General features: G+C 34.2%; 1 protein-coding gene across 4 annotated transcripts; it reads left to right on the top strand.

The window, feature by feature from the left end:
* The first annotated feature begins 68,182 nt into the window (after positions 1-68,182).
* Positions 68,183-143,231, top strand: HGF (hepatocyte growth factor). 4 transcript variants are annotated; one of them, XM_037836523.1, is made up of 19 exons: positions 68,183-68,260; positions 68,540-68,656; positions 75,670-75,835; positions 79,954-80,066; positions 81,584-81,698; positions 86,681-86,823; positions 93,006-93,126; positions 94,626-94,744; positions 107,171-107,345; positions 110,464-110,591; positions 116,129-116,231; positions 119,184-119,317; positions 130,494-130,532; positions 132,304-132,400; positions 134,869-134,943; positions 135,796-135,939; positions 136,461-136,567; positions 136,706-136,851; positions 139,550-143,231. In XM_037836523.1, the coding sequence occupies exons 2-19, from the start codon at positions 68,569-68,571 to the stop codon at positions 139,724-139,726; spliced, it is 2,190 nt and encodes a 729-aa protein (XP_037692451.1). In that variant the 5' UTR covers positions 68,183-68,260; positions 68,540-68,568; the 3' UTR covers positions 139,727-143,231. The 4 variants fall into 4 exon arrangements, 3 of the variants coding, with proteins under 3 accessions (XP_037692451.1, XP_037692452.1, XP_037692450.1); XM_037836524.1 differs by lacking the exon at positions 68,183-68,260 and having other exon boundaries at positions 68,428-68,656; positions 86,696-86,823; XM_037836522.1 differs by lacking the exon at positions 68,183-68,260 and having other exon boundaries at positions 68,428-68,656.
* Positions 143,232-144,179: the final 948 nt, after the last annotated feature.

The raw sequence follows: 144,179 nt of genomic DNA, 5'->3' as shown, positions 1-144,179 counted from the left end.
GCTTTGCAAGGTATGTAAGGATGAATAGAGCCCTAGATTCTCAAGCAGAAAGATTGAAAAAAAAATAATATTATGGAGAATGAGAATTAGATGAGTTATATTTATAAATTACTGGTTGTGTTAAAAAGAAGGGAAACCATAGCCACAACCTGTGGAGAAATTAGGGCAGGTCTGTGGACAAATAATACATATTATTAGATATAATAAATTATATATTAATTTTTTTGAAGCCTTTGTTCCTCTGACTAAGCAAGTTGAAATTTTAAATTTCTATGTGTTAACCTTCACTTCCAATAGATATCATTGCTGCAGATTCAGGTCCATTCTTTCCTCCACTTGATTCAAAGTCAACACAATGAATTAGAGCCTTAACTCATTTCTCATTTACAATTTTTCTTTGTTGAATCTAACAAAGCTGCAAGATTGATCTTTCTAAAAAGCAACTTTACATGTGTTAGAATTAAGGTTTATGGGAAACACAGCTGAGAGGACAACAACTTTCGAAAAACATCAAGTAGCTCTAAAATCAAGATATTATTATTGTCTAAGTCAGTGGTTTTCAAACACATGCATTAGAATCATCTAGAGGGCTTGTTAAAGCACAAACTGCTGGATCCTACTCCCAGATTTTTTGATTCAGTAGATCTGGGGAGGGCCCTGAGAGTTGGCATTTTTAAGAATTTCACAGATGCTTCTACTGCTAACTTGAGACCACACATTGAGAACCACTGGTTGATAGTACTGTTATTAGCATGCTAAGTTGAAAAAGCACCAGAGTAGTGAGAAATTCTGGGGCCACTCTCGGACGTTCTGTTTGCTGAAATTATGAGCTTTTGGAAGTTGCTTCATCTCTTGGGATTTCATTTTTTTCATCTGTTATATATTAGATCTAGCTGCGTGCTGGAACTGGCTGGAACTGGCTCACAAGAGCTAATTATATCAATCTCTTTCCAAGTACGAATTCAATGGCATCTCCTTGCAGCTTGATATTGGCCATGATGAGACTATTTGCATCACAAAAAATGGACAAACACTACAAATCAGAGGGGATTTTTGTTTTGCTTTTTGTTTTCATTTTCATTTTGGAGAACCAATAGTTAAATAATCACCAGCGCACCACTATTAGGTTGATATTAAGTTGTATACAATTTTGGATGCTGTAATTTTGAAACCTCTCAATCACTTTTGAATCATCTTCTATTTTTTTCTGAGAAGTAGATTTTTTTTTTCAGTCTGTCTTTATTATAAAAGCTATTCTAGATGTAAGACACTGAGAAGTTGATTGAAAGGGAGAAAAGACATTAGTTATCATGTTTTAGTTTAAGCCAATTCCAACTTCATGGAAACTTCTATTTCATGATGCACAAATGAAGGAAAATAAAAGGAGGGGGGGAGTTTTAAGTGAATGTAGACCATAAGTCTTTCTTCTGGCCAAATATGCCAGAATTATTTTTTAAGAATAAGCCCTAGGCTCTCCTCTCTTCAAACTCTATACTTTCTCCAAGGAAATTTCATCTATGGCCAGTGCATACATTAACATATTTTGCTTGAAAATGACTTTCAAATTTATATTTCCTATTTAAAAAGTATGTTGAGCTCCAGGCCCTCAAAACCCAGAACTTGCTTGATATTTCTCTTTGGAATGTACAAAAGTAACTCAAATTCAGGATGTACAAAAAAACATTCATGATTTTCTCCTTATACCTGGTGCCTTTCTCAATATTTTTATTTCCCCATTATGTTCTATATTTAAAACTCTCTTTGTAATCCTTCACCTGCTTTCCATTTGAACTGTCATCTCCCTAATCAAGCTTCTACCTCTCTTAACAGGACTAGTTTGCTAGTCTGTCTTATTCACTCTTATTTCTTCCAGCCGACCCACCCCCATATTTTCTCCTCGCTAAGATATCACTAGAAATACAAATCTGATAACACTCCACCTCTTCTTAAAACCCTTCATTGACTTTCTCTGCTTTAAGGATAATGCTGAAAAGCCTCAGTATGCCTGACAAGTCAATATTACATGGCCAACAACTATGAAATGACTCCTGCCTACTTCATCAGGCACATATCAAACTAAGCTTTCCCTTGATTCTCATATGACAACCTTGCTAGTTTTCTTTTAAACAGTCCCTGAAGGCTCAGGGCCTTTGCATATGCGGTTCCATCCTTACAATACTTTACTACCTCACCTTTGCTTGTAATTAGGATCCCAATTCAATTGTCACTTTATTGGGAAACCTGTCTCTCCCAAGGAATACAGAAGGATCCCTTTCCCATAGCATTATGTGTTTCCTTTTTCTCGTGACATTTGTCAGAGTTATAATTTCATAGGTATTTCTATTTTGTTTGATCAATGTCTGGTTTCTCTCAATAGACTGTAGGCTCCATAATAGACTGTTTATGCTCACTATTATAACATTAATACTTAACAGAGCATGTGACACCCAGTAAAAACTTAATAACATATTTACCAATGATTGAATAAATATGCTGTAATGTAGAATAATCAGATCATATGTCTTCCTCCCTCTCTTCCTCATTCTCTTCTTTCTTTCTTTCCTCTTTCTGATTTTTGTAGTCCCCTACCCTAATATAGCAGAAAGAGAAATTTATTCCTATAATCTGAAAGCCATTCTAAGAACCCATCTACAAGGATGTAATACAGTGATTCTTAGTCCTGACCGAGTATTAGAATCACTTGAGGAGCTTTTAATGCTCATGCCTAGGTCACCACAGACCAATTTAAATCAGCATTTCTGGAGGTGGGGCTTAGGCAGCAATTTTAAAAAGCTCCCTGGGTGATTCTAGTGTGCAGCCAGGGTTGTGAAACATGCTTTTTATGGATGAAATCTGAATATCCATCTGTTCATGAACCATATAAGCCATTATTCTTGGCCTAGAAAATTTCTAATTCTAATTATATGGCTTTTATATTAATTCACTTGTTCAATCATTCATTCATGTATTCATTCAACAATTCTAATAATTTCAAATCATTTATTACCAAATCTTATTTTTTTTTACCCTAACAGTAAATAGTATTTTTACTGCTAGAAAGCAAAACTTTCTGCTAGGAATTGTGAAAAACTGTACAATGTGATCAGATACTTTCCAGATTCTGATTTGAAATCCTTCCAAAGTTTGCTGATATCATGAGTTTAATCATAAATTTAACTCTAGAATCTTTTTTTGCTTACCCTCACATTGTACATTTTACTTTATGTGTGATGGCCTTTCATGCTGATTGTGCACGGGTAATTATGCAGGCATAGTTTATGCCAGAAAACCCATGAGCATCTTCTGTAAAATAGGTATTTACACCCCCCAAAATTTCCCCTAAATCTGAAAACTATTAAATGTAGCCTTTCTGATTGCTATCACATCTAGCGGACAGTGGTTAGAGATGTTGTTGCAAAACGAGAAGCTGAAGAGCTGTTGGGAGTGGGCAGGAAGGGTAAAAATATTTAAAAAAAAGAGACATGGTGAAATCAGGAAGCTTTTTCCTCAAAGGGCAGTTGGTGCAGGAGCAACTGAGTCATCCTCAGTATTGTCTGTCCTAGATACAGTGAACAGGAAGTGAAAGTTCAGCGTTGCTTACTGTCAATTACCATCCACATAAACAGACACAGGAAGATCAAGTCATGTTACTTAGCCTTATTGCCCTTGGATGTTTTGATAAATATGTTAGTTGTTTACTCAATATAAATATTAAACTACATACCCCAAGGGCAAATTTTATAATTTTCCTTTTGAATTCCTCTTTTTAAGAAGCATTCTCTGTTCCCACACATTTTCCTTTGGAATTCACCAATGTCCTAGCCTCTTGCCTCTCCTCACCTTCTTAGGAGGGGAAAGTCTCATCATCCAGGCCCCTCATAAAGGTAAACTTGGTGCCAGTGAGTAATCCCCTTGGGTCACTAATGGATATTCACACATCTGAGAATGCTGTTAAGAAGCTTCTGAAGTGGAATGCGATTCCAGCTGTAGCAATTACATACTGCTCATATTTCCTAGCTCAGACTCAGGGGAGTTCAACAACTGCCTATTAGCAAGCTGACGATGGAAGGAAGCACTGTAAATCTCTCAAGCAATGATAAAGCTGATGCTCCTGGAAGAAGTAGGAAAGAGTGAATTGCAATTAAAAAACAGAACAATGAACCTTGGCCTTTTAAAAGAACAACACCCACAGAAAAGTTAATGAAGAACACAAGAGGATAAACTAAAGTGTAAACATTTCTTATATCTCTTTTCAGTTATCATCTTGGTTGTAAGCAGAAATGAAAGAGGAAATTAAGCATTAAGAATCCAAATTAGTCTGTAAGATACTTCTAATGGGCAAACAAATACCTTATCATTTTGAGCCTTTTTGAACATTTGGTTTACATTTAATTTGGTCATTCCTGTTAAGATGGAGACAAAGAGTTTATAACTCCTATCTTGTAGGAATCATTAAAGTAAATTATTTAACACTTTTAAAAATAGTTGTCTATAGAGGAGTTGAATTTAATTAAGGAAGAAGAAAATATACTAGATAGCTATATGTAGTTTATAAATGCCATATGCTGCATATTAAGCTCCATAACAACTTAAGAGTTTTCATTGCTGTGTCCATTTGACAGACATGGAAACTGAGGTTTAAAGTTAGGTAGTTCAATCGTAATCCTACAACCACAAAACAGCAAAATAAAGATTCTAACACAGTTCTGCCCAATTCCAAAGTTCATGTGTTTTATGTATCTGTTTCCTACAGTGAATCTAATTGGTTCTAGTTTTTGTAGAGAAAGGGGAAAGTCAAAACACCAAAAAAGGAAGTATGGAATCACAAATGCTTTAATTAATTAATGCATTGAGTTTCCAAATGACAATATGGTGAATAGACAGCACATCACTCCCCATTGTTTAAACTTAAGCTGACTGAAATTTTGGAATGTGACTTAAGTTACTGGAGCCTTCCCTAAGTAGGTGAAATAGCTGCATTGATTAAAGACTAGCAGGAACTCTATCCCAGCTTGGACAACGGAAGGGAAAACTTGTTGTTTTAGGCTGAAGGAAAGGGAAAATCTGAGAAGAATGATGAAGGATAATACCTTGCTTAATTTATACTTTCCTAAATGCTTTTACATGTATTGTCTTGTTTTATACTCACAATCTTTCTGAGGAGTAAGATTCATTCCCTGTAGAAGACATTGGGCACTACAGAATAAGAAGAAACAAAAATTGCCACATATTATGAAGCAGTAGAGCACTGTTGTCCTTTAGTTTGACCTAAAGTGACATTAAAGTATAAGTAATTCACTTTCATAGATTGCTAATCTTTCACAGTACCAACACTAAGTCTGTTGAAAAGATACTTATGTCCATTATTGCCATATTTGCCAAAAGATAAAATAACGTCAAACAAGGTAGGATCACCCCGACTATAGCTATTCAATAGCTCCAAGCCATTTTGAAATGGAAAAAAAAAATGTACTTATGCAATTATGAATAAGTTTACAAGGCATTCTCTCTTATCTGTACAATAGCTTGATAACTTGACTCCATACTATACTGACAGTAAGTGAAAAGCTTAAGCAGTAAAGTTCACAATTTACCAAAAGAATAGGAAGTGCCAGTTAAGATCACATTTTCAATGTGTGGGAGGATCTACATGCCAAAAAATTAATCATTTTTTTCTCTCCTAAAATATTTTTTGTTGCTTCATTGTAAGTTACTTCACAACATTTTTTTGAGTAAAATCTTTAGTAAGATAGCTTGAAATAGAATAAGTGTCTGATCCTTTCTATAATTGAAATTTCTCTTCTACTGTCAGCAATCCATTAAGATTATTAAGGAAAATTCAACCAACCATATTTTACAATAGCAAGTCTTACTTACTTCATGAAACCCATGAAGACAGATGAATTCCCAAAATAGAATCTAAATTCCATAAGTTAGATATACACAATTTTGTTTCTTAACAATGTTATCTAATCATTTATCAGAGAGAATTCTTTATTAGTTACACCTAAATTACAGTTGAGATAGATTACAATGGGTGTTTTAGTTTCCTAGTGGCCAAAGCAAACACCATGCAATGGGTTGTCTGAAACATTGGGAATTTTCAGGCTCACAGTTTTGAGGCTAGGAGAAGTCCAAAGTCAAGGCATCATTGAGGTGAGGATTTTTTTCAGAAGACTGTGGCGCTCTGGGGCTGACTGCCACAGCCCTTGGTCCTTGGCCCCTCTGTCACAAGACAGTGCACATGGTGGGCTCTCCTGGCTTCTCCTTTCAATTGGTTTCCAGTTTCTGACTGCTCCCTATGGCTTTCTCTCTGTGTCTGAATTTCATTCTTTTTGTAAAGGACTCTAGTATAGTAATAGGATTAAGACTCATCCTTATTCAGTTGGGCCACAGCTAACTGAAGTGAGCTTGTCAAAAGGTCCTATTAACAATGGATTTACCCCCACAGGTATAGATTAGGCTTAAAAACATGTTTTGCTGATGTACATAGCTCTAAGGTACCACAACAGATTTTCCCCAAGACCATCATAAAATATTAAATTATAAATAGTAAATTTCAACACTATGTGCCACATATATATGCATATGTACAACAGTTTGCTTAACATGAATTATTCAATATATAGATCATATAATATTAATTAAAATTCATACTATTAATTGAAATGTTTAATAACATTACCAAAGGACCATATTAGCTATTAGATGATAATAGCAATAAAGAATGCAGACTCTGGAGCCAGACAGCCTGAATTACTTTCCAGGGTCTACCTTGTCCTTAACCTCTAATGCTTCAGTTTATTCTTCTATGAAATCCAGTTTATCAATAGTGCTTACCTCATAGGGCTGTTATGAGGATTAAATGAAATAGTATATATAAAGTATACAATGGTGCCTGGTATATAATAAAGGAATGTATAAATATTATCTGTTTTTCCCCCTTTATTGTGTCCCTTTGTATTTTAGATAAATATATTTTCCCTAGCTTACCCACAGTTTTGTTTTGTTTTTTCCTGAGCAATTACTAGTCTCTAGGTGTAAGTGTAGACATATTATAGCTTTATTAGAATTTAATGTTTTTAATACATTTTAATAATGTTTTTGGAATTTAGTAGTAAAATGAGAAAAATAGAACTTATGAATGTATGATTAAGTTTGTAAATATTTTAAGCCAATACAATTACAAATAAACAAATAATCACCAGCTGTAATTAGTGATATGAAATTGTAGTGAAGAATCAATGGTAAAACTAACTGAATGCCTCCCAGGAGTTACAGGCCAACCATGGGGACTTACTGGGAAGAAACAAAACATGTCTCACTTTAAAAAAAAAAAAAAAAAAAAAAAAAATTCCATGAAATAAAAGTAAAAGAGTTTCAAAATTAAAACATACACTAACAATAACCCTACCAATCTTAATATCTTAATATTGCATGTTTAGATTTATCCATATGCATACAGAGTTGCAATGTTTACACACATAAAATTTGTATTCTACTTTTTTTCACTTTATAATTTTGTCAAAAAATTTTATCAAGTTTCTATAAAGTCTTCATAATTACATTTTAATGAATAGCATGGTGGGAAATTCTCTTGTTATTGGACATATATGCTGGTTTTACTATTTTACAGTTATAAATTTGCTCTAATAAAATATGTCTGTACACAAAGATTCTTCTTACTTTTGAATTATTTTCTTTGGATCAAGTATAATAAGTGATATTATTGGGTGGGTACAAATATCTGATTTTTTTTCTGACCCAACTTTTCTTTCAAAATTGAAGTAATATTAATTTGTGTTATAATTACAAAAATAATACAAGATCTGTATGAAAAATTCAAAATGATGCAAAAATATATAAAGTAATTTTTTAAAAAAATTCTAATTTCCTATCCCACTGTAATCATTCTGATAAGTTAACATGTTAAAGTCTGTGCTTCCAGACTTTGTTTTAATAATTTGAGATTATATTCTACCATGTGGAGTGTACAAACTCAATATAGATACCTGCTTTATTTTACTTAATGTATTGTGAACATCTGTTCATTTCATTATCTCTGGTCATGATTTAACATTTTAATGACCATATAACATTCCATTGCATGATTTTGCCACACTTTTGTTCAGATATCCACCACTAATGGTCATTCAGGTTGTTTTCAAATCTTAATATTGCATGCAATGTCATGTGACTACCTGCTTTGTATTTGTCACACTATTGCCCCTTAATAAATTCATAGAAATAAATTTGCTGAGTAGAAATTGCTGTGCATTTCGAATTTAAATACCTTTTGCCAAATTGCTATTCAGAAATGTACTCATCTGTATCAACAGTGTTTGAGAGATCCCTTCTCAGTAGGTATTAGTCTTTCCAGTGATTCTCAATTTGATTAGTTGATTTAAATTGCATTTCTAGGATTACTAATGAAGAAAAACATCTTTTCATTTGTGAAATATATTTTTTAACTTTGCTTATTGTGACTAGTGTTGGGTAGTAACTTTCATTGCTTTACTTTTATGTAAACAAACCTATCAGTCCTTTCCTTTATGATGTCTGGTGGAGGTTTCTATTTCTTCAAAGACCTTCCCTACACCAGGTGGCGAAACTAGTCTTCTAAATTTTTCTTTGAGTTTTTTTTATGATTTCATACTTTAAATTTAAATATTTAATCAACTTGGAATTTATGTGTGTGAGAAATGGGAGGAGGGAGTATACTTTTTGAATAATTCTTTCCTCATTTTCAATTAGAATTTTATTATACAGGAAGTTGTTGCCAGAATTTCTTTTCTATTCTGTTCCTCTTTGTATTTATTTGTACTCCTTTCTGATTGGAAGATCCTTTGCATTATACTTCTAAAAATTGTTCTGTTTCCTTGCATTTGTTCTGTCAAATTAACTTTAGTATAAATTAGTTAAGGGTTACAACCTTGATGTAGAAAAGTGATCATGTAGAATTTTATTGGCTAATTTGGGAGAAAATTTACATCTTTACTGATTGGTTCTAGCCCTCCATGAATAATATATACCTAAGTATGTATGCTTCTTTTTTTGTCTTTGTGATGGAACTTTCCTTTCTTTTTGTCTTCCATATATCAGTGTTTTAGTTCTCTGATAAATCTATGCTAAAAAACTGTTTCAAATCAACTGAACCTTATAGGGTGTTTCATATAAGCAAAGGAAAATAATGGGTTCAGAAAGAATAGATGGCCAGAGTAGCTCTGGAATCTAGACAGCAGCATCTAATGGCCATCTCTAGTTCTCTACCATAAACTCGGATATTGCTATAAAAAGGGGATGGAAGGATACTGGACAGCCAAAGACAAAAAGTGTCTTCTATTTTAGGCTTTTATTACTATCATTACTGTGAATAGAATCACAATATTAACTCTTACAGTGATTAGTTGGTTATTTCTAGTATTTTTATTTTTTAATATCTTGCTTTAATGAAACTTTCTGTGTTCTTTCAATACTTAAAATTCCATCCTAACTGTTTTCTTGAATTTTCTGGTCATTCAATCATATTAGATGTAAGTAATGACTATTTTGTCTCTTCTATTATAAAACTTATATTATTAGATCTTTTCTTGTCTTATTCCATTAGAGTATAACCCAGTACAGTGATGACTGTCGGACTTTTATTGTTCCTAATTCTAATAGAAATGCCTCTAGCACATCACCATTCAGTATGATTTTTTATTTTGGGTTCCAATATATACTTTTTATCATGTTAAGGAAGATTCTTTCAATCACTAGACTAGGATTAGTATTATTATTAAATTAGGAGTGGATATTAAATTTTATGAAATACCATTTTGCATATGTTGAGATGCAGTTTTCCTCCTTTTCTTTATTTACAAAGATAATTACAGCATTAGATGACATTATCAGATTTGCTTTTGTTGAATCATGAATATACTCTTGAAATAAAGCCTTCTTTTTTATAGTGTATTCTTTTAATAAAAGCATTGGATTTATGCATATTTTACCAGTGTATTTGTATGGTAGATTGAATTATGTACCTTAATTTAGACATGTTCTTTATCTTAATCCATATTCCATTGGGTGTGAATCCATTGTAAACAGGATCTCTTGAAGTTGTTATTTTAGTTAAGTTGTGGTCCCACCGAATGAGAGTGAGCCTTAATATGAATTATTGGAGTCCCATATAAGAAGAAATTCAGACATAGTAAGAAAGCCACCAGAAGAAGCTGGGAGTCAACGGAATCCAGAAGAGAAAGGATAGGACTTCACCATGCTCAAGGCAGGGATGTAAGCAAGGAACCGTGAGGACAGCTAGCAGCCAGCACCTGAATGCTACAGACCTTGCTAACATCTCAATTTTAAACTTCTCCTAACTTCAAAACCATGAGCCAGTAAATTCCCTTTGCTTAAGCCAACCCATTGTGTGACATTTGTGATAGTAGCTCAGGCAAAACTGAGACAATCTGCAGTGACAATTATAAATAAGGTTTCTCCATATTATTTTTGTAGCCATCTTTCATAGTTTTTAGTTTTGGAATTTCATTTGTCTTTGAGTATAAACTAAGACTGCACATTCTATTTATGTTCTCCTCTATGCCAGGGTTTTTCAAACTTGGCACTATTGATATTTGGGCTGATAATCTTTTTTGGGGGGAAGGGGTGACTATCCTGTGCATTGTAGGATGTTTGACAGCATTCCTGACCTCTACCTTCTAGAAGCCAGTAGCAACCCTTATTTTGTACCTTGCCCAGTTGTGTCAATCATAAATGTCTCCAGACATTGCAAAGTTTTCCCTGGGGGAGCAAAAGTCAGCCCTGGTTGAAAACCACTGGTATATGTTTTAGAAGAGTTTAATGTTTGCAAAAGCTTCCTTATGAATTCATTTGAACCTGGGTTTTCTTGTGGAGTGGTATGGAGTTGTTGGCAAGCCTTCCAATTTCTTTTTGAATATTATTTATCCAGTGGGGATTATTCCCCAGTGTTCTGTCTTCTGCACATGCTACCATCCCATCTGCATGCTCTTCTTGGGCAAGTTCATAATTTCCTATGACTGTTCACTACTGAATTCTAGATCTATTTCTCCTCCATGGACATTCTAGAGTTTCAGATTAAAATGTATATCTGAATATTACCTATCTATACCTCAATATATCCTACTGTACCTTGACACACCACATATCCAAAATATGGTTTATTTTATTACCCCTTCAAAGCCAATCCTTCTACTATATTAGCTGAGATACTCTATTCCCCATCACACATCACAGATTTAGGAGTCACAATAGGTTCTTCTCTTTCTTTACCTCACATTGAATCAGCCACAAGTTACGTGGCTTCTACAACTCAAATATTTAATTATACCTCTTATAGCAGATGCTTAGACTGTTTATCTGGACTATTTGTATTTTCTTGATGAAGAAGAAATTGTAAACTCAGAGTTTTTAAATGACAGAACTCATATCTGTTTATTGAATATTCTCCAACTACTAAACACATCAGTGCTACAATAAGAAGAGGGCAAAAGGCTAAAATCAAGTCCTAATGAAATAATAAATCAAGAAAAATACTATCCCAGAGGATTGTCTATAAAAGCGAGCCACAAATCCCTACACTTTGTCCTAAGTGAAGTTCGTTTTAATTACATTGTAGGTAATAAAAGGATGATTATCAATTTTTCAGACGTTTTAAAACTAGAATGCATATATAATATGTTGAGTGAATCAAAACTGAAAAGAGGGTTTATAAAATAAAATAAAAGATTAATCTAACTAGGTAAATACAGTAGGGACATTTATAAAATTTTACACGTAGGTTTAGAAACTCAACAGTAAACTGTAGTTCAGTGCTAAAGAGAACAACATGGAGGTTGGTGGTAATTGAAAGGAAAGAACAATTTGGAAAATATGCGCACTGTAAAGATCCTTTGTGAATATTTTAGAATGAACATCTATGCTAATATAAAATAGTTACATATTTATGTATTGATTATAGCACTAATAAATATTATCATTAATTATAAAAACCTAAAACAAATTGAAACTGTTACAGCACAAAGAATCACTTAGCTTAACTACTGTTTACATAAAAAATAAAAGTAGGTATGATTTACTTAGCAGCAGCACAATGCAGACCACAAACAGTGTCTGGACCCTGGATCTAGCTCTGCCTTCTAGACACTGAGGAAATGAGCCCTGTGCAAGGACTGGCAGATCCAACCCAACAGCTGATGAGGAGAAATGGCAAAAGGCGATTCTGGGGGTAATGGGAAAATCCAACAGCAGGATTCATTTTGAGATCAAAGCAAGCTTACTGTCCAGAGTCACCATCAATTACTATGCTGGGGTTTAAGGACCAGACACATATTCTGAAACAGCAGCATACCAAGCAGGAGCTTGAGCACAGGAAAACAGGAAGGCACCCAGGTTTCAGAATAGAGTCACAGTGAGAATAAGGCGAAAGCTGAGTTTTTAGAACATAGCTATAGGTCATTCCAGGGGTGACTTAATGTTTAAATTGTGGGTAGCTGGAACTCCAATGTCCCTCTAGGATCTGGGGAAGTGATGAGTCTGCAGGGGATTTTCAAGGAATTCCAGCAGTTTTGGAAATCAGGGCTTCAGGCTCGAGAATTTTGACTGTGAGTTCAATGTAAGCTCATCCAGTAGACAAAAATACAGCATCAAGGTCAAAAAGCTGTGTTGCGCTTAATTATGGATCTAACGTTTTATGAGGGATAGTGTCACACAGTTTAGGCACAAACTGGCATGTAATGTAAAGGAGTAAAGCATACCCAGAAGAAGGGAAGGGAGGGAGGAAGGAAGGAAGGAAGGAAGGAAGGAAGGAAGGAAGGAAAGAAGGAAGGAAGGAAGGAAGGAAAAAAGGGAAGGAAGAAGGAAAATTAATAGCACAATGTTAAGTGGCAACTGCCATTTGGCCTGCCCCAGTAGTAGGAAGCAATAAAGATTGGTGCAGGGTGTGGTGTAGTACACTCTCTCGTTAAGGGGCAACTACTTCAATATACATGAGGCCTGTGTCCTCAGGAACTTCATATTTTTACAAAAATTTGGGAAATAAAGATTTTACGTGTTATTTTCTGATTTTTAATCTTGGCAATTGATTATATTAAAACTCTGTATGGGCCAAAAGACATATTCTGAAAACACGGGCCACAAATCTCAAAAATTCCTCATAGTAGCAGCTAGAAGAATGGAAGTCATGATTATTTCCCAGAAAGGGAAAGCATAAGAATGTTTAACCCAGACAAGTCATGAGCTATGTTGAGATATTTCCAGGGCTATCATGGCAAAGGTATTGGTTTTTATTCAAAGGGCAGAATTAGGACTCAAGAGGCCAGCTTTTAATTCAATAAAAGGATGAACGTTTTAACAATGAGAACTGTTTAAAATTGAAGGGAACTATCACAAGACATATAAAGATGGAGGGTACAGAAATGCCAGAAAGTTCAGGCAGTGCTGTTCCTTGTGGGTAAACATTTACTGAAGGAATGAATGAATCGTTATCCTGGGCTGAGAGGTAAAAATGGGATACCTCTCTAGGATAATGGAAGACATGAATTTTCCAACCTTTGAGGTTTTATAGCTCTAAGCTGGTTGGAAACAGCATTGTCTCAGGAATGTAAGACTTAGATTTGGGGGGATATGTATTCTCCATCATTTCTCCATATTTAATGTAGCTATGATGACTCCATTTGCTGCTTACAAACACAATGACATTTCTTATGCTGACCCTGTTTTTTACGAAAAAGTATCCAATATCTATTTTTCTACTCTGGTTTTCTTTGACCATTCAATTATGTGTTTGCTCCTTGATTCTTCTTTTTTAAATAGGTCACAAATGGGATGCATCATGAACCTGTGATGAAAAATACAGTATTAGTAATGGAGATGGGTTAATCATCTTAATTGTGTGAATTAACTGATTTCTTTATGCTTTAGTTTTCTCATTAACAAAATAGTTTATATTTGGTATGGCTTGGCAAAAAGGAGAATATAAATATGCTTAATGAGTCATCATTAGACACATTTTTGCCTCCCAGGTAGTAAAATTTATATTATGCTATTAAAACAATGAAGTGAAAATATATGTGTAGGTTGTTTGCATGGGACGTCCTGCTCTTCACTGCATAGGAACATGTTTTGTTATTTCAGTGACACCAGTAGCACAACTGGTGCCTACATAAACAAAATAAGTCACAAGCTGGGATCCAGTATACAAAACTATTGTTTCATGATGGAAAATTCCTTTGTCTGAAGAGGAAGATCTTGATCATCTAAAACATGAGTTTATATCCAGACACATTTTCCCCCTCACACAATTAAAGTAGTGAGGTAATTTTTTTTTTCTGTATTTTGCTTATTGTTTTAATTTCCTTGGTTGCTCAAGCAAATACCATGAAATGGATCATGTTAAAAAATGGGCTTTATTAGGTCACAGTTTTGAGGCCGTGAAAAGGCCCAAACCAAGGCATCGTCTAGGCATCATCAAGGCTATGCCTTTTCCTCAAAGATGTTGGCATTCCAGGGCTGGCTGCCAACAATCCTTGGTCCTCAATGCCTCCCTCCCATGGCAGTGCACACAGTGACCTCTCCTGGCCTCTCCATTCTCTTCTGGGTTCTGTCGAATTTCAGCTTCTGGCTGATCCCTGTGGCTCTCTCTCTTTATGTCTGAATTTCATTCTCCTTATAAAGGACTCCAGTAATAGGATTAAGACCCATCCTGATTGAGGTGGACCACACCTGATTGAAGTAACCACACCAAAAGGTCTTATTACAATGTGTTCACACCCACAGGAATTGATTAATTTTAAGACCATATTTTTTCTGAGGTACATGCAGCTCCAATCCATCACACTTATATTTACTCTTTATTTTCATCTGCTAATCTTGGAGCTCTATGACACATGACACACCTTTACTCCCCATCTTAGAATTGTGTTTTCCAATTCTGGAGAATTATCCGAAGACTAAATTCTTGACAGTTCAGAGTTAAAAGAACAAGTAAATCCCTAAATCTCTCTTGGTGAAAAACAGCAGGTGCTGCATTCTTCTTTAAACCCATTCTTCTCTGAAGGAGTTGCAGATTCTGTCTCAGATATTATGATGCCTCACTGTTGCCTAATCAATGAACATGGCTTTGACTGATATTTGTGTTCAGACAAAAAACAAATCAGAGTGTGTGCAATCAAGATTGCTGTCATTTACTGAGAATCCTTAGCATAGAATTACTCCTAGATTGATAGTTCTATTAAGCTGTGACACTAAATCCTTCAGCCTTAAATCTCTCTTCTTATTTTGCAAGCATCCATTTCATTTGATAGAAGCCTGCCCTTGTTTACATATTTCATTTGCCTTCCGCTCGTTCACTGAATGGTATAGAATTGTTTCTTGGATAACATATTTTGGTCCCCTTCATACTGGTAGGGTGAAAATATGTGTCTCTTTAAGTTCCATACACGTCCTAACAAATAAATTGTCCTCCTTATTTTGGGGCTGTCAGTTCTGTTTAAAGAATGTAGTAAGAAAACAGGCCATGATAATCCAATGCACCTCTCTGGTGGAAAGTCTCCTGAGGCATCTGTTGTAAGACCAAGGAAATGTTTGAAGGCTTTAAATCTGATCTTTCAGGCAGCTGTACTAATTTAACTAAGAGTGTTACAGGAGCAGATGGAGAAAAAAAAATCTATAAAGTATTTTGTCCCCAGTTAAAAAAGAAATTGATGTTTTCTCCTTAGCTTCATGGCAGCACATTACATGAATTGTGACAATGTTCCCAGAATCAAGGGGATAGGTGCAGACATTAGAGAGCTCATTTCTAGATTTATAAGGACATACGAATATAAGCAAAAATAATCCGAATATTGATATTCATATATGCGAACAAGAGAAACGTGTCTATTACACACATACATACCAAATGCAACTGTTTTAATATCTCAATTGAGAAATAGCCTTGAAAAATAAAGGTTATACATAAGCAAGCAAATAACAAAGATTTTTTTTAGAGTTTGAGTAAAACCAAAAGCTAATTGCACTTTGAAAATATGAAAGCAGCTCAATAGAAAATGAGCAATGCAGTCAATTATTATATAAATACTTATAATTTTGGCTTTTTAGGATCATATAATGGGTGTCAAAATGAATGATCCCCCTCCCCTTTATTTACTAGTCATACAAATGCATCATACCAGGTGAATAGACCATGTGGAATGAGATTATTATTATTAATTTTTGGAGCAGAGAAAATAATAAATTATAGACTTGGAGAGAGAGAGAAGAAAAGCAGTAGTAGGGAGAGGAGGAAAGAAGACAATCACACAGTTCATAAAAACAGGAAGGATTCTGAGGTTCTTTTGGTATTTAGTTAATGGATCTCCTACTTTTTGGTTGAACTGGGTGACCCATTGTTTTCCCACTACTTTCTTTTGATTGAATGATTGTTCTCACCTGGATCAGGGTCACCTAGCTCCTTGTGACAAGTCAAGGAGGGACTCAATGGCCTGAGAGAGGCAGGTGATGATTCAAACATGGCCAGACTTAGAGAGCAATGGAATAGAACAGGAATAATCAGTACTCAGAGGGTCACAACTGCCATTGTGACTCTATAAAAAAATATTCTAATAAACAGAACTAGCAAGCTAAAGACATTGATTTTCTTTTGTTTTTACTTTTTTCAATTTGTAACTTTTATTTAGAAGATTCAGTTAGAGTTTAAGTGGCTTATTAATAGTAAAGAATGAGGACTGCTTTGACAGAGAACAAAGATGTTCCCCAAAGAGGGAATCAAATTGATATTTGAATTTGAATTAAACATTAGAATTTCCCTAAAAGAGTTAGATCTAAAATAACAAGGACATTACATAATGCTAAAATACCTCATGAATTCAGCAAAAGGAGCTAAACTGGTTACTTTGCATCTTGTAGCCAAGAATCTCCACTTTTTTTCAGGTAGATATTTGATTTGCAAAGATCTGAGTCAGAATATTTTACAATAGCTAAATAAAAAATAAAAATAAAAATTAGCAATAATTGAATGCCTATATAATCTCATTAAATTCAAACAAATCTACATGGTTAGTATTATTATCCCTAATTTACTGAGGAGGAAACCATGGCTCTAAGAAGTCTTAGAGACAGCTTCTAATGCAGATGGATTTCAAGGCCTTTGCTTTGTATATATATCATTGCAGATTTTTATTTCTATTATACTGTGGGAAACACTATATGAGAGATAAAAGATTTTAGGATATTTGCTTATATATGTATATACCAAAAAATAGAGGTAAACACTTCAAAAAGATTTTGAAATAGTATATTTTATTGTTTGGGGGAGTAAGTTCAGCCAAAAATGTCCAATAAATTCTTTTAAATAGGCTGTGTATAGCCACAGAAGTGTGTCACTTTATCAGACAATTACCTGACTGTCTAAAAAAACCACCTTCTTAAACATTCCAATATGTTGTTAAGAAAAAAGATATGAAGTGTGATGTAAAGTATTAAAGTACTTAAAAGCATGCCTGCACTTCTTTGTGGAATGGGTGTGCCATTAATGAAGGTATATAAACTTCAGAAAATAAGAGAGAGTGTGTGAGGAGAGATTTACTTCAAGCAAAATCCTCTGCCCTCAAAGGGTTAAATGTTAACAAAGTTAAAAAGCAGAAATCAGGCTCCTATTAGTCTTGAACACTAATCTTGTTGATGGCTGAAGTGTTTCCTTATTTTATCCATATTTATTATATTGAAGGTGGGTTATATGGTGGTGACTAATGACCAAACATCTGGACCTAGTGACCCTTAAAATCCTCCAGCCATTGCTGTTCACAATTAAATACCACATGAACTAAAATGATATTTTGGCTTGACCAGGACAAATTAGTGTGACAAAAGCTAAAGAAATAGCCTTGCCTTTAACTTTGGAGACATCACAGCCTATAGACATGTTAAAATAAAAAGCTGAAATTTTTATAAGACTTGAGTGTCTTATTGTTACCATGGATCTAAGAAAAGCAAAATGGACATTTTTAGAAGACAATAAGTAGCTTAGTGTATTGATCATTGTGAATACAGAGAACATTTGTTTCAGAGTTTTACCTCCCAGAATTCTGACTGAGCTGTGGAAAATGGGATTACTTCAGGTTAAATAATCAGTAAACCTCATTTCCAGAGTAATTAATTCTATCTGCAGACAGATAGCCAAACGGAAGAGAGGCAAATGTCATCATCATAAGAATCATTAATCAATGTGATTGACTTTGTATTCCTGCAGGTAGAAAGGCAGGGAAGACAACATAGATGAATAATAGTCATCAAAAATAAAGGTAAAATTAGACAGAAATATAAGAGAAAAAATGAATTACACAAGAATCTCTGGGGTTCAAGGAAAGGCAGGGTCTCAAAGAAAGCTCTGTTAAACTGCATAAAGTTGATCCAATTTTCTCTCCTCTGGCCAAGATAGGACGTGGAGTGCTCCTGGGGAAAGACTGACAAAGGTGTGGGGCTTAATCTCTCTTTAATCTAGGAAAGATGAAGCCTGTGTGATTTATCTTTTCCATTAAACTCAAATATATCTCCTATGGAATTAGAAGAGGCTTCTAATTAGGTGGAATATAACCTTTACTAAAAGATATCGACACCAAATCTGTCAATTATGTCAAAAAGCAAACCCAGCAGAGGAAACTATCCCTCCAAACTAATATCAGACCACAAAAATATAGACAGACCACAAACCAACAATAGTCAGCACTCAAACTTCATGACTTTCTGAGGTGGACTCCAAATCTCAGATAATGGAGTAAAAGACTCATAGGAAATTCATAAAAACTATGTCGGTGGAAAATGCCCAGACATAACTCTTAACATTAAGTATGAGTAAAGATGAAAGAAAAACTCTAGCCATTATGAAAACATAAATGTGACAAAAACTTTTAAAGGGAACACAAAATGCAATATAAATCTTAAAATTCCTTCTTAGAGAATTTATTCAAGATACTGAAAGAGATTTTTTCAAAATACTTTCACATCTACAAGGAATGGAAAAGAACATGAAATCAAGCAAACAAAAATTAAACTGAGGATGAGAGAAAACAACAGTGATATAAATGAGAAACTGTGGACTCAAGAAAACAAATTGAGGACCAAAATAATATCATTACAGAACTAACAATAAATGACTAATAGGAAGAAATAAGACATTCATATCTAAGAACAAAAATAATGGCATAGAAAAGAAGTTATTGAAAAGATGATTTATATTAGGTACAGAAATAATATTAAACTTATAAAAACTAATGTCCTTGAATTAGAAAATGAATCATTATGCAGCAAATAGCAGGTAATGAAGTATATAAAGCAAGAACTGCATATTCTCAAGGAGAAATCTATAGAAACTCAGTGAAACAGTCACTCACATAGTGTATCCCAAGAAAGTAATATAGAAAAAAAGTAGAGCTTTATATAGTAATTAATAAGGTTGATCCAAAAATACTTATCAAGGTAATGCTGGCATTGGAATAAAACTTCTTTTCAAGTTATTTTAGACCATTGATCAAAAAATAGTACATTTTAGACAACACATTCCAACATGGGGTCTAGAAAAAAAGTTATATTTTTTTACTAGTACAAAGAAATATAAAAATATCCAGTCACTTTATATGTATATGCATACATGTAAATGCATATATATATTTAATATTCAGAAGAGATATAAAATACTCATAATAAACTGCCATATATAAATACTATATGGGGTAAAGCTATACTTGGGCTCTAGTGAAGATGACATAGCTTTACACATTAAATTCCTAAGTTAGGTACAAAATAAAAAGTTAAATTAAGCATTTGATGCAAGAAGATAGAAACAGACTACAAAATGAATCTAAGGAAAGAAGAATGAAGGGCATAGATAAAATTAAAAGTAGAAATAAATGAATCAAAAATAGAAAAAAGTAACACTGGCCAAAAGCCAATTTTTAGCTAAAATAATTTAAAATTAAAAACTAAAGTAAGAAAATAGTAATATATACAATTATAAAGGATGAAGAGTAAATAAGAACAAATGCAGGGAATTTAAACAATTTTTGAGTCTACTTTGTAAAAGTACAAGCAGATAAATATGAAAACCTGGAGAAATGGGTGATTTTCTATAACAATAAACAAAATAACAAAAAAAGAAGTAATGAAAACTGACTGTAGAAGAGATAGAAATACTAAACAAACCATTAACTATGGCCACTGAAGCACTGAGCTAATACCCCTCCCGAAGTGCCTGTCTTAGACAATTTCCCAGGTAACTTTTTTTCAATCCCAAACAACAGATAATTCTGATATTGTTTGATATGGTCTGTAGCACTGAGATAAGTGAATAATCATAACTATGACAACAAATCCATATCCTAATAGATAGATTTTTAAAAACTTAATATAAAAGAGAATATGTATGGGTCACAATGCTTGATAGAAGGTCTCATGTTATCAAATACTTCAAATAATGGAATCACTTCTAATATATGTTGAGGATGTTGTAAAGTTTGCAAAGGATGTTGAAGTCATCTTGACTGTAAGGTGCAGAAATAATGTAGTAGCTCTAACTATTTTGTAGAGCCATGCCATTTCTTCCCAACACAAGCTAGATCAAATTTGCATAACATCAAAACAAAAATAAATCCCAAATGAGTACTCCCTTCTTCTTCCAGCAGTTTGCATTTGTATATATATATGTATGTGTGTTTTGTGTGTGTGTGTATGCATGTATATATATAGTTACTCTATATGAATACGTGAAATTGATTATTATTGTATCAAACTTAAAGCACATTATGTTAAATCAACAAGTGTCTTTTCAGTATTCATCCCTTCCTGTCTCAGTAGCTTACAATCTGTAAGAAACCAAGTAGAGAATGTTTGAAAACAATGCATCCTAAAAACATATTTTTATGTATAATATTGTCCTCTTTTGAAAATCTGATAATTCTCTTTTCTCAATTCTTATAGCTTTTATAAAAAGACATGTCATATATTATATATATAATAAATCTATATAACATTGAATAATATCTACTATAATGTAATATATATGTCCTTATAGTATATAATATATATAACATACAATAATATCTATAATAATATATATGTCTTTATAATATATAATATGTCTTTTTATAAAAGACATAGGAATTGAGATAAGAGAATGATCAAATTTTCAAAAGAGGGCAATATGGATATTAAAGGGAAAAAGCAAATTTTCAAAATTTTAAATAATTGTCCCAAAGTAACTATTTATTTTGATCATGTAATATATCATACATGCAGAACTGCACTGTGGTAAGAAAATCAAAAATTGTTCATGGGAAGTAATTTTAAATTTCTGAAATGCATTTAAATTTTCCCATTAAATGAGTTACGCAGACACCATTTGTTCACAAGCATCATATGGGAGAATGGAGTGGTTTGCCATAGTCAGAAAGTAAATCAATCATAGGTTTGGAAATAGAATCCACATGTGCGGACTTGCAGAGCTGCTTGAGTCACCAGCCAACACTCTCTCATCACACTATATTAGTTCTGTTCCTGTCCAGGGGAAGATTGTTAACTGTGAGTCTGATTAGACCATGAAATCTGATTCCAAAGGAGCAGACAGAGACACGCTATATCATGTGCCATTGAAAGTAACTTCAGGACCTGGAGGGTATCATTTTGTGTTAAGTTGTAAATAAAGGGCTGATTTTCCTGAGATACTTACTAAAGCCACCCAACCTGAGTAAGCCACCTTTAGCATCATCTGAAGGATCATGGCCCACTATGACCCTGCAACATGTGGCAAAATAACATGAAAATTGTTAGATAATTTTTACTTGGATGATTTCTGTTTTCAGACAAGATCACTAAATTGTTGATATATCGCTACTATGGCCAGAAACATTGTCCACCCCCCCCACCAAGAATTTCTAGGCTATGTTTCACTTATTTACTTCCCTCCCTTCCTCTCTCCCTCCCTCCCTTCCCCTCCCCTACCCTTTCCTTCCTTCCTTCCTTCCTTCCTTTCCTCCCTGAGTACTGATTTTGTTCCAAGCCCTGTCTTAGAATAGATGAGGTGGTTCCTATATCATGATATAGTGATAAAGAAAGACATGATGTATTAATGCAGACATCTTCATTTATAAATGATGAAAACTCAACATAAATGATCTTAATCAGAAAAATGCCCATTAGCTGAAATATCTAGGGAGTACATATTGTTTCAGTCACAGCTTAATCCAAGGACTCAAATAATATTTTAGGTCTCATTCTCTTTCTCTTGAACTCTTGGTTATTTTTTCCTCTTTAATGGCTTCACTCTCACTCATGCCTCCAATAAATGGTGGCAAATATGACCCACAGATTTATAGGATGCTAGGCAATTGATATCTCAGAAAAGTGATACGTCATTTTCAAATGTCTACTTCAATCTCAAAGAAGCATATCATTTTTACCACTTGCATTGTGTCCTTCCCAAGTTACTTATTTTGGCCTGAGGAATCTAGTATTATGATTGGCTTGATCTGTTTTGTGTGTCCATCCTGGAAGTAGAGAGGTGGAGTTCAGCTCAACTGAATGATAGGGACTAAAATGGGGAGTAGTATTTTTTTCCAAAAATTACCTGTATATTTCCAAAAAAAAAAGTAGCATCTTCTATATAGACTTTAAAATGGCATATTTATGTAACACAGGCAATATATAGAAGTACAAATGAGTTTAATCAGAGTAAAAATTAGAGGTTGCCAATATTCTAGAGGGGTAGGAAGGCTTAAGGAAGGCTTAAGGGAGTAGGTAAAGTATGGCCTTATAAAGTATCTGTTTACTTTTTGGACAAAAATAGTAAGATATGACTATAAAAAGAGGAAACTTGAGTAAAAATAGAGAGACATTAAATAGCCTGGGAAGCACAAGTTAATTTGTTGTGAACTCACCAAGTGGTAAAGCTTTACTCAGCATGCAGAATCATAGTATAGCGTCTGAATCATAGTAGTGATTTAATAAAAGTTTGTTGTTGAGTTGGGTAAATGCTGAGCAATTTTCGAATCAGATTGGGAAGAAGAATCAAGTGTAGAGTTAGGGAGGAGATAAAATGAACATTTTCCCCTTTGGGTCTTTGAATGGATACTTTTTGCAAAATTAAAAGGCAAGGACTTGACAGAACTTAAGGTTTAATGATAATACTTTCACTGCTGGACTAGTTGATATAAGAAAACTTAACTAATGTCCACTAACCTCTTAGTTATATCCTCAATATCTGGCATGATAATTAGGTATAGTCTTCTATTTGAAAAAAAACAATCATATTAGATGACAAAGAATACTAGTGAAGTCTGGAATCTGTTGAATGGTACCAGACACTTATTTCCTTTTCTTGCTGAGTTAATTTTCAACCCAATTAGAATACATTTCCAATGGATGCTCACAGTCTTTTAAACATAATCTACTACCATCTTCTCTCTTCTTACCATGATGCCCTCAACTTTTTCCAGTTCTCTTTCAAGTCTTGCAGTTTGAGACTTTGTCTTTAGGAGAAATGCCTTACAATAATGGAGAATCTAGGCAATGCTCCTTGCAGTCAGGTAGCAATTCCTTACTTTTCATTTCTGGGAGAGATTTTAAATCTTTCGTATGTTTCCAACTGGAGCATCACAAAAGCTAAGCGAAGTTTGCCTTTTTTAATATTGTTCTTTTCTTGCTAACCCTACCTTTCCTCTACGGTTGAGGAAGGGAAGTAACACAAATGATTAGAGGAAATTTGACCTTTGAATTTCCAGATTAAGAAACTTTCATGTTTTATAAGACCTTTCTAATGAATTAAGAGCAGTTTTCTTTCAATATTCGTTAGTCATTCCCTATTCCATCGTATGTGCATGTGTATGTATTCTCCTAATAAAGGATACCACGTGGTACTATTTAATATCCATTTTTTATACATTTACTTAAAAGCTCTTGTGGTAGTTTGAAGCTATTATGTACTCCTTAAAAGGCCATATTCTTTTAAATCCATTCCTATGGGTACAGACATATGGTAGTTGGGAACTTTGGATTCGGTTGTTTCAATAGAGATGTGACCCACCTCATTCAAGTTGGGTCTTAATCTCCTTACTGGGATTATCCTCTTAATCCCTTTATAAGAGGATAAAGGAAATGCAGCGAAAGCCCACAGAGTCAGAGAAGCCCCAGAGAAGCTAAGAGAGGAAATTAAGAGAAGCTTATGGAGAAAAGGCCCGGAGAAGCTCAGAGGACCCACAGAAGTTCAGAGAGGAAGCCACTGGAACCAAAAACTGAAAGCAATGGAGCCCACGAGCGAATGATCAGCAGACATGAGCCATGTGCTGTCCCACATGACAGGGGTGTCCCAAATATCCTCACCCTGTCTTCAGAGCCCAGGTATTGTCCTGCAGATGCTTCAAGTTGGGACATTTTAATGGCGTAAGAACTGTAAATTGTAAGTTAATAAATCCTCATTTTTAAAAGCCCGTCCATTTCTGGTATATTGCATTCCTGCAGCTTTAGCGAACTGAAATAGCTCTTTACTGACATTTAGGTATTTTCAATATTCTAGTAAAATTAAAATTAAAGTGCACATGGTCACAGAACTAAAATATATTCTCAATGAACTTATGAGTAGAATGTCAGGATGAACCAAAAAAAAAAAAAAATCTGAATCTTTGTTTGGGCCAGGCAGATGCACTGTTAGACAACCAGGTATTTCAACTTTCCAGGCAAGCAATACATGAAGAGAAAAAAACAGTGAGAGGCCACACAAGCATTTGGAATTAATCATGTCCTTGGTGAACTGAAGTATAAAATCAATGTGCAAGGCAATATGTTTAGTGATTATGGCACTGGGACTTAAATTGAGCCAGTCTAAATTTGATCTCCAGTCTCACCTTTTTTTTTTCCTTACAAATTTTACTTTGGGCAAATCCATTAACTTCGCTGAAATTCATTCTGCTTATACATAAAATAGGGATAAATTTGCAGGGCCATTTATCATCATCTATGCTGAAGAACTACCATCTGAGAAATCTGCCTTTGAGGAAGCAGAATAGATCACAGGTTATACAAAATTAAAGGAAGGTAAGAATGCATGTAAGTTAAGGAAGATGTTGGTTACAAATGCAGTTGCTCAGCCATAGACACTTCAAGAAGGTGCTTCACTGGTCCCACTCATCCATCCACATCCAGGGAACAGGAAATAAGGACATGAACTATTTAGTCATTGAGTTAGTATACACCTAAGGTAGTGATGAACACATTCTTCTGTACTAGAGCAATGCCAGTGCACACTGGATGATCTCTCAGTCATTCCAAATGCAAACTAGTGTCAACACAATTGTCTAAATTGCTTTTAAAAATTCCAATTCCCACACTCTACTCAATCTACAGTGTCTAGGTCATTCATATTTTTAGTAAGCTCCCTAGCTGATACAGAGATACAGCCTTCTTTAGATGACCTGGGTAATTCCCTCTTTTCTGATTTCATGCTTATCACTTCAGCATATGAGTTATAGCCCCATGCCAGTCCCCTACAGAAAGAAAATCAACTGTTCACAAGGGACAATGATTTCAGTCTCCAATACAACTGCATTTCTTGTTGTACATTGATAATTGCCATCTTGGCTTATTTAGACTTTACTGTGAGCTGGATTTTTATATCTGTTACAGGCTACTTCTGGTTTGTTGACCAAATAGTTTCTGTACTCCTCAATTATGAAGATCAAATAATTCCATAAGAGAACTGTCAAATTGTGAATCCTCTTAGAAGTTACATAGCCTGCAAAACCTTCTTTTCAAAGATCTATAGTACTGGCCTTAATTATTGCATGTCCTGTGTTTATATAGAGACATTATGGTTTTAGTTAGTGTCAGTATTCACTGGATATTAAATAATTTTCAGGGCTGACCCACTCATTCAGTGACTGATTTCTTTCAAAAGTATCATCAGGAAAAATTCAGGAATACAGACTATCATACAAATATTACAAGATTTGCTGCCTTCTCTTAGAACCTAAAATAAGTCTTTGTTTGGTGCCACAGCAGTCAGCTTTGAAGAGGAACTTTATTCCATAGGGTTAGCTTTACTGCCTCAGGTCTTGGTGATTTGGTCAGAACCTCCAGAGATGGCTTGCCCTACTTAAGATAAAAAGAGGAATTCTTTCTTACTCGCTTTTTTTTTTTTCCAGCAAAAGACTCAAGACCATTAAATAATACTTAAAAATAATCCTGCTGCATCAGCAAGCAATCTCTGCGTCAGCTCAAGGCTTTGGGTGGACCACATGATCAGTGAAGACTGATGGGGTAAGTTTGGTGTCTTGCATTGACACTGTAAGCAAATTTTATAGAATATCTTCACCCCCAAATCCCTGAAAGACTGTTTACTATGAAGACAATATCACTGGCTTCTTTTTTCATCCATAAGGCACTATTTCTTTGGTGTTTGATTAAAATCAGACCCCTTGAGCATGGCAAAAACAACTCCAGACAGTATCAAAATGTAAAGATTATGCCATTGTAAATATATTTTTTTGTCATAAACTCCTAAGTTCCCTAAATTAACTTTTGTATTTCTGGTGTGACAACATATGAAGCTATACTTCCCCACCCAGTGCCATTTCTGAGGGAGTCAAGTCTCAGTTCTGTATTGTCTCATTGCATTTATAGATGAAACTATTTTTCAGAAATCTAAGAAGGCTTCTCTCATGAGCACATAGATGTCTACTGGCAATCTGCCAATAAACCCAAAGCAGCACGGGAAAGATGCATTCAGGATCGGTTTTTGTAGTTACTTGTCTCTTTAAAACTTGTTCTAATGTTTAGTTTAACATGTTTGGGGGGTTTCCCAAACAGAATGATTTTCCTTGGTCTCTGCGCCCTTCTAACAGCTACTTGACTGGAAGTTGTTATAAACCAGACTGATGTGAAGGTGAGATGATGCCTTCTCCCATTTGTAGTCAAGGGTAGAGATTAAAACTTATCCTTGGTTCACCACCTTGGGGTCTGCAGATTGAGCTGTGATGAGTGGAATAAGGTATGAGAGGTCCAAAGAGAAAATTATTCTTCTTCTGCTTTGTATGTAAGCTGGTCCCCAGTTTGTATTTATACACTGTGGTTTCATTACAAGAAATTAGAGACTTTTCTGAATAGTGTCATTGTGTCTTTCAGCACCAAAAAGGAAAAGGTGTGCGTGTCTGTGTGTCTGTGTGTCCACATGATTGTCATAATTGCCAGTTCCCAGGCAGGTGCTGAGCATGACAGGTGGTTAACATTCATTTCACTAGGTCTTGTGTTAAGTTTCACATAGGCTGCCTCATTGATTACCCTTAAAACCTTTTTGGAAGACACTGTTAGTCCCATTTCACAAATAAGAGGCAAAGGGAAACTAAGTGACAAGCCTTGGAAACTGACCTGATAGTTGACTAATTTTGCCTTGCTCCAGTGTTCATAAACTGTCTATGTTATCACTAAGTGCAATACAGACCAAGTCTCTGATATCAATAAGTATTTGATAAAAAGAATTCTATTTGCAAAACTTTTAACCATAAGATACCTGATTTCTTCCCTTCAAGGTCATTGGTAGGCAAAGAATATAGATGGATGTTTGTGAACAATTTGTGTAATATGTGGTATGATAAATATCACAACACAAAGTATGATTTTATTTCCCTCAGAATGTGAATACATGTAGAAAAATTATATTAGTAACTTTTAGATGAATAAACATACAATTTTGCATCTTGTTCATTGAATAAGAAAATACTAATGGGAAGGTTACAACTTTAGCAAAATTGATAAAATTTGTTAAAGTGGAAAATATACATATATTGCTCCATTATTAAACCATGTTTTTAAAATTTCAGTAATATACAAATTCAGTTTATTATTCTTCTAGGAAGAAAATAAATTTAACACCAAAATGCATACGTATGTAGTGAAAGAAAAGAGAAATATGTGTAAATGTAAGAAGTAAATCTTTAGAATTATTTCTAAGATTGAATTATTTTTTGCTATAAAGGATATTTTTGAACTTCTATTTTTAATCTTCATGATTCTGATAATCCACAAAAATGAAAGGTAAATTCATTAAAAGTATTTACAAGTTTATTTGCAACATTAAAATACTAGTGGTTTTCCATAATATTCACAAAAGCAGGTACCTGGGTGTTTCCTTATGTGTCTGTTCCCCTAATGCTGCCTTAATGATGGAACTAAAATGCTACTTAAATACAGAGCAGGTGGTGCCTGGGAAAGGAAATCTCCCCGCATGTAAGCTAACCATAATATTTCTGGTGCCTTATCTCCAAGAACACAGAAGTGTCTTTCCACTTGTATGGGGTTCATGATATATGTTTATTGTCTAATAAAAGTTTGCATTAAAATATAACCTTTATCTCTATCCAAAAATGAAAAAAAAATTTATAAAATCAAGAGTCTCTGAATTCAAGAATTTTTAGTTCATAATGTGGTTTGATTTCCTTCTTTCATTATTCCACCTACCAATGATGTCATCCATTAGCTCCCCAAATTTGTGATCCTGTCATTAAAAAGTTACAAAAGATGAAATTTTAAAGCTATCATTTAATAAAAATAGTTTCCAAATGCTTTAACTACATTATCTAATCTAAGGTTACAGCAGTTTCATAAGATAAATATTATCCCCAGAGAGTATATACACTTAGACCAAAATAAATGTGTTTTGCCCAAGGCCACTGTGCCAGAGTTGGGACAAGAATAAAAATTGTTTCATTTTGGTTCAGTGCTTTTTTCCACACAGAATGGCTGAGAAGATTAAAAATCCAAGAAAATAGAAAATATCAATGACTGGATCTAGCTTAGAGATGAAAACATACATAATGAAAAATTATAGACAGAACAACGTAAAATAGAATTCCCAAGGCTAAGTGCTGAGGAATATTTTTTAAAGTGCACTGTATGTAGTGATGTCACATTTTCAGTGACATCAATTTCTTTTTTAACAATGACCTTCAAGTCAATTATCACAAACTCAAGGAAGATTTCTGTGTGTGGGGCAGAAAACCATTTCTTTGTTCTATTTCTCACTGTTTCATCTATGTGTCCTTCTAGATGGTGACTATGAGAAAAAGGACTGTCCCCAACTCTAGGCTGGTGGCACTGCCTTCAATAACCTGGAATTGACAATTACACAAAACAAGGACTCCAGGATAGAGGAGACAAAGCCAGAGTTCCAGTATCGGAGATAAGCGACTGAGAAATAAGAGTGAAATGGTAAAGGGAATCTAAGCTCTTGTTGAAGTTTAAAAAGAACTTTTCCTTGTTCTCTCCTTTTTGTATGATTTATTCTCCTTCTAAATTTTCCTCTCTGCTTCCTCCTTTCTCCTCTTTTCATTCTACTTCCTCTCTATTTGCTGCAGGAAAATTGGTGGATGCTATGGCTATTAATGGCCTGATGGCATCTGGGTAAGAGCACACACTCTTTATTCCTTTCTTTTTCTGCATGTGTCTATCATGCCACCAAGCTCTGTTGTGCCCCACAAGTCTCCAAAACTAGAAGAGGCAGGAGAAAATGGTACAAGGCATATGGTGAATTTGCAGCAGACGTGGTAGATATCAGTGGGATAAGAGAGAGTAAGGTCAGATACATACTCCACAATAAGACAGAGGGAGCCCCTGTAGCTGACTAGTTGATATAAGCTCTTAATAAGTTACAAATGTAGATGTCCATCTTAGTTAGAAACTGCCTTATATATTGTTTATATATTACAGATACAGGCATACCTTGGCGATATTGTGGGTTCAGTTCTAGACCACTGCAATAAAGCAAATATTGTAATAAAGCAAGTCACATGATTTTTTTGGCTTCCAGTGCATATAAAGTTGTGTTTACCCTATACTGTAGTCTACTAAGTGTGTAATAGCTTTATGTTTTAAAAAATGTACATAACTTAATCAAAAAATACCTTATTGCTAAAAAATGCTAACCATCATCTGAGCCTGCAGCGAGTTGTTATGTTTTTGCTGGTGGAGGGTCTTGCCTCGATGTTGATGGCTGCTGACTGATCAGAGTGATGGTTGCTGAAGGTTGGGGTGGCTGTTGCAATTTCTTAAGCTAAGACAATGAAGTTTGCTGCATTGATTGACTTTTCCTTTCACTAAAGATTTCTCTGTAGCATCTGATGCTGTTTGATAGCATTTTACCCACAGTAGTTCTTTCAAAATTGAAGTCAGTCCTCTCAAATCTTGCTGCTGCTTTATCAGCTATGTCTATATAATATTCTAATTCCTTTGTTGTCATTTCAGAGTGTTCACAGTCTCTCACCAGGAGTTAATTCCACCTCAAGAAACTAATTTCTTTGCTCATCCATTAATTCTTCATCTGTTAAAATTTTATGATGGGTTTGCAGCAATCCAATCACATCTTCAGGCTCTACTTCTAATTCTAGTTCTCTTGCTATTTCCACCACATCTGCTTCCCCCACTGAAGTCTTGAACCCCTCAAAGTCGTTCATGAAGGTTGGAATTAACTTCTTCCAAACTCTTGTTAATGGTGGTATTTTGGTCTCCTTCCATGAATCATGAATGTTCTTATTGGCATCTAGATTGGAGAATCCTTTCCAGAGGTTTTCAATTGACTCTGCCAAGATCCATCAGAAGAATCATGGTCTATGGCAGCTATAGCCATACAGAATAAGACTTGAAATTCAAAATGACACCTTTATCCATGGGCTGCAGAATGGATGCTGTGTTATCAGGCATGAAAACAGCGTTAATCTCATTGCACATCTCCATCAGAGCTCTTGAGTGACCAGGCTGAGGAGTGGGAGAGGGACGGGGGAACGGCCAGTCAGTGGAATGGTCAGAACACAAGTAAAATTTATTGATTAAGTTCACCATCTTACATGGGCACAGTTTGTGGCAACCCCAAACAATTACAACAGTAACATCAAACATCACAGATCACAGATCACCAAAGCATCTAACAATATGAAAAAGTTTGAAATATTGTGAGAACTACCAAAATATGACTCAGAGACATGGTGTGAGCACATCCTGTTGGAAAAAAGGCACTGACAGACTTGCTTGATGCATGGGTACCACAAATCTTCAATTTGTAAAAAACGTAATTTCTGTGAAGTGCAGTAAAGTGAAGCACAATAAAATGAGGTAAGCTAATGTGTCTTTATAACACTAAGAGATGCAAATACAATTTTTGTTTTTTTAACTTATTGACTGGTTAGTTAACCTGGCATTATATTTTAAGTATAAAATATAATTAGGATGAAAAAGTGTTGGTCCTCTCCTTTGAGTAGGGAAAGGCCAAGTTTTTCATCTCCAGCTTACAGGTGAATAGACTAATGCACAAAGTGGCTGGCTGAGTCACTTAACTGGGATCACCCAGATGCTGTTTGAATGACTGAGATTTTTCCGTATTGTTAAATATAGCTTAGATCTTTCAGCTGCTCTGCTGAGTCATATTTTTGCATGTAGGATGTTGCCACTTAGATGTCTTACCACCACATTCAATTTATCAAGTCCTAACTGCATCACATCTCTCACAGATACTATTGTTCTTCTAGTCATTTGGATAAGACTAGAAATTTTGGAACCATCTTTTATTCTTTCCACTCCTTCATTGTCTAATTATAATCCATCCCCAAGAGTTATCATTCCTTCATCTTTGCCTACCCTACTTGATTCCCCCCAGCTACGTCATTACTCCATGCTTTCATCACCACAGATTTGAATTGCTGAAAGAGCCTTCTGGATGATTCCCTTGCCTACACTCCATCATCTCCACTCTTGCCTCAGATCAGTGGCCTGTCAGTATTCACAGCCACTAGATAGTCCAGATGCTTCTGGGATGTCTGGGTCTTTCTAATATAAATCTATTTCCTAGGATAGTTCAACATTTCCTTTCTGCTCTAGGTAGGCCATTTTCCATCTCATCTCCTATACAAGTCACCTTTTTTTCTGCTTCGAAACTTTGTCAAATTATTTTCTCTTCCTTCCTTTCTACTTCTTCCCTTTTTTGTTTTTTTCAAACTATAACCATAATAGAAAACTCAGCTCAAAATAATTGTCCTCCATATTCTTTGACTAAGAGAGTTTACAATGATTGCTCTATTTTCTGAATTCATGTGATCATCATTAGATTATGTGCTCTGATCTCTCATTATACTCTAATGGATATAATGTTTTTATCTTGCCAAAATACTATGAAAGTTATTTTTTATAAGTATACAGAAAAAGCTGACAAGGTATCCCTCACTTCTAAATATGGCAAGGAAGATAGTGATATCTTTAGGCTTTAAAATTCCGATGATTTTTGGCTTCATTTATACACTTGAGCCAAATATTCTGAATATTCTGTGGACAAGGAAAGTGTCAGAAGAGGAAGCATCCTTTAATTCAAGGACCAGAGATTTACATGCAAAATGATATTACATATTGAAACCCTTTACTGTTTGGAAAATGTAACTATGAGGCCTGTGCTGCATCCTCTTTCTAATTGTTTTACCCCATGGAAATATCAAAATATATGAGTATCTGAGTAAATTCACACTCCTGACTTTCTTCATTTCTTTTTTCATGTAGCAGCATAATTTCGCAAACCAAACCTGGAAGATACATAGCTCCCAGAGAGGTATCTTTAGATATGAAAAAGAAAAACATCTAGTTCAAATTTGTGCCATTTCTGCCATTTATTCAAAAATTTTGCAAGAAAAGACAGAAAAGAAACAAGTTCTTTCTAGTAAAATGAAACTGTGCATAAAATCTCCAGCAGTTCAAAACTGGGCATTCTGGACTGTTTCACGAATTACAACTGCAAGTTTAACAGCCAACCTTTGAGACTTCAATGCACCAGGTAGGGGATATGGTTCCATAGAATAATTGTTCTCCAGGGAAAAAGGTATTTCAGAGACTTTCATGTTATACGGCAGCACGAGCCAGTGGGTCATTAATCATTGGTGAGTGTCACTGAAGAGTTTAAATATAAAGAGAAGGGTACAATGACATTAAATATCAGAGGGGAAAAAAGGATTGTGCAAACTTTCATGGTAATCTGCATTACTGATACTAACATATCATACCTCAACATATATGCAAATAAGTTAAAAAGAAATCTGCTTAGAGAAACTTAAAGATTAATTTACCACACTGAATAAAAATTTATGTTTTGATAGCTAGTTCTTTTGGGCTGGGTGTAAGAAATTAGCAAGGTGGATAAAAAAGGGGTGAAGTCTGAAATAAAAATGCACCATCTCTCTTTCTCTCTCTCTGGTATGGTTCTTTTCTTAATGTTCTGTTTATTTATTCATCCATTAGAGTATAAAGTAAGCAACTGACAATAACAGGCAAACGTGTAATCTAACATTAAAATAAAAATAAAAAAGTACTAATAGGAGAAAAAAGAGGGGTGTTACTTTTTTCCCCTAATATCCTAGCTTAAAGATAGCTACTGCAGTTTATTTTAGCCATATGCTTCCTAATACCTAAGGCAAAAAATAGAAATACAATAAATTATCTCATGGGAAGCAAAATATAATGCCATGGAAACAAACTTTCTCCTAGCACTAATTTTCAGAAGTTATCCAGTAAGTGAAATCGTATAGTGTTGGTTCAGTTAGTCTTCAGTTTCAAACAACAGAAACCACCTCTGGGTAACTAGAGGGAATTTACTGGATAGATCTGAAGGAGCTTGCAGAATCAAAGAGAAGGTTGAAAGACCAGGCTCAGACCCAAGAGGAGCCAGACTGTTTTGGTGTCTCAATAGCTCTAACAGTCTGACAGCCTTTCTCAGGCAATAGCACTGCAGTAAGTCTCGCTTTTCTGCTGTCCCTGTGTCTATTACTATAACAAGGTGACTTGTGTCTCAGTAGCTAGAAAAATTTGACAGTTTCTCTCAGGCACTACCACATTAATGACTAAGTCTAACTTTTCTGTTGCCCTTGCTTCTACAATAAGTATTTTCTTAGGGCAGTTCCTTGAAATACCAAACTGCTTTCCAGCTCTTGCCGTCACTGCTCTCCCCTACCCCTACCTACCATGTCAATGGTTAAGCAGATTAACCATGCTGAGGGGAGAGGGAACACTGAACCTGAAATGAGAGTGAAATCTAATAATCTGTTAAGACTACATATCATTGCACCAGACTGAATTTCTCAGAAGAAAATGAAACACTGTACCTGAGAATCTTAATCTTCACTCCTCCTCAGGCCGGAGTGCAGGAGGATGGAGAAGGAGGAGGGAGTGAACCCAACACTTTCAGGGAGGAGAAGATATAAAGGGCCATCCCCCCAAAAAGCAGAAAGTACATCAGATAGCTTTGTAAATGGCTCCATATCTGTACAATGCTCAGGATTTAAAGTGCCCTGAGAGAGTCTGTTTGGCTGAGCATAGGTGACTTGCTAATCTCTTGGCTATACTGAGGTATTAAGAGGAAGGCTCTGATGGAAGAAATCTCCAGGGATCCACCTGCTTCCCTACTGGGCAAATTTATAATTCCACCAACGCTGTGAAGAGAGTTTTTGCATCTCCTTCTAAATAGCTATTGAAGCTGTCCATAGGGATTAAGAACATGAGCCCTGAGGTCAGATTTGAATCCTGGTTCCATTATTGACCTCTGGATGACCTTGAGCAACTTATTTATTGAAATTATCATTATAAATTAGTGTGCCATCTTCATAGGGTGGTTGCAAAGATTAATAAATGTAAAACACCTAAAACCATGTCTAGCACATAATAAGCACTCAACAAATGTCAGATAAGATACTGCTACTGGTATTTGTTGCTGTTGATACTTGAATTGGACATTGATCCTGCTTGGATCAATTGCCCAGCAATCCATTTCCCTCCTTTTAACAGCACACATTGACTTCTATGAGCTACCAAAAAAGAGAAAAAGCTAAAGAAATCAGGCTGTAGATTGTCAATATTTTTGTAAGAAAAATGAGAAAGTTTATTGTTTGTGATAGGGAGGTGTTGAAGCTATTTTCTCTGGATTTTTTTTAAATTTTTAAAATTTTTGAATTTTCAAAATTATAGTAAATACTCTATATCCACCAAACAACTCCCCCTTCCCCTTCCCTCCACTTCTGGTAGCTCTAATCTACCTCCTGTCTCTAAGAATTTGCTGTTTCTAGATATTTCATATTAGTGATATCATGCAGTATTTTTCCTTAGGTGCCTGGTTATTTCACTCAGCATAATGTTTTCAATTTTCATCCATGTTGCAGCTTATCTCAGAGTTTCATTCTTTCTTACACTGCATTGTATATGTGCCACATTTTTTTTTTGTTTATTCATCTATTGAAGGACTCTGTTAAAGTTTGGACTACTATATATTACTGATTTACATAGGTTAATTAAATTTATTTTTTTTTACTCTCTGTATATTTAAAAAAATCAAAAGAAATAGGAAATCTGTTGGCAATAATTTTATAAGAATTAAATTTATATGCCATTTAAAAGCAAAAAGTTCTTGCCATTGGTGCCCAAATCCTTCTGATAGTCCTATTTTCTGGAAATAAGCAGTTTGGGGGGTAATTTTAAAAAATAATCTTATTTTAAAAGAGCAGGAAGACTCTTCAACTTTCATGGGTTACTTCTGGCCCAGAATTATAGCCAAATAATAGCAGAAGCTATTAATCAATTTAACTTTCATATCTCCAAATCTTCAATGTCTTTTATGTTTTTCTCTAAAGCAATGATAATCAAATTATTTGAGTAGTGAGGATAAGAAATTGAAGAAATATATCCCTCTACCAAATCCCAATTTTTGACATTGCTCTTTATTCTTAGTTTCATAAAAGCAGCAATTTGTTTTTTTTTAACACTGAAGAAGTTCAGATATCTGAGAGGACTTGATAGCTATGAATCTTCTTTCTCTACCCTCAGAAAAAAATATATAACCTACACATGTACCTCATACAAGTTTATAAATGAATTTATGGGGTTCATAAACCATCTAAATCATTGAAATCACAATGGTTCTCTGGTAAGACCCCTCATTTTAACTGTGTATTTTTCTATGAGAGAATTTACTTATGGAAATGTGTATTAAAAGGCTAACTATACAACATAGCCTCTCTTTATATGCAAATTTTGTTGTCATTTTAAATTTTCTCACGTAATTTGAGCAATTAAATGAATTTTTAATATTTCAAGTACTTTTTGAGCAAGAAAAATTCTGACTGTTGGAAAAATTGTACCTATGAGTATATTTTTCAAATTGTAAAAATATTAACACTTTGAATACCAAACGGGTATAACAGATAAAAGCAAGACCTGATTTTACTAACTTCTATCAACATGCCCAGCCTTCTCCCCATGTTCCCAACTCCCTTCAATTCATCTGCCCTTTCTAACATTAAAATATGTAGGCAGAGAATCCACACATATGTGCATGCCTACACACAAGGGTCAACTTTTCTAATGCCCACAAAGAAGGCTAATATATCTCATCTTGAAGTTCAGTTAGTTTTTCTTGATGCCGGAACCAAACTTACTAATGTGGCTTTTCTCCAGCTACTCAGAATAGCCTTTTCTCTCACTAAATCAATCTTAACATTTTATTTTGCTTAATATTTGAAACAAATCATTTGTTAGGTGTTTAATGGTAACAAGATGAACAGATCAGCATAGAAATTGGATTTTCTTGAAAACTATTTTTATATAGATGTCTTCTCCTACATGGTGAGGAGGATAAAGAGAGGTCTGTTTTCAGTTGTACCTTGGAGTGACCCTAACTTGAAATGTGATTGTATCAGTGTCACATTTAATTAGAAATTTGTTCTGTGAGAGAATTGAATGTCCCCAAACAAGTTTCAAGCATTCCCTGCAAAGGGGCAGACTCTCTGCCTGAGTACTTTAAGGCAAAGCCCTGTCTAAATACACAGAGACACCAAGGGCAGTTTTGACTGCCTCCCTCTTAAAAATGAATAGACAATCAAAGATTGCTTGAGAGTTTCAGAAAAAGAGGCAAATCAAAACGTAGAGACCAAGGTAAACCATGAGAAAAATAAAATAAACTTTATGTAGAAAGGAAGAGTGCACATAGAACCAGGATCAGTCACATAATCTATGGGGCCCAGAGCTCAATGAAAATGTGGGGCTTCTTGTTTAAAGATTATTCATAACTTTGAGGTGGTGACAGTAGAGCATTAAACCGAGAGTGCAGACCTTCTGAGCACATGGCCCCATGCAACCACCTAGATCACATGCCCGTGAGGCTGGCCCTGCAAAGAACACAGAGGCAGGTTCAAGTAAATCTTTATGGGATACCTTCAGAAAGATTTGAAAAGATAATCACGTCTACAAAATAAGAATGAGACAAAATTTTAGAAGAACAGATAGAAAAGAAGCATGAGCTCATGAAAGCTAAGTATCTCTAAGGATGCACCAAAGTTCTCCTTCAATCTTTAAATTTGGTCAAAATCTGCTGTTTGGCTTTGGCTTCAACCTTGACCTTTGGAAGAGCAAAAAGGGGAATGCCTGCTTCAATGTGACATTTCTGAACAGATGTATGAAGAGTTATCAGGTTCTCATGAAATCTAATCACCACACCGATGCTAGTAAAAAGAATAAGCTGTGCCATTCAGATTTATTTTTCATATCTGAATATTTACTTCCTCTGAAGTGAAAGATTCTTGTGTGACATGTATGTTGAACTTCTATCAATCAGTTGAAGTATAAATATATATATTTATCATAAGAAATGTAAAATTCTGCAATAATTACTAGTGACTACAAACTGGCATTATGAAAAAATATTGTTTTCAGAGTTAAAGTGAGAAGTGAATCAGCAATTAATCTGATTATTAAACAAAAATGCATAACCTGATTTATTCGTGAAGAAATAGGAGAAAAACCCAAATTGAGGGTCATTCTACAAAATAATTGGCCTGTATTCTTCAAAAAATAGAGACGTCGTGAGAGACAAAGTGATGCTGAAGAATTGTTTCGAATGAAAGGAGACTAAGGACACATGACAAGGGAATGTAATTAATGAGCCAGGATTTTCTTTTGTATTGGCACAATTGCTGAAACTTGAATAAGATCTATAGATTTGATAACAGCATCCTATCAGTGTAGTTTTCTAGATTTTTGATTGTATGCTGGTTATGGCATGAAGATATCTCTGCTTCTAGGAAACAGACTTTGAATTATTTAGTGATAATTGGGGCAAAATATATACAACTTATGCTCAATGCTTCTGGGAAAAAATATCTGTATGTAGAGAAAGAATGTGATAAAGCAAATGCAGAAAATGTTAACATTTGATGACTAGGAGAAGAGTTTACAGCAACTCTGTACTGTTTTTCCAATTTTGTTATAAATAACTCTGAACTTATGTGAAAATTTAAAAAAATACATAAAAATAATAATTAGGTAATGTTATCTAAAGAAGGCAATGATAAAACCATTGTAATTGTAATGTCAGCATTATTTTCATTTCATAGTTGGTATTTGAACATGCACACACACACAAAATAACATTAGTGATAGTATATAACTTTATTCAATTCCATTTAGGCATGAGATTTCAAAAACAAAATCATTTTTCATCTTGTGAGGATGAAATAAAAGTGACAATTTTGCTTCGAATTGTCCTAAAAAGCATAAACTCCAAAATCATGTATAACAATATCAATGAAAAGTTTTCTTCTATTCAGATGCAATAAACAAAATAAAGAATATGATAAAATAAAAGTGCTAAAGAAAAATGAGGGACCTGAAACACATCTTGTTCTTACTAGGAAAACTTCAAAATAGTCAACTTTAAACTAAAGCACTAAGAAGACAAATCCTTATAGTTTTGAATCTAAGGCAGCCAAACCTTTAAACAAAAACCTTGTCAGAATGATTGTAAAACTATTAATACTTTTCAAAGGTAGAAAATAAAGAATTTGAGATTTTCCCAAACTATGAAATCAGAACACAAAATTTCCTATTGAAAGCATGTGATTGTAAAAGTGTTTCCTCAATTATATCTAACTTTCTATCAATAATCTTTTTTAATATGAAGTTGAAAGTGAGCTTTTATGTAGTATTTCAAATACACAGTATAGAGATTGTGGGAGAAAACTAGGAGTGGACACTGCCAAGAATTTATTACTGCAACTTTCTCATGATGAACCTTTAAAATTTCACTACTAATATTTTAAGTGATAACATTGTAGAAATATAAATTTTAGGGGATATAATTTTGGGCTTTTTCTTGGAGAGGAGTTCTATGGGAGCAACATTCATCTTCAACTTCAAATATGATTGAATATTGATTTTAGCATGTCATTCAGTATTTAGTCAGAAAATGTACTTGGCACACCTCTATGGTGTACAATTTAAGATAATAATAAGGTAAAAATATGTTAATTTTCTCTTGAAGTAGAACAAATGGAGACAAAAGCAATGCAAGAAAAGGTAAGCGACATAGAGAATCAATATAGTAAGTCTAAAATTTAAATATAAGGTCCCACAGAAAAAAGCAAATGAAGGAGAGGAAATTACCAAATAAACAGCAGAATTTTCAGCTCTGAAGGACCGTGATTCCCAGATTTCTAATCTGCATTGTTAGATGCCAAACACCAATGGAGCAATATCTCTGACATTCTAAGGGAAACATATTTGACCTAGGCATCTATACTTAATAATAGTTATTGTCAAGTATGAGGGTAGTATGAAGACATTTTTGGATAGACAATGACTCAGAAAGCTTACTACCTGCATTTCCTTTCTTAAGATGTTAACTGATGCTCCTGAAGAATGGGAAGTAAACAGTGGAACCAAACCTGGAAAAGAATAAAAGAAATATTCAAGATGGCAGTTTTCAGGGGACCTACAGGGCAATCAGTCCTAATTAGAACAAAAAGATACAGGGCTCAAGGAGTTAAGAATCTGAGGGAAAATGGAAGATGGGAGAAATTTTTTATTTCCTTCAAGAATCTGGAATAAGTTAAGGAGGTAAAAAATACCAGCAATGCAAGGGAGTGGAGAAGGAAACAAAGAATGAAAATATCTAAGGGAATACAGCATTTATGGACCCCTCTAGAAAGAGCTAATTGAAGATTAAATTAAATCAAATTAGAAATTAATCAAAATAAAGAGCTCAGTAATGAGAAAATATGATATAAGGACTTGTGGAGAACATTTACATGGAGAACTAAGGTTAACCTGTGGTAATTAGGGCTACAGTAAAGAAAGTGAATTTTATAAATATTACAAACACTTTTATATGTTTATCTTGTTGGAAATTCACAATACTCCTTTGAGGTGAGTAGAGATCATTTTGTCCATTAGATATTTGAGAACTTGAGGCCAATGGAAGTTAAAAGACTTGAACAAGGTCAACCAGGTTGTAAATGGGGGGAACTGAAATCAAACCCCAGATTTTTTTTTGTTTTAAATCCACTGGTGTTTATTTTATGCCATGCTGTCTTTTCAGTAGAACTGTAGGATAACTCATGATCAATAAATAAGAGGTGTTAATTATTCTTTTTTGGATAGCCTTAAAAATGGAAATTGTAAATGAACCATTAGACCAGAACACTCTTACTATCAAAGGCCCCTGGAAAGATTGTTTCAAATTGGGTTCCATGGTACACCTTGGTCAAGAGGAGAGATTGTTGGGAAGGTGTTTGGGCCAATCTGGAAGCTGGAAGAATGTCAGGCCATCATCTCTACTTCAACCAGAAAGACTGGCACTTCATCTATATTAAATGATGGGCATGTGAGTAAGCTATCTTTTGAAGAAAAGGATTTGATGGCTAAAAATAAAATAATAAAATAACTAAGTTAAAAATGATAGAACACCAGTGACACACTGACTTAGAGTACTGTTATTAAAACTAAGTCCCAGTGTTTAACTATGATTTCACAGAAGGCAAGTAGAATAATTGCTATTCTACTGTAGGTTAATGATCACCTCCACATAGATCTAAATGTGATAACACACTACCTATGATCTTAGTTTTAAACTTCTTTTCACTCATCTAATTGCTTGAAGATTACTATTTCTTGCACAGTGATGCTGATTGTGGTATAGGAGAAACCAGTGATATTTTTTGAAATAGTAAACAACCACTTTGAATTCTGGCAAAATATATTTTTAAAAATTTATTTTCAAGTATTTTAAGCTTCTGCTGACATCATCATTTACACAATTTTTATTGTTACTGGTTCTCAACATTTTCACTTTTTTTAATATACAGATACCACTACCAGAAATTCACTGATGGGTTTAGGGGAGCCCCATTCACATAGTTAATCACGTTTAAAGCTAGATTTATTTTTTTAAATGCACAAATCATGTGTTTGCATCTGCATGGAAAAATGCTGTGTTGTACAAATGATTTGCTCTTGCCAAGCTGATGTTTAATAGAGCCAAACCTAGCAAAATCGTGGCATATTTTATTTCCAACCTCTTTCTGATGTTTCTCCCACACTATGCTGAGCCTGTGTCCTCAGTCACATTCATAACATGAGCTATCATTTGTTAAACTTTGCTTCTGCACCAGGTATTTTGCATATTTTTGAAAATCACCACAACTCTGCAAGATATTTATTAGTTTCTGCATTGGTCAAATGAGGAGAGTAAAGTTCAAGAAACTAAAGGAATGAGTCACATCTATAATCTGTATGGTTTCATAGCTACTTTATCACCTCACCTTCTAAAAGAACTTGTCTCCATACCTTGAAAGAAAACATGATATAAAATTTGATATGCTTCCTTTAGGGTGACTTTGGGATGGTCAGACTATCTCAAAAATAAAAGTAGCCTAGACCTATTTTGGAACTTATTGTTACCATTTGTATAGGTGTTGTGGAATATTATTTTAATTCATATTTATCTCTCCTGATTTTTGATTCTTTTCAAGACTAATTCTCCAGTAGTAATATTTTTTCAGGAGTCTGTTGAATTTCATGATCAGAAAGTATCATTTTCTAATTTTTTACTTTGTACAAATATTAATTACAGATACTGCTTAATTATATTGGCCATTAACTTCATTATTAATGGCATATTCTTGACACAGTCAAATATTCATTCCCTTTCCCACCTGAGTATCTGCTCTTAGCCAAATTGCTCACATTTTTCATGTCAAATCTGTTTCTCAGTTTTGTTTATTTTGAATATATTGTAAAAAAAAAATCAAGAATGATTTTAGTGCAATATTATTAACTGTTCTAGGATTCAATGGTATTATTAGTTGTGCTTCAATATTTAATGTTTATATGGAGGAAATAAATGAGTGCTCCACTTTTTCAAAGATAGATTATTTTTCTATCCTCAAGAGCCAAGGGGGGGAAAAAAAAGTTGGAAGGCATACAAGGAATGGTGGTCATTAGGGAGAAGAGTGATCCAGCACTACAAGGCAAATGCAAACTTGACTAAAATTAGCAATAAATTACTTATTTTCAGGATAATTAAATTTTGATCTCTATCATTTTCTATTTTCTATTTTTGTGATCATATCAATGAATATTCTAGGCCAGGTGCAATTTTTATTTTATTTATTTATTTATTTATTTTGCTTTGTATGTGATTCTATAATGGGCTCTCTTGAATCCTAGAGTTAAAAAAGAAATTTTTACAAGGATTTTGTTGATTCCACCATGCATGGATGGACAGCACTATAATTCATAGGCTACTGGATTAACATTGTCCTACATATTCTAACTTATGCACTTTGTTTTAAAGAGTCAACATGATATTAAAATAATTCTTTAAACTATAGACAAGTGTTAAATATTTCATGATCAGGTCCTGGTTTCTTTTTTTTTTTAAATGAAAATAAACATGTTTTTGTCTTTTAATTTTGGTTAAAATTAACTGGCTTTGCTCACCTATCTGATTTTTTAAAATATTCTAAAATTGACCTTTCTCTACACAAGAATTTATTTAAATTTGTCACCAAGTTTTATATGCTTCATTTTAACTTTCCAGTTAAGTATGCCCACATTTTACCAATTACAGAGATACATGCAGAATATTTTATGGGGGACACTATGGTATTGTAAAAAGTGTTCTGGACTTCAGATTAGGAAAACAGATTTCTAGTTTGTGTTTGCCAGTAACTGGCTATGCACAGTGCAGCAGGTCATTTCAGTAATCTGGGTTTTAGTTTCCTGATTTATGAAGTACAGTGGTTTAATAAGATAATGTCTAGCTCTTCACGCTCCAGTGTTCTATTCAGCCTATCCCTTTTTGTTCCTACTAGGAAATCACAATGATGGAGAATGATGGAAAAGACTGTAACATATAAAGTCTTATTTCTTTTATGCATATTCAAATGAAAATGAAACAGATATTATGGTCTTCAAAATGAATGTATATTTTCCATCTATCTACTGATCTACCCCTCTATGAATTATAGGAATTAAAAAATTCACTGTGTGTGTTCTTCAGTAGTCTGGTGATTGTTAGCATAATGTGACATTTTGTTCTTACTTTTCTCTTTTGGAGAAAATAAATCAATGTTAAAATTAAACATTATAACCCTTATTCCATTCTCTGTATCTGAATAAAATGGTTTGCAAATGAGATTAGTATGCATTTGAGATAGAAATTTGCAGGTTAACCTTTCTGATATTAGCTAATTGCAACCTTCTGTTAGTCTATAGTAACCTTATTTCCAGGGTTAGAGCCAGTTTTTTGCATTAGTTCTTCCAACGGGACCACATGTCAAACCTCCTTGGAACAGGGTACAATTTAAATTACTGGTGGTCTACTAGTTATTTTCACTTTAGGAGAACAAACACCAGATGTACTATAGACAGGCTTTAAAGGGCATTAAAAAGAGAAGGGGTGGGGGAGGATGGTCTATTTCTCAAATTGGGGGATCCACTCTACGTTGCTCTATGCAATAATCTCATTCTGAAAGCGTTTGATTTATATTTATCACCATGTTCTTTGAAATGATTCCATGAATGGAGTCTGCATAAAGCAACCTCATATAAACAAGACACACAGTTCATTCTTGATTCCAAGTAAATGATTTGGAATTTGTATGCCTGATTTGAAGAGAGGAATTGATGATGTGCAGTGTGCCAAGATCTTATTTAAGGTTACTTGATAATGTCCTGTGGTTTTGTTTGAAAAATAAAATGCTTCCTAATTCAGAAATCAATGTAGAGCAGTTGTCTGCATAATTAATTTGCTTAATAAGGTGAAGTAAGTTTTAAAGTCAAAATCATTTTTCTTCTTTGTAGGGCAAAATCTGGAGATTTTGCTGATGTTTTCATCTTCTCTTCTGTATAATCACTGCTCCATTTTCTTTCACTAAATTCCAACCTATACTGATTTCAGGGTGACACTGACACTCAAAGCTATTAAACATGATTTTGCTAACTGCTCAGTGAGACCTGGTGTCAATTGAATAGCCACTATGGCCAGCTGTGAAAAGTCTTTGATCTTTTATTTACATTTTGATTTCATGTTTTGGTGCTGGTGGAGATTATCCAACCACTGGATATAAACTTCTGTGCAAAGATTCTATCTAAATAGTCAAAATCTGTTATTAATCTTTTCAACATAGGTTTATAATGTAAGGAAATAAATAACTACTATTTATTTTTCCCAACCATAAAAACCATAAACATTATTATTTAGGTACACATTTTCTATTGAGCCTTAATGATTTCTAACTTACAGCACATTTTCATTGGGAATAATTAAAATAAAAATTTATATTGTTTGCACCATCTTACAAACATTATTGAACAATCTGTATTACACGTCACCTGAAAATTTTTACATTTTATGTACCAAAGAAATGAAATTCTTTGGGAGTCGAAATCATTCAGATAATTTTATAAAAAGAAAAATATCTATCCATCCCTCTATGTATTTTTTAAATTCTTTGAAATCAGAAGTAGGGTTTGCAGAAAGAATCTCACAGGCATGGCTAAATATGTTAGAATTTAAATCTGGAAATTTTATATGTTTTGATGAGTTTTGAGTTTAAAAAGTATATATATAAATGCATATATAAATATAAATAAATATATATATATATACTTGCAGTCAATATTTATAGAGCAATTTGTATACTTATTTCTAGCTTGTATGGGCTGTTAGAATTATATTAAGCCCAACAATATTTAAAAGCAAGAGAGAACATTCTCTTAGACATAAATAAATTCTGGAATGCAGAATTTATAGTGTTTAATCTATTTCTTGATGAAGAGGATATCTTTCTGGAAGATGTGATATTTAATCTAGTATTATTTAAAGCAAATCTAGAAATAGTCAAATGTATAGTAACATATTGGTCATTTAATGGAATATTTTGAATGATACAAGTCTGATTTAGTTATTAACCATTGAAGATTCTGGAGATGTAAGCATCTCCTTTTGTACTTTTCCAAGATTAATATATGCAACCTCATTAAATAGATGAGTACTGTTTACTGAAATAGGTATTTGGAGCTTCCCAAAAATATGATAGGTTTGTTCAACTTAAACTGACAACCTTGCCTTCCCTTCTTCCCCTTCCAGTGAGCCCTCTCTCAAGGTTATTTCTTCTCTTGCTGTTACCCCTTAGTCCCAAAGGTGATATCTGTACAAGTAAAAGTTGATTAATGCCCTACATTCTTTTACATATTATCTTTCAGTAATCCCTGGGGCCACTCTGTGAGATAGGTATAATTATCTCCAGTTGCAGAGGAGGAAATGCAATTCAGTATTTTGTCCAAGCAGATTCTTGGTGAACCTTCTCAGGAACATTCTTAAGGTACTTCCTGGAATTGAGACGGAGGTTGAACAATCTTCTTGAATTCAAGAAAGCAACTTAGCATAGCTCTATAAATATAGGCCTCAGACTTAGAAAACACTTTTAAAAATATAGTTTCCTTTATTTACAAAATATTTATCATTTGGTTTTACAACAAGCATATTTTGTTCATCTAGTATGTGCCTAGAACTGAAAATACAAGGACTTAATAAAGTCCTTGTCCTCAAGGAACTGAGTTTAAAGAGAGATAGACAGACATACAGCATTAGATAAAACCACGTGACAAATATTCTAACCAGCTCATTGTACAAATCTCAATTACCACAGAAGGGGGGGGGGAGAGCTATTTTTGATTGGGGAGATCAGAGAAGATAATTCAGTGGATGTGTTGGATTATAAAGTTAGATTATAAAGAATGATCGGGAGTCAAATAAACTGGGAGAGATGAATTCCAGGCAGATGAGCCCCTGCTTGGACACTGACATGGAAAGTGCAAGGCAACTTCATAAAGCTACCAGCAGTTCTGAGTAGCTTGGACTTTGCCTTAAGTGGAGGAATTAGTCTTGAGAGGAGGTTGGAGGATTTCATTAGAATGGTTTGATGAGGGGCTTGTCTCCCAAATTCTGGAAAGTCATCTGAGTTCCTCAGGCAAAGAAATAACAAGGTCATATTTCAAGACTGTTCTGGAATAGGGTGAATGTGAGAATATATAATGGAGACAGTGGAGAAATGTAGAATATTATTAGAGTAATACAAGAAAGAGTTGATGAGAATGTGAACTGAGACAGTAGCAATGAAAAGAAGAATAAAAATTATCTTTCAAAATGTATGAGAATGTATGAAGGTAAAAAGGAAGAAAACATTAAAATTGCTGATGATTCTTGCTTAAAAAGAAATTGCCACTAACAAGATAAGAAGGAGAGGCCATGAGGCTTTATGGAGAAGATAAATCATACTCTTGCAGATATTGGTGGAACTTTGAAAACATCCAAGTGGATAATGCTCAGTAGTTGCTTATCCAAATCCAGATCTTGGAGGAGGTAGGAATTGGACATTGTAAGAGTATTGTAGCAGTTGTCAATGGAAGTATACAGAAAGCGATAATTTAATTTCCAAGACAACAACAATTATGAAACAGCAATATTAATAATAGTAAGCAAATGCCACCTTAGAAGCAGACCCTGAGACAAGAGTTCAGGTATGAGTGATTTATGAAAGAAGCACTACAAGGGGTAAGTGGTAAAGGAGGGGAGAAGAAGGACAGGTGAGGGGTGTAAGCCAAACCATGGAGTGATGATTATCAGGCCAAGTTCTCCAGAGCATAGATTCAACTTGATCCTGCAGCGGGTCTCTGGAGTTTAAGCTGTGCCTCAGAATTGTTCCCCCAGGCAAGGGAGTTGTGTCCCATCAGTATTGCTTAAGAGCCATCCCAGAAGGATAAAATGCCCAGTCTCTTCCAGCAGGCCGTCTGAAGAGTCATGGGTGTTGGCTACTGAAAGTGAAATCACCCAGTGGGTGGGTGAATGGGGAGGGCACATACCGAGGAGAATAGTAACATTATTTACTATCATCTAAACCCAGCAGTTATATTATGATTTATATCTAGAATGCCATGCACTATTTAATGTGAGAAAGTAGCAAGTTATGACTGAAAGAACTCGGGACTAGGAACAAAGAGATTTGGCATCTAGTTTTGTCTCTGTCCAATGTTCTGGTAGTAGCACATTTCTTGACTTCTTTATGCTACAGTTTCCTAATCTGTTAAACAGACAAAATAGCAGTTGTCTTGCTGTCTGGAAAGTAATTTGGTATAATGAGAAAGCAAGGAAAAATTCAAACCTGAGCCTAAGAATCTCTTTCAGAAGTTTCCTTTTTTCCTGGAGAGCTATGACTATTAAAAGAAATAATAATCTTTAATAAACCATAATAAATGCCTAGTGCTTTTATGAGCAGGACTTCTCCCTAATGTACTACCAATGTGAAAACTGATTTAAGGACTGGAGAGAAACCAGTCTTACCACTAAGGTTTACAATTTTTCTTTTAAACACAAACACCTATTATTCAAACACAGAAGAAAGGAAACTTCCTTTCTGCCATTGCACTGCTAAGAACTTCATAAAGACAACTGTGGTACTCTATTCCTATTTTCATGGATGCAGATTAGTTGAGTTTATAGCCAGTTCTGTCAATTAAGAGCTGTTTGATTTTAGGATAATCATTTAACATCTCCGTGCCCCAGTTAACTCATCTGTAAAATGGGAGAGACTGTATATTTCATTGAGTTGTTCAGTTTATCAAATGAGTAAAGTGCTTTGAGTAATTTCTGGAACATAAAAAGAACTCAATAATTGTATCCCATGAGACTGTAACTGTTGAGGGCCATACAAGGAGTTCAACATATATATATATGTTGAATGAGTGAATAAATGAGCCCTGAATCCTAGCCTATGAGTCTTTGGTTTCCAGAAATATGGAGAATGATGGAGAATATACTCTGTTCCATTCTGCCCCCAGTAATGTCAGATGTATTGAGCCTAAAGGTACTAACTTCTGCGATCACAAATGTCTACAAATGGGTTATACAATTTATAGAGTTTATTTTTTTAAAAGCGTTTTTGATTTTTTGCTTTTTAACATAAACATATATATCTCACATACGGGATGGAATAATTATCCATTTCTTTATAAAGTAGCTGTTTTTATGCATGAGATGGTGTTTTAGTTTGCTAATGCTGCTGGGATGCAAAACACCAGAGATGGATTGGCTTTTATAAAAGGGGGTTTATTTGGTTACACAGTTACAGTCTTAAGGCCATGAAGTGTCCAAGTTAACACATCAGCAATCAGGTACCTTCACTGGAGAATGGCCAATGGTGTCCGGAAAACCTCTGTTAGCTGGGAAAGCACATGGCTGGCATCTGCTCCAGAGTTCTGGTTTCGAAATGGTATTCTTCCAGGACATTCCTCTCTAGGCTTCAGCTTCTCTCCAAAATGTCACTCTCAGTTGCTCTTGGGGCGTTTGTCCTCTCTTAGCTTCTCCAGAGCAAAAGTCAACTTTCAAAGGCCATCTCCAAAATGTTTCTGTAAGCTGAAGCTCCTCTCTCAGTTCCAGTGCATTCTTCAAAGGGTCCCTCTTTGCTGTAGCTCCTCTTCAAACATCACTCACAGCTGCACTGAGTTCCTTCTGTTATGTCAGCTCATTTATATGGCTCCAGTGACTCAACTTAGACCCACCACGAATGGGCAGAGCAACACCTCCATGGAAATTATTCAATCAGAGTCATCACCCACAGCTGAGTGGGGCGCATTCCAAAGAAACACTCAAAGAAATCTAATCAACACTGATAACATCTGCCCACACAAGATTACATCAAAGATAATGGCATTTGGGGGACACAATATATTCAAACTGGCACAGATGGGGGTCTGAACAATGGCCAACACTGTTTAGTTAACAAGATTGCTGGGAGAATGTTGAATGAATTAGAAAAAAATTGTGAGGTTAAAACATTCGCTTACACATGATTAAAAGGAAGAATTTGTTTAAGGTGCTTCCTTGTGTAAAAGATCTATATAAGATTTCATTTTGTAAATGTCACTCTGTTTTCTGTTTGGTAGCAATCTAGTTTTGCTCAGCAGTCACAGTTTACCACTTTGTTACCATAATAAAGTTCCTAGTGGAGCTAATGTCCGAGTCTCTATGCTGAGAGTGTCTGGGCATCTGTCTCTAAAAATATCAAGGATCTGCACTTGTTTTCAGACCAATTAAATTCTGCCACCTATAATTGGCCTAAAAAATCCACTAAAGGACTCAGAAGTGATTTAATCATGAAATGGAAAGGAATAGCTGAAGATTATATTAAATATTGCTGATGGTAAGCCTATCATAAGAAAACACTTGCAAAATGGAAGGGTCAGTGGGGAGGAAGGCAGCTGGGCCACATCACTTTCTGCTCATCCAGCTTGACCAGGAATGACCAGGAATTTTGAAGCCAATGCTTTGATGTTGATGCCTTATTCTCCTACATCAGCCAGCTTGTTGTTTAGTCTGATACACTTTCTGCTTAGCCAGTTCCATTCAGGGTTTTCTAGTTCCTTCTCATTTGGCTTTGGCAATGCATTCTTGCGAATGGCTGACATCCTGAAAGGTTTCCATTTTTCTCCTTGGGAAAGAACATGGAAAATAAACCTATTCTAACTTTTATTCAACAGAATTCCATTCACTAAGGCTTTTCTAAAAAAATAATTATACTACTGACAACAATACGAGCTGAAATTTACTGCATACTTAATATGTGCCAAGCACTGTGCTAAATGCTTTACCTTCATTATTTATTTAATTCTTAAACCAACCATATAGGGTATATACTAGTATTAACCCCCTTTTATAGATGAAGAAAACAAGGCTTACAGATGGTACGCAGCTTTCTCATATGTCATGGCTATTGAGCAGCAGAGCCAGGACTCAAACTTTCTAAAGCTGACTGCAGATGCTGAGCACTTATAACAAGCATTTCAAAAGATGTAGATAATTATCTCATGGGCTTTTTGTGACTCATGAGAAGTTCATACACTGAGCAAGAAATAAAAAAGATAGCATGTGATTAAATACTATATTTTCAGTAGGTGGTATGGGTATTTGGGGGAAATCAAAAGATCAATGTAAATCTTCAGGGAAGTTGGGAAGCTTAGGCTTGTTTTGGAAAAAAAAAAAAGATAAAGAATTCAAGGTAGAAACATTGGTGTGGAAGAATGAGATGGAAGAAAGCATTTGAAAGAACAAGAAAACAGTCTGGCTCCTTTTGAATTTCAAAGCATCAACAGCAGTCAGAGATGCATGAACAATTTCTTCTAGGCCAGTGGCTTTCAACCTCTTTCCTGAAGTTCTAAAGTTTTGGAGTTGAGTGACCCATACCTGCTCAACTGAAATGGCTCTGCTTCTGTCTGGCCTAGATGTATATACAGATGAGCCTTCCAGCAGACAGACACCAAATTTGATCTGGCATCATAATTTGTCATGTTGCCCTAGTTGCTTATATTGAAAAGATAATATCTACAATGATAGTTTGTATCTGCTTATAGGTTTACAATTCACATGAATGGCTTTCATCAAATATAGGCTTTGATCACTAAATGAATAAATGGAAGAGAGTAGAATCTCCTGAGATAGGTATAGCAGGGATTCCTGCTTTCTGTTCCCCAAGAATAAGATTTCTAAACTTTCTTTTCTATTATAGTTTTTCTTCTCCCAGATTAGAATGGAAAATAAAAGAAATGCAGAATCCTGAGCTACTTTCTCGCTGCTTGTAATTATTTCCTCCAATCAGGACAAAGCTTCCAGGGTGGCTGGCCCTGTCAATCACCCTCTTCCCTCTTTTGAAACTCACTGATTATGGGAAAGTGCTTTGCATGTAATCACTTCAATTATTCAGTAAAACTTCCTGTGTTCCTTCTGCTGTGTTTTGAATTTGTGTTTTTAAAGAGACTTTGCTATTTTCCCTCACATTCTTTTTTTTTTTTTAACATATTCTTAAACAATGAATTGGTACAAAATAGCTTTTAAGTGTGACCACACATCTAATTGTCCAAATTAGCTTACCTGGCCTGTTTCTAGGATTGGAGCAGAAAATAGAGATGGCAGAAACATCAGAATGAGGGGCTTTTATGCTGAGGGTTAATCAGACACTGCACAGTCCAGTGAGACTCAAGTCAGGCTGTTGCATTTGAAACCATTCATTTTGTCAGAAATTCCTCTGGCATGAAGTTAAGTGTACTTTTTGGGCAAGCTACACATCTCTTGCTTTGAATTTGGTTAAGGAAAAAAAAAGCGAAAACAAAAGAAAACAAAAACAAGTTAAGCAATCACAGCAAAAGCCCTCTTTGCTGAAACCCCCAGTGCAGGGAATAAAAATTTCAAAATGAGATCCTTTTTTGATCTTTGAGGGTGATGACCTGTCTATGATATTATAGCCACGTTGTTGACAAAGTCTGCAGGGGAGGCTGCCAGTCTCCTGATCGTGGAAGCTGTGGGGTTCACAGGGCCAGGCAGCGAACTCCCTTCCCAATTGGCTCGGTAGGTGCAGTCCGTTCACAACAACCAACCATTCCAGCTACAGGGCACCAGGGGTCGGAACTTTCTCCATGTGAACCTCTGCACCTTTAGAAACTCAATCATGGGCAGTGAAATTAAGTTTTGGTGGTTTAGCTTTGTTCCTGAGGCCACAGCCAATTAGTGGTGGACCAGATTTTAAATCTGTTTGTCTCTTTTCAAAACCCATGTTGCTTCCACTAGAGGTGTGTATAATTATTATCTCCATAAATGCAGATGAGAAACTAAATTTTAAGGAAGTCATGTAACTGGACCAAGAGGACCAATCTGGTGACGTAAGATGAAAGAGATATGAGAATATCTCAAAAGAATATTGACTGATACTTCCTGCAAGGGAAGAATATGAATCTCAGCTAATTAAGGATTCAGAAACCGATGATTTGAAAACTGGTGGTATCACTGAAAACATTTTAAGGTTAAAAATGATAGCAAGTGTGGTGGCTTGAGTTATGTACTCCAGAAAAACATGTTCCTAATCTTAATTCATTCCTCTATGTGTGAACCCATTGTAACTAGGACCTTTTGAAGGTGTTATTTTTAATTAAGATGTGGCCAACTGAATCAGTTTGGGTTTTAATCTGGAGTATTGGAGTCCTTTATAAGCAAAATGAAATTTAAACATGGAGGGAAAAAGCCGCGGGAGGCTGGAAGCTGGAAGTCAATGGAAACAGGAGAAAAAAGAGAAAATATCGCCATGTGTATTTCCATGTGACAGAGAAGTCAAGAAGGATCATTGGCAGCTGGCCCCAGAATGCCACAATTTCTGGGAAAAAGCATCCCTTGCTGATGCCTGGATTTTGGATTTCTCCTAGCCTCTAAAAAATGTGCAAATAAATTCCCTTTGTTTAAGGCAACCCATCATTCGGAACTTGTTTTAGCAGCTAGGAAACTAAGACAGCATATTTAAAGCAGAAGTTAATACCATGGTTTGTTATATTGACTTTGAGTCGATATCCAAATATTTAATGAGATGACCAGAAGGTAACTGAAGATAATTGAGACAGTAGGTCACATAACAAGCTCACTTTGGAGAAATGGATTTAAAATCATACCTGCTATTTCCTCTGCATAGAATTTCTTGTCCCAGATTTTCCTGGGCCATTTCCTTGTTGACATTCTGGTCTTAATGCACTTGTCACCTCTTCTACTTAGTCTTCCTGAGTAAATCTAGATTTCCATCCCTAACTGCCCCATCACTCTAACACATTTAATATCTTCGTAGCACTTACTATTGTCTGAAATAGTCTTAGTCATTATTTACTTGTCTACTGTCTCCTCCCACTACATTCATCTCCAGGACCATGGACCTTAATCTATCTTGTTTTCAACAGTGTATCTGCAGAGCCTAGAACTGTGATTGACATAGAATAGTCACTCATTAAAGATTTAGAGAAAGAAAAATAAAAGAAAGAAGGAATGAATGCAGATAATTTGATTGAAATGCATGTGGGTCTCTGAGTTAAACATGAAGATTCATAATTTAATAAGATAAATTACTTGTCATTAAGGAACTATACCCTGACAACAAATTAGTTTTCTAAAGGAGGCTATTGAGGCATGGAATAAAATAATGGATGAACTCTGGAGAAGAGCCGTAAATACGGTGTATGGAGACAAAACTAATACAATAAAAGAGAAAGACAAAAGTATGCAACAAAAAGTATAATATCATAGAAATCAAGTAAGAAAATCATATGGAAAAAGATGCTTTGCAGTGAATATTTTTGGCATAGAATAAAAAATTAAATTGTTCTTTACCCATGAATTGCATAGATTGTAAAAAAGTATGTACGTCCTACTTTGATACTAACTTCTTTACTTTTAATCTTATTCAAAGATAAGTAACAGGTTAAAACATTAGAGTAAACTGTTCTTACTTTTGATCCCAAACATTCTTGAAATAGATTTATGGTGATGTTTTAAATACAAATTTGCATGTGTCTTTTTATATTATATTTATGTAGTATACTAAATATATCATAATAATAGAAGAAAGTATATCAATATGTGCTATATCTGAACAGTTAAATGGAATTAATCCTTCTCTATATGAGATCACAATATGATCGGTTTACATGATCAGTTTCCTCTTAAGTCAGTAGCCCTATTTGGAGAAAAATGTAATATTAGTACTAGTTCAATAGCTGGAAAAGGTTAGCAAGAATAAAAACAATATTTTCTTTGGCAGAAAATTCCAATTACATTTTAATTATTACCATTTAAATTTTATTTCACTGAAACTTACACTCAGTCTATATCTCACAAGGCAATTATGTATTTAATAGCTAGTTTAGTCTCCAAATTTGTTTGAGTTTTGACTATTGTGTCTTGAATGTCTTTGTTGTTATGATATATTCAATGACAGGCAAAAAGTTGACCTCTCTTTGTTTTTATTGCAAAATTAAGGCAAAATAAAGTTTACAAAACTCAATTTTTTTTAGAAGTTGTTTTCCTTTGGTTTATTAATGACAATCAGATTAAATTATAAATACATCTGGAAAATTTATGTCCTTTAGTCTCAGAACTAGAAACTGTAGAAATATGTGCACAGTAGCAGAAAATTAGTAGGCCATCATAATAATTTGTGTCCTATTGAAAAAAATATTTTTCATTCTTAAATCAAATACATCTAGTAATTACATTTCTAAGGGGTTTGTCCTTGAAAAATGTTACACTGCCAGAAACTCTTGATGTATTATTATAAGTATCTTTATAAATAAAAGCAAACACAGATTTGCAGAAATCTGACTTTAAGAATAAAGTATCATAATTGTTTTATGCAATATTTGTGAATGTACTATTCTAATTTCTCAGCACGCATCTTGAATATGTGAATGTATATTTATGTGTGATCATTTTTACATATCATTTTCATATATTAATATTTTATATAGTGATAAAATATTATTTATTAATTTCTTAAGGGCAAATAAAATGCAAATCACAGCATATAAATAAGGGAATTTTGAAATGGTGATTGAAATGTATTTGATTTCTGTAAATATTATGAAAGACTTATCCGTCATTTTGTTATTTAATTTGAAGGAGCCACAGTTTCATGTTTTATGCCTAAAATCTGCTAAGTCAACAAAATATATGGATAATTTACCAAGTTCAATATAAATTCAAGATTCAGTTGAAAACAAATATAAGGCATTAGTGTATGTGATGGCATCATCTAGGCAATGTGCTTATTTTCATCTTTCTCCCTCATTTTCATGACACAGATTTACCTTACTGAGATTTTGATTACATCTGCCTGCATGAACAGAAAGCAGGCTGCAGAATATCTGTGTTAAAATTTTGTTAAAGAAAAATGGAATGGTAAGTATATGATAAATAAATACTGGAACTCATTGTTTCGCCAGTTACCTGCAACCTGTTTTGCTCAAGAGCTTATTTTTCTTTCCCATTTTAAACTTCGTCTGGAACATGATTTTTCTACACAGGCATTCTGCCAAATCTTAATAAATTTAGTGAGCTCTGACAAGTCTGTTTATGTTTTTGTGAACTATGAAGATCAGTGGTTCCTGGAGTAGATGTGAAAAGAGTGTAAGGTGTCATTTAGTTAATTTAAAACACATTATTGGGGAGTTATTCTTGATCCTAGTGGTACTGTAATTAAATTTTATTCCAGTTGAAAAACAAGGATCTCTGGTTTTAAATGTAGGAAATGTTTCAAAGACTTTTCTTTGTGGTTTATGGATACTTTTGTTATAGTTATTTTTATTTTCACATTCCAAACAGCTTTCTCTTAATAAGATATGGGTTTTTCCTCTAATTATAGTGGGTTTCAAGTTTGAAAAACAGCAAAAACTTCTATATCAATTGCTTATCTGTTAATATTACATAATCAAATCATATGTGAATATATGAGCTGACATAACCTTATAAGTATGAGTTAAAGAAAGAATTGCATGGGAAAATAACACCAAAATTACTGCATTTATGAGGATTTATTATGTGGGAATGGTTTTACTACATCGTTTTAATACCGCTATAAAATATATTTATGTACATTTTATATTTTATTGTTCCTAAATATCCACCAAGTATGTAAGAGAAGTTTCACAAGGCTGCCTGAAGAGGTGATACTGAGTGGGCACGGAGAGACCACAGTGAACAAAATGGAGAAGGAAAATTTGCATCTGGACAGAGAGAGTTCACTTTGCTAGCTATAGTACTCACCTTATTACAAGGTTTAAATGACAGGCATGTTATATATGTCTTTCCCAGTTCTGGATATTTAATAGCTTGTCAAGAGATGGCAGGTTCTGCATTATAAAAATTGAATCCCATTGACATCTCTTGGGTTTTTAGTTCATGAATAGAGATAATCAGAGTTCCACTTTGGGTGGATCAGATCATGTTTATAGTGTTTCATTGTCCCCTGGACATGGTGGTTTACGAGGACATTTGAACAGGAGTGAGAGTTGACAACAAGTAGTTGAAAGGACTGGAGTGGGGCATGTGTTACTTGAAGCAGTGCACCTCTTTATGTGTTGAAAGGGAATAGTCTTATTTTCTTTGGCTCTGGGAGATAGAATCAGGACCAAATGCATGAAAATTATAAGGTGGTTTATTTCAGATCAATATGAAGGACAGTTTTCTACAAACATCTCAAAAACAGAAAGGACTGCCTAAAATGATGGTGAATTTTCTATCTTTGAAGAAATAAGAGAAGGTGAATGACTACGAGTTGGAGATATTGTTAGCAGCAATGTGTAAATTAGGATTCTAAAATCAATGTTTTATTTCAATACTCAATAAACTTGTAGTCATTAGTATGGTTCAGAAAATATGGAAAGTGATATTGACCTATGGGGGTGGGGGCAGTCCTGAGTAATGATAAAGAAAAGTGGCTAATGCATGCTACCACTTACTAGATGAAAAGAAATCAGTTTTATTATTAATGGATAGATTTCTCTGCATTTCCACACTTAATTCAAGGTTTAAATTAGAGGAAAACCCACTCGTGTCCCTAGACTGCTATGTAATTTATCTACATATATATATATATTTTTTTTTGCTAGAGGTTAATAGCATAGGCTTTGGAAGAAGAATGCTTGGGTTCCAATCTTGGTTTTGATAGGGCTAGCTGTCTGTAATTTGACTCAGTTCCTCATCTGTAAAATGGAGATAATAACATACCTATTGTGAAGATTTTAAAAAGTCATTTAAAAAATATAAAATATGGAATGTGCTTAGAATAATGCTTAATAAAAGTTCTGGAGTTGCATTATTGAGGTGTTTTATTTCATTTAAATTGATTACAGCAAAATAAATACGGCAGATATCTTGGTGATTTCCTATGCATATTTTTTAAGTTAATGAATATGGTATTTCGAGTTGCTTTTAAATTAGAAAATATACTGAAAATTATAAGGTTGCAGAAACTGGAAATGGATGAATATTACTGACAAGCTGTGGTGATCACCCAAAGCTAGTATGAGGAAGAAAGAAAGAGAAACTCAGATGGGGTTATTTACTTAACAGTTAAAAAAAAAAATCAAAAGAAATGTAGTACAAAGAATGGAAACACAAAATTAAGAATAAAAATACATGAAACATATAAATAAATACACAAAATCTGTAGTGAATCTACTTATTTTAGTATTTTCATTTTGATTGGTAAAAGATAATTCCTCCTTTGGATGGGAACATGTCTCTTATTTCCTTGTATTACTTCATATCTATTAGTACAGTGGGCACTCAGTGATTATTAATGTTATTTCCCAGCAGGTGCAAGAACCAGAATAGGTTTTAACATATGATTTATGTTTGTAATAAGATGTGTAAATACAACAGCCATCCCAGGCATAGTAAATGGGCCAATAAGGTAAGGGTGGGGGTGGATAAAAATACTTTCAATTACCCACTTTACACCCACAGGTCCAAAAGGATGTGGCCAGTATTTTTAGCAAAACCCACCTGTGTTTGACAGTCTTTGTGCAATTCCTGTAACTATTTTTCTATTCCTTTTTAATAAATTTTTTGGCAACAAGTTTTTAGCTACATTTTGCACAAGAACATTGGATCTACATCCCATAGGAGGCTCTGGGAAGCCTTAGGCTATCGGATAAACTTGGACTGGAGGAAGGCCAGATGTATAAAAGAGTTTCAACAAGGATAATACTAGTTGTTAAATCCCCCTTCCTATGGAATCTGAACAGATAAAGGAAAAGACAGTTTTGCAACTTCCCCTTTCAAAGACACAGATCTGTCTTTCAAAACAGCACTATTGTTTGCTAATCTTCCTGCAATGTCAAGTGTAATTCTTGTGCTTTCTCCTGATAACTTGAATAAATAGCACATTGCAAAATGTTTCTCTCAGAGAACTGGCAGTGCATCATTGCACAGCCCGAAATCACTATGAGGTTGACTGCCATCGCAACCGAAATCAGTCAAGATAGTACTTTAAAATCTTCATATCTTCATTATACCAATCATTCAATCAAGATTTCTTGAATATCTACTAAGTGCAAAGCATAGAAATAGGTATTTTGGAAAGATACAGTGAAATATAAGACGTGACTCCTTCCTTTAAAGTGTTCACAAACTTCTCAGGGAGGTAAGAAATACACATATGTTAGTTCTCTATTGCTGTTATTATTTGACTGCAAATTTGGTGTCTTAAAATGACACAAATGTATTATCTTTGTGTAGTGGGTCAGAAGTCTGACATGTATTTCACTGGGCTAAAATCAAGATGTTTGCAGGGTGGTGTTCCTTTCTGGAAGCCCTCGGGGAGAATTTGTTTCCTTGATTTTTTCGGTTTCTGAAAGCCATCCACATTCTAGCTGGCAGCCTCCTTCCACCATGTTCAAGGCCAGTATCTTTATTCCTCTGACTCTTCTTCTGTCATCACAAGGTCTCTCTCTAATCACAGCTGGGAAAGATTCTCTCATTTTAAGGACTTGTGGGATTAGCTTGCACCCAACTAGACAATCCAGAATAGTCTTCCCTTCTCAAGGTCCTTTACCTTAATCACATCTGCAAAGTCCCTTTTGCCATGCAAGACAACATCTTCACTGCTTTCAGGGATTTGGATGTGGACATCCTTGGGAGCCATTATTCTGCCTACAGCAACACATAAAATCGCTGTGGTATTTTTAGCACCTAGCACAGTGTTCCATAAATATTTGCAAACAATGAATGACTAGAAAGACAAATGAAGTAATAAAGATGTATGGAAGTGCTTTAGGCTTATGGAAATAAATATCACTTGTGTTTAAATCTGTAGGACTTGCTATGCCTACAGAGTTATCAAATGATTTCAAATCAAATTATTTCAAGTCAAATTTAGAAGTTATAAATATATGGTTATAAATATATTCTTGAAGGTTGTGATAATTATCAGAAACTAATTCTAATGTGAATGCATGCCAATTGCTGATAGTTTTACTGTTACAAATTACATACTACTAAGAATGGTATTTATTAGAGTTGAAATCAATCTCAAAAAACAGCCTCAGTGGACATGGTTCTTGGGTCTAGTCTTAACTCTGTGTATAAATATGAGTATCAAAGCATAGAGGATCTTTGAGTTCTAGAAAAATAGAACTCTGCTCTCAGTTTCAATTTCTCATTTTGTAAATTGAAAAATATTCAGTCACTTACAACTCTAGCAGTGTACTGAATGGTAAGCTAACTTTCTTTAGAGTAGTTTACGGGTTTTGCACAATGGATTTTATTTATGCATTCATACATATACATATACATATGTGTGTATATGCCTATGTGTATGTGCGTGTGTGTGTGTGTGTGTGTGTGTGTGTAAATTAAATGGTAAATTTACTACTATCCCGTAATGTTTGAAGACAAACACCAAACGCTTTGGATATATTAGCTAAAAACTATAAAAGCCTACTTAGCTTCTGAATAGCTTTTGATAGTCACTAAGATATGCCAGACATTTCTATAGTCTCAAACACACAAGGTGGAAAGTATCTATTCAGTCTCCTACTGCATAGACTTGAATATCATGAACGGTTTGTTTGTATTGCTGTGAATAGTAAAAGTAAGTTAGTATTTTAGCATTGAGCAATTGAGGCCTATCAGTAAAGGTTTTCCAAAGAAACAGAACCGATAAGAAATATATATGAATTGGCTCAAGTGATTGTGGAGGCTGGAAACTCAGATAGGAATTTTTGTGCAGTCTTGAGGGAGAATTTCTTCCGTCTGGAAAACCTGTTTTTGCTCTTAAGGCCTTCAGCTGATTGGATGAAGCCCACCCACATTATTGAGGGTAATCTTCAAATAATGTCAAATGATTGTAGGTGTTATTCACATCTACAAAATACCTTCAACAAGATTAGTATTTTGATTAAATAACTGGATATTATATCTAGACAAGTTGACAAGTCTAACCATCACATGAGTAAATAAGGTCACCTTGGGAAAAAGTATATTGAAATTTAATTTCTTTTTTACTGATTTAATAGAACAAAATATAAATGCTATAAGTTTCTGGATGTTATATTTACTTGATATCTTTGAGATTATTTTAATGACTTTAAGTCAGTCAAGAGGCTAATGAAAAGTTAAACATGCCTAAACCTGTTAGCTTTTTAAAAAAATATTATTTTACTTAAATATAATTTTCCACTAATAATATGCTATAAAACAGGATTCTGTGGCTTTTTCTGCTTCCCCACATTAGTTAATAAGTGAATAATATGGAAAATTTTAATTCATATTTAGTTTCATTTAAAATTTATTATAAAATATTAACAGATATTTTGGAGTAAATACCTGTTAAGTACTGAGAGGTTTCTAAATATCTTTATGACAAAGAGCATGTCTTCACTCTGTATTTTAATTTAGATATTTTCTGTTTGAGCTATTAATGACCAAAGGGTACCTTAAACTTTTCAGTAGCAAGAGTAATAGTAACTAAAATTTTATTGTGCTTCTAAATGTGTCCTACATGATACATGACTATTCTCCAATCATTACCATATTAATAATTATACAATAAATATAATTATAAATAATGGTCACAACCCTTATTATAAACATTTTGCAGACAAATAAAGTGAATTAATTTTCCAGGGCTTGGTAATTAGTAAGTGGTGTAATTTGGACTTAGCTGGTCTTGACTTTGGGTACCCTAGGAAAGGATTAGACCAATCCATAACAAGAAAAGTTAATCAGTAGGGTACTAAAGCTATTTAATGAAATTGAGAATTAAAAATTAAGCAGTACACAAAGTTTTCTTCTTATTAGAAACACTTGGGATGATGCTGAATAACTGTAAGGCATAACAACACTTTGGAGAGAAGTTATTTCTGGAGAAAAAGCCAAAAAAAAAAAAAAACCTGTAAAAAATTATACATTTAAATATAAACATAGGATACATTCATTGTTTTCAGAGTAGAAAGAGATAGCTGAAAGATATTTTATTAACTTTACTCTTAAAAGAGAATGCTATAACCTCTTTTGTAGATGAGAAAAATCCAACCATGCAAAGGAGATTCAGAAAACTTTATGAACTTCTTTCTTTTATCATGGCAAAAAAAAGCATAAAGATAGTTATAAAACTGATGTTCTTCGTAGTGGGTGTTCTGCTAAATGTCTTCACCTATTCAATATGTAAGGTATAATTCTGTTTTAGAGTTGCAGGGTGAAAACGTTTGGCTCACTCTAGAGTTATTTTTCTTGCTCCATTTGGGATTAGATTAAAGCATTGAGCAAAAGATACTTTGGCACTTCCTTATGGCATTTTCCTTACTTTTACTATTTTTCCCTGATATTAGTATTAATTTTTAAAAGCACACAAATGAAGCAAGGTTAAATAGTTAAGGTACATTATAGAATGCACCTTAGAACCATGAATTTGCCTCCTTTTCAAAACTAGATGGCTGGAGAAAAGCGCTGTTTGTGATGGATTTGCTAGTGCCTTAACTCTACAAAGTATCCAGGAATCCCATGAGTGCAAATACTCCCAAATATGAAAGAGTTAAGAAATATGTCAAGGACCCTAACGTTACTAGGAATTAATTTATAATGATGAGTCCCAGGCTAACAGATTAGGGAATTAAGTGTAGGCTTCTTAAAAATCCAAAACTATTCTGCCTTATTAAGTATAAAATAGTTATAAATTCAGCCATCTTTTAATTTACCAAAATTAATGTATAGGACAAAATTATTTTAGCATTAGTTCAATAGTTCTTTAAGTAATAGGTAATTAAGGCCAATACACCAAATAAGCTGTTTACAGTATTGTGTAGTATATTATAAACAAGCACACAAACTATAGCTCCCCTCACCCCCCCACTTGCTGCTCTCTCCCCCCACAAAGTGCTGTTTCACCCTACCATGCAAAGCTTTTTTAACCCAAGTTTAAAATGTAATTCCTGGTATTGAGTGCCATCTGGTAAATGAAGCTGCTCTCAGATATTCCCAAGACCACAATAAACACACAACATGTACATATAGTAAAAGGGAAACTTTGATTTTACTATGAGGCTTTTAAGATGCAATAGAAATGGATTAAACAGTTGCTTTGAAAAGTACCCTATCACAAGCACTTCAGTCTTCTTACACTAGTAATTTTATAGTTGTTGAATTCTAATCCCAGGACGAAACAAATAGGCTCCGCAAGTCCATGCATTTTACTAATATGCCTATGTCCGACGTACCAGGTGTGGAATGCTTAGGCTTTATAAGTTTGGGGGCACTCCAGATTTAACAAAGCAGCCAACACCTGGAAATACATAAAAGCTGGCCTCTAAGTGCAAGGTGATGAATGTTAGTTAACCAGGCCCCCTGGATTCAGAGACTGGCCTCTCGTGACTCAGAAAAGAAAACTGAAAATGCAGCATCAGAGAGCCTAGTTGCAGCTCAGATTTCCTGATTCTCTCAACGCCTGTCTTCTTTTTACTCCCCAAAGGCAAGGTGCAGCTCAAGTCAGGACTACCTTTGGATTCCAGAAGAACTTATTTTAATATGTACCATGCTCCTGCTTTCTGGCTATTAGTAAACTGCATGAAGAAAAATGATGATTTCTGCTTAAGTAGATATGACATATTTCTAGAGAAAAAAAATAACCCTGCTATTTTTATGCAGATGACAATTCCTACCCTGTGATGATGTACTTTAACTGTTACTGTCATTCTCTTGTATGTTGCCTTGTGGTCTCACCACAAATTCTGCAACAGATTTCCTGGGAGTGGGGCAAAAGTCATGGGTGAGTAGCTAAGATTATGATTTGGTTGAGTAACCATTAGAATTCTTTTAGTGGTTAATCAATGTTGAATTAATTTAAAAAATCTTGGTTAAGTCTATAATGTGACCTAAATTTCTGTCAGTTGTTTTCAATTAGAACATTTTTAGTATATTATAGACAAAGACTTGTCACATTTCTAGAGACCCTAGCTGCATGGATTGCATAACATTCCTTAGGTAACAGGTGTTTTGTTAGCAATACCTATTTAAAAAAATATATTTTTTCATGACCTATTTCTCTGGGCTTGTGTATGTGATATGTGCTGGACATTTCTCCAAACGACTAGCTGTCTTCTGTGATAACAATCTTATGTTCAAAAGACAAAGTAATTTAAGTCCTATTATCCTTGTTCAAACTGTATAAACTATGGATAGAAAGAAAGTGAGGGCAAGTTTCAAACTAAAATGTCACCAACATACAGATTATTTTTTTTAATATCCTCTTTTAAGACATCTTTAACATCGTTGTCTTGCTCTGCCCCTCTGGTTGAGCCCAAAAGCACATAGATGACATTTACATCAATCATCTTAGACTAAAACAGTGTTATCTGGTAGAATTTTCTGTGATGAGTTCACTACAGTAGCCACTAACCACACATGTGGCTATTGAGCACTTGAAGCATAGCCAGTGTCACTGAGGAAGGATAGTTTCAATTTTACTTAATTTCAATTAATTTAAGTTTAAAATCACAAAGCCACACTTGGCTTGAGGCTACTATTTTGCACAGGTCTGGGTCTAAGTGTGTCCATTGCACCTACTCTTGAACAATTTGCAAATGGCCATCATGTTTGTTTTGTACCATATTATGTTTTCTTACTCTGATTATGTATTTATAAATGGTATCTATATGATACAATGTTTTAATTCAACCACTACTCAGCTTTAGACATAAGACATGCTTTAAATTTTTTTTTTCTAAAAAGCACATGAAGCATTCACCCAATAACCCTTTTCCATCACTGCAATATATATTTTTTCTTCATTAGGAGCTCCTGTGACTGATACCTCAATGTAAGAGGAGGCAAATTAATATACTTGACCAACATTTTATGCATATGCTCTGAAATGATCTGTGCCATTAGAGGAAATTAGTACAAACTATAATAATTTTTTAATTTTTCCTACATTAAGGGTAGTCAACATAAATTATTTCAGTGGTGGGGCCCTAGATGAAAAATTACCATTGAGAAGATGAACCCAGCAATGAGGGAAAGAGCAAAAGGATATATGATTGATTGCATGGGAAATATAAGCTATACCAAAAATTTTACACATGCTTCTTTCTTAAATGTGGAAGTTAAGGATATTATAGAAGTATGGCGACACTAAAGAACTTAGATAAGCAGAATACTCACATCTTGAAGCTGGAAGAAATGCGAGAACTATCTCGATCTGGACCTCTCTCAATGTGGGTTAGTGTTTGAGGGCAGTGACTTGAGCTCTGGAGAGCTGGGGTCTGGAATCACACTTTATTAGCAATTTAACCTAAACCAAGTTACTTACCATCTCTAAGTCTTGATTTCCTTATCTGTAATTCAGAGACAATAATAATGCATACCTATGAGATATACCCACTTCTTTTGGGGGGTTGTGGTGGGGGTTGAAGTGTTAAGCACACAGTGTGCCATCTTATTGGTAGGGAACCTGAGGTATTGGTTAACTAATTAACTTTCTCAATTAGTAACAAAGTTGGTAAGTGATGCGGGTAGGATTTGAAACCAGGCTAGCTAATCTGAGTCTACAAGATTGCTAACAGCAAACAGAATGGAACCTAGCAAGTAACAGGTGCTTAATGAATGAAATGACTATTCCAAGAGCACACAGCTCATTAGCTGTCTGCAGAGTACAGGGTTGAATGAGCTGCTTTCCAGTGAATGTTGCTACAGACATCACTCACCGGGCTTTTGAAGCCAAAGTTTTGTTGTAGTTTTGAAACCGAGTGCAGCCTTTTAAAAAGGTGCAACTGTACATTTTCCCCTTCAATCCTTCCAGTTTAAACAGGATACTAGAGATCTCTAACTTAGGACAGATTTACAATATTATATAGGGCAATGAATATCCATCCTGTATTTAAGTAATTACAGAAATTGTAGCATTTAAAGTATTTTCTTTACAGGATTTTCTATTTTAAGGAAAAAATTTCAGACACATTTCTGGAGATTTATACAAACAGTTTGAATAGCACCTAAGGAGTATAAAAGTAATGCATGGAACATGGGGAAACTACAGTTATTATGATTCAGAAAGAACCAAGAATGCAGTATCAGGCCAAGGGAAAATAATAGCATAATTGGTAATTTGTTTCATTTGTATATTCTGTTATTTTTTTGGGGAGATTTTATCATATTTGTTTAGTGGTTCATTTTGTAAATCATTAGTGAACATCTCCTGTATGTTCAGACTTAGGCTAATTTTGACAGTTATAGTTTTGAACAAAAGAAACATGGTTCTTTCTCCTCAGGGGCTCTCACAGTCACTCTACCCTATGGGGTGTGATCAACTTGGGTTTGAATCTGACATCTGCAACTTGGTTTCTGTGGGATCTTGGGCAAGTTACTTAAGAATAAAAATAATTTAATCAAGCTTCCTCAACTACAATGTGGCAATTATAATAATTCTTCCTTTATACATTTATTATAAGCATTAAAATAAGACAGTCTTTTTAGTTCTTAGTATGTTGTTTAGCATGCTCTAAAAGCTCAGTGCATATAGCTCTTATTTCAATACAGAGACACTAAATAGTAACTTCGGTCAAAAAAGAAATATGAATATACAACAATTAAATAGATTTAAGGCACGTATTTACCATGTTTAATTTGACAATAACATATTGTGAAAATGTGTGACCTGTTAAATAAATTTATCCAATCTCTTTGTGTTACCTTGAATCCCTTATTCTGAATAGATTTAGTCTCAAGCCTATAAAGATAATTGCAACTATGCTTACAGCTGTATTTTCCTTCCTAGGAGAGTGAAAGATGAAAACAGAAAGATCGGTTTCTTCATTCTTTACCTACAAGACTTTACCTACAAACGTTCTTTAAAAATAGCCTCTTTACATTGAAAACATCTTCTTGACCAAAAGGGGGATGTGAAATGAAACGAATTGGATCTTCAGTGGCTGAGAGATTTCAAATGGAGTTGAGAGGTCACTCTGGTGGACATTCTTATGCACTATATAGATAGCACTTTTTAGGTTTTAATATATTGGAATAGCTAGAAGTGAATACCTGAAACTACCAAACTCCAACCCAGTAGCCTTGACTCTTAAAGATGATTGTGTAACAGTGTGGCTTACACTGGGTAACATTGTGATTGTGAAAACCCTGTGGATCACACTCCCTTTATCCAGTGTATGGATGAATGAGTAGAAAAATGGGGGCAAAACCTAAAAGAAAAATAGGGTGGGATGGGGGGGCGGGGGTTATCTAGATGTTTGCATTTTACTTTATTTTATTTTTTTATTTTTATTTTTTATTCTGATTCTGATTCTTTCTGGCATAAGGAAAATGTTCAAAAATAGATTGGGGTGATGAATGCACAACTATAAGATGGTACTGTGAACAGTTGATTGTACACCTTGGATGATTGTATGGTATGTGAATATTTCTCAATAAAACTGAATTAAAAAAATAACCTCTTTAAAAGTATTTGTAATCCTTAATAAAGTACAAAAGATGGAAAGGGGAAATGCAGGGTCATGTTCAGGAAAACAATGAAACTGAGGTTTTCTAAAAAGCATAATGGAAGTTAAAAAGGAAAGTAGAACGGATACTTGGAACTCTAGGGAGAGGCTGACAAATGATTTTTAATTTTACATCATTTTTTTAATAAGGAGAAAATGATAAAACAGAAGGATAACATAAAATGTATCTAGCTTCTCTAGATATCCCACAACCTTGGAGGCCTGTCAGGCAGGTGTTTGGGGAGGTAAGTGTGAAAGGAGCTCAGGAAGAATGATGGCCCATTGTGGAGGGAAGAGTGTTCTTCCAATGACATTAATTTTGCTGTACTACCACTTTTGTACAGCCACACACTGCTCTGGAGTCAATCCCACACTGCCCACTCTCCCCTCCTCTGTTCACAGACACACTGGTCCCCACCTACACTCATCTCAGGAACACATAAGCAAGCCTTCATCTAAAGCATTCAGTGCATCCACTTCAAGGTACAAAGACAAATCCTAGAAAGAGAGAGGGAGGAGCGGGATGGAGGGAGGGAGGGGGGGAGGGATGTGTGGTGTGGGGAATGATCTCACAAAGATTTGATAGATATGACCCCCCACCCCCATTTGCAGCCACTATAAGCTCTTCTTTCCTCCATTTAGATGTGGGAGGCTGGTGAGGTGGGTGCCTTCAAGGGGATGGAGCTGGAAAAGAGAGGCATACTTATTATTCCTGAATTAAAAACAGCTTGAGGGATTTCTAGTGAAAGTTTTAGAAAGTACATACACAGGTGTGTGTGTGTGTGTGTGTGTGTGTGTGTGTGTGTGTGTGGACATATAGTCTGTGCTATATTTACCTGCCAGGCACAGGCAGTGGATAATGTCAATCTGTTAGACATTTTAAAGGAGAGAATCACCAGATTTTATCACAGACTCCAAATCAGATATGCTTCTTTTATGCACTTTGGGCAAATTTGCGGTAATTTTGGAGTTTAGCACAGCTTCTGAAAAAGCTGCCTACTTTGAGCCTATGGGGCAGGGGCAATTTTCCCACCAGACAACGTGGGTACTTTCGTTTTGCTCTTACTTACTTTTGCCCCACAACACCACACTCTTTTCTTACCTAACCTCTTTCTACCTGTGCTGGACCTGCCTGAGCTCTGCACTCTCACCTCCCTCCCTTTTCCTTCCCTGTCTCCGAAAACCCTAGAGAAAGTGTGTCTATTTTAAATCCCTAGACTGCTCTAGCAGTGAAACTAGACAGATTAAGAGATAGGGCATATTTGGCTGAAAGGCAGCTCTTTGCTTTCTTATTATGCTGCTTCCCCTTCCTCTTTTCCCAAATAGATCTATAAACACATGTATTTTCCTGTTTAAATTTAGCAAATTGGTCCTCTGCCTGTGCCTTGATTTAGCCATTGGGCTGAGACTTTCTACTCCCTTTCCTATTGGAATAGGAGGCACGGGGATCTGGAGCTCGAGCTTCCAAATTGAAGCTGGCCTCAGGCCAGGTGACCTTTTCTTTGTAAGTTTTTTTTCCTAAGCGGAGGTTGGGTGGTGGGGGGAGTAGGCTGGGATCGGTTTGGTATTGTTGAGGGGGGAGTGAGGAAAGGAAGGGGGTGGAAGAGAGTGAAGGGCTGTTGTTAAACAGTTTCTTACCGTAAGAGGGAGTTCAGACCTAGATCTTTCCAGTTAATCACACAACAAACTTAGCTCATCGCAATAAAAAGCAGCTCAGAGCTGACTGGCTCTTTTAGACACTGACTCGGAAAGGGATTTTCTTTCACCCGGGCGTCTCTTCCAGTGGGCTCCGCCAGCACATCCAGCAGCACCATGTGGGTGACCAAACTTCTGCCAGTCCTGCTGCTACAGCATGTTCTCCTACATCTCCTTTTGCTTCCCATCGCCATCCCCTATGCAGGTTAGTTTTCTCTTCTTTTATTATTACTATTATTTTTATTTTAGCTCTTTCTTGCTCACTTTACCTTTTCTTTCTAACATTGTCTCTTTGCCCTAGTACCAGCATCCTTAATGCAGTGTGTGACATAGATTCTTTTAAAGCTTTCATTATGCTTTCTTTTGACATCCTTTTTTTTCTGTTTGAAAAGCATTTAAAATGATCAGTGATAATTACTCTGCTCCTCTATCCTTTCCCAACTGACCCTGCCCCATCTCACTTAGCCTCCTATTTGGGGGTTATGGTATAAAGATGAAATGCTACCACTTGCTGGGACTTTGCTGGTTTGGACAAGTTTAAAGCTGAAGAGAGGGTCAGTCTGAAGAGGAGAGAGCGATGGTCAATCAATACAACCAGGATTCATCCTTTTCCAGAGGACAATTTTCCAGGGGACATGGCTCCCCTCTCCCCACATCCCCCAATCCAACATTCAGGGCCAAATTCTGACTCGGTGCAGGTTTTCTTTTGGGCAAGGCAGATTAAACTCTGAGTATAGGCATGTTATAAAAATGAAAGGGAAACCCTCTCTTCTAAGAGCTCATTCTTTCTGGATATAGATGCCTGCCTTTTCGAAACTGAGTGCAAGGAAGGCATAAACTGGGTGACTTTGCTTAAAGCTTCAGACCTGCTCCACTCAGCCTCATACTTTTCCCCCTGAACTGACAGGTTAGGGAGGAGTTGCTTGGGAGCATATACTGCCTAGTAGTTTAGCGATTTCATTTGCTGCTTTTGGAATTTTTCTGTTGTTATAAGGATAAGAGGAAACATCTGTATTTGGATGTATTATCATCGTGGTGGCTGGGATACCAACAGGAGAAGGCAGTGAGCATCAAGAGTGGGCACAGGGGAATAAAAGAATGGAACAAATGCCCAGATGGTAGACATTCCCTTGTAGAAATACAAAACAGAGGATTGGCTATATATTTTGTGATGCATTAAATATGAAATTCATTAGATCTCTCATCCAATTTCTGAGGTAATTCAAGGGTTGAAAACTTCAGGATAATAAAATGAAGGACAAGTCGTTCAACTCACCTGGCTTTCTTCTGTCTTGTGAAGTAGCTTTTCTGGGAAACAACACTGTTTGGGAAGGGTCAATTTGAAAGCATTTAGGTGATTTCTGAAGAGGTGTAAAGGAATTAGCTCAAGCCAAGAAGGTTATCATGCTTGAGATGTGCCAAGTTAAAATAGTTAGAAGACATTTCTGGCTGAAGAGATTTTAAGCATAAATAAATTGAAATCATGGCTAATATTTTAAGGGTTGTCATTTTTAAAGTTAAAAATATTGATGTTCTGAAGTAGAACACGGTTACCTGAAGTCAGCTGTGTGGAAAACCCAAACAGTAGATCAGCTATAGACAATGTCTATTTGTTTTTGGCATGCATGAGGAGGTTTTGGCAGGAGATACACATTTGTAATTATCTTTCACTTTGGCCAATGTTGAAATGACTGCGTTTCCTGAGCATAGGGAGAATGCAGCCCAAGAGTGTGTTGGCAGGCAAGGAGAGGCCAACTGGGAATCACACTATGCTGTGTATAATTCCTGAAGTGGATAATGCTAAAATAGATCATCAAAAGAGGGCCTGCCTTTGTTTGGGTAGCAGGTTTATTTTGATAGCCTTTTTTTTTTTTCCTAATAACCTTCAGAATGGAAAACCTGGGTAGCCCTCTTAGAACATACAGAGAAAGTTTACTCTTTTATATGAACATTTTAGAGCTTGTTTTCTTACTTGTTTTGGTTATACTTTTTGGTTTATTCTATGAATCTATGTACGTATTATACAATAACACGATTTTCAAAAAGAAAGGATACTCTAATAAAGTTGCCAGCCAGTTATGAAGAGAATGCACTATGGAGATAATACTTTATTTAAACAGTTTCTTAAGAAATATTCAATTTAGTGGACACAAGCCATCCTGTAGGAATTGGCCTACATAGAATTACCCTAATCCACTCTCACCTACCTAGAAGTAAATATCTTATCCCCTCTGACAAAGGAAGCATTAAAAGAACACCTATGGTCCAAGAGCTTATGGGACACACACCAATGACAAACAAATGAGAAAGGAACCTACTTTTGTTGAGCAACAGCCATGGACCAAGTTCAAAAAATAAAATAAAATAAAATAAAAAGCTTATTTAATTCTAATAAAATTGGCATTATTGGGCTCATTTTACATGAGGAAACTGAGGGTTAAAGACCTTAATTATCTTATTGTGTTGGCTACCAAGAGGCAGAGCTGAGATTCCTACCTAAATCTATGTAAGTGAAATACTTGCTTTTTTTCCTTTTACTCATATTGAAGACAGCAGCAATGGATGCAAGTGCAACTTACTTTGAACAAATCCACTTTGCTAAATATAAGGAAAACCCTGTGTTAGAAATATTATCCTACCATGGTTGAGGGTTGATTTCTAGCTTAGAGTATCAATCCAGGGTTGGGGGTATATGGCACAAAAAGATGGGTAACGTGGCTGATACCTAAGTCAGGAAAACACAAAGTGGTCAAAAGCCTGGAGGTGAGAATGTGTAAGGTGTATCCTAGAAAGGACAGGTAATCATGCAGCCTGGAGTACTGGGTATGTGAGGGTGAGTAGCATGGACTGTGATTGGAAAAGTTAGATCAGAATAGCATGGACAAGCTTGAATGTTGTGTTAAACCACGTGGATTCTATTCTGCACATCATGGCAGCAGCTGAAAGTTTTTGTATTGGCAAGATATTTGATTGGATTTGTACTTTAGTGTGGTTGCTTCAGTTGCACTTGGAGCAAGTTTTAGTTACAAAAGGATAATGAAGGCAGAGACAAGGAGGAGGCTCCTAATACTGAAACTTGAACAAGAGAGCAGAAAGAAAGGAAAAGAGGGAAATGTTTGGGGAGGATCTTAATCTCTCACTGGACATCACTTCATTCTATAAATCTTCTTGGAAGCAGTTATTACTGCTGTTTCTCAACTGTAAACATTTGATTTAAATCTGACACGATCCTTCAAACCCTTTCTTCTTGACATCAACATTTGAGTTTGTTGTCTTCTTTGAAGAAGGGGAGACAACGGTGAAGTATAAGTCCTTTGAATAAAACAATGGCAATTTGAACTTCTATTTATGATTCTTGTCTCTGGAGAGTTTAAGCTCTCCTGTCACAACCATTCCCCTCCATTAATTATTTGTGTACTTTCATCTTAACATCTTGCCACTTCAAGCTGTTAATCACTAATCATGTGGGTAGGTTTCTCAGAATGTGTGGAGCCAGATTCCTGCTTCTTTCCACACTCTGCAAATCCTTTCCTTGCACTGATTTTCCTTTGAAGTCAATGGTTAGTCCACACGGAGAGGAAAATATATGAGGTATTGAGAGAAATGAGTGTGAGGCCCAGCGACCAGAGGGAGAAATGTGTCTTTCTTCAAGTACCTTGATACATTTGACCCTACTCTCTGTAGATTTTCATTAGGATCCAAATGATATCAGTTCTAAAATAGGGATGCAGGTTCTTCATGAAATTTAGCTCCTTGAATGCTTTCCCATACTAGAAAAAGGCAGAAAAGAACTAATGCAAGTGCAGAAAAGTATGTCAAAATGCAGTGATCTCTCACCCTTTGATTTCATTTCATTACTTTGTTTATAAACTTTGACTAACAGTCACGCACAAGAAATCATAGGGAAAAATTTGATCCAAAGATATTTTTGAGTTTCTTCCCAAATTAAGCTTGACTTTTAGTTGTTTTCAGTGAAATAAGCATCAGTTGTTAATACACATAGAAAAGAAAGTTGAAACTATTTTCAGCAAAGGAATTTTATTTTCAGATGCTGTCTTTGAATGACTTCTGTTTTGAGTTTTTCTTTTATTGAAGAAGAAATTAATATTATAGATTGTGGATCACATGATGCACAATTAGCCAGGACTTCACATTTTTAAGTAATTACTGAAGCAGGAGAAATGACTGAATTGAAAGGCAAAGTATCTGGGTATGAGAAGCAAATAGTGAGAAAGGTATCCTGGTATCTTGTTCCTATTGCCCTCTGATGAAGTTTGTAGTCCCAGACAAGCTTTTTACTCCTATCTATTATCTAGTGAAGGGAAATCATAGATTTATTTGTTTCCCGGAACACTTTTTGATCTTTAGATGAAAGGTAGTGATGAAAAAAATTATCAACAAGTAAGGGCAAACTATTTTTATGAGGTACAACCATACATGAACACATTTCAATAGGACAACTGAGGATCTGTAGGAATAAACACTCTGACAATTCTACAGAGACCACTTTCTTCTACCATAGTCCTCCATGCTTGCTTTCATATTGTGTGGGACTGACAGGAAGCCAGAGCATAGACCAGGGGTCCAATTGCATTTGCCAATTAATAAAATGCATTTATGCAGCACAAACAGTGAACCCTAAGTTAAACCATGGACTATAGTTAATAGTACAATTATAAAAATGTGCTTTCATCAATTGTAGGAAATGTTTCCACACCAATGCAAGGTCTTAATAATAGGGTGGTATAAGGGAACCCTGTGTTTTATGCATGATTGTTCTATAACCCACAACTTCTGTAATATAAATAAATAAATTAATTAAATAAATAAATAAAACTTAAAATGCATTTATGAATTTAATGTTTGTCTTAGAATTTCATATTTATTTTTATGCCATTTTATGCCATTTCCTACCCTTAGGTATACAAAATAAGCACATTACATCTGCCAGCATTACAATAATACATCAGGCCAATTTTAAGTCTATATTTTTAGTTGGAATTCATTTGAGATATATATATATATAAAAATTTCTTCCACTTTGGTGGATACTTATACTTGTTTTTAAATACATTTTATGCATCCATTTACTACTATTTATTTCTAATAAATATTCAAATTTATAAGGAAAATCAGATAATTATTATGCTGTGAAACATTTTGCAGCACCTAGAAACTGACGCATTAAGGTCAAAGGAAGGAATAACTCTTAATGGAAAAACTTATTTCACATTGATACAGACCTGTAATAGAAACCAAAATTTGAAAAGAATTGTACCTTCTTTGCTTGCGAGAATGACTATTTCATCTGTCTTTTACGCAGAAATTAAAGGATTAAATTTCAAAAACAAAACTCAAACATTGCACATTCATGACAGTTTTTATCCACATTGATTTTCAAATATTTGCTCACTGATTAGAGCTCAAAGAACTTTCAGTTCAAAGTTAATATAACTTTCATTTTGTAACTTGAGTAATTGGGGTATTAGCATTTCAGGTAATTAAAGAAAGATTCATTTGGCAAATCAATAAGAATGCTAGAATTATCTGTCTTCCAACATTAATTGAATTACTATCTTTCTGTAAGGTCCACACTTAATAAATAACATATTGATAGTCTATTTGATTGATTGACTTTCTATATTAAAATGTCTTTTAAACTATATCTCTTATACAATAACCATTCCGTCTTGTAGGGCAAAGAAAAAAGTTGGCAATGAAAACATCATTCCAGTAATTGGTACTGGCCTCATGAGATTGTGTTCTGGAGTTTTACAAAGAACAGGAAATTCACAGGCCCTCACATTTTCCCCTTATTTATTATGGATTTTAAGTTAGGTGGACATTAATGAGTAGCATCCTCATGTTTAATAAAGCAAATGGAGCCTGTGGATACTGTGAAACTTAGAGCATGATGCCTTTCTGCTAGCAATATTTCCAAATTTTCCACACAAAAAATGTCACCCTCTTTTCCTGAAAGATTTCACCACATATGAATTCCAGGAATGTATTTCCTGTTCTACCATCATCCAAGTTTCTTTTCTATTGATAGCTCTATGCCAAATCTTCAGAAAATGCTTACAAACAGTATTTTTCACTATCATTCTTAACAATTCTCAGAGAAAGATGGCATCATGAATTTTCAAGAGTGGGAGTTCAGAAGCCGTGAAGCTGGATTTCAAATCTGAGCTCTTCTGAATGGTCAGTTACCTTTTTCCTGTGTTGGCTTCACCATCTTTAAGATGGATGAAATAACCTTGCCTGCATCATTCAGGTGTTCAGAAGAATTGACAGGCTGAGGACAGGCTCATTCCTAACCGTCCTTGTGAAAAGCTGCATTCTGTCAGACATTTTGATCTCCACGGTTTAGATCTTATCTCCGTAGTAAAGATCTACGTCATTAGAAACTGGGTTACTTTGGGCAAGTTGAGAATGAAGAAACAACTTCTTCCTATTCTAAAAATATACTTAATCTTAAGTCTTTTAGGATGTTTTAGCTCTGTTTTTCAGGTTTTTAGTAGGAGTCTTTGTGCTATCTAGGGGCCTTTTAGAATACCTTCATGAAGAAAAATGATATCACTACATTAAAGGATGAAGTTTTACATGCATTTGATTTACAGCACTTGGCTTGAACTCAACACAAACAGTTCAGGGATACTAAGAAATAGTTCTCAAAAGCACAGAAAACATTTATGTAATAAATGAGAAAGGAAGGGCTGAAATATGAATAGTACTGTAAAGAGCAAGGCAGAAGAATTTATTCAATGCACAATTTTTAGTAAGAAGTTTCTCACCTGTCTTTGAAATTGGTTTATCTAATTAATACTATAACTTACATAAGGATCAATTATAAAAGGAAATGAAAAATTTAATTTTAAAGTATGAAATGACGTGCTTCTGGCATTTATACTTGTGTTTTTGCTGTTATGTATTTCTTTAGAGTGAACTCTGTCCTAATTTCTGAAAGCATCCTTCATTTGGAAGAATGTAGATCAGTGATTCTACATGACAGATTTTTTGTTTTTCCATAACTACAATATCCCTCTATTGCTCTTCACTATCTGAAAATATCATTCTCCTCTTCACCACACCCCAACCCCCCCACCCCGAGGTTGAATATTTTGTCAGATAAAATCGTTAACTTGTAGATGATCCTTAAGGACATTTTTTTTCTGTAAGAATTTTAAAGGCAATTCCCTCATTTTTTTTTAAAAATAGAGGGGCAGAGGAAAAGAAGAAATACACTTCATGAATTCAAAAAATCAGCAAAGACTACCCTAATTAAAGAAGACCCATTACTGAAGATCAAAACCAAAAAAATGAACGCTGCAGACCAATGTGCCAATAGATGTGTGAGGAATAAAGGACTATCATTCACTTGCAAGTAAGCGATATCGTATCATTCTTAGAATAATTTTCCAGATACAGCATGTGGTCATTATGATCATGTTTTGTTGTATTCAATGTAATTTGCCCTTAAAATTATAAGCTTGACTAGTTTTAATTTATTACAACAGAATACTTAACTCTTAGTTGATGGAAATAAGGCTTGAATAAGAGACAGCACATAAACTGTTATCTTGTAGAATACACAGTGGTTGTGGTTGTGGGATTTATGTTTTCTCGTCTTATGAACAATTGAACTATAGGAACTAAAATTCGATTGGATTTACTTTTATCTCCCCAACCACTTGAAATATGCTGTTCAGAGTAAACATGTTTTTTTTTTTGTTTGTTTGTTTTGTTTTGTTTTATGCCTCGGAAAAAGAATGGAGAAATTTTCAGAGTATTAACTGAGCAACAGCTAAGATTTATTCCAACTTCTGTCTTTGTCTTTAGGGATTTAAATAAAAGGTGTTAAGAAAATTAGATAAAAACTAGAGAGTTTTGTGTCAGCAGCAGAAGCTGTTTAAAAGGATGTAGGGGGTAGTGGTGATAAAGATGATGACGTTTTAGGTGAAGAGTGACAGGACAATTAGAATGGAGAGATTCTTATCTTGTGACAGTCCCCAAATGGCCTCAAAGGGAAGAATCCAATGATTGCAGAGAATAGTACTTTTAGTTTGGGGCCATGAAAATGATAATTTCATCTGAATAGTCCCTCAGACTGCCAGAGGAAGATGCAATTCCTAGTTCTTTCTCGTAAACATTCCCTCCCTTCACTTCATTGCTCCCCTATTCCATCCACCCCCTGCCCCCTTTTACAGGATTACACATGAAACCCAGTAATTGTGAATTCTACTCTATTACATTTGGATGGTGATGCATAATGTGAACATGGGGTTCAGTAATGTCAGAAAGAGAGATTCTAATTTCATCCTGCTTTTCTCAGCAAAATGAGTGTTATGGGCATAAGGGAAAAGGACATGGCCCAAGAAACTCAACAGATATAGGGGGGAAGAGGAGTGGAGAGACTATCTCCTTTCTATTCACTTAAGTCTCCTCTGGAAGCATTTTTATTGCCAAACTGCCACTTTCAGGAAGATATTTCCTGGCAAGGAGAGTGGGGAATTGACTTTGCAAGAATATTTCTATAATTCTTTTACATTCCCTGACTTGGCTATGAAAGCCTTGAGATTGTTTAAAAATAAATTAGGGAAAACTACTTTCAATCAACCTGTCAGCTGCTTAGATTTATGGAGATGTTCTTCTGGCAATTAAGGAGGTTGGATTTGCTGTATTTTCCTATCTCACTGTTGGAAGGTTGGGGTAAAGGGTATGGGTGAGCCACATTACTCATTGTAGATTTTTAACTTTGAATCTGACAATGAGAGTACCTTGGAGCCACAAAACAGAAAAATACTGGTACCCTTCAATTCTCACATTAGCCTTATGCTTCAAGTTTTTTTAAGCTTTCTTTTTGTTTTATTTAGTAGAAAGTAAAATAATTTTGCCACTTCCAAGAACCCATGTGACCTGATCAATAAATCTTCACATAACCTCTGTAAATGAGGTTTCATACTTTCTTACCATATTCTGGTTGAATTATATTTAGTCCCCAGATTTATGTCAACCTGTCCAGGAAACTGCAGGTAGTATTAGCTATGGACAGCCAAAGTTCTTCTGCCCAGATATGGTATTTATCTTCCTCCGCCTCTATCCCAAATAAATAAACATCTGTATGGAATTACTTAATGCATGAGTCATTCAGAATTGAATGGACAAATTGTGATACCCTGATACTAGGTTCTTAATGAATCAAAGGATCCTGTTTGCAGACTTGTTGGGAGGACAGAACCATTGAAATGCTTGATAGGTGAAATCATCTGTGAATTGAGTGGAACATTCTCAAACACCGTTTCATTTTGAGAAGTTATCAATCAACAATATTGATTTTACAGGGATTCAAGTTCCTCTTTGCTGGGTAGGAAAGATAACCAGAATGCCTGAAGTTGTTCAGAAAATCATTAATTCATGAATTGACTTCGGGGAAGAAAATAGGGTGCTTTTCTCTTCCATCCACGGCTGATTAACTAGAAATGGGATTGCCCTCCTGCCATAAACAGCTAGAAAATTGGACAAATATTGAAAGGAAGATAATCATTAAAATACGGCTAAGTTGAAGATCTTAAAATCAAACTTTAGAGAAGATGCAACTCATGGAATTTAACGGTTTGGGACTATTCCATGCGGAAGTGTAGAATAGTACATGGAAACACTTTCCTGAGAACATATGAAATCAGCAAACCAGAAACCTTGTCACCTACTTCCCAGATGGCACTACTTTTGCATTTACAGAGGCAAATCTTGCGGGTTCCTGATGGGACTCACAAACCGTTTAAGAAAGGGGGAAAAAGAAAACCATCCTCATCTGCAGTGTGACCTCACATCATAACCAGAAGAAAAGTATTTTCTATATATGTGGCACATTTTTATCTTAATGTGAAGTTAAGTGACAGGTTATTGACTTCAGTAACTAAAATTTCTCTTCTGAGGTTTAATTTTTATTTTTATTTAATTACTGTGCCTTCAAGGTTATTCACAACTTCCCACAACTGCCCTACAATAGTAAATATAAAATCTTTTGCATAAGTTTACAGTCTAACTAACCAAAATTCAAGTGTACTTTTAGCTAATTCTCTATTACCAAGTCATTTTGTCATGGCTGCAAAAGTTACTTTTGTAATTTCCTTTCAGTTAACATTTCAGTTATAAAATATTCTTGAAAGCAAGTATTTTTAAATATATTTATGTAAATCAGAGCATAAAGTTTATGAATATAATTTTTGAAGTTATTTGCATGTAGAATGAAACATAAGTGACAAAATAATAAATAATGAATATCAAATAATAAATATATTATTTGATAATGTCTTTAGAATTTTTTTGTAAAAGTTATTTCCCCTTATTTAAAATTCATTTAAAAGTTGTCAGGATTCTAAGAAATCGAAGACTAATTTGAAATATCTAAAATTAGAAGAAAATTATGTTCTCAAAAATACATTATATGAAATGGAAGAGAAAAATTCTTACTCAAGAATGGATATTTTTATATAGTGGCATTCAAATTAGCATAAACATGGTAGGAAGGAACATTTTAATTGTGGAAATTGTCTTCCACTCCTTAAGGGAGTGGAAGACAATTCAAAATTTCAATTTTATTCCCTCTATTGTAAAGGAATGGTAATATTTACTATGTTGAAAATTTTATCACAGTACTTTGCTATTCTTAGTTCAGGGATTTTTGTACTACTTATAACTTACAGAAAAACTTCTTCACTGAAAAATAACAACAAATATAATACTAATCCATAGGAATAATAATTGTAGGAATAACATATATCAATCATTTTCTTCTGTATAATATAACAAAAGCATATTCTCAGTGATATTAACAATTTTTTAAATTAAGAATGTTTATCTGAGCTAACCTGTTTATGAAACATTGGCTTAAATAAATAGCTGCCTTCATATCACTATTTTCCTAGACTTTAATATGCTTTGTAACTCACCAAGAAGGGATAGTATATGCAAAATTTTCCAAACTTACTTGTCTAGAGATCTCTCTGTCTAGGAGGGACTTTTGGGAGGTGGTGATTTATCTAATGTACTTTAGGAAATAACCCTTTAGAATGTACTTAATACAGTTACCAACTTTGGAACTTAATCAATCATGATATTCCAGATATAATTGTCCATGTATAGTTGGCAACAAAATATTCCAACCTGCTGCATACTTTCAAAAAAGTCTTCAGAAATAATCCAAGCACTTTGATTACATACTGATTTTGCTGCTTGAAGCCTTCATTTTCTAAAAGTAGTAGAATAAATGAGAACATTGCAAATAGTATTCAATCTGATATTTAAATCCATGCCTATGAAAACTTAATTTTGTTCTTATTTGGCCATCCTGTGGTAGGGTCAATTATCACTCATGTTTTCATTACGTATGTATAAGAATGCATCCATTTTATATTGCCCTCCTTGGTAAACCCTGTGTCCATCTTTTAAAAACTGTATAAATAGTAGTATTCCTTCTTTTCATTCAGATATTTTTTTCAGGGCCTTTGTTTTTGACAAAGCAAGAAAACGATGCCTCTGGTTCCCTTTCAACAGCATGTCAAGCGGAGTGAAAAAAGAGCTTGACCATGAATTTGACCTCTATGAAAACAAAGGTAACTGACTTCTCCCTAGAATAGTTCAAATTGAAATAAAGTATTAAATGTATGTTTGTAATTTCCTGCCACAGTGTCCTTTCCTGCTGATTTTTCTATGCTGGATCTGTTATATAGTCTGTTAGGACATTAAGGAACATGAAACTGGTGTGCCTTGACTATTTTTACAATGGTACTTTAGGTTAAAGAGAGCATCTCCCAAACTTCCTATAATCTAGATTTTATTTTTCTCTTTTATTTTTCCCCTAGGAGCATCTCCTAAAACTGTTATTCTGCATGTTCATTTTAGAAAATACCACCTTAAGTTATTAGTTCAGATACCTTATATTACAGCAAAATTTGAGCTTACTATAATATTTTAAAGCTTAGCAACTCTGGATAGCTACTCTAAGTTATAGTGACTATTGCTGATACAAATGAAATGAGGAGACTTTGGGAAAATTATAATATTTGTCTACATTTGAATCTATTCTTAACAATTTATTTTTTAAATAAAATCTTAAAATGAGGAATGGAGACTACACTTCTGATAATTTGTCTACTTTAGTGTCTGGATATTGCATTCACAAGGTATTTACTTTGTTCAAAGGAAATATCATAAAATGATATACCTGAAAAATGTTAAATGAATATACATTTTATAAATTAAACCTATTATATAAGATAATTAATGAATTGCAATTATAATAAAATTTACTCCAAGTTTAATGTTTTCTTAAATGATACTATGTTCTATTAAATTTGGATATTTGTTACTATACGCAGATATTTTCAGATTAGAAGGGTAGACATGTAAATAATTTTGAAAATAAATTCATGATAGAGAATAAGATAATATCCACATACCCCAATAATTCTACAAATCCTAACATAATTCATGGTCTAGAATGAGATCATTCTTACTTCATTCTGCTAAAGATTACTTGTACTATCATTTGACAGGAAGATAAAACTTATTGCATTTTGGTTGCCCTGTGATTGGGTAGCAGAAATTTAGCAAAAAATATTAGGAAAATAATAATCAACCTTTTATAGTTATCTTACACATACTCATATACACACACAAACCTGCAAAATTTTACCAAGATAAAGACAAATTAATTTTATTATTTTAAAACAACTTTCTGAACCCAATATAGGTTTAAAAATCACTGAGTTTTTGCTTTTAATATTTCTTTAACATGGTTTATATATTTGAACAACTCACATCTGACAAATCAAATGCAAGTGGTCAGTTCAGTATATAAACTAATCTCTGCAGTTATCCATGTATATATACACAATATTAAAATCTCTCAAAAGTCTGTTGTGGTTGTTTTGGATTATTCAGATGCTGGATTATTTTGAAAACACTAAAAGAAACTTTAGGAAAGAAATTTCAGTGTTGTATGAAATAGTTTACAAGAGTTACTTTACCTACAGTAGGTTTGAATAGAAATTTACTTTACTTTTTCTCTAATAAATAGAGCATCTGTTTCTTATAGTTACAACATTTCTCTTCTGCTTCCTTTCAACAGACTACATTAGAAACTGTATCATTGGTAAAGGAGGCAGCTACAAGGGAACGGTGTCTATCACTAAGAGTGGCATCAAATGTCAGCCCTGGAATTCCATGATACCACATGAACACAGGTAAGAACAGCATGAAGAACAGAGATGGAGCCTCTCTTTTTCATATGTGCTAACAATGTCACATTAGCCCTTCAGAATAATCCTACAAATGCATTATAACTTAGCTGATTTAGCTGAATTTTATTAGGCCAAGACTTATGTGAATTCATGCCTGATGTTTAGCAAAAGATAAATTTATCTTTGAGATGTGGTGTAACATAACTTAATGCCTCAATTTATAGGTCTTGCTGTTTGTGAAGACTAATGAAAACTAATTTTTTTAAAAAGGAAAGATTTCTTTCTTACTCTCTTTGACTTCAAGAAGGTATAGCACAAGGCAGCTGAACGGCCTGACTGCAATACACCCTGAGGCAAATCAGACTCTAACCTTACCTCAGGCCTGAGTCTTCCTTAACCTTGGTGGTTCTCAGTCTGGCTGCACATTAAAATCACCTGCTGTGGAACTCTTAAAGAATCCCACCGCCCAGGCTGCAACACATAGACCAATAAAATCAGAACCTCTTGGGGAATAACTCAAGCATCAGTGTTTTTTAAAAGCTCCCCAGATGATTCCAAAGTGCAGCCAGTGTTGAGAAACATAGTTAAAAACTCTTGCTTTGGATTGACCAGCCTTTCCTTTCAAACTATTGCTTAATGACTGGGGAAAACATCTCATTCCTTGGAAATTTAATGTCTACACTTAAAAGAAGAATTGTGTTCATTTTAACAGATGAATCCTATTTAAAGACAAGTAAACATAACATTCATAGGCTCATTGGATTGAGAGTTTTAACCATTATGGATAGAAACATAGATACCAATACCTAGTACAGAATTGAACCTGGTCACAGATTTTCAGCACTTATTTCAAAAATAAATTTAACAAGAATTAATGCAGTTTCAAACAGCTGTCTCCTGGTTATTAAATGCATCAGAAGATTTAAAGGTGGTGCAACTTAGATATAGTATTTCTCTTTTCCCTAATGTGTAAAGATCAGAATATATAACCTTTCTGGGGGGAGTTTCCCATGTGTCAAGTTCCTTCTTTATCTCTTTTAACCCTCACAAGGACCACACAGTGTCGGTGCATTTATTAGTTCTATTTTATTTATAATGAAATGGAAGCACAAAGATCCTTAGTAGCTTGCTCACAGTTATAAACAGTCAGTGGTATGGCCAGAATGTAAGCCCAGGCAGTGTGCTGATTCTATAATGTGCACTCTTAACACAGGATGCGGCACACTCGGCCCACCCGTCGGGCCCAGGCTGTGATTGTTTTGTAATAGTCCTGATAACTTTGACTTGATGAATCCCTGTTTTATTCCATTCCATAGTTGATGGCATAAATTTGCAAGATAATCTAATTCAATAAACAGAAATGGTTAATTAGCCCACACTGGGATCAAATGTGTGATCTTGGTCTATTTTACCCAAGCCAATGAGTGTCCAAGCAGATCAGCTCTACAGTGTTTCAATAATAGAAAACAAAAATTTTTCCAAATTAGTTACTCACAACACTTTGGAGCACCTCTGAAGCATAGATTTATCCTTCTATTTAAAAAAATATAATTGGTTCTGTTTTCTGTTGATTTTCATGGCATCACCCCCTCATAGTGAAGAAAATGTTTTATTTAAATTGATATATCTCACCTTGAAGAAAGTGTTTTTTTCATGAACAAAGGAATAGCATTTGAAATTAATCATACCTCAGTCCACTAGAATGCACAGGACTGACCCAGTAGAGGTCTTATTTCAACCCAAATTCTCCATGATTGTGATTCTCTGCTAGAGGAGTAGATGTGTAATAGATCTCCCTGAGAACTGGTTTCACAGTCAATCGGCTATTTTACCAACAAACATTTCCTTGTGATATAGAGTTTTGCGGCTAGAAGATCCTGCATATTAATCAAATCCTTTTTTGTATACAGTGGAGCAGCACTTAATTTTCATCAATTAGCAACTCATTGGAATATTTCATGATAGCATAATACTTTTAAGTCAAGTGTTAACTAAAGATACATTTTATGAGAAATGGGAAAAGGAATAGGGAGTGATTTATTGTTGACTCCCTAAATTGAAATATTTTACAAGTGGCTTAATGGGAAGATGATGATAGATGATGAAATTAGTATAGAAGCTTAACCAGAAAATCAGGTGACCTGATATCTACATCTGTATTCTTCATTGGCCACCCAACGTTCGTTAATGAAGCAATGATGAAATAGATCAAGTTTCCTATAAACAGTGTTCATATTAAAAGAAAAGACAGAGAGGCTAGCACCCAGAGGATCTAATTTATAGTTCAAAGTATATTTGGATCTAACCCAATTGTAAATATTTCCTCACTTATTTCTCTTAAAACCTTGCTAATAGTAAGGATAGAGAACTGAAAATACTATGCATACCAATAAAAGCTTATTTTAGAGCCCACTGACTACCACAGGACTTGTATGTATCAGGTTCTTATAACAATTTGTTGAATGAACACAAAAAAGTGAAAAGAGCAGGGCTAGGCTTCATCCTCCGCCAGGTATGGGATGCTAAAGAAACGCAGGCCTAACACCACAGGAAGCAAGAGAAAATCGGTCAACTTTAGTACAAGGTCATATACCCCAGAGAATGAAGAAGAGAATGACTTAGACTGCTATTTACCCTCCAGGTCCTAAAAATAAATTTGATATGCTTGATACTGAATTGTGGAAATAAGCCCATCTTTGCTCTTCATTTTTTCGTTTTATTATCTCCGGGGGGAAACTTTATTTGTCTTTCAGCCATATCTGGTTTTCATTTCTACTTTATCTCTTTTCCTTTCCCCTGTATTTTTCCTACTAACCCTTTGATTCATTCATGCTACTTCTTTACAGTTTCTTTATGGCTTTACAAATCCACTGGAAAGTATGTGCTTGTATTTCTGTGTGGATGTGTCTATATATATGGAAAAATTCTTCTTTAAAACTGTAGCTATTTAATATGTAGTGTATTTAACATTTACTAAAGCCACTATCTAGTTTCCTAAGTAAATGTAATATATAAAATGATACAGGAAAAGGGACCTTATAATAATCTAGTTCACCCTATTCATTTTATAGTGAAGAAAGTTGAAACCCAGAAAGTAAATAAATTGTTTTAAGACTAAAATCATGTAGCAGGATAGTGAAATATTTGGACAACAATGTAGGTTTTTGTGATTAACAATAACTTTTTCTTATCACTCCATCGTGCCATTTTTTTTACATAAAATATGAGTTGAAGCAGAATCTTTTTAAATTTGATCAATCCATTGTTTTATGAAAAGATATAAAGTATCACCTTTATTTCAAAAAATGAGTATTTTCATGATAAATTTACCCTGAAAAGTTGGAGAAGAGGCAAAAAGGAAAGAAAATAAATTTTAATCAATGGCACAAACAAAAGATGTCATAGATTATTCTAGAATGATGGGACTAAAACTAACACAAAAGACAAATGACTTCATTTTCCTTTGAAAAGTCATTACTGTTAGAAACTGTGAATCATGATAACCTTTAGCTGTGTTATAGTTTTTTGGCCTAATGCCGTTTTTCTTTCCCTATATCTAAAATGCTATGAAGTAAGGCTATAAAGCCTATTTAAAGACACTTTGGAGTTGCATAATGTTATATTTAATAGGGTTCTTGAACAAGTTTAGTGAGTAGTATCTTAAAATAGACTCTTTTTTGACCAATAATTCATGTTTCTGAGGACTTAACTCTTTGGTTAAGTCCAAATGAAAGAATTTTATTGCATCTTATTGCTTGGTACCAGATATCTGTATTCACTTTGTGTCACCACATAAAGAAAAATTATTATTTCTTCAATAGAAGTTTCAATGGGTAGGGAGCCTATGTGAGTCATATTTACTGAGACTAAAATTCCTGGAGGTTCCTTTAATTTAAATATCATCTAGAACTCAGAGATCATTAAACATAGAAATAAAGTTTATATCAAAATACTAGTCTGAATATTATAAACATTACTGGATTCTAAACAGTGTTTATTAGTATAGTATTATCTTTAGATGTATATACTTTATTATGATTTCTTAAGTACAGTCTAGCAGACAAATTCTTTTTTGCTGCTGTGTTAAAATATGTTATGCAAAAGTATCAGGCACTAGAAATTTTAAGTGCAAGCAAGCTATTGTAGTCCCTGTCCCTAAGGTCTTGCTATTGTGAACTAAAACTGGAATTACCAAGCCTCAATCAGTCAGAATTACCAAAAGTTTAAGAAAATAAGCAATTCTGTTCTTTACCATGTCTAGAGTAGACTACGGAGTGGAATGTACTTAAAAATAGGTAGCATTTATTAAATGCCAAATATACTGTCATCTATTTTAACTTCTAAAACAACCATTTAAGGCGTAAGATGTTATGAAGTATCGTTATACTGTACAGGTAAACTAACGTAGGCTGAATGAGGCTAAATTACTTGTCTGGGATCTCAGTAAGAGAAAGAGCTGAAATTGGAGTCTGGGTTTAATCTAATTTTGTTCATGTTATTTTGTCAATTGGTTTCTCAATTGTACAGAAAAAGGGGCTCTTCTGTATAAGAAAAGCAAAAAACAAACAAGTATTTATCTTGGATAAGCAGTGAAATAGAGAGAGAGCTCCAGGTTGATTGCAGTCTCCTCCCTTTTCTCAAGTGGACTTGTTCAATCACTTGTTGCCTTTTAGTGGAGCTCTGACATTGTGGTTCAAACAACCTCAGTTAAGTTCTAGAGTGTTTTGGCTCTTAGCAAAACCAGAGGCTAATCATTCTTAACTCGATGTTGAATGTGGAAATCCAGTTAGGTTAATGTTTACAAAAATGTTACTATTTAAGAATGGATGGGAATGATAGAATTCAAGTTAAAATACATGGTGGTCTTAAGGAAAATAAAGGATTTCTCTAATTTCAGGAAAAACCTGCCCACTAGTTAGTAAAATTAAGAGAACAAAATAAAGTTGCATGCTCTTATACTGTAATGATTATCATTTTAAAACTAGCTTTTTGCCTTCGAGCTATCGGGGTAAAGACCTACAGGAAAACTACTGTCGAAATCCTCGAGGGGAAGAAGGGGGACCATGGTGTTTCACAAGCAACCCAGAGGTACGCTACGAAGTCTGTGACATTCCTCAGTGTTCAGAAGGTAAATGAACCTGAACGCCATGTGGGGCACTCTGTTCCCCCATGTGTGGAACTGTAACACGCATTACAAGTTAACAGATACGAGCAAATCACAATAAATATGCTGTTTATTCGAATGCAATTATACATAATTATTGGAGCCTTTTTATATGATGTTTTTAAAGCTATCTGATTTTCACTAGATTAATGCAAAATAGTGGAGCAAGTGATCATTTTGAATTTCAGCAGAGCCCCTGGGGATAGTAAAGGAGTGTAGTTATTCAAATACTGTCTTGAGCTCACATACCTCAAAATCTACTCCCATACATCACCGAAAAGGTGCCGAATGGAATTTAGCCCCTTATTAGTAATGCTTACTCTGTTCGTTTGGCCCCAGCTTCTGCAGAAATTTTGTCAAACCTACTCTGAAGTAGTGTGGCAAGGATATATGGCCCCAGAAGAAAATAGGAGAGGGGTTCACTGGGAGCATGAAATTCCTATGTGTTTTGGTGAAAATGTGACTAGGACCGAATTTGACACACAAACTGGAGCTGAGTACCAGTCAAAATAATGTCTGAAGAGAGCGAAGCAGTGGATCCCAAGCTGTCTTGAAGGCAGCACTCTAAATCCATGTCTATGCTTTTTTACTTCCTCTCGCAGCATAAATGGGCTTTATCCTTGCTTTTGCAGTGGAAAACTGAATGACTGACAAGATGGAGCAGTAACCATGTCTGCATTGTACGAGGTTTTATTTTCTTAGTTACCTGGCTACTGAATAGCTGGGTTTTTTAGTTCTGTGAGAAACTCTAAAATTCTAAAAGTCCAAATGAATTTGGATTAAGCTCTGTTAGAAATTTAGTAGGATTTTGAAGTACTAGGGGGTGGGGGTTTGTTGGAATGCTGTCCAATTTTTATGGTAAGATACCTGTTTGTTGTTAAACAAAAACAGTTTTGTTTTTTTTTTTTTGCATTTTTTTCTCCAAATACATTTTATAATAGGCTGATATTTATCACATAAAAAGTAAAGGCCATTGTTAGGTAATTGTCACAGAGAAAGTGAATTTGTTTTTTTGTTATTAAAGTCCTTTATTTCGTGTGCTAGAGCCGTTTCCACTTCTGTTTGTAAATTCTCACTTTCCATTCCATATCATATTCTGTTCACTACAACCTTCCTCATTGTTTTCTTTTCTTTTAAAATAATAAACTTTTTATATGTGATAACATTATGAACAAGTCTGTTTTGTATGAATAAGTCTGTAATTGATATTTGTCTTAAATTTACACATCAAAGGAAAAACATCCCTACTTTTAGGGGCATCTCTAGTATCACAATTTTCTGAGGTTGAAAGTCATTGGCAAGGAATTTTGCTTATGGTTTTGCTTGGCCTGGCAAAGTGTTTTCAAAGTTAAGTAACTTGGTCAAGTTACAAACAACTTAGCGTTTATTCTACCCACCTAGCCCTTGTGGGAAGGTGATTTTTCAACCCCTGGCTTATAAGAAAAACCTTCGTCAAAATCCACTGACATAGATTTGCACTGATTGATGGGCAACCAAAAATTAAAAAGTGCTAGAAAAACAGTCATTGAGAAAATCATATTTCCAGTTTGTCTCATCTCATCAGAATGTAACTCCCCATAATATCCTATATAAATTGAGGTCACCGCACCTCCCTTAGTAAAGGGCACAACTCATTATTATTATTGGTACATGATGCTATGGTTGCCGTGGCACTAAAAGTTGCCTATATACTCTTTCTGGAAACAATTAGAGGTATGACAATAGTAGAATAATCCTCTTGTGAGAGAGGTGAACCAAGACCTGCCCTGTAGGGTAAACGTATTTCAGGGAGTGTGAACTGAGCTGTGATATGTAAATTCAAGCTAAAATGCACAATGTTTTATCAGGGTTGTAATGAAGAGGATCCAAAATAAGAAGCATTTTCAATGCATTAATAGAGAATAACCGAGGTACTTATTAAACAGACAATGCAAATTTTACAAAATAAATATAAATATGATTTAAATTTCTGTATTAACAAAATAAATATATGAGAAACCTCAAAATCCAGAGGGTTTAAACAGTGTATGGATGAGGCATTCTGTCTATGGATATTAATTCATTGAATGGCAGGTTCCAAATGTCCCTTTTCATTATGGATGAGTAGTAATTATTAAATCATTTTTTTTATATTTAAAATTGAACAAGAAAAATACCTGTGGTCAAACTATGGACTGCTGAAGAAGATATATAGAATAGTGTGTGTGTGTGTGTGTAAATATATATATATATATATATATATATGTATATATATATGTATATATATATATATGTATGTATATATTTTTTAAGTATTTGCAACTATATTAAATTATTGGCTAAATAATCATCTGAAATTTTTCTGAAATTCTGGTTCTTAAAAGAAATATAGCTGATATCCAATCATTAATGTTGATTATTTTCTCAAAATTTAAACCTTTAAAGTATATAAAACATTCCAAAGGAAAATGAATTCTCTTTTGCCACATTTAGAACCTTACATGGTTATGTAAAGAAAATACTACCATTAATACTTAATTGAAAAATTACAGACAGTTGAGATATGTAAAATCCTACTTCTTGACTTAGCATTTGCTTGGGATTTAAAATAAAGCAATCATTAGTCATTGAAATAGATGCCTTTTTTTTAGTGTTTGCCAAGTTGTGAAGTAAACACATTTTTAATTTAACCATATTCATTATTCTCAATACCTTATACTTAAAATCTCCAAATGATACAGCCATATCTCTGTATCAATAATTCCATATTCTGTGTGGAGAAAGACATTTAAAAACGAAGACTTAAATGAAACTATTATTTGTAATTGTGGATTTGTGAGGCTATTTACATCTTAAACATTGTTTTGCTGCAGTAATTGCTAGCATGGACTTTTCTGGAAAATAACCTTAGCCAGAGCAAAATAAACATTGATTAAAAATAGAGTCAGATTCCGCCAAAATAATTGCTTTAGTCAGTACTCGTATTACTTGTGGTTTTATGGTTGAGAAAAATGAAACACCAGAATTTTTTGGTTGAATTGGCTAACATGATGAGAAATATGTTAAATTAGTCCTACTTACATTACAATTTATGAAGTTTTTCTTGTTTTCTACTATCATTTAGGCCAGAGCTATACTGAAAAAAAATATTCTACTTATGCATAGAAACTTTTATTTCATTTGAGTTTATGTTATCTGGGGCAGTATTTTGCTTTTGTTTTTTTAAAGGGAAGAAATTGCTAGAACTCTTAAGTAATGCCACTGGTGTCAACAGAGATAGCCAAAAGGAAGTAGAGCAGGAAGGGCAGTACTTACTCATTTGCACTGTTATGTAGTTGGTGCTTTCACTTGGTTTCTTGAGCAGGTGGACTTGGTTTCCACCCATGCAGCTTGACTTTGCACTAGGAACACATAAAATAGTCTTAGAACTCTGGCAGTTTGAAAGTAAATATGACCTCAAAGTTGAGCTTGCATGAAATAATTTTTATGGGGGGGTATGGCAACAAATTTTTCAATCATTTTTCTTAGATAAGATGGCCCCCTAGTTGTTTTGCAGAGGCACTTTTTTCCCATTCTCCCCATAGGCGAGAATCCAACAGGAGGCCAACCTACTGTTATAAACAGGAAGGCAGAGAGTAATGAGGACGATTTTAACTTCCTAAATTTACTGCTATCAATCTATCTTAAAGTATGACCAGTTAGTATGTACAGGAAACAAGTTAAAATTTGTAGGACAAAAAGGCACTTAGAGATAACTATGGGTCAGAAGACAGGGATTCCAGACCCACATTTGACATTTTCTGTTTTGGGTAAGTCCCTTAAACTTTTGTGAGCTTTGTTCTTCTCTCTGCAAGTATCTCTCTGCAAGTATCAAAAGAGATCCTATGTGTTAAAGTACTGTATAAATAATAACACAATGCATTTGATATCTCAGATCTATCACAGGACATGTTTAATTCCCAGTCCAAGAATAACTTGTGCTATTTTTCAAAACTTAACATTAGTCCTGGTGATTTTTTCTCACTAAGCCTGCAGCTGTAATTCTCTCATCACTTTGCCACAAACATAACATAGTACTTCATGTTTCTGTACCATTTTATGTTATTTTGCCCCTTTATAACTTATGCCACTGTCATCGATCCTTCAAGATCCAACTAAAGCCTAGTGTCTTCTAAAAAGCCATCATTGCTAAAATACCTGGAATTTTAAGAATAGAGAAAATTATCTATAAATTTGCTACTCAAAGTGTGGCCCATGGACCAGTAGCATCTTCAATCCCTGGGAGCTTGTTATTAATTCCCTAGCTTCCACCCACTGAATCACTATTTACCCTTTAACAAAATCTCAAGGCAATTTTCATATACATTGAAGTTTAGGGAAGCATTGATCTAAACCAGACATAAACTAAACTAAACATACTAAATATACTCATTCTGGAAAGCAGTCCTCCTATTGAATCATCACCTGTTTCATATGTTTAGCTATCTTTCCTTAAGAAAATTAAAAATCCTTAAATCCATGAAAAGTGCCCATAATATAGCTTCTTAGAAAAGAAATACAGTCACTCTCATAAGAAATGAATATACTATTACAAACCACATTTGATAAAGAAAAAACAGATATATTTTGTTTCCTGATTACTACAAGAGCTTAGAAATTGTACACATGGATATTTATCTCTTAAGTGAGACAGTAGTACTCTATTCTACTCTGTCGTTCAATTCAAAAGAGCAAACAACAGTGATAAATGCCATGTAATTTTTTATGAAATTACTCAAACTTGGATACTTTTTTAAAGAAGGAACTAAATAAATCTGTTCAAATGGAAAGCTGAAATGTGATGATGCATAACCTTTGTTAAGAATTTCTACGTGAAAATGACCTTGGCTAACCCTAGCACTTCTATCGCTGTGCTCTTGAATCCCTCTCATTTACAGTTCAGGTGCTTATTGACTCAGCATCAAATGAGAGGAAGCTGAATCGGCCCCTTGTCTTAATTCATGGATTAAGCTACATGAAAGAAGTAGAAGACTCAAGTCAATTTGTGTCATGTTTCAGAAAGTTAATGCTTATTAGATTATAAAACTCAGAGGTTCATAAAGTGATGATTCTAATTATTATGTCCCAAATTACTACAAATAGCTCATTAGACTAGTTCTTGATGGATAAAACTGAACATTGATATCTTTCTTCACTACAGCTAAAGTTAGAGAATCAGTAATTACAAGATACAAATGATGTGTTTGGGGAAGTTTGCTGGATTCATAGGAAAGCCAAGCAATGATTTATTCCACAGGATGCCTGTTATGCTACAAATCAACCTGTCCAGTTGAGAAGTCTCATTTTCAGCTAGTTGATGCGATTCCAAGTTTTCAGTGTGACATTTGGGGCTAACCAGAAGAGAACTGTTAATTAACCTCACAGAACCATCAGTAAGATCCTGCGTAATTAGATCATCTTATACCTTTTAAAAGAGTGGCTATAAGGAGTTCAATAGCAGGTCACCTTCTAGCCTAAGCTAAATAACAATGTAAGCCCATCCAGCCTGCTCGATATGGATGTTTACTAACAGAAGGAGCTATGATTTGTTCTTTAAAAATATCTGTGTTCTTTGAATGGTACAAGATTTCAAACCAAAATCAGTTTCTTAGATTTACTTAGGTTTAACCATAAGAGTGTGGCATATATTCAATTTAAATTGTTTAATTCTCATGTATGCTTTTGGAAGGGAAGGACACAAGTTGAGAGAGGATAACTATTCTGACATCATAGACACTGAGATCCCTGCATTTTAGACAGGCAAGGGAAATGTCCCCAAAGCGTTGAATTTATATTTCCAGTTTCTTTTATCTTTCTTACAGTTATTGAAAAACTAGATGGTCAGCATTTACATTCAGGGTAATCTGACCCTATAATAAATCTAGACAATCCTAATTACAAAAATCCCATTTAATCCTATTTAAATCCTATTTAATCTGAAGAATTCTGCAGGAAATATTATGTGCCATTATTAAGAACATTAGTACCTTATTTAAAATTAGAAAGCTGTGTGGAGTTTTCTAAAAATTTCTTTGCCAAACACTTGATTTACTGTTCTTAAATAGAACAGTGGTATTCTTGATTTTGCTGTCAGAAGCAATTAACATGCCATACTTTAATTTTATTAGTTGAATGCATGACCTGCAATGGGGAAAGTTATCGAGGTCCTATGGATCATACAGAATCAGGCAAGATTTGTCAGCGCTGGGATCATCAGACACCACACCGGCACAAATTCTTGCCAGAAAGGTAAAATACCGTTGAATTATGCTTCTAGCAATTCTTTCAAATTATCTGTTATTTGCTGTGTGACAAACTGCCATGGGATTTTTCTTTGCATGATGTTTTCCCAATAGAGCATGAACTTAATATTTAGAACTCCCCTGAATGTTCAGGATTCTTCTGACAGAGTTGCTGGAGCTATTATATTGGAGGAGGAAGTCTTGGGGCAAAATGATTCACATTGAGGCATATGAGAAAATGCTGGTTACATCTTCAACTGGTCCTGACTGACCAGATTAAAAGTCCCTGAAATCAGGATGGTTCTGAACACAGGACCATCATTGAAGTGCAGAGGTGGAGCACTGACAGATGCCTCCTCTATCTCTTCTACAGCACATAAATGACAAGGGCCCATTCAGTAGTGACTACTTTGACAGGCCTGAGCTGTGGGAGGCTGCGTTATAGCTAAATGCAAGTCAATCTCCTTCTAGAGCAATGTCTTCAGTGACACAGGTACTGTGATCACATGTATAACACCATAACATAAGTTATGCCAGTACCAAGGGAAATGAAATGCAGAGCAAACGATTATCTGGTTGCTTCATCCTGGTGTATTTCAAAATTTCCAATATAGAATGCCAATCTGGAGAAGTCAGGCAACCAATTCTATTTTTTTTAAACCCAAGTAGGTTTTCAGCTTACATAGTTTATATGTATATATAAATCTCCCTTTGCCTGTTCATTTCACATTAAATTTTTTAGTTGAAAAAAAGAAAAAAAAAAGAAGTTCCTTTATTTTTATTATACAGACTTAAAATATAGATAATTACACAAATCCATTCCCATCTTCCTTTGGCAATTGCTGGTACTTAAGTGTTTTTCTTCTTTTTCTGTGCCTTTTTTATTCTTTTAAGTAAAATTAAAATTATATAAACCTTTTTTTTTTTTTAATATGTCTCTTCTCTTTTAAGTGAGAGCAGAGGGGATATGGTAGCAATTAAAATCAGGTCACCAATTCAAGACTCTGTTAATACAAAGGGAAGGGGGTGGAGAAAGTGTTGTGATGGAGTTTGTCTTTTGCTCTGGTGGAGGTGAGGGCATGACCTAGAAAAGCTCTATTTCCAAAATTGAGCTATCATTAGTACAGAGCTATTGAAATCTAACTTTAAGCTTGAACTTAAAGCCTGCCCTAGAAGATCTGTTTTCTTGATGAGCATTCTATAAGAGGTCATGTTTGTATAATCTGCCCTTAATTGGGATCTATGAGAAGAGGATTCAACTTGAGACCTCAACTGGTGGTCATGCATCAAATAGACCTAATTTGTTACCTTATACTTAGGGGAAAATGTAAGTTAATAGATTTTGTAATCAATAATTAGCTGTCCTTTTTTAAGATGATACATAGAAAACCTCTTCTTTCCGCAGCTAGTAGTACCCAGCCTAAGTGAAAAGCTATTTTGTGAGGTGAGGGCTGGGTGGCGTTCCCAGGCAGATTTACATGACACTTTTCTTGGTGTGGTTTGCAGATATCCCGACAAGGGCTTTGATGATAATTATTGCCGCAATCCTGATGGCAAGCCGAGGCCATGGTGCTATACTCTTGACCCTGACACCCCCTGGGAATACTGTGCAATTAAAATGTGTGGTAAGTTAGGGTCAAATTTATTGCTTCCTTTTCCTCTCACAGACTGAATCTAAGCAGGCGATTATTAGTGAGACAGGTTAACAACTATTTTACTTTAATAGCTTTAATGCTAGCAGGTTTTAATATTTTAAGAATGTGTTACATAATCCTACCCAAGCTTTTGACTTTACAGAGAGCTATTATTTTGAAAGAGATAAATACGCACATGCACAGATACACACAATGCATTTATAATTATGGTAAAGGCCTAAACTACCTAATGTTATCAAGAGGGAGAAAAAGATCAGGGAATATGTGCATCATCACAACGTCATTATTATAGTAAAAGTTGGGACCTGATTATCTTACCCTGCAATCCTTTACTTTTCTGTTACATACATTTCTTCCTCAGACACATAACAAGAGCTGATGATTTGATTATGATCATGAACCTCTTCTGGTGAATGACAGAAGCTGCCATGAAGAATAGTGTCTAATAGAAGCTTCTCAAAGATGACTTCATCTCTACTAGCTGCCTATCTCTCTGTTCTTATATGCAGCCTGCATATAGGTTCAGCCTGCCTTTTTTAACAGTCCTACAATCCTTTTCTGTATACTGGCTGCAAAGCCTTACCAAATCCTCTGGATTTATTTTAAAAAGCTCCCTTTTTCACTTGCTTTGTAGTATTACTTTAAATCTGAATACTTGGGTCCTCTTCTCCATGGCTAACTCACCTATTTTTTTCCTCTTCTCTGAAATAATACTGGATAACCACTGGATATAGAAATGTTATTTCCATGACCACTGGTCTTATTGCTTCAACTGGAGTCTAAAATGCTTTATAAGCAGTAGAATTGCATAAGTTTACCAAGGTGTAATACAGTTACAAGTTGACTTGATATTAAAGCCATATATAGATAGATATATAAAGATAAATAATCTACATAAGATTAGGTATCACACCCCAGAATGATAAAATATATAGTTATTAGGCATGAATTAGTATGCATAGATTTCCCCATAGCAGCATGATGGGGATATTCCTCTGAATAAATCTAAAACAATATTATCCGTGCTGATACTGCTAAGATAAAACCCTCTCCGATTAGACTGGCTTTAAAAAAAGGAAACATTTTGGACAATTCATAGAAAGCCCATAGGAAGGGGATTTGCCTGGCATATGTGAAATAACTGTAGAATCTGGAAGCCTTTCAGAGTGGAACATAATGTTCCAGAGAAATTGAATCATCTGTTTTGTCCTTTAAAATAAAAGATGAATCCTCTGACGGTGTTGCTCTGCATAGGTTGGTTGATTTCCCCTTTGACCCTTATCTTTTTAATCTTTCCATTATTCTAGACCATTTAGGTACAATAAACCAACTGTCTCCCTTCACTATTAATGTGTTTTTTGGTACTCTTATAAATCTTCTCTGGAGTAAGACCAATAAAAAACCAAATGTTGCTGTCCTCTTCAGTTCCAAATCAATCCTTAGGCTGCTTTTAAAGAAGACTGGAAGAGGAAAGAAATACAATAAGTAAATCTCACATCCTCCTGACTAGTAGACAGGATTTTTTTTTCTCTTCTGTCCAAAGAGGAATTGGCTAATTATAGAAATAACATACAGTAATTGTGATGGGTTTATTAAAGTGAGGTGGCACTTATAGGATATTAATTCTAAGAAAATGGTGGTAGAATTTGTGAGCCAAACCTATATCATTCAGATTTAAAGAAATCTTCTGATCCTTGGGAATATTTTAGAAATAGTTAAAACAGGACAGCATTTTGTTTTGAAATGCAGTATATTCAAAAATGAAAGATCCCACACATCTATTAAAAGTAATGAAATGAAGGTTCACATTCTGGAAAGCATAAGAGATGATGTTCTATAAATATTCTTAAAAATGTCTTATACATACAGGGAATCCCATAACACAAATTGAAAAAGTTGGTGGGGGTTTCAAATGTGTATAGTTTTCTATTGCTGCATGATAACGTACCAAAAGCTTATTTGTTTAAACAAAACACTTTTATTATCTCATATTTTCTGTTGATCAGGAGTTGAGACATAATTCAGGTGGGTCCTCTGCTCGGGACCTCAGAAGGCCTGCAGTCTCATCTGAAATGCCAAGTCTCCTTACTTAATGGCTTTTGGCAGAATTCAGTTTCTTGTGTGGCAGGATGAGACTCTCAGGTCCTAGAAATTGCCTGCTGTTCTCTGCCACATGGCAAGATGGTAGTTTGCTTCTTCAAAGCCAACCGGAAAATGTCTCTGTTGCCCTGAGTCTTTGATCTGTAGACCCTCTTTTAAAGGGCTTGTTTGATTAGATCAAGTGCATCCGGGATAATTTTCTGTTTTATCAACATAAAATAACTGATAATAACTGACTAGGGAGTTTACATCTTTCTGCAAGATCTTTTCAGCTTTGTCATATAACATAACCAAATTGCAGGAGTGACTATCCCACTCTATTTAAAAGTCCCACCCATAATCAAGAGGAGGGTATTATACAGAGTGTGTACATGAGCAGGTGGGAATCTTGGGAGCCCTCTTAGAATTATGACTGTCACACAAATGTTTACATGCACTGGTTCTAACAGATAACTGACCACTGTTTATCTGTATCATTAGAGTCCTGGACCTGCTTTTTGGTAATCTCTCAGTCCCAAATATCATTCTTAAATATGGTTGAAGAAGGGACAGAATTGAGGAATGTGCACTTACCCTTTCTAAGAGTGAAGAGGGATTTTGAAGCCCTTGCTTTATTACCTAATAACTGTATTAGAAAAATAATAATTTCCACTCTTTATTTAATACCTACTATGTGTCAGATAGGTACTTGACATGCATTATCATTAATCCCCATACCAGCTCTACAAGATAGCTGTAATTAGAACAGTGAGGAAGGGTGTAGAGGCATGAATTGGTAGTGCAATATTACAGAATTCAGGAAATGGTAAGTAGATTGGTATGTGTGGAACATGGGGTGAAAATAGAGAAATGGAGATCCAGAAAATGAGGTTGATATGAAGCAGATCAAGTTGGATTCAAGATTAGTACATCCAGTTGCCATGAGCAGCACTGAAAATTTAAGCAGGGAGAGTGGTTTTATTTGATTTGTGATCTAGAATAGTGGTCTTCAAAGTAGTGTCTGAAACGTAGGGGAACACAAGACCTCTCCTAGGGGTCAGTGAGCATGGATAGTTTAAGGGGCCCAAGTTCCAGCGTGTCCATATGAATTTTTTCTCAAAGTCCTCTGCCTGAGATTCACTGTTTCCAAAGGAATCAAGTAAGCTCAATGTTCCTACTCCCTCATTCCCACATTCATAACCACCCATCTACTTTACTAAAAAAGGGAGGATTTCTCATCCTTCCTGAATTTTACTGTGGTGCATTGTTCCAAGGATGTAAACCTCTTGGACACTAAAAAGAGAGAGCTTTGAATACACATGCTGCTCATGTATATATATATATAGATAGATAGATAGACAGATAGATATAGATAGATAGAGATATAGATATATAATGTATAGAAATATAAAAATAATATATATAGTATTTATATTCTAATATATAAAATATTAGAATCTTATGGTCACAATAAATTGAAAAAATAATTTCAATAAATCTTTTTGTTTCAGAGAAGTAGTATGGAATGAGGAAAAAAAAGACTCTCAAACATAAAGTTCAATACTTTAGCATAATATTCTGTGGATAAAATGAATGGAAAATTGAATTCAATTTGTAATTATAAATTTGATTAAGTATTATTTTTACAGAAATAAGGTATCAAACTGCTATGGCATTTAGAGTCCATTAGATAATTTAAAAGAGTGATATAAAATTTTTTTTTAAGAAATGTCAGTAGTTAAAATAGGCTAGAAATCACATCCTTTGCAACTATGTAAACTACCATAAAAAGTTAAGTTGCCAACTTAAATATGAATAATTTTTAAGAATTCTTGAGGTTGCAGGAGCAAAAAACAATTGAAGACCACTGATCTAGCAGAATTAATATATATTCAGAGTAACCAGCATGGAGGGGACTAAGGAAGGAGGCAAGGGATACAATAAGAGCTAATTGCAACAGGCCAGTGAGAAATAAAGAGTGTGAACTAAGGCAGTAAACAGTGAGAATGGCAGTATCTATCAAGTTATTGCATGGATGATGCATGTACAAGAAAGGTATTAATTTGAAGAGAAAAAGAATGAATTCAGTTTTGCTTATGTTGAGATGCAGGAGCTTGGTATCTGTTCTCATCACATATCCAAGCTCAGTCTTCTCTAGGATGTCATAGAAAATCATAAGTAAACAAAAGCCTTGGGCATAGAGGTAATCTTTTAAGTGTATAGAGAAAACAAAGAGGATTGTTTTCCCCTTTCTAAGTAGGATTCATTCAACAAATATTAACTGAGTATCTATTCCAAGTCAAATATTTTCTAGATGTTGGGAATATAGAAGTGTACAAAACAGACCAAAATGAAGGATAAAATTTAAATTTCAGAGATTTAGCATCAATTAGTAAAGCAAGAGTTGACACTGCTTTGATACAGTGGGATATTCTCAACTTTCAGAAGCTAAGTTTCTGAATACAGTTTATTTTATTTGTTCAAAAGCTGAATGAGCCACAAATTTGTTCTTGCCATTTTGCTTCCAACCTTTTCTCTTACAATCACTGTATCACTGATTATGAAGGATGAATACTCATTGTCTTATAAATGTGCGCCAGGGTATTTAGGGACAGACCTTTTCAGTTTCCCTCCACACTATGGTTGTCAGAAGGTGATCTCTAAATGCCAAATGGCAGCAGCCTACAAATACCTTAGCTATAGAACTTAACAGAATACCACACCCGTGGAACTTTAAGACATTGCAAATGTACAACTAGACTGGAAGTCCTGTATAGTGCCTGAATCAAGTACTTATTTTCATACAATTTTCCCCTCTAATAACTTTTCCTAATCTGAATAATGTTTTGGTCTGTAGATTAGTACATCAGTTTTCAGAGAAAAATGAAAATATTTCTTGGGACTAATTGTATATTTCTGAAGTGAACTTCAAAAGCTTTGTAGCAATTAAAAAGGTTTCTTATGATTGATGTCTCTTACAAAATCTCATTGATTATGTAGGTCAGTTGCAGACACCTCTACACTCTTTAACATTATTGAGAATCCTAAATAGCTTGTGTGTATGTGAGCTGTATCAATTAATATTTAAATTTAAATTGAAAAAGTAAAACATGTTTACTAATTCATTTAAAAATAATGATAAAATGATTGGATGATAATAAATATAACATTTTAATGAAAAATAACTGTATTTTCCAGAAAAAAAATGAGTGACATTGCTTTAAACTTTTTTTCCAATTTATTTTTAATGACTGTCTTTCTTAATGGAAGACAGCTGTGTTCTCACCTTTGCTTCTGCAATCAATCTTTAGTGATATCCTATCTCACATGGCTTCTGGATACTCCACTGTACACTTGTGAGACTATAAAAAGTAAATGAGACCTTGGCATATGATCACTCTTTGAGAACAACTTTTTGCTACGTGTCAGAACATGTGAGGCTTATGTGGTCCCTTTAGAATGCATTAACTAGGAGGTACTTGTTGGCCATTCCCACTGGTCCCCACCTCTCAGGATCAGCAGCTCACTCAGTTTAAAACTCTTCTATCATCAATGCCTTTTTCCTTCTTTTTCTTCATTTCTTCTGTAGGATGGCCTATTTTCCTTCTGAAACACTCTTTCTCATGATTGGTGAAACCATTTAACAGTTTAAAATCCAAAAGCCTAGAGTCGTCTGGGATATGACCCTCTCCTCCACTCATCACATTTGATCCATCACTAAGACCTGTCCATTTTATTTTCTTCTTACCTCTCAAGTCTGACCATTTCATTCCACCACCGCCATTAATTCCCCTATCCAAGAGAGGATCATTTTTTATCTGGAATATTTGAAAGACCTTCTTAGTGGAATCATAACCATACGCACTATTGTTCACCTCTAATCCCTTTACCACATCACAAGCCGAATTAGGTTTTCAAAAATCTGATTGTATCATCTTCTGTTGCCAGCACATGCACACATACACATACACACAATAATCAAAACCCCTCAATGATTTCCTTTGATCTTAAGATAAAGACAAAACAAACCTGTGTGTACTACTGCATTTCTCTCCATGCACTCAGTTCCAGCCATAGTGGCTTTCTTCCTGTCCCTCCCGTGCTCTCTCTCATTGCAGATTCTTTACTCCTTCTATCCCCTTTGCCTCGAAATGTTTTTTTTCCCCCTTCACCACTTAGTTTAACAACTACTCATTGTTAAAATCTCAACCAAATTATCATTTCCTCAGGAAAGTCTTTCTTTGACCTCCTTGACTTGTTCAAACACTTTATTAAATGTTCATAGCACCATATGTTTCTCTTTCCACTCATTTTGCAGAGTTTGTTTTTTTACACTTATTTTTGAAATTATTTGGTTTAATAGCTCTCTCTACCAAAATTGGTAAGCACTACAAGAAAAAAGACCATATTGCTTTTTTTTAAATCTCCTAGTGCTTTGGACATTGGCTGGCACATAGTAGGTGTTCAACCAATATTTGTTGAATGATTGAATGTTTCAAGAAAGTGGTGGTTTTTCATTTTCTTTTTGTCTCCTAGTATTTTTCTATGCTTCTTTATTTTCATATGAAAACCTGGCTTTTCTTCAGATGTTATCAACCAGGCACATTTGCTTCATCTTTTCTTCCCTTCACATAACCCAAGTATGGTCCTCAGGTTTCACGCTTTCCTGGGCTAGTTATGCTCATTTGTTGTTGGTCACTGTGAAGGCTTTTTTTTTTTTTTCTTTAAAACCATCAATATAGGCAAGTCTTGTTACATTTTACCTTATTTTTTCTCTCTTCTTCCTTTTCCATCTTATTTTTAAGTTTCTAGAGACTTATTTTCTACAGCCATTTTAGAAGTGTTACCTAGGCAGATCTTTGCTAGCCAAGGTTTCTATTAAAGGCACTTTGCCTTTTGTTACAATTATACAGAATCCTTCCTCTTAGTAGCCTATGAGCATAGGTATCATTTAAGAGCATATCTAATATTTTAAAATTCAGGGTGTTTGTTGAGAAAACAATTTTAGCAAATTATTTTCTTTCTTAAAGAAAGCTGATAGTCTCCAAATTTTATTAATTCATCCAAGTCCAGGACAGATATTCATAGAAATAAAGTTTTATTGTATCTTGGGTCCAGAAGAAAACAATGCTATCAATAGTCCTTCTCAAGGGAAAACTCTTGCACTTGGAGGTTTTTTTCCCAAGTCATCTAAGGAATAGGACTATGGAATTGAAGACCTTTCATGAAAGTCTGTTCTCCTGAGCATTTTGTACCAGAAAAGGCTTGGATAAAATCCAGGAGAAAGTTATAGATACGAATCCTGGCTTCACATGGAAAGCAAACATGCAAGCAATTTGAAGTTTGTACTTTGGAGGCCTTTACTACTTTCCCACATCAATTTTAAACCAAGAATCTCTTTAAATTTATGAGTCCCATTCTGCCCTTTGTGGCCCAAAGAGCACAAGTACTGTTGATGGGAGAATAGCTTTATCACTGTTCTCAATCTCCGGGGACCAACATAAAATAAATCCTAGGTTTCAGTTGCTCTTCAGTAGCTGTTGTAAGAAGTGGGTTGGGTTGAACTACTCCAAAGGATAATCAGGTACTTGCTCGCTGACCTATAAAGCAACTTGTTCTTATGCAGAGGAAAAAGAACACCAGCAGGTTGTCATCACTGGGAAATCTGGATTGATTTATTTAATTTTGGACTGTCAATGTAAAAATTTACTTATCAACTATGTAAAGCTTACAGAGCCCTGGGTGCGGCACACAGTAATATATGTCTACACTCAGTGTCTCCAGCTGCCATTCACGTGCTTCTGTCCATGCTGTGTGCCTTCTCTGCAAGGCTTTGGCAAGCCCTTCCCAGAGAAAATGGATCAGATTTGTTATTAATGATCTGATTCTCCGTGTCTCTGGGGGCAAGCAGTCTGTCGAGAATGAGATAAAACTCAATGCCATTTTCCTCTAAAAATGAGTCAAACCTTTAAACTCCCTGCCAGGTATTACAGGAATTAGGTCACATCACATCCACACCAACAAATTGAAATTAGTGTTCCAAGAGCCATCCATTGTAATTGATCATGCTCTAGCAGTACAGTAAAAAATTTCAGTTGCAAATGTTATTTTCCTTAAAGTATTTCCAAACAGAAAACGTTGTGTCAATCATCAAAGGAAAACATTCCTTCCCTCGTAGGCCACTAAGGCTCATATAAATATCTTTGCGTCTGTTTCCAAAGAATGACCGCCACTGACACCTCTGGAAAACGTTAATTTGTGCAGAATTCTCTGAAGAGTTTCTGGTATTTTCAATGTGAGCCTGATAGACATACTTGTAAAAATATTTGTGTATGTGGAGATGTAGTATATTAAAAACATGTTGCTTTGGCCAAACTTGATGAGCTTTGCTTGACTATTGGAGACAATAAAAAACCTTCCCTTACTCAGGTTCCATGTTAAAGCATTAGGTCCAATGGAAGTGCTTTCCCAATTTTTAATAGCCCTTTCCAAATCAATTGGTGTGAAATATTTGCTTTGTTTTGCATCAGGTTTTGATGTTTATGCAGTAGGGCAGCAGGGGTGTCTATTTTGTAACAGTTTGGTAATAATTCACTTTGTTTGAATAGTAAATATGTGAACAGCAGAGATCAAACATTTGTATCCCAGTTAAATGGTCTATGGGCAAATCATTCATCATGGTCCTCATCAGATAATATTTATTAAACAGCTTCATGAAGGTCTCATCATAACTCTTATTTATTGATGGAAACTATTTTGTTAACTTGTACTGGTATATCTATTTTTTTCTCTATATTATTTATTCTGTGCATTCCCATGAGAAGCATATACAATATTTGTGTAATATGTTTATAAGGTCACTTCTAGCAGTTGAATGCCAAATGGGATAAATAAAGATGAATTGATTTCAAAGAATACTTTTTAGTTAAAGAAAAATACTAGCTAAACATTGCTCATTTGTAGTTAAAATAAAGAGAAATATTTCTGCAGAATTAAAACACACACAATTGCCAAGTTGTTTGTGGTTATATATTTTAAAGTTACAGATGCTCATTAAAATATAAAACAACAAATAATAATGTTATTATTTAGATTCTTTATATCTTGATGAAGCCTAATAAAAAGTTATATTTACTCTGTGGAAATTTCATTTTTATTATTTTGCTGTAATTCTTTATACTTTCTGTGATTTGGGAAATTCCAAAAGGTTTTACTTCTTTACATACAATTTTGAATCTACTAATAATTTAAAATTAAAAAAAAAATTTTAGCCACTTTAGCTCTTATTTAGTTTTTAGTTAATATTTACTGACTCTAAGATAAACTTGTATCAAAGGTTTTAAACTTACTAATGAAAGTTAAGGGAAAAAAACTGTCCAATGTAATATTTCAAAGTTTATTATATAATTTTATTTATAGGTTTTATAATTACTGTTCTTGAAAAGTAAAAGATTCTTTAATTAACTCTCTTTAGGAACTAGTTGAGATGCAGAGTTAGCACCAATATTTCAAGTATCTGAACTTGACACTGAAATTCTATGTGGATAAAGTGGCAGTGAAATATTTTCCTCAATACTTTTACATAAATGGTCTTTTTTGACATAGAGTTTATATAATATGGATCTTGCTTTTCACAGATGCTCCTAAAATTTGGAGATTCTGCCCTCAATTTAGCAGAATATTTATTTCTCTTTAGCTTTTGAATTTTATCATTCCTCTTAATACTACTTGAGGTTAATGTGGTTGATAATAGTTTCTCATTGCATTTTCCAGATAATAATTTCCTAATGAATTATGATAAGTTTAGTTTACTTTAATAATCTTTTTTAAAATGAGAATTGAATTTGAACTTGTTTTTTAATTTAAGGCTCCATGTATTATTACATATTTTTACTGATGGATCATTTCTGTAAGAGCTTCACTTTAAAAACTTTAAGAAAAATTGCTTTGAATTTCTAGTTGCTCATGTCTAATGACACACTTGAGAAATGCTCCTGATACTTGACCTTACACTGACACTACAGGCAGAATGCTTTACTATTTATTTCACAGCCAGACAGGTATATCTTTACCATGTGAAACTAGCTACCTTCACATAGTAGAGGAATCCCTTTGAACCTGCCTTCTTATTTAGAAATTCTATTAAATCATGACCAAACAAATCCCTAACCAAGTCTGAATAGCCTATTCCTTTAATTTTTTTTTGTTTTGTTTTCAGTGTTTTAATTGGTATTTAGCAAATCATGCTAGTATCCAAGGAACAGAGTGTGTTGTTCTCTGATGGGCTGAGCTTTTAGCTGGGGTGTCACTTGAGAAGCTATGGGCCCATAAGAGCCAAAAGTGATCCTGACTGACACAGGGACTCAGCAAGATTCTATCTGTAGGTTACATGTTTTCAGTACCAGAGTGGTGCTTGAGAAGAATGGTTCAGGATTTAACAAAGAAAATAAAACATGCATATTAGGAGGAAAGGGAAAAAAGTTGAGCTACCCAGGACCTCAGTGAAGCTGTGCCTTCAGCTGAAGTTTGCTTGGATTGGCTGCCCTAAATTTGACCTTCCTCCCTTCTTCAGGCTCCGAGTCTTTATGTAGGATGCAAGTTTGCTGCAAAGGAACGTGTGCCCAAAAAGGGGGCAATCAAAACTTTCCTTTTTAAAATGTTAAATGATTGATTGATTCCTGGGGATATTTATTTTTTATTCTTTCCCATCAGAGTTTTATAACTAGATATGAAATATGTCACTATGAGCTTGAAATTTTTTTTACCTGTTTTGGAGTTATCATCCTTAAAGACTCCCCTGCATGCTGTCTCCCCAAATCAATTAACAGAATTCAGTCAGAGATACAGTAGTTTAATGAATGGGGCATTTGACTTGATGAAATATAGTTCCTCAGGGCCTATTAAATTCATCTTATTTTATATTTCATCAAAGATCATTAGGTAGTATTAAAATCATAAAGAATTTGAGTAAACAGCACCAAGTTTTTCTATACAAGTCATTTCTCCCAGTTCAATAATTTTTGTTCTTCCAGAATCAATATACTGTAGGATTGAATTCTCTATGCTATGTGTCAATTGCCTTTTGTGGTTCAGTCTCTGGACATTTTTTTCATTTGAATTTGGATTTCTTTTTAATTAAGGATAATTTTGAGCCACATTTCTAATCCCTAAAGTAAATACACAAGAAATTGAAAGACATTTTTAAATGAGCTGAAATAAAGTTATTCAAAGGGCACTTTGTGTTTCTCTGCATGTACGACATATCACAGTGGTTGGAGTGGCCATTAATGTGACCCGCCCCCTTTCTACCAAGTCGAAACTAGCTTGTACTTAGTTTGCATGGAACTCAATTAAATAAAACATACAGCCCTGTAAATTATTTGCTATTTGTAAGAGATAAATAAATTTAAATGAAATTCAGGAACTTAAAAAAAAAATTATACTAGCCTCTTAAGGCATATTTGATTGAGTGTCACCTCTCCTTTGGAGAGGTTGTACATCTAATTCCAGAAATTCATTCAAATCTTAAACTGTCATAAAGGGTGTTAACTTGAATTTTATCTATAGGTATCTTGAAAGACTATTTTGATTATAATGAAAAATGGGGAATTTACATTGATTTGACTTTATTGAACTCTAAACATTATGAAGTATGCTTTTAGAAAAATATGTGTATTTTAGCTGCTCTAGAATGTTCTGAATTGTATTTTGATTAAGTGAGTAAATGTTAAAGACAAAAGGAAGCAGTGCAAGTTGTGGTAAAACTTGAGTTTTGTATTGTTTTAACTTAGTTGCTGAGGTTTCATAATATTCATGAAATGTGGTAAGCCCTGAAGTAGAACCAAAAAAAAAAAAAAAGAAACTTACTAGGAAAAAAGTGATTTTTAATAAAAAAGTCAACAGATGAATAAAAAGAGAAACACAATATATAGATTAGAGCATATTTATCATATTAGAGGAAAATCATAGTTAATATTATTATCAACTTTACATGTATTTTAGCAAAAACATTTTTGGGATAATTGTATAGTCATTTCAAAAATATAGTACATCTAGTGTGTATAAATTATAGTGACGTATAAAGATAAAATGCCTTTAAAGAATTTTTCAAAAATAAAATAATTTAGAGTTTGAATGAAAGAAAAATTTGGAATGCAGAGAGTAACAGTAAGTTGAGTTTCTTATTCCATTCAAGGATTATTAAAACTCCTAAAAGATAGAAAAACCCTGGTAATACAAATACAAATAAATGTTATGAGGCGGATGATGTACATGTTGACAGGTTTTATTTAAGTTTATATCCCTTTTTACCAATAGCTCACAGTACCGTGAATGACACTGATGTCCCTATGGAAACAACTGAGTGCATTCAAGGTCAAGGAGAAGGTTACCGGGGCACCATCAATACAATTTGGAATGGAATTCCATGTCAGCGCTGGGATTCCCAGTATCCTCACCAGCATGACATAACTTCTGAAAATTTCAAATGCAAGTGAGTAAATTAGGCAGATTTTATAAATCTCAGTAGGCTTTGGGGGAAATGAGACAGAGTGTTTTCTTTCTACCAGTTTCTTTGCTAGTGGTCTTCAGGCTTGAGTGTGCCTAAGATAATGAGGAGTTAAAAGATAGATTCCTATGCTCTACCCTGGGATTTGGTCCTAAATATACACGTAACAAGCATTCAAGGTGTTCCTAATGCAGATGGTTGATGTACACATCCTTCTTGCAGCTTTTCTCTTGCAGTGGTATTTAATAAACTGATTAATGGAAATGATAATATTGCATGTTTCAAACCAGTGCCTTCTTAGATTTTCATATTAACTTTGGGGGAGATTAGATATTTTCTTTTTCTTACAAAAAGAGGTGGACCTTGATTTCAGCCAACATATTAAACTGATGACTTTGCAGCCTTGAAGAACTATAACAAAATAACATTTTTTTTTAAAGTGTGAGTATTAATTATATAGTTGTTACGTGCATTCTCTGTGGTTGCTTTTTTTATCACCATATGACTTTTTTTGGACAGACAGCCACAATGCCATGTGTTTTTTAATTGTCCACCTTGTTATGAGGAACAGAAAATGATTGCTTTTGAAATTTATAACACACGTGTCATTCATAGTGGCTTTGCTGAAATAGCACCTATAAATAATATATAGTGGCTTTGAAGTAAGTGACTTTTAATAGGAAACCTAACATAACAGAATGAAGAACTACGAGTGCTAGTTGTTCCTTCCTCAATAGAAGAGAGATATTTTGTTTCTTTTTTCCAATTTAATAATTTATTTGCTTAGATAGTAAATATTCCTAAATTGTGATGAGTTTTTTTCATTATTTTATAATTACAAACTTACAGTCATCATTCTGGGTTTATTTCTCTCATTTCCTTCTCAGTAATTTACCTCCATCCCTGACCCTGGAGCCCCAACTCAGAAATAAAAATGAAAGTATATAAACAAAGAAAATGAGAAAATATTAGTTAAGAGGGACAAGAGGACACAGTGTCAGAGTTTCATTCATACTTTTGTTAATTTCTAATGACTGTTAATATTGAAATAGGAAATCTTTATGTATAAAGGGCCAATGAAATTCATTTGTGAGAAAAAAGAAAGATTATAGCAATTTAATTAATATACTTTGTAAGTATAACATCAAAAGTTTAACCAGAATTTGTTACCAAAAATTTAAGTCATCCTTTTCTAATTTAGTTTTTTGGTCAAAATAATGAATGAAACATTTTGAGTATCAAAAAGCAGAAAATGAACTATGTTAGAGAACTGATAAAATCTGGCACACATTTTGCTTGGAATATTGTTGTGTTTACCATTTGTGGTCTGGCAGAGAATGGTATGTTGGTCAGATGTCTTTTTTTGTGTGATTTCACCTGATACTGAGACTCTTTACAAAGGACAATTCTAAAACACTCTGTAACTGAACAATACTGCTTACAAGGAAACTAACATGAGTCATGTAATTATCTATTCCCTTTAGTAATTATAAATAATTCCTTCTTCAACTGAAGGAAAAGGATTTAGGAAAAACATTTGGGCAAACCTAGCCTTTCATTCTTACTTAATCTAGATTAATGAGGTGCTTCTGGATTTAGAATTTAAAAGTGGGCCTAAACTAAAACTCTGTGTAGCCTTAAACCAGATACATTCATTCAATTATTTTGGCTTAAATTAACAACCAAAAATTGTAACTGGGCAATTATTCATTTAAAATTGCAAATTTGCATAAATTTAGGTCATTTTTTAATACACATAGTTTATACTGACATTAAGTTTTCAAAATATAAGTGTAATTAGATTTAAAAGAAATAACAGATTTTCTTCATCGTTTCCAATTAATAATTTTATGAGATGGCTAAAGGGTTGAATATGGATTAAAACTATGAACACTTTCTATTCAATGGCTTTAACTAATGACAATGTTCACGTGTTCTTGAATGAAACAGTTTGTATCAGGACCTAAGGAAGTAAAATAAATGAAGATACATGTGCAGTTGATATGGTTGGTAATCTGAAACTATTTTGACTAGACAGAACAAAAGAACTTTGCTTTTCTAACCATACCCAATCTTCTTCCCTTAAACGTTTCTTAGTTACTGATGGCTCACTTTGGTATTAATAAAATTGCAGTGCTTTTAACTGGACCTAAGTGATACATATTCTGCAGTTTCCAATAGATTTAATAGTAATTTAGTTAAATTAATAAGCAAGGTTCCATGGAAACAAAGTACATACCTAGAAATAGAGAATAATTTTCAGGAGAGAAAAGCATAAATTCCACATTCCATTTAATTTGAACATTGTATTAAGGTTAAAAAAAACCCTCTAAAATGCTTTTACATATAAAAATATTCTTTTTTTCCTTGTTGAAAACTAAATTTCTCATTAAATCACTGATAAAGAAAGATGTACACATACTACATTGACCTGCTTGTTCTATGGTTAGATTTTCTATACTCTGGTTAGGCTTTAATTTAACAGGAATATTTGTAAAGATTTCAGGTAACTTCTATAAATCAAGAAACAACTGCTTTGTAATTAAAAGAAACCTATATAGAAAATTAAATGAGTCAAAGCTATGCAGAATCAAGGAAGACATAGCTATCCTACTTTTGTAGAAAATGTTTGAAGAGGTTGAACTTACATTTTGAAAGAGAGTAGTTAAAGATGAATGAAGGCTTAATAACAGCCTTTCTTCTGCAGAGATAGATACATACTGTTTCTACATGTATATGAACCATGGATGTATAACAAATAGTAGCCCCACTTTAGAAATTGTAACAATTCAGCACCCACATCATGAGAAAGACTGGGAATAATGTTACCATTTTCATCTTTCCTGAAGCAGTAATGTTTGCATGGAACTCCAGGTCTGTGGAAGGAAAAAGAATACTGACATCTGACAGCATTTATTTCCGTAATTCGGGCAGTGTCAGTTGTGTATACTGAATTTGAAATTGTTTTAACTATGCTAAGTCCAAAAACTTAGAACTCTATTAATAGACATGCATACATTTGGGAATTCTAGAAATGTAATAGCACTGACTTCACCAATACAAGAACACAGGCAATTTGCATTAACGTGCTTATTCTCAATAGGGACTTAAGAGAAAACTATTGCCGAAATCCAGATGGGGCTGAGTCACCCTGGTGTTTTACCACTGATCCAAACATCCGAGTTGGCTACTGCTCCCAAATTCCAAAATGTGACGTGTCAAGTGGACAAGGTAATAGCTGACATTTTGCAGTGTGGGCATGATTAAATTCAGGGGAAATGCCTAAAGGGAGGATACATTTTACAGCAGAAGTTCTATTTCTTGTTGACCTGGTTTTGCTGGCTAGCAAACAAAATCAAGACTGTAGTTGGATTTCTTTTATGGATTAATTTACTCAATATTTATTTAACAGCTGGGGATATAGCAGTAAAGAAAATTAGATTCTCTGTACCCATGGAATTAATTAACAACAGACAGAAAAAAAGCAAACTAAATATGGGGGTAAGACTAGTATATTAGTTTGTGGTAAGTCCTAGGGAGAAAAATGTCCCAGAGTTAGGGGCAGGGGGAGGGTGTTGTAGTTTCTATCTTAATCATCTGGGAAGATCTTACTTGTTAAGGAAAGAAAGAAATGAGGGAGCAGAGGGAGCCACATACATATATAAAGAATGTTATAGGTAAAGGAAATGGCCAGTGCAGATTTCATGAGATGGAAGAGTATTTAAAAAGTCAAAGGAAAGGAACAAGGACAGCATTGTGGTTGGTAGAGTATGAGCCAAAAGGGAAGTAGCAGCAGATGAGGTTAGAGAGGTGATGGGTCCCAAACTGTGTAAGGATTTGTAAGGATTTGCATTTTTACTCTGAAAGAGAAAGGACTCTGTTGTAGGGTCCTCAGATGAAAAGTTACATGGTCTGACTTGAGTTTTAAGTGAACCGCCCTAGCTATATAATGGAAAATAGCATGAACATCCTGCCAGGGCCAAAACAAGGGGACCAGATAATTAATTGTTTCAATAATCCAGATAAGAGATGAAAGTGACTTAGACCCTGATGTTAGCTGTGGAGATGATGAGTGAGGGTGGGGTTTGGGATAAATCGTCAATGTACTTGGGAATTTAGAGACTATTGAAGGTAACTGGATCAGAAGAAGAGAAAAGCCAGGCTGACATGGGTTTAAGAAAAAATTTATTTGTTAAATATTAATAAGAATGTTTGGCCCTAGGCATTTTGTTCGTGTGTAATGAATTGAGAGTTATGATTTCAAATAATCATATTCTATTTCACATAAACTTAATTGTGATGGCATGGTCAGCACTAAATCATACTGAAAAGCCCAAGCCTAAATCAAAGCTCCATTTCAGAGGCTTATTTTCCTCTTCATACTTGTCCTTTAACATTTTCCTCAGTTCCACTGCTCATGAGCAATTCTGAAAACAGAGTTGCTCTCTTCTCAGTCAATTTCACTGTCCTCTAGCAGATTTTAAAGGTCAATTGGAAATAGAGTTGAAACCAATGATTAAGAAGGTTTGTTACCAGCTGGATCTGCTGATCCCCTGTCTTGTTCACTGGGACAAGTGCTGATGATTTGTGATTGGTAGGGGAAAATGAGAACAATTGTTTTACAAGCTTCTGGTGTGTATTACAATGCTTTTATGTACGAATGTATAACTTACCAAAAGATCAGAGGATAGAATATGAGAAATTTGGATGTTGGAGGTTAAACAGTTCTTATTGCCTCTCTAATAAACCTACTCATTAACAGATTAAGAAATTAGTCTTACAGAATTTAAATATCTTGCCTAAATTCTCAAATTAGCACAGCTGGGATTAGAATCTGACTTTCCTTTTAATGACTTTTCACATACTTTTTATTATATTTTATCATTATATTATATATTATAATATTATTCTTTAACAATAGACTATATCTGATACATGCAACAATGTACTAGGCTCTGTAGGGAAATTTAAAATGAAGGCAAGCATTCTATTTAAGAAATAGAGTGTTAGTCAATTTAGCATTAAACTGTAAAATTCTAACTGACACAATATGTCATTGTATGATACTGCAAAGCTAATGATCTGATGGTATGGATTGTTATATGTAAGAAAGTATTGTTATATGTTATAAGATAAGATTATGTTGTATGGTATAAGATAAGGTTGTTATATGTTATAAGAAAGTACAGTGCATTTTTCCTTCTCCATATACCAAGAAATATTCCACATATAGTTTGAAGAGTTAGAAACATTTTCTCAAATCTTGTAATATCTGAATTAGCATTTATACAAATGCTCTTCCAACTGGATATTAAAGAAATACCTTAATTAATACCTTAATTAATACCTTCTATTAAAGAAAAATGAAAACTGAAATTGCAGAATTTCTTTAAAATGCTTATAGAGCACTAAATATTATATTTTAAAGAACATTTAAGGCAGTAATCAGAAGAACATTTGTAGCTTTAAATGTGTATCAATATAATAAAATAATAAAAATATGTGAATTAAATTTCCAAACCAAAATTCTTGGCAACAGGTAAACCAAAAGAAAATACAAGGAGGAAAATAATCAAGACAAAAGAGGCATTGATGAGGAAGAGAAAAGCAAACAATAGAATTAATGAGTCAAAATGATGGATCTTCTAAAAGTTTAGCCAATTAGACAAATAAACTGCTAACTAATTCAAGAGAAAAAGAAGGCACATACAAATACAGAAAATAAAAATTATCAATTATTTTAAAACCAATAGCAATATGGTATGATTCACCAATTTTATAACATAGAATAGTCCTAATGTTGAGGTACATTGGTACATAAGATTTTTAGCCAAACCTACAGTTTTTATTCATATAACAATTAGGTATATCTACAGAAAAAAGTCACTTTTTGAATGTTCAATCTTATTTCAAAATATGGAATAGTGTTTCTTTTTAAATGTAGAACTGCAGCTTCCATTTTTGGAATAACTTGATTTTTTATGAGATTTCTTTAGCTTAAAAATATGGATATTTCTGTTAATGATAGAACACAAATTGCTCTATAAAAACAAAGGGACAGACTTGGGCAAGATGGCGGCATAGAGAGGAGTGGAAGCTAAGTAGTCCCCCTGGAACAACTACAAAAAACCAGAAACAACTAGTAAATAATCCAGAATAAAAACAAAGGGACAAATACAATCTCATAAAACATGCTAAAAAAAAAAAAAAAAAACACGCAGTAACCAGCTTGAACTGGCTCTTATAGGCCAAAATTGGAACAGTTTGGGCATCAAAATGAAAAATGACAGGAATAGATTATATATCACACACACTGAATAGAATAAAAAGAGAATTATGTATATGTTCCGGTTTGCTAATGTTGCCAGGATACAAAATACCAGAAATGGATTGGCTTTTATAAAAGGGGATTTACTTGGTTACACAGTTATAGTCTTAAGGCCATAAAGTGTCTAAGGTAACACATCAACAATCCAGTACCTTCACTGGAGGATGGCCAATGGTGTCCGGAAAACCTCTGTTAGCTGGGAAGGCATGTGGCTGGTGTCTGCTCCAAAGTTCTGGGTTCAAAATGGCTTTCTCCCAGGATATTCCTCTCTAGGCTGCAGCTCCTCAAAAATGTCACTGTTAGTTGCTCTTAGGGCGTTTGTCCTCTCTCAGCTTCTCCAGAGCAAAAATCTGATTTCAAAGGCCATCTCCAAAATGTTGCTCTGTAAGCTGCAGCTCATCTCTCAGCTCCTGTGTGTTCTTCAAAGTGTCCCTCTTGGCTGTAGCTAGCTCGCTCCTCCTGTCTGAGCTTATATAGTGCTCTAGTAAACTAATCAAGGCCCATGCTGAATGCGCGGGGTCACACCTCCATGGAAATTATCCAGAGTTATCACCTACAGTTGTGTGGGTTGCATCTCCATGGAAACATTCAAAGAATTACAATGTAGTCAACACTAATATGTATGCTCACAGAAGACTGCATCAAAGATAATGGCTTTTTGGGAGACATAATACATTCAAACTGGCACAGTATATATATATATATATATATATAGGCTCTTGAGACATCCAAAATGTAACCTTCAGTAGCTCAGGTTGGGATCTTGTTCAGTCACCACTCAGCAGTGCATGGATCTCTCTTTGACCCTCAAAGTCAACCAGTCCCTGATATGCCTGAACCTCACATCCAGTGAGCTTTTGGTTGAGAGTGTGAAGTTGCTGTGTATGACTTTGATCCACTCAAAGTGCTCCATGCAGAAGTTGTGGCTGGAAAACTGTCATCTCACAGAAGCCTGCTGCAAGGGTCTCTCATCTCACAAAAACCTGCTGCGCGGGTTGTCATTTGTCAAAGAATGACCTTGGGGACGGCGAGGTGAATCTTCTGTGTGAGGGCTTGAGTTACCCCGACCGCAAGCTACAGACCCAGGTGTAAGTCCTGGTAACTGCCTTGGTGTGTATGTATACACAAATATGCAAACACACAAACATACACACACATACATTCTGCATTCAAGTACAATAGATATAAGAGCACTTAATAATTCCTCCAAATACCTCATGTTATAAGGCTGATAAGTAGCTCAATCTCAGGGGGCCTGGGGAGAGGGAAGATAGAAAAAATTAAAGGAAGCAATTTTAATGCTCTGTTAGAATTTGGGGGTGTAACTGGTTTGTAGATCTGATTTTTACCTGTGTTCTTGCCACTGTCATGTAAATACCCTCTCTCTTTATGTTATATAAATTATATATTATATATGACATAATATATTAACATAATATGTATTAATATATAATATAACATTATATTATACAATATATATTTTTTCTACCATTAGTAGAAATAGTAGTACTGTACTGCTGTTAATAATAATAGTATTAACTAAATAGGAAGAAGTAGAAGAAAAGGAAAAACTCTTATCTACAGAGGAATGCCAATTAATAAACATAAAGAAATATTAGAAATAGAAAAATAAATTCACAACCAACATAGTAATAACTGATACACACAAAATTCATTAAGCTGTGCTTAAGTTGTTTTGTGAAAATTTCTTTGGAAAAAAGGATATTTACTCAGTCTCAAAGGCCCTAGGCAGACATTTTTGTTTTTTGTTTGTTTTAATACAAAGAGAAAATTTTCCTTTCCACAAGTTAACCAAATGATCAAACTCATCACCAATAATGGAGCAAACTGACCATCATGTGTCACTGATGTAATTCTCTGAAAAGGACAAAACATCGCCTATGTAATATTCCTGCCAAATATCTTTAACTTGATTTTATTTATGAAAAAATAATCAGACAAATACAGATGAAAGAATGTTCAAAAAAGAGCTGGCCTAGATGATTCAAAACGTCAATGTCATGAAAAACTAGAATCATAATATAAAGAATGAAAAGGGTATATGAGTGTTAATTCTTAAATTCTTGTGACTTCTCTGGAGATGTGAAATTTTTCAGAAGAATAAATTGGGAAATATATTTGTCATTCTAAAAATTCTCATTTCTTTGGTATCCCAAATGACCACTGATTTAAAAGTTTTCTTTTTTCACTTGTATGTAATATTTGAATTTGCATAAACTCACATTTTATTAAAGAGATTATTGGGCTTCAAATAGAAATATTTTAATATGAGATATTTAAGTATCTTTGACTTGTGTAAATTTAGTAGTGCTTTTTATCAATTTTTATGTTGATTTTCATGACTTCTTATGCTTGTAAAAATAATTTTTCTGTCCTCCCTAATATTCATTAGTCTTCTTTCCATGTATTTTATGTTTAGATTGTTACCGTGGGAATGGCAAGAATTATATGGGTAATTTATCAAGAACAAGATCTGGACTAACATGTTCCATGTGGGATAAGAACATGGAAGACCTACACCGGTGTGTACATTTCTTTCTTTCAGTGTATAGGATGTATTTGGTAATGACAGATATGTATATGCAGATAAGTACATGACTGTTTCTTTATATTCTTTTCTATACTATAGTAAGCCACTAAATTTTTTATACTTAATAGTCTGTGCAACTTACCTTAACATTGTAACAAAATGTTAAATATGCAGTTCAATCCAGTGCATATATTTTGAGCATTTACTATAAGTTCTACACTGTGACAGGTACTTCAGGGAACATTAACAAAATTGGGCATACATTTTGGTTCCAGCTTTCGAGAAGAGTATGTCACATTGAGAAAATGATTTCATAAGACAGTATATAATGAAGTGGCAAATCTGGTGCTTCAAACAGTACAATAGTTACAGGATTATTATGCTCTCATAACTAATATTAATAGCAGTTAATAAAAATCAGTGTTATCATTTTCTTATACAAACATATCATACATTTCCAGTTAACTACTAAAAATTCAAAGAAACAGGTATTCTTGTAAAATCTTCATTTTGGTTAATAAAATTTTGCTACAATTTAAAAGACTTATATGTAATTGAAAAATCTATATATCTCAAAGAATTAGGAATTTTGATATTGGACATATTCACAGTCAAATAAAGTTAGTAGCATCCACTTGGCCTTACCACTAGTGCTATGGGTATAAAAATGCAAAAGAAGTTTGAGACATGGCTGACTTGTAAAGCAGATGATTAGTAAACATCACAGAATATGTGCACTGGAATAAAAGAAAAAGGAAGTTAGTATCATTTAATCAAGTGCTTACAACTTAGTTGTTTTACATGAGTTCTTGTCTTATTTGACCATCACAACTCTATATGGCAGACATTTTTTTTTTTTTTACTTTGTGGATGAGAATTTAAGAGCTTAGAAAGTTTGAGTCACTTTGTCTCAGGTTTATTTAGCTTTAAAGCCCATATTCTCTTCTGAAATCTACTCACTAACAGATGCTATTGTTTCAATCCATTTACGTCATAAACATATATTAATAGTTCTAAAAACAGTACTGAGAGAAATATAATGTAAATCACAAATGCAAGCCACATACATAATTTTAAATTTTCTAGTAGCTACATTTAAAGAGGTGAAAAGGAACAGGCAAAATTAATTTTAATAATACATTTTATATAACCCAATAACCTATGGGCTTGTGAGAAAGGATTGTATCCATCTCCTCCCAGCTCCTCTTTCAGTGATGTCACATTGGAAGCTTGAAATTTTCATGGTAAAAGTATTTACATCACAGAATTCAGCAAGTGCTACAAATCAGGCCCGTCTCCTCCATCCCATTCCACTGGAGAGCTAGTTGTTAAACATTTACCAGCATACCACTGGAAATTTATGACATTTTTATTTAGGTAACCTCAATGGTAATAACTCTTAATTCATTGAGTTTAGGTATGACTTTTGGAAATAGTTAAATGTCATTTGGAAACAATTTGGAGGAAATTGATGAATGATTGAGTTGCATGGTACAGCTTTTGAATTAGAATAAAGTGTGACTATGTAAGGAGACAATAGAGCATGGTGATTTTGAATGCTTTAACTCTAGAGGCAGACATGTTCAAATCCCAGCTCTATGGTTTACAAGCCATGTGACCTTAGACTAATTATTTGTCCTCTCTAGGTTTCAGTTGTCTCAAATGTAAGATAGTGTTTAGAGCTTGACTCATAATGTTGGTATGAGGATTATAGCTGTAAAACACTGATAGAATCTGGCACAAAGTAAGTACTGTATGTCTTTGCCATGGTCATTGATCCAGAAAAAGAATGTGAGTTTGGAAAGACATTCCAAGTTTCCATGTCTAAGCTATTTCTAATCTTATTATAAAATGACACAATAATTATATTCAAACATGGTCATTATTAAAGATGCAAAACAAATTCAGTTGGGTGCATAGTTTCCTTTACTTGATTGAGATGACCATGTAGAATTTCACTGCATTAACATTGCTGATGTAAATTTAGATATTGATATTACATGAGTGGCCATGGTCTAATAAAATGACAGATAATATTTTTGTTTCTCTTAATTTTGTAATAAATTAAGATGTAAAATAAGGCTGAAGTATTAGTTATCTGTCAGAAAGTCATATTTTGCAACCAGATATTTTGTAATTAAATTTTAGAATTTAAGTTTTTATTAGTGAATGAGTGTTCATTTCTCAGTATTTTTCCTGTACTTTATCATAGTAATGCCGCTGGTGATTCTTCAAATGTATCTGAAGTTTGAAAAAATACTTTTACAACACCTATTTTCTATGTATTTCATAATTTTGATTTTCTTTGTCATCAGCTCTCATTTAGACAATGTTTCTCCATTTCTATGCTCAGGGATGTTGTTACATTGCCACTGTAGTTTTTAAATAGACACAAAGTTGTAAAATCTTTCATCATTTTTATCTATACTTATTATGCACCTCTATGTGCATCTGTATTCATGTTTGCTTGTGATACTCTCCTTTGGATAGATTCCTTCTTAGATAGTCTTCACTTCTAATTTCAATCGCCTCCAAAAATTAGGATAGGGAGATAATAAGAGGAAAGAAAGTAGAAGGGATGAGACAGAGGCTATGCTTCTTTTTTTTTTTTTTTTTTTTTAACTGTTTGGGATTTTGCTTACATTATGGTTTTTAGACTGAAAGATCCCATCTTCATCTGGGACAAAGAGACAAAGACAAGATAAATATTGTGCCATTGAATGTGTAAAGCTTGATGTTTCTGAGTTAGAAAACAAGCTTCCAAACTGTAAAAACAAAGTCCAAATACAAACTCAAAGAAAATAACCAAATTTCACTCTAAATAGAAGCTTATGTCGTATTTGCAATGGAAGCCATGTGCTAGGATTATATCGTCTCTGTAATATTTTGTTTTTCTTGGATAAAATAAGCATCTTGTGATGTTTGTAGCTTGTTGTTCATGCAGGCATACTTTCTGGGAACCAGATGCTAGTAAGCTGAATAAGAATTTCTGCCGGAATCCTGATGAAGATGCCCATGGTCCCTGGTGTTACACAGGGAATCCTCTCATTCCTTGGGATTATTGCCCTATTTCTCGTTGTAAGTACTGATATTTTTTAGGCAAAATATTTTAAATATACTTCATCTTCTCTAATATTATACCTTTATCAGAAGTGTAAATAATATTGGAAGTCTGGGGTTTTCTCAAGGTAAGGATGTTTTCCAGACACCAACATGTGCATGTGCATACACATATACACACTCCTTTCTTCATCTCTTCTCTAGACAAAGAGGAATTCCACTGATGTTTTAAGGAAAAATAGCTCCCTCACAAGACTCCCATTTGGAATTTAGAAACAATGATTGGCCACGATCCTAATATGATAGGGCTAGAAAAACCCCTCCCCACCACCACCAGCAGCCTTTGTATTGGCAGAGTTGTCAGCAAAGTCCTGAGCTCCTGACAGACCTGTGAGCACATCTGAGATGGTGGTGCGCTGAGCTCCTTCTCAGTTCTTCAACCCAGGACTAAGAAACCTGCAGTATTCCACCTCTTCTCTGAACCCAAAACGACTTTGTCAAAAGAGCACTGATGCACAAAAATGTATGCATAAAATATATAATATTTAAGTATATATGTATAAATATATCAATATTAGTGTATAAGATATGTTCTAAAAGTTTGATACACTTCATATAAAAGAACTCTTATATGTCAATAAGGAAAATGCATTAGAACACAGGACAAAATTAAAGGAAATGAATCCTCAAGAATAAATATAAGTAGTTAATAAACAAAAAAACATTAAAACTTATTAGTAAGGCAAAGATGAAATTGAAAAAAACATGAGAAATCGTTTCCTATCTGTTCCGGTTTGCTAATTCTGCCATTAAGCAAAATACCAGAAATGGATTGGCTTTTATAAAGGGGATTTATTTGGTTACAAAATTACAGTTTTAAGGCCATAAAGTGTCTAAGTTAAAGGGGTACCTTCACTGAAGGATCACCAAAGTCATCCGGAAAACCTCTGTTATCTGGGAAGGCATGTGGCTGGCATCTGCTCCAGAGTTCTGGTTTCAAAATGGCTTTCTCCCAGGATGTTTCTTCCTAGGCTTCAGCTCCTCAAAAATGTCACTCTTAGTTGCTCTTGGGGCATTTGTCCTCTCTTAGCTTCTCCCGAGCAAAAGTCTGCTTTCAGTGGCCATCTCCAAAATGTCTCTGTAAGCTGCAGCTCCTCTCTCAGCTCCTGTGTGTCCCTCTTGGCTGTAGTAAGCTCGCTCCTTCTGTCTGAGCTTATATAGTGCTCTAGTAAACTAATCAAGGCCCAAGCTGAATGGGCAGGGCCACACCTCCATGGAAATTATCTAATCAAAGTAATCAACTACAGTTGGGTGGGTTGCATCTCCATGGAAACACTCAATCAAAGAATTACAATCTGATCAACTCTAATACATCTGCCCACAGAAGATTGCGTCAAAGATAATAATGTTTTTCAGGACATAATACATTCAGACTGGCACACCATCTATCAGGATATCAAATAACAAAATTATTGTTAATAACCAGTGTTAGTGAGGGATTGGGTAATCAGACTATCTCAAACACTATGGTATTTCTGAGTGTGAATTGAAAAATCCTGTCTGGCAGTCAGTTTGGGAAAATGTATCAAAAGCAATAATGATGTAGATCAGAGTTTCTCAGTCTCGGCACTATTGACATTTTGGGTGGGATAATTCTTTGTGGCAAGGGAGTTTTTACATACATTGTAGGACTTAGCAGCATCTCTGCCCTCTGCCCACTAAAGGCTGGTAGCGACTCCTCCCGCCTCTGACATGACAATCCAAACTGTCATCAGATCATTACCAAATGTCCCCTGGGGAACTAAATTGCCCCAAGTTGAGGACCATTGATGTAGATTAATATTTATTGAGATGGAAATATATCCTTAATATGCTATTGAGTGAAAAGGCCTTTTTATAAGGCTGTGTTGGTAAGAAGACCATTTTACTATATCACATAACTCTCTGTTTATTTATAGCAAACATTCTTAACCACTATGTTAAATTACCTTCCTATCTTAAACAGACGTCTTTTATGAGTTCAATGAAAACTTTGTTTTATGAACATTTTTCTTGTGAGATAAGCCAGTAGTAAGTACCTTAAAAATTGCAGCAAAGATACACACTTTAAAAAGAGACATTAGATTGAAGAAATAATATTTGCTTTAAAATATGAAATACAAACACTAGTTTATATTTTTCCATAGTTTACTTTAAATAAAAGAGGGAAATTTCTCACTGCAAGAGGAAATAATGCCATGTTTCCCTGAAATTTTAGCACAAAAAGGCAAGCTTCTTAAATATGATGTTAATAAAGTATTATCTATAAGTATGACTTGGAACTTTCTAACCAATTATTTCAAAAATAGAGAAATTTTATAATAGTAAATACTTAAATATTTATTTGCAAAGAGATAGGGTATTTCATATTATTGTTTTTAAATTTCATTAACTGTGATCATAACCTTTCCAATTAACTAGTATTTTTCTAATGCCTCTATCATTTTTCCCATATTAATGTTTTCATAGACCCTGAAAATGTTCTTCTGTTGATGATGTCTTTCAAGTTCCAACACTAAAACAAACAAACCCCTTAGGAGAATGTGATAGTAAAAGTAACATCTTTTACAAATTATAATAGGATTACTTTATCTAAATATTAGTTTACCTTGTGGTACCTTTCTGTGAAGTCTCCATGATAACAAATAACCGAAGCTCATAGACTGTTCGGTGATACAGAAGAAGGAAAAACGTCCATGATCTGGCTTATAGAACAGGTTACATTACCTTCCCTACAGAATTCCAGAATTTGTAAAAATCACAGCAGACCAATCTTAGCACATAGGTACAGTTAAGCATAACATGTTCTTTTAGAATCTTAGGGCATTGCAATTTGATTTGTAAACCTAAGGTAGACAGGATTCTAACAATTTTAAGATCTGTAAAAATATTTTTAACTAACATTTTCAAACTAACAGTAATGTGTGTAAAAAGAATTCAGGGTGCTGCTAGTATTTGATTAAATGTTATTAAGGTAATTCATTTTTATTGCACTGTATTCCAAACATTCATTTCAATAAATATTTTTACCCTATCATTTTCTAACTAATATTTATAAGCAAGATTTATTTACTTTTTTTCCCTTGGTGAAAGGCTATTAAAATTTATCCTTAGAAGATTTTATTTCTTATTATTTAACTGCAGAGATTGTATAAATCATTTTGCTTTGTATTACAAAGGATGTAAAGGTTTTGATTTCTTCTAAAATGCTTGCAAAGTAGTCTTTAACATAGAATTTAAGCTTATCAAATATGCAAAAATAAAAATGTAGAATATGCCTGTATGTTTGTTTATACACATGCACACTTAATATATCTCAGAAAAAAAACTTCTTACATTTAACTGTTGAGTTTGTAGAGGTTAAGAGCTTCAACTCATATCTCCTGGGTAAGAATTTTAGCTCTATCGCTCTATAAGTGCCTTGGGCAATTTACTTAACTACTTATGACTCATTTTCTGCATTTCTCAAATTTGAACAGTAAGAGTAACGATTCTATTGGGTCAATGTGAACAGTGTTTGATGCAGAGTAACCACTCAATAAACTTATCTTCCACCTCTTTATTAATTTAGTCTTTCGTTCATAATTTTTGTTGAGCTTCTATTACACAGCCCTTTGTGGTATGCTAGAGATACAAAACTCTATAGAATATTCCTACCCTCCAATAGTTTGCAGTGTAAAGACATTTATGTAAACAATCATAAAGTGATATAGTTATTAGATAAATAAATAAATATTAGTATATTAGTATATAAAATGCAAAGCAGGAACATAAATGTCTGGGGAAACATACAGCATTTGTAAAGATTTGTGCTTGAGTTGAGGCTTTAAGAATATAGTAAAAGAAACTTTATATTTCCAGTAAGAGCCCACATTTGGCTCTGAGGTCATTTGCACACACATATACATATGCACTCACATGTTTCTCTACTTTTCCTAGGTAAAGCTAACCATTTATATGTTTTCTTTCTCCATATTGAAGTTGCACCAATACAACAAAAGATTCATGTCTTATTTATTCTTCAGAGGTAAATAATGTGTTATAAATAGTGGAGAAAAGTCAAGGTGAGAATAGCATTTGATGGTGAAATGGAGAAGGCCTAAGAACAGAGTTTCTCAAATACAACACACAACAGAACAAGCTAAAGTGTTTTTTAAAAAAATCAGATTTCTAACTGTGAAAACAGAAACCCCAGAAATCTGATTTTAAGTAAGATTTCAACTTATTCTAAAGTGTGAGAAATAGTGGCTTAGAGAAAGCAAGGCATATATATTACAATTTATTTTAAAAATCTATATAATTTTCTTTTTCTTTTTTTTTTCCTTTTGGTTGCTAGGGTATTAGATAGCTAGAAGGAAAGAATTGAAATGGTGGAACTGTGGCCCGTGGCATCCGTTGAGATTTGTTCTATTGCCACTTGTTGGATTGTGTTTTGAGGGCTATCACCTTTTGTACATGTGTTATGTTTCACAATAAGGAAATAACTGAAACCATGGCACTGTAACTTGTAACAATTTTGGAAATTTCCTATATAACTACACAAGTAGTTAAACCATACTTTGAAAGATATTACCTTTTTGTATATATGTTGTGTTTCACAATAAGGAAATAGCTGAAGCTGTAGAACTGTAACTCATGATATTCTTTGAGATTTGCTCTCTAACCACTTGTTGAATTGCACTTGGAAAGTTATTACTTCTATGTATATATGCTATATTCTACAATTAAAAATATGAAAAAAACGTACAACACTTCAAATGTTTTAAATATTGTAGTAAAGATTCTATAATAAATTAAGAACTTTGTCTACCTAATAATCTGGTACTTAAACATAGGAGACTTCCTATGCAATTAGAGATAGAATGAATAGTCTATTTCATCAAAGAACATAAGAAATAAATATCTAGTTATGTATTTTAAAAGTTTCAAATAATTGACTTCAGTGGAAAAACCAATAACTTTGATATTTTAATTACCACAGTCTGCATCAATCCTAATTTGTACTATGAGCTAAAACACTGACCTCTGCTGACTGTAGGGAAAAACTCTCCCCCAGGATAAACTAAAGGGAAAGGGGCTAATGAAATTTACAAGTTTGCCTGTACCCTCCTCATTTAAAATACATAGAATCTAGAAAATAAACATAAATCAAAACCCTTTAGCATGTATTAATTCTCTTGAGAATCCTCATAAATAACAAACAAATTTGCATCTATTGTAAGACCATCCATATGTCATTATTGTTTAGCAGCTGGTTTACTTGCGCTCAGGGCATTTCCAGAGATTAACAACCAGCTGGGTCTAAACAGTGCCTGACTGAACTCTATGTCATCAATTCTGAACAGTCAGACATTAATCTCCAGGAAATGTCTTACGCCTCATTCATTACTGCTTAAGTATTTCCAAATCCTAGCATCTTCCAAACCATTCTCTTTACAGCAATTAAGCCCCAGTAGGGAGTATATGAAAAAAAGAAAGAAGTATGCTGTGAGGTTTTCCTTAGAATTCATTTGCAGTCTCCAATGTTCTCTTTTTCCCTATCCTTTTTTTTGACTTATATCTTTAAAAACTTAACTTTGAGCTAGCCTAACGTAATTATATTTTGTTACCCCTTTTTTTTTCCCTTTAGAGACTTGAATTTCTCTCCGCTAGCATTCTTGTAGAGATTTCTGAAGCATGTGCAGTTTCAGTTATCCTTAACATCATGAAATATAAAAAAAAAAATAATGTAAATGGGTCAAATAACAGTAAAAAATAAGTATTTCTGTATGAAGAGTTCAATGCATAAGCACATAACAAGGAGCATTAATTCATTTAAATGACTGCCCACTGTATATTGTCGGGCATCTTGGTAGAATGTGGCAGTCCTTTGCTGCCAGTAGTGTAATTAAAGCTGCCAATGGTCATCAAACTACATATCAGAGAGCCTCTGCAGTTATACAATAGACCAGTCCTCACATCACCCAGTGCCAGCAGTCAAATACCAATTATATTGACTAATATTATTGATACATAAAATTTTTTCACAAACACATGCTACCCTTTTCCTCCTCTTTTCCCATTCCTTCTTCCCCAGTAACCTCTAATCTGCTATCTCTATGAATTTGCTATTTATAGTCATCTCTTCTAAGTGATGTTCTACAGTTTTTGTCCTTACATTTATTCTTTCACTGAGCATAATGTTTTCAAAGTCTTCTGTGCTGTGGTATGTCACATAATTTCACTTTTTCATTGTGTACCACCTTTTGTTTATCCATTAGTTAATGGGCATTTGGGTTGTTTCCAGCTTTTGCCCATTATAAATAATGCTGCTATAAATATTGGTATACAAGTATCTGTTTGTGACACTGCTTTCACTCTCTTTGGGTTGGATTAGGAGTGGAGTTGCTGGGTCAAATGGTAATTCTATATTTAACTTTTTGAGGTACTGCCATATTGTTTTCCACAGTGACTGCAGCATTTTGCATTCTCACCAACAAGGCACTAGAGGTCCATTTTGTCTGTATCCTCTCCAAAACTTATTTTCCATTTAAAAAAAAAAAGCCATAATTATGTGTGCAAAGTGATAGCTCATTCTGTATGTAACTTGCATTTCCTTAATGGCTAATGATGTTGAGCACCTTTTCATATGCTTATCAGCCAGTTGTTTATCTTCTTTGGAGAAATACCTATTCAGATCCATTGTTCATCTTTTAATCTGGTTGTTTGGCATTTTGTTGTGGATATGCAGGAGTTCTTTATATATTCTGGATATTAAACCCTTATCTGATAGATGGTTTAAAACTATTTTCTCTCACTGGTAGGTCATCTTTTCACTTTATTAATAATTTCTTTTGATGCATAAAATTTTTTAATTTTTATGAAACAATTTATCTATTGTTTCATTGCTACTTGTGCTTTTGGTGTCATATCTAAGAATCCATTGTCAAAACCCAAGTCATGAAGATTTCCCCCTATGTTATTCCTAAGAGTTTTATAGTTTTGGTTCTTATATTTAGGTCTTGATCCCTTTTGAGTTGATTTTTGTATATGTTGTGAGGTAGAGGCCTAAATTCAGTATGTGGCATGTGGATATCCACTTTTCCCAACACCGTTTGTTGAAGGGACTTTTCTTTCCCCACTGAATGTACCTAGTGCCGTTTTGAAAAATCAGTTGTCCATAGATGTGTGGATCTATTTCTAGGCTTTCAACTCTGTTCTACTGATCCATTTGTCTATCTTAGTGCCAGTATCATGCTATTTTTTTAATTGAGATTGTTCACATACCATACAATTATCCAAAGATCCAAAGTGTACAATCAATTGCCCATGGTACCATCATACAGCTGTGCATCCATAACCATAACTTATTTTTTTTTCAATTTTTAGAGCATGTTCATTACTCCAGAAAAGAAATAGACGACAACAACAACAACAAAAAAGGAAATGCAAATCCTCCCATACCCCTAACCAACCCCCTCCATTATTGACTCATAGTATTGGTATAGCACATTTGTTACTGTCGATGAAAGAATGTTAAAATACTACTAACTGTAGTATATAGTTTGCAATAGGTATATTTTTTCCCTATATGCCCCTCTATTATTAACTTCTAGTTATAGTGTTATACATTTGCTCTGGTTCATGAAGAGATTTCTAATATTTGTACAGTTAATCATGGACATTGCCCACCACAAGATTCACTGTTTCATGCATTCGCATTTTTTAACCTCCAGTTTCCTTCTGATGATATACATGACTCTCAGCTTCCCCTTTCCACCACATTCACACACCATTCAGCACTGTTAGTTATTCTCACATTGTGCTACCATCAACTCTGTCCACTTCCAAATGTTTACATTCAACCTAGTTGAACATTCTGTTCCTAAAAAGCAACCGCTCCCCGTTCTTCAGCTTTGTTCTATGTCTTGGTAACTTATATTTCATGTCTATGAGTTTACATATTATAATTAGTTCATGTCAGTGAGACCCTGCAATATTTGTCCTTACATGTCTGACTTATTTCATGCAATATAGTGCCCTCAGGGTATCTTTATCAACTCATTTTTTTAAGACAGTTATGTTCACACACCACATATTCCATCCTAAGTAAACAATCGTTGGTTCCCTGTATAGACACGTACTTATGTATTCACCACCGTCACTGCTATCTATATAAGGACATCTCCATTTCTTCCACAAAGAAGGAGGAAGTGTCAAAGAAGGTAAAGAGACAAAAGAAAAAGAAAAAAGAAAGAGAAAAAAAAAAAAAAAACCATGACAGCTAGGAAGCAACAAAAGGAAAGATAACATTAAAGTAAAGTAGAATAAAGAGTCAGACAACATCACCAATGCCAAGAGTGCCATACACTTCCCTTAGGTCCCTCTCCCATATGCACCCAGCTTTGGTATATTGCCTTTGCCAATCTAAAGGAAGCATAACACAATGTTCCTGTTAACTATAGTCTCTAGTTTGCATTGATTGTATTCTTCCCCCAATACCACCCTATTTTTAACACCTTGCAATGTTGACATTCATTTGTCTCCCCCACCCCATGAAAAACCAGATTTGTATATTTTATCACAACCATTGAGCACTCCAGGTTTCACCGAGTTATACGGTCCCAGTCCTTATCTTTCTCCTCTTTCCCTCTGGTGTCCCACACACTCCCAAACTTCCTCCTTCAACCATACTCACAGTAATCTGTGCTCAGTGTACCCACATTGCCATGCCACCATCACCTAAACCTCTCACTCTTGTCTTTTCCTATCTGTCTGTAGTGCTCCCTTTAGTATTTCCTGTAGAGCAGGTATCTTGTTCACAAACTCTGTCATTGTCTGTTTGTCAGAGAATATTTTAAACTCTCCCTCATTTGAAGGACAGTTTTGCTGGATATAGGATTCTTGGTTGGCAGGTTTTCTCTTTTGGTATCTTAAATATATCACACCACTTCCTTCTTGCCTCCATGGCTTCTACTGAGAAATCTGCACATAGTGTTGTCAAGCTTCCTTTGTATGTGATAGGTTGCTTTTCTCTTGCTGCTTTCTGGATTCTCTGTCTTTGATGCTTGATAATCTGATTATTAAGCTTCTTGGCGTAGGCCTATTCAGATCTATTCTGTTGGGGTACGCTATTCTTCTTGGATCTGTAATTGTATGTCTTTCATAAGAGATGTGAAATTTTCATTGATTATTTCCTCTGTTATTGCTTCTGCCCATTTTCCTTTCTCTTCTCCTTCTGATATACCATGACATGTACATTCATGCATTTCATGTTGTTATTCAATTCCCTGAGACATTGCTCACATTTTTCCATTCTTTCTTTTATCAGTTCTTTTGTGTGTTGGCTTTCAGGTTTCTTGTTCTCCAGTTCCTGAGTGTTTTCTTCTGCCTTTTGAGATCTGCTGCTTTATGTCTCCATTGTTTCTTTCATCTCTTGTGTTCTGCCTTTCATTTCCATAGATTCTGCCAGTTGTTTTCTCAAACTTTCGTTTTCTAACTTATGTACGCCCAGTATTTTCATTATATGCTTCATTTCTTTTGCCATATCTTCCTTAAACTTTTTGAATTGATTTAGCATGTTGTTTCAATTCCTGTATCTCAGTTGAAGTGTAAGTTTTTTCCTTTGACTGGGCCATAACTTCATTTTTCTTAGTGTAAGTTGTAGTTTTTCTGTTGTCTAGGCATCTGGTTTCCTTGGTTACCCCAATCAGGTTTTCCCATACCAGAATGGGCTCAGGTCCCAGAAGGGGGCAATATTCAGTAACAGTTATCCCTGAGGTTATGTCTTAGAAGATTGACATACCCTGTGAGATCTTAAGCTGCTGTGCTTTTCCTAACTTGCCCAGCAGGTGGCAACTGTCATCCTGTTGCTCCTGACTGGTGTAAGGAGGTGTGGGCTGCTAAGTTTCTGTTTTGGATGTTTTCCCCCAGGCTCTGGGGTCTGGTTCTGAATGGAAGGCTGGTAGTAGAGCTGGGCACCACCTCCTTCCTCTTAGGGAAGATGCACCCTCTAGGGAGTTATCATTGGCATTTAAATAGGCTCTTTGTCTCTCTGACTGCTGTCTCCACCCTTGTCTGGGTCAGAGATCTGCCAACTGAAAACAGCTGAAGCTTTCTTCTCTGAGCCGCTTAGGTTGAGGAGAGAAAAAGGGATAGAAAGCCCCTCCCAGGGCCAGTCCACACAACCACCCCCCCTCCCAGTTTCACCCATTGGCCAGAGATAGCACCTGGTCCTCTGGGCTCCACCTCCCACGACAGAGAAGTCTTCTGGCTCTTTAAGGTCAGTTGTCACTAAAAGCCTCTGTCTGCTTGTTGGGGGTTTGTAGCTTGTATTGAGCAGTCCACATTTGTTAATTAAAACCCCATTTGGAGCTGGACTGAGGTATATTCACTTGTTCAGAGAGTGCTACTTTCTATAACAGTGTAGTTTTGCAGTTCAGGCTTACATGGGGGGAGGGGGCTCCCAGCTTGGTCTGCAGTTTTTACTTACAGATTTCATGCTGCTATCTCAGGCATTCCTCCCAATCCAGGTTGGTATACAATGTGTGGACAGTCAGGTTGTCTCCCAGCAGTTATTCCAGATTATTTACTAGTTGTTCCTGGTTGTTTATTAGTTGTTCCAGGGGAATAACTAACTTCCACTTCTCTCTATGCTGCCATCTTCTTCCATCTCCCCCAGTATCACACTATTCTGATTACTGTCATTTTTTAATAAAATTAAATTGGTAACAGTGAGTCCTCCGATCCTGTTCTTCTTTTACAAGGTTGTTTGGCTTTTTGGGTCCCTTTGCAGTTTCATTATATGAATGAAATTTATAATTTGAGGATCAGTTTTTCATTTCTGCAAAAAAAGGCTGCTGGAAATTTAATAGGTATTGCATTGAATTTATATATTTCTTTGGGTAAAATTGACATATTTACAAATATTAACTCTTTCAATGCATGAACATGGCATGTCTTGACATTTGCTTAGGTCATCTTTAATTTCTTTCAGTAGTGTTAATGACACATAATTACTCAATATCTTACTAGTATATTTTATCTTTGAAAAGCTGTCTAGAAGTTTAATATATTAGCAAATCCTTGGATATTTGTATTTATCTATATAGTTTTGGTTATTCATAATAATATGTATTTATGAATTATAGATGTATGTATATGTTTGTTTTTACAGGTGAAGGTGATACCACACCTACAATAGTCAATTTAGACCGTAAGTTCTCTTTCAAAATATAAAGTATCTCTGAATCTCTATAGATCAGGAATGATGTCATTATTTTCTTCACAGACAAATGTCATCAATTTATTAACTTCCATCATAAAAAATAAGTTAAACCTATTTATTTTTATTTTTGAAAAATTATGGGTTTTTCTACATTCATGTGTAAAGGAGTTTATAAATGTGATTCAGTATCAAAATTTAATTCTCTTTCAGAAAATCTACAAGATGTTGTATTTGACTTTGAAAGAGCATTTATATTTCCTTCTAATTTGGGGCACAGGTTATGCAATGGGCTTTCATCAACCTTTAAATTAAATCAAGCTGCTTAAGTCAGAAACCAGGAAGGTTGGAAAGTTTCGCAGTGTCTCTCCTTTGCTCTATCTTTAAAGCTGTGTGCATTTCCTACAGTCTACCAGGCAAAAGATGACACAACCTTAGAAATACAGTTAGTTCTCAGTTTAAGAAGATACGTTGGGAGCTGCTTGTGGTATTTCTTAAAAATTTTTTTTATTAGAGAAGTTGAAGGTTTACAGAAAACCCATGTAGAAAATACAGAGTTCCCATACCCCATCCCCATCATTGACACTTTGCATTAGTGTGGTACCTTTGTTACAACTGATAAAAGTATATTATATTTGTGCTAGTAACTATAGTCCATCATTTACTTTAGGGTGTATTTTTCCCATACACCTTCCTATTATTAACACCTTGCATTAGTGTAGTAGTCTATATTCTATATATTCGATATTCTATATTTCATAGTATATGGTATATATAGTATAGTATAGTATAGTGTATAGTTTATATTCTGTATTCTAACTCTATGAGTTTGCTTTTTCTAATTACTTCATATCAGTGAGATCATATAATATTTGTCCTTTTGGGCCTGGCTTATTTCATTCAACATATTATCTTCAAGGTTCGTCTATGTTGTTGTGTGAATCCAAACTTCATTCCTTTTTAATGCTAAATAATATTCCATTGTATGCATAGACCACATTTTGGAAGCTGCCTGTTTTTGATTTTCACATATTTATTGGGCTGAAAAAAGTTATTCAAGTGTTTTGATTTTTAAAAATTGCCTGTTGTGCCCCAGGTTGATGAAGCAAAAGGATATCTATTCTAGACCAAGGGTAAGAGTAGAAAGGATAAGTCAAGGACACAGAAGAGGGTCAGGAGAAAGTCTATTCCAAAAATCTCTGTATTATATCATTAAGAAATAATGATTTGTACAAAATAATGTGTCTTTTGGACACAATTTCAATAAATATAGTGTTGGTAGCATGTTTCAAAATGATTTGACATTCCTACTGTGAAAATTCAGAAGTAATAACTAGAAATAGCTTGTTTTTTTCTCTTTTTTTCTCAGAGGCTATTGACTTCCAGTGACATTTAGAAATAACCACTAAATAACATTGTTTCATATTATGTTGAATTTGGTGAGGGGAATCCATTTTTTTTTTTTTTTCCACCTGAAGAACTCACACTTAGTCATGGGGAGCAAAGCCACTGTCACCATCCTAGTAATCCTTTCTGCCTTGAGCTGGCTAGTTATTCTGTTTCACTGAGCACCTTACAAGGGGGTGTCAAGCATTTTCTGGCCTGATTTGTCACTGTGGTCACAATCTTTACTCTTTCTCCAATATGTTCTGTCACAATTACAGTGGTTGCATTTATCTAGTTGTCATTGTATTTAAGAAAGCTGACAGGCATGGATCATCTTAAAATGTTATGTCAAAATGTGGTTTGGTTGTGTTTTCAGATCCTGTAATAACCTGTGCCAAAACAAAACAACTGCGAGTTGTAAATGGGATTCCAACACGAACTAATGTAGGATGGATGGTTAGTTTGAAATACAGGTAAGTACTAACTGGCACAAATTCTATGTATTTAGACTCTGCAGGAGTTATAGTCCCACAATTATGGCCACATGTGGTCATGCAGGTTGGGGACCCAGCTGAGGGGGCACAAGAGGGGACTGATCACATTCTGCTTGCCAGTTGTGAGCCCTACATTTCACAATTTGTTCTTCCAGAGGAAGAATGTTCCCAACTTTAACTGTTCCCAATGGTCCCATATACGTTGGCAGTGTCCCTAACTCCTAGTGGCACTTCAGTTCTGATTAAGCATAAGCTAATTACACAGAGGAACTACTTATAATCTCCTCCTTGAAATTACCATTGTAATTACATTAAATATGTTAATAATTCCCCATTTTGGATATTGTAACAATGTTTTCCGACATGCCTATGCATATTCATACCAGAAATTTAATATTTGTATTTAATTCTTGCTTTTTTCTAGTAATTTCAATGAAAATAGCAATAATTCTAAATTCTAGAAACTTTTATTATTAAAGGAAAGAAATAACTGAATATTTTTTTGCTATCATAGCATTCAGAGTGGCTAAAAAATTCTCAACAATACTTCTTAACACTCTTAAGAATCAAAGACATTTTTACATGGAAGCACTTTGCAAATTGCTTTGTTGTAGAAAAATTAAGTTTAGTAATTATGTGGTAAGAAATAAATATTGAAAATAGGAAGTAACTTAAAATCTGATCCCACAACTTTCCATATACTACATAGTTTATACTGTATGTTTATCAGAAATCAAGCACCACACATCAAAATGCACCTGCAATAAAGCCCCATTCCCCTCTCTTTTCTAGATCTTCCATGTTTCTCCCACTACAATAAGTTCCCATTGCTTATTGTGGCTTTCCTCCTCCATATTTTATGCCTGGAAATTCCTTCTCATTTTTCAAATTCCAGCTCAAATGTTTCCTCTTTTTGGAAACCTTCCCTATTCCTCCATCCCTAGCCTTCCAAAGTAGAAGGAGAAATTATATCTTTCACTACTATTAAATCACAGTGACATTAAGGACAAATAGAGACAACTTGAAACTAAAGTTCTTTTAGGAATAAGCCATTTCTTGGCAAGCATAGAGTTTGCATCCTTTGAATATATACAGGAGATGACCTGAAGTTATCTTACAGTATGTCCTCTCTCAAGCAGCAACTCGTCAAATTTTATAAATGTAACAGTCCTAGGTGTAGAGTACTGTAGAATAGAATGTGAAACTAGCCAGAATATTAAAGCTGATTGTGCAATATGATGATTTAATGAAGGCTGTGAATTTTTTGAATGTTTAATTTTCTTTATTACAGAAAATATTCTAAGAATCCACATTCTATGAGTTAATTAGTGATTCTTTACTAATCTTATAGTCCCAGGAGAAAGAAACAGCAATATACTTTGAATTATTTTTACTGATAGGAAAATGTACAAGGAGACTCCTTTGGTAGTCTCCATCTAAACTTCTTGGAGAAGCAGGTGAAACCTTTTTTCATCAGTTCAGAGTACTATAAACTTTTGGAAAAAATGGTTTTCTTTTAAATCCAAGTTCTTATAACAACAGCTGTTTGGTTATTCTTCCAAAACACATACTGAGAGGGTTAGAAATTAATACTCAATATGATCTTCTTATTCTCCTGTGTGGTAAAGACCATAAATAACTGCAGTCTTAGTCTGGGAATCTTCTTGTATTACCCTCCGAAGCACTGAACATCTGCGCTCTTTGGAAATGTGTATTGTGAAAGCTGTACTTCTTCCATGTCTCTGACAAAAAATAATGGATTTACAGACTTTGGATGTCAGTGAATAAATGTAATAGTATTTGTTATTCTCTACAAATATTTGACAATTTCCTAGATGTTTTACTTTTATAAATGAAATATTATATTGCTGCTCTTAAGCTGAACAAGTAAGTTTATTCAAACCCAGTTATATCTAAGTTAACATATCAGGACTAAATAATGGTAGTGAAAGAAGGGAACAGTGTACAAATATATATTGTTACCATGAGATTATTTTCCAGGTTTCAATAAGAACTCAAATTTGTATTTTTCATAACCAAACACTGAATTTATAGTAACTTCTCTTTGGGGTTTTTTGGTTGCTGTTTCCTGTTCTGCATTTGAATTATCCTTTTTTATAGAACACACTTGCTCTCACAAGGGCAGAGATAACACACGTGAATGTGTGTGTTGGGAATGGATGTTGGTGTAAATGACAGAGTTCTTTAAGCTGTACAAAAAGTAGGTTTCATCAAACTGGTATATTATGGATAAAAAGTATTACATTTACAAACACTTTCATATAAAAGTAATACTATTTTGTTTTTTTTTTTCTGGTTGGCTTAATTTCTACATTTTCTCTTCCATTGGGTTTATTTTCAACAAATAGAGCCATAAGATTTTGCATTAGGTGGTAGGCATTCTTTCTGCACAGATGTTACTTGTTTCTCTTTGCTGTTTTTCATAGAAATAAACATATCTGTGGAGGATCATTGATAAAGGAAAGTTGGGTTCTTACTGCAAGACAGTGCTTCCCTTCTCGGTAAAGTGTTTTTGAAACAAATATTTATTTTGAACAATGTTAAATATGTATGTCATCCACTTCTCTTTTAAGCCTAAAAGTGCATATTCATTTTGCAGATATTTGCCAGCATGGAGTAAACAAATTGATTTCTTTTGTAGATTTAGCTTATAAAAGGTACTTCATTGATATTTATTTATTAGTACTACTTTCTTTCGTCTCTTTTAGCAATTAACACAACCTGCAGGGGTTTTTCTCTGAGTTGGAGGAAAATTTGCTAGAATTATGCAAATAATTTAGACCCCAACCTCCTATCTGCATTCTATATATCCAGATAGTAATTCTTTTTCTGAATTATTGACAAATTTCCCTCAATCCTTAGTCTACTCTTTAAAGTTGATCCAGCCTCAAAATCATCCTTGGAATAATTTTCAAGGAAAATTAGCCTAAGGGGAAAATAAAGAGGCAGCATTTGTAAGCTTGCTTACTTGTCTCATGAAGATCATTTTGTTCTTGTTTGTACAAACCTTCAACCCCTGTTAACAAACCAAACATATCCACAGCTGAGACAAATAAAGCAGAATTCACAGTAAAATTATAATTCATGTAATGTGCCTTACCTGAGAATTTTTCACAAGCTAGTTACTCTAGCAAGTGTAAGCAAAATTTTTAAAATAGCATTTAGAATTCCAGCAGTTTACAGCTCTTTCTGCTTATATATGCTTTTAGCATTCAGTATCTCTCAACAAATATTTTGCTGTTTTATATATTTTGAATCAGATTTTAAATTTAGATTATTTTAACTGCCCTTATAAGTTAAAATAACAATATATACAATTTAGAATTATGTTTACATTTTAATTTTTTATTTAGAAACAAGGATTTGAAAGATTATGAAGCTTGGCTTGGAATTCATGATGTTCATGGAAGAGATGAGAAACGCAAGCAAGTTCTAAATGTTTCCCAGCTGGTATATGGGCCCGAAGGATCAGATCTGGTCTTACTGAAGCTTGCTAGGTTAGTTTCTTTAGAAGTTTTTGTATTTTTTGCCTACACTAGAATTGTTGCCGTATTTTCTTCAGCTGTATGGCTGTTCTTTCCCTCTCATATAGATTTATTATAGAAAAGCATATATAATTATATATACATATATACATACACACACATATATATATATAGAGAGAGAGAGAGAGAAAGAGAAATTATGGATATTTTCCAACATGAAATTGGACCAGTATTCTCATGTTCTGAGTGAGTAGTTATTTGATAAGTTTAGTGTATAATATAATGATATACTTTTTAAAAAGTAGCAGTTATATTTTATTCTTAAATATCAGCAAAAAAAAAAAAGACTCATTTTTCTAATACCTACTACAAGTTTCTACATTATATATTAGAACTTTCCCTTTTCTTTCTCTTTTTTTTAAGAAGAGTAAGTTTATTCTCTCTAAACATCCTATTAAACACAAATTTTGTTAACATGAAAATTTGTGTTGAATCCATTCAAGAGTACTGATCATTATATTTTCTCTTTTCAGGCCTGCAGTTCTGGATGACTTTGTTAGTACAATTGATTTACCTAACTATGGATGTACAATTCCGGAAAAGACCACTTGCAGTGTTTATGGTTGGGGCTACACTGGATGTAAGCTATTTCTTTTTAAAGATGAGACAGTGTCATGTAGCAATATAATATTTTACAGAAATAACATTTGTATTTGTTCCTTATTTTTCTTACATTTACCCTCTGCTCATTTACTGTGTATTTTCTGCTCCATTCTAGTGATCAACTCGGATGGTCTATTGCGAGTAGCACATCTCTATATTATGGGGAATGAGAAATGCAGCCAGTATCACCAAGGAAAGGTGACACTGAATGAGTCTGAAATATGTGCTGGGGCTGAAAAAGTTGGATCAGGGCCATGCGAGGTAAAAAGGAGGTCCTTTATTAAGGAGTATGGGATTTATAGCATTGTTTCCAGTGCTTATTTTTTTCTCTGTGCATTTTTCTCAAATCAGAATCATTGGATACCAATCAACCAGTTCTAGGAGAGAGAAATTGGGAAAGAGAACCTGGTAAATTTCTTTTCAAAAAACAGTAAGGCAACCTGGGCTTCATTAGTAGCAAACTAATGACATGTTTCTCTCAAAAGAACAATAAATTTAATACAACCAGAACTCTAAGGGAAAGCTATTCAAACTAGAAATACCCAGTATGCATTTTAATATAATAGCTTGAATTTTTCTAACGTTTGTCCAAATTTATCTTATCTTCCCAAATTCTCCCTATTAACCTTATGAATAATATTATCAAGTGATACATGCTTAGTAAGACATTTTTAAATGTCTTTTTGGTTACATTATTTGTTTGTTTTTGAGTGTGTATGTTTAAACAAATTCCATTTAAAAAAACGTAAAGGTCAAGGATTGTGACTTCAAGAGCTTATTAGGCAACTGTTCTTTTAATTTGGCAGTGTTCCTATCCATGTTACATGGACAAGCTGTTAAATTGTTATTTCAGATTTGGTATTTTGAATGGGAGGCATGCTTGCCAAGCTTCAGAACTGTGGAATTGTGTGTAGCAAGGGGTGAAATGAATTGAATAATAGTGAAATGTTCTTTAAAATATACAAAAATGCCCTAGGTATGAAGCATGAATATATATTGAAAGGCATATGTTATATACATTGCTCTGAGTTTTTATTCTTGATAAGCAAATGTTTACTATATTAAAGAGTTTTTAGTACCGCTCCAAAATGATATTTTGAAACAGATTACAACCACTACTGAATTGATGTCTCTCCAGTAAATCACTATTACTGTGTTCATTATAAAAAGTAAAAAAGATCTAATAGGAGAAAGAAAGAAATATATGGTATATATGTACATTTTTACACAAACTAAGTATGGAAGTTCAATCTTGGAGATCATATAGGAAGTTACATACCTATCCCAACCTTTCTGCTATTACCAAAAACCTATTTGAAACTGCTTTTTAGGAATTGTCTTTAATCCAGTTTATTACCTATGATTCCTGAAATAGTTTCCTTACTTCAGCATTGAAGTGTTTTTCTCCTTTCCCATCATTGTTATTTTTTATCCTTATTGACAAGGCTTGACTTAAAATAGATTCTGCCATATCTCAAAAATGCATTTAACCTCCAGAATGAATATTTTTGGGCATCACTAACATTTAAAACAATGTAATTTAACCACTGAAAGAAATTTGTAAGAGAAATCTTCTGAAAGTCTCCCAAAGTGAATTGCTTTGGAGAGTTCACCACTCATTCAAATCAGTAATCACTGGTACATGTCTGAAAATCAGCTTCATTACCTCATATGAGATAGTTTATACCAAGTTTCTTAGAATAACTTACTCATCCTCACTGTTTGAGTTTCTACCCTCCTCCATGATTTTCCCCTTCTTAGAATGCCCTTGGTTCTCTTCTTTCCATCTGCACCACAGAACTAATTACAGCCATGGTTTTGATCTTAGTCTCATCACATAGCAGTCATTGGAAAATTAAGGTAGAATCAAATACTGCTCTTCACACATGGGTGTCAAAAGACAGTCATTGAATCCTTAGGCGGCTCTGTGATGGCCGCTAGTGCACCATAGCTGTGATTATTATATCGAACAATAGATTCTCTCTCTCTCTCTCTATATATATATATATGTATCTACACACACTCTCTCTCTCTCTATATATATATATGTTCTAGATATATGTGTTCTATATGTTTTATAGATAATATGTATAACTATATATTATATAGAATATATACTGTATACATACAAACATACAAATCTCTCTCCCTCTCTTTTTCTCTTGTCTATCAATATCTGATGGTACAATAGGGTTACCATGCAGGAAATATTATGAAATCATAAAATACCCTCCAGAGATGACATTCCCTCAAAAAGGGATGTTCTGTACCTATATTAACTATCAATACCAATGGGGAGTGGAGGAACATCCCTTCCCTACCCCTGGAAAACCAATTTCCAAACAGTAAATAGAAACATTTTATCAATTATAACTTTTTATTCAATTTGCTAAGATCATTCTGGGTCAGGGTTGGCAAGTGACAAAAAAAAGAGCTTTAGAAATAAGAGAAAATTTAATGCAATTTAATGGTTAAAACCATATGCTTTCAAGTGGGTTCCTTTTTTCTTGTATTTTTCTACATTTTCAAAATTTGCTATATTAAACATATTTTGAATTTTAGAAGGAAAATCAAAATAAATTTTAGAATCTACTTTATTAAATAATTATTTCTCAAATATAATGACCATATATATGGTAGTCCACATTCAACAAAGGCAAAGTCCACTTTAAAAGATGAGTGAATATTTTGGAAAAGGCAAGGCATTCTTAAGTGAATGCAACATATAATAGGACACTGAATTTTTTGCGCTCAACTCACTCATACTTGGCTAATTCAACAGAAGGACAACCCACCAGGCTAGCACATCAAATATATGAACAGTCTTTATATTTTAGTTGCAGTTATTCCTTTCATTTTGTTTTTATACCTTTGAGATACATATATAGGATACTTTTAACAAATTACTGCTATTATTTCTAAAGTAATACTTTGTTGTGGTTGTATGTCTTCTTTCTAGGGTGATTATGGTGGCCCACTTGTTTGTGAACAACATAAAATGCGAATGGTTCTTGGTGTCATTGTTCCTGGTCGTGGTTGTGCCATTCCAAATCGTCCTGGTATTTTTGTCCGAGTAGCATATTATGCAAAATGGATACACAAAATTATATTAACGTATAAGGTACCACAGTCATAGCTGAAGTAAGTGTGATTGACACTTCCAACAATACAGCTCTCTTTTTCATGAAGAGTTCAGCGAACATGGAATTAATGTCACCTATAACAATCCTAAGACAACTACTTGAGTGTCGAGTTTGTTAAGATACTCATTAATATTTATGGCTGTTTGTTGTTTTGTTTGTCAGTGTTATTTTGTAAATGTCGAAGTGAATTGAGGTACATGCAAGTGTAGTAACATAGCTCCTGAAGATACTTGAATGGATTAAAAATTAAAGGTATAATTTCTGGATGATAAAAGATTTAATGAAAAAGATCAATTAATCTCTATGCTGCTTTCCAAGGTTAATTTCTTAATAATGAATAAACCATAAGGTAAATGTTATTTTAACCTCACCACAACAATTTATTACATTGTGTCTTTAAATTGTAACTCTATATTAAATTATATTCCCTTTCATATGTCATAGATTATATTTAATTCATTTTTTCTCAGCCTATATCCTATAATACTGCTAAACAAACACACTTTACAAATATGCATATCCATGCACACATTCCTAGGTAAACATGTGCATGCACTAGAGTTCAAATTGTGGTGTTATCTAAAGTAACTCCTAGATATTTTGGAAGTGAGTACTTATAGTTTTTCCACAACAGCAAAATAGTTTTCTAGAGATGTGTAGAAACATTAAGGAATGGTGCAAGATGGAAGAAACTAGCTCAGTGATCATCCATAATCTGCAGTTGACCTCCACTGCTTGGCATTTAAGGTGTGGTCATGACCCATGGAGTTAAAGAACACCTAATCTCGGTGTTTATATGTATTTATCATCCTAGTTATTTTATATAATTTCTAATTCTTAAAGGGAAGAGGGTAATATGTATATTTGCATTACTTCTTTCCTCCAATTGTAGGCACACTTATTTATGCAAGATATTTTAGATCTATTTTCCCAAAGCATTTCTTAAATTCTTGGGTATCTAAATGGAGAAGTTTAAAAGTGTGTCAGTCAGCAAAAATGTCTTTAAATAGGTTAATTCTAAGACTTGCTGCTATGATTGGCTTCTATTTCAACCACTATACAGTTTTAAAAATTATTTTAAAAGAAAATTTCCATGTATCTCCAAAGTTTTATAAATAGCCCTTCCTGAAATCATGTATTAAAGTATAAATAAATGGGGAAAGAAAGAAATGTAGGTTTCTCAACCTGGAAGTCTTTTAGCTCAATGTAATCAAACTTTGCTCAAGTAAGAAAACCAATATAAGAGGTAAGGTAAGGAACTAGTTTGTCTAAAAGTTAGCATTCAATTATTTTTTAGAGTAGAATTGTATCTGCTGAATGAGATATTTTACCAAGATACTCTTCATTTTACTGTATTTTATTTTACACAGGTCTTTCATAATGCCATGGAAAATATTCATTCACAATTTTTATTCTGGTAGTATAATAGTCAAATTATAAACATATTTATTGTTACAACATATTTATTGCTGTATTAGTTGTGATTGCCCAAAGATCCTATTTTATCAAGAAATGGGATAATGAAAGTAATAGGATAGACTTTCTGAATTTTCACACCTATAATACAAAGGATCTTCACAAATAATAAGAATTAGAACTTCCATTTCTTTGACTTTGTTCTCTTGAATGTATTTTATTAAGGCCAAGGGTCTGAGCAATGCTCAAAAGTTCTTATGGCATAGTGTTATCTTGTATAAAAAATGGGTTTTAAATATCTTAGAGAACTTAGTCCACATCGCATAGGGCAGCAAATTCAGAAATGCCTATCCTGATTATATCATATTTCTTTGCAATAAGATATGTGCTGGTGTCAAGAAACTTATAGCAGAAGTAAAGAAGGATGCAATAAGTTGCCAGTCCACACCATCTTACCTGATTGTGTTTTATTTCCCTTATATAATAAACCATTCAAATTAAAATATATAGGAATTTCAAAAGCATGTTGCCAAAGTATTAAAGTATTTTTCACATAGTTTCTTCCTGCCATCTGGGCCAAATTTTATTGATTAATTCACATACTAATGCATTTGTAAAAGGTTTACACATATTTCAATACATTTAAATACTTTCATGTTTTTCCTCTAAATTTCCATGGAAAGAAACACACAAGATTCAGCTAACTCTTCAGACATTTTGAACTCAGTGTTTTCCACTGTATTAAAGGGTAAACACAACACCACCATAACTCATTAAACATAGGGTGTAAAACGGTTCTCCTCTCTTGGGGAGGTTTCTCCTATGTAGAAGATCAGTAGAATCGACAACAAGAGCCAGATGAACAAGATTCAGGTTATTGATAGGACAGAGTATGATGGTGTCATTATTCTTGGTGAAAGATAACTCTACTGGGCATTATTTTTCCTAATAAACTGCAAAAAATAATGTAAAAGACCAATTTATTCAAAAATTCCTTTCATTTTGTCTTGGAAAAACATGACCTTTTAAATTAGAAGTTTTCAATGCTATATATATATTTTTTGGCTGTTTGAGATTATATGCTGTTATCATTGTAGACATTTTCTTATGTCTACCAGGAATAGAAATGTAAAATTAAAAATAATTGTCATAATGCCTCTGCTGTGCAGAAGGGATGATGATCTTTTTGTATACTTCTTTAGTTTTATGGTAAAATGTGTAATGATTTTTACCTATTTGCTGTGGGCGGGTCCTCAGTAATGGGTTTATACTGAGTCAAGCTCTAGTATTACCAGGCTCTTGCTTGCTATCTAAGTGTCTCAAACTATGGGAAATGTGAGACACTGGAAGGCAAGATAAAATAACAGTAATGGCATGTGATAGCAAAATTGTATTTCACTTATTCCTGTGAATATTTCTCGTTGGTACCAATGGTACTGTACAGCGTGGATGTTATAGCCACAGCATTCTCATCAAAAGAACACTGTCAAGAAGTCAAATATCAATATCAGGCAATTTGTTGTTGTTGTTTCTCAGCAATATTTTTGAAATATGATATTATTTTTGCAATATGGAGATCATGAGGTAAAGAATAATTTTAATGAACTCTTACACCAAAAAGAATCTTAAATTGATTTACAGAGGTTTAAAAATTAACTGCTTTAAGTCAATTATATCCCATATTCATAGACAAGTTCATTTGAAAAGCAAATTAATTTGAGTAAAAAGATATAGTCTTTTTGTGAATAAATAATTTTTCAAGATAAAGTCCAAAAACAAGTTATCTTGCAATATTCAACCATTTTTAGTACTAAGAATTCACTAAAACAAAATCACAAAAGGTTAAAATTATTTGGACCCTTTAAATCTTGACAGTATAACTTTTAAGTAGGTTCATTTCCATTTGCACAGAAAGTTTCTGTCTTTTGGAAACTGAAAATGGAATACTGTGGATGTTATGGACTATTTGTCTTGGATGTAAATAGGAAATTGATAAGCTGCCTATTGCGTGGTATAGCTGGTTGCTTACAAAAAAAAAAAAAAATGGGAACACTGTGGTTATGACTTTGTATTATAAAGTTTCTGTAGTTAATAAAGTTGTTATTTTTGTAATCTTGATTTTATTATTATTGTTATTCTTAGTAATAATAAAATATTTTACCAAAATGCTCTCCTTCTCTTATTATAATTATGTACATGGACATATCTTAACCCACCTGAGGACTTTAAAGGAGGGAAAAAAAAACAGCATTCATATCATTGGTGGAAATTACATGTATCTTGTGGCAAGAAATGTCATCTAAATTATTTATAGAACTAAGACAAAAAGCATTTTATTCCAAATTCTAGCCATCACAATCTCAGTATTCTTCAGTAAATCTCAGTTTCTCCCACTGTAAAATATAATAACTTAGTCATTCTCCATGTTTACTAGAATGGTGCTATGATGTAATTTGCTAACTTGTAAGAATTAGTTGTGAATGATCAACTCAATTCCTTTACCACATTCCTGTATATTACAAATGTAATTGTAAATGATTCAATTGATCAATTTGGAGCCCCTCTTCAAAATATGCATTCAATTAAGAATAAATATGAATCAAATCAATTCATTTAATTTAAATTGGAAGCAAGATTGGGAGAATTTATCTTGAGTGATCTAACCAAAAAGGACCCTGCAACACCATTATTTCAAGTTGTGCTATACCGTCCCCCACCCCTGAAAGGTCGCTCTACTAATTTTCCCGGCATAATCTCAACTAGGTCATACCTTAGTCAAGTGATGACTAGGGTATCTAATTCCATAACGCATGGTAGTATATCTGACTTTATTAGTGATTATAAGTAAATCAGAATATATGCATTTATTCATTTATGGTGCTAGTAGGATTGTTTCAAATATATGTACTATTGATTTTTCTAAAACTATACGAAACTTTGATGTTTTGATTCTCTATTTTTTGATAGGTCCCTTCTCTTCTAAACCCACATTCTGTTAGTTTAAGTAGGATGATCCAGGATAACCTCTTT

The sequence above is a fragment of the Choloepus didactylus genome, chromosome 5, assembly GCF_015220235.1.
Source record: "Choloepus didactylus isolate mChoDid1 chromosome 5, mChoDid1.pri, whole genome shotgun sequence".
In the NCBI taxonomy this organism is placed as follows: domain Eukaryota; kingdom Metazoa; phylum Chordata; class Mammalia; order Pilosa; family Megalonychidae; genus Choloepus; species Choloepus didactylus.
This window is presented reverse-complemented; position numbering and strand designations above follow the sequence as displayed.

Bases quoted from the DNA above. Each gene is read 5' to 3' on its own strand.
- HGF (XM_037836523.1), top strand. From the start codon at position 68,569: ATGTGGGTGACCAAACTTCTGCCAGTCCTGCTGCTACAGCATGTTCTC. The intron at 110,592-116,128 runs GTAATAGCTGAC...TTTTATGTTTAG, and splicing joins TGACGTGTCAAGTGGACAAG to ATTGTTACCGTGGGAATGGC. The intron at 132,401-134,868 runs GTAAGTACTAAC...TGTTTTTCATAG, and splicing joins ATGGTTAGTTTGAAATACAG to AAATAAACATATCTGTGGAG.